This window comes from Poecile atricapillus, chromosome 1 (genome assembly GCF_030490865.1).
Source record: "Poecile atricapillus isolate bPoeAtr1 chromosome 1, bPoeAtr1.hap1, whole genome shotgun sequence".
In the NCBI taxonomy this organism is placed as follows: Eukaryota; Metazoa; Chordata; class Aves; order Passeriformes; family Paridae; genus Poecile; species Poecile atricapillus.
In genome coordinates this window covers 80,762,896-80,893,538 of record NC_081249.1, presented here as the reverse complement: position 1 = coordinate 80,893,538, position 130,643 = coordinate 80,762,896, and the positions used below count along the sequence as shown (strand labels likewise).

General features: G+C 39.4%; 1 protein-coding gene across 2 annotated transcripts; it reads right to left on the bottom strand.

The window, feature by feature from the left end:
* Positions 1 to 14,662: 14,662 nt before the first annotated feature.
* NOX4 (NADPH oxidase 4) lies at positions 14,663 to 116,411 on the bottom strand. Of its 2 annotated transcripts, XM_058855581.1 has the most exons (18): positions 116,288 to 116,411; positions 115,445 to 115,540; positions 106,305 to 106,415; positions 105,324 to 105,408; positions 104,575 to 104,672; positions 102,712 to 102,739; positions 100,410 to 100,482; positions 95,845 to 95,925; positions 91,763 to 91,991; positions 89,609 to 89,773; positions 89,416 to 89,478; positions 74,187 to 74,247; positions 52,156 to 52,237; positions 27,733 to 27,852; positions 24,208 to 24,316; positions 23,581 to 23,649; positions 21,441 to 21,541; positions 14,663 to 16,686 (listed from the first exon to the last, which is right to left on the bottom strand). In XM_058855581.1, the coding sequence occupies exons 1-18, from the start codon at positions 116,342 to 116,344 to the stop codon at positions 16,566 to 16,568; spliced, it is 1,749 nt and encodes a 582-aa protein (XP_058711564.1). In that variant the 5' UTR covers positions 116,345 to 116,411; the 3' UTR covers positions 14,663 to 16,565. The 2 variants fall into 2 exon arrangements, with proteins under 2 accessions (XP_058711564.1, XP_058711572.1); XM_058855589.1 differs by lacking the exon at positions 116,288 to 116,411 and having other exon boundaries at positions 106,305 to 106,411; positions 115,445 to 115,535.
* Positions 116,412 to 130,643: the final 14,232 nt, after the last annotated feature.

Sequence of the window (130,643 nt, the reverse complement as noted above, 5' to 3'; positions counted from 1 at the left end):
TCCATGGCCAGGAATAGATAGCACAGTGTGTATTAATCTTAGTAACTAGGACAGAATTTATACAAGCAACACCTGCTGGTTCTCTCCATTGCTGTGGTGTTTCTGCTCAGACCAGTGGCCTGATGCCAGCTGGGAGTCAAACCCCTTCAGAGGTGTATCTGACTGAGCACATGGAACCCAGCTGCTTCTCTTTTCCAAGAAAAGCTGTTTAGGTTCCTTCTGCATGGGAAGTAAACACTGCTGTGCCAGGTGAGGACTGACAGCACCAATCTTAAAGCAACTGTTTTGGGACAGGAGAAATTGTACTGTAGCCTTCTTCCCTTTGGCTTTTTGGGGACACTGCATCTTAGCTTGGACTAGCCACTTAGGTTTTGGATGGATCAGAAAGAAGGAGAGGCCTCATTTGTAACCACGGCACTAAATGTTTTCTTGGCCACCAATACCACCAGGAGATTGTGCTTTCTTGTCTTCAAGCTACAAATGCAATGGCACATTCTTTTTCTTCTCAGGGTCATGCTTAGGGTTGTGTTTACTCCTGTGCTGAGACATGTTGAATTAAATATTGAAGGACCTTTTTCCTTCATAAATGCTCCCCTGAGATGGAAGCTGGAGCTGCATTTTTTTTTTTAATTGTGAATGAGGTAATGCCATGAGGCTGCACTTGCAATGTGACCTTACTGAATCAGAATGATCAGTTTAAACAATACCCTGCCTTTACCTTTTCATCTGTATGACCAAGGTATCTTGAAATAAGGAACTTTCCATTGCCATTAGGCAGCTGGATCAGGCTTGGGGAGTTTATCCTGATGGGATCAATGCCAAAGATAGGGCATTACAGTATTTGGTGCTTGAAAAATCTAGATCCTGTGTACGTACACCAGGCAACCACATAAACCTTCACCCAGTGGGCATTGAGGTCAAGCTTGTACAAAAGTACTTGTTAGATGTGGAGCCCACCGATTTAAATGTCCAGGGAAGTATCTGCAGCATCAGCACCATGTTGCTTCATATAATGAAAAAAAATTAAGAAACCTAGAGCGTACCTGATAGTTTTGTTATAAGGTGCTCAGCTTTGCATGTCTCTGACTTTTGCAAGAGACTCATACCTCTGTCAAGTTTTTAATTTTCTAGCCTGGTGTCTTAGTTCCTCAGACTGTTAAGAGTCACATTTAGTCAAGCCAAGACAATGAACAGCTGTCAGTCTTTTTCATTCTGTTCTGCCTTCCACATTTTATCCAAATTTGTATTTTTAGCACCTGGCCTCTCCATTGAGTTAAATCTGTAATTCACCATCTGTGTACCCACATGTGTATGGATGTAAATTTTGAATCAGTCTCCATAGTGAGCTGAAAATTGGCAGCAATGAGACCTCGTCATTAAAAATGGCCTCTAACTGTAATTTTTGTAATAAGATTTGAATTAGATATTAAATAACTCTTATAACTACAAAATCAACTTATTTCCGCATATCCATCTTCTACTCACTAGGCTTTCTGGTACCCCATTTCATGAATGGGCATTTCCCCTGAGCTCTGTCCATTACCTCCTTCTCTTGAGAGCATCAGTTATGCAGAATTCACATGATGCCAAAAAGTTCTAGAAATCTGATTGACTAATAAAATAAGTAGAAAAACAAGTACTTTCCCCACATACAGTAAAAAAGAAAATCCTCTTTGAAACAAGAACTTGGCAGCAAACATTAATTCTGGACCTTCACTGTGGCATAGCACTTCCAATAACATCCCTTCATGCAACTTAATTCCCTCTCCTATCATCCCAAACTGCACTGTCTTATCTGACCAGAAAAGGGATCCCCAGGGGCTCAGTGGTGGGACTGTCCCACAGTTTTGAGGCTGGTATAGTGGTGGTGATGACAGGCATGGTTGTGTATGTAGTATGTCTCACAGGTTTTAAAGGAACTTGGATGTCTAAAAGCACCTCCTTGCTTTCCTTCACTGTTTTTAAGTGAAAGAAACATTCTCAGTCAATAATAAGCAAATAAGGCACTTTCAGGTGAATTACATATTGTCAACAAATTTTCACACATTTTCCTGTAATCAATTTCCTTCTGGTTTCTTTGAAAACTTAAGCACAACCATTTCAATGTGCTGTACTTCCAAACTGGTGTACATCTTCCCAAGCACTTTGGACAACAATGCCATAAATATAAACAGAGTAGTCTGCAGAGCCTCTTAACTCTTAAGGCAGAGCCATGAACAAGGGCTTCCTTTACCTTGCATACCAATATAACCTTCCTTGTAATCAGGTTCTGTTTCTCCCCACCAGTGACAAACGATAGGAAATTTTCTACAGCATTAATGTCTTTACTCACCTTCATTCCTTTGTGCAACATATTACAAATAAATAGTCTGAAAGAAGTCCACAGAATAAAATATATTTCTGGAAGAAGTGCTAAAAGCTTAAATTCTTTGCATATGACCCCTTCCTGCAAAGGCAATAACATTAAAAAAAATGCTGTCTATTTTGTCATAGGGCTAAATGTATCAGGAAGTCATATTACAAACTTGAAGGCCTGGACCATCTTCTCATAAATTTATGGGAGATTTTCAAGGTGGTGCTCTGCTAAATTTACTATGGACTAATTACATTATCAGATGACCTGTATGAAATACATACATGGTTAAACAGCTTGAAAAATACCAAATTACCAAAACGACAGTATTTGTATACAGAAATACTTAATGGTGCAATTATGAGAAAATGTGATTTTTTTTTTTTAAATTGAAGCACCATACACATCCCAGAGTAACAGAGCTACTAATGATTAGCTGACAGCAAAATACATATACTCATGGCAAAACTAAAAATATTGAACTAACTGTACACTTATTATAATATTAATAGTGCAACATGTGTGTATGTTTGTAGACTATAAGGACTTTTTCCAGGTCTCCTTTCATCTTGATGATATTATAGCCATTTATAACAAGAGCAAGTGAATGTAAGATTTCTCAATTCAGAGCAGAGGCAATTTGTTTTAAATTTAATTTTGCCAGTTAATACCAGTCACCACTGAAGATACAGACCACTAGAGAATTTAGGCTCTGTGTCCTCTTTTACACCATCATGGACTTGAGATGCTACTTTAAAATTAATTTCAGTTTTTTAATTCTACAGTCTGTGGTCTCAATTATTTAATCCAGAGGGCTGACTTTCAAAGCATCAACCATCTATTAATATTCAGGGAGAATCAGACTCTTAACAACTCTCATTTGAGAGCAGAAATGAAAACCAGGCTTTTCTGTCTTCTCACAGCTGCTTCAGAAAATCAGCTCACTTCTAGTCAGACAGACTCTTCCCTTTTAGTGAAACCAATGTGCCTAAATCCAAAAGTCTAGACACCAGGTCTTAAAAGTGGTGGCCTTTTGTCTCATCCTCTGAGTCAAGGAACTCTAGAGAACCAAACAGGGATGTCTGCAGGGAGGCTATCACTTCAGAAATTGTGTTTAGCAGTCTGGGCACAGATGACAGATTGGGAAATCCCTGCAGTCATCTTAATTAAGGTGACATTCTCCTACAAGAAGACACATTACTGTAAAAAGTTACAAGAAGGCTTGTTTGCAAAATTAATCTGTAGAGAGATCAGAAACTGTGGCCTAACACAATTAAGTTTCAGGTAAACCAGGAAATAGTTTTGGGGAAAAAGACAAGCTGCTGGTTACTCAGACCATCAGTCATCAATCCACAATACACAATTTCAGATTAGAAAGCACCGTGTTGTTAAGGCCAGTCTAATGCTTACGCATATCCTAACAAGAAATTATATATTAAGGAGCCATTAAATTCATAGGAATTTAATTTGGGAGGAGTCAGAAAACAGATGAGAAATGCAGATCATTTGAAGTAATCTTACTTACAAAAAATGATGATGGGTTTTCAGGAGAAACCATCCAAGTGCCACTCTTCAGCCCTCCTGTAACATCCACAGGCCTAGTGCACATGTAAGACAAACCATTACATTCCCTACTCTGACCAAGGCTGTGACTGGATTGCACAGATGCTCCCCAGCTTTCAGAGGTTGCTGAGACCAGCAAGGGTGTACTTATTCCTTTTACTCCAGTATTAGAATCAGGAACAGGTGAGGAATCACCTGTGTGTACTCCTCAGATGGTTTAGATTTTTCAAATGGTTCTTCATCTGAGATCATTTAGGACAGGGGAACCAGGTCATATCCAAGCAGTACCCACACTTACAGCCCATGTCATGCTGCATTCTCCAAATAAATGAGTATGTTCCCTGTAACACCAATGGAGGGGAAAAAAATCACTTTTGAAATTATTTTGTACCCTGAAAAGCAAAATTCCAAGTCAGGTGTATCAGATCTCCTTGGAGGGTCTGCAAAAGTTTTCACATCTACCCCCTGACAATGTAAGAAGGGTGTTCATTTACATTAGGAGATTTGGTCCCTTAAATAACTTCTGTGAGGTTGGTGCCCAGGTCAGGCAGACAGCTGCTGCTGAGCCCACAGATACTCGTTTTCTCTCTAGAAAAGCTCACAGGTTACTGTAAGCAGTCTTTGCCTACTGTTGCCCATCCTTCTGCTCACCTCATTATCGAGAATTTGTCATGGTCCATGATGCCCATATAGGGTTGAAGTGGGGAGAAGGAAGCAGTTTTCCTCTTCCATCAGGAAAATAGCAGACTGCAATACTTTCTTTGTTGTCCACCGTAAGGAGAATTTATTATTTTCATCAGCAGTTTCAGCCAGGTTTTGTAAAAAACAATAAATTTGTGTTCCCCTTTCCATAATCTTCTTGCATGAACATTGAGATTTCTCTCTTGATCAAATGCATTTGTGAAATATATAGTTTTCCATAAAAAGTCTCCAAATATCAGACAGAAAATTAAAGCTCAAGAGCCAAAACACATTTTGCCAAACCTCATTACTTGGCATGGGGAAGGTGAGTGGAAAGGACATTCCTCTTAATGAAAAACACTATCATAATTTTTGAAAAAAAAATCTTTTTCTTCTGATAACTCTGCCCTGCCTGCCACTGACCCTGCATTTAGTGTAAATAAACACCTTCTGCAGAGATCAGGAACTTTAAATTGCAGCTGTTAGCTTTCCCTGTAAGTTTTTAATTTAACAGCTAAAAAAAATGAGAAGGAATATACAGGGAGGTTTTTTGTTGTTTTTTTTTTTTTTTTTATTTTGCTGCTGTTAAATTCCTTTTTCTGGAGGCATGGTACCTTTTCCCATCATTTTATCAACACCACTCTGTAAAGAGGAAGTAAAAAATACAACTCTGAGATCAATATATGCAGTTTAACTACATACCCTCACTTCTCAGAAATAAATTACCCAGAACTGTTAACAATTCTGAAAAATCTCAGAGAACTCTTCACACTTGTATTAATCTATGTTTGATGTGCAGTTTTCCTATAAAAACCCACAACCCTGCCAAATGCAGAAATGATTAGGCGGAGAGCCCCCAGAGCATTCAACATCTTGCAGGAAGTGGGTGCTTTAGTCTGCAGTGCACCCAACAGACCCCTAAACTCATCACTGGGAAGTGAATTAAGAGTTTTAAACCAGTTGTTGCAGATTTGCTGTAGAATCAGCAGTGTCTTGAAGACCATAATAAAATAGCAGCTCTCAGATTAATATCTATCAAAAGCAACATGTCTGAGCACACTGAAATACTTCACCAGAGCAAGCAGACAAAAGCAAATGCCCAGAGCACGTTTCAATGTCAGGCACTCAAGTGCTCAGCACAGGTGGGGAAGATTTCTACACACTTCTGGTATGGGAAGGAACTTTGCTCATCACCAGTTTTGATGGGTCAGAATCAGGCAGGTGCTCCTTTCTCCTTCCACTGTGCTCTAAACAAGGACAGAGTGTAGTGGAGTGATATTCTCCTAAATTCCAGTGTGCATGATGATGAGGATGAAATAATGTATTCTGCCTCTGAGGTGGTCTCACAGCCACAGATACATATGGAGTAAGCACATGCTCATGTTCTAAGGCAGAAAATTACTCTGGGTGACTGAACAAGGGTGCCTAGTACAATTCTTGTACTTTGGGTATCCTACCCAACTTGCTGCTGTCAAGCCAGAGGATGATGGGTTTCCTGCAGCATATCTATGAACCCTGTGTGGATGTTTCAGCAAGTCTAGTGCATCACAAAGAATATCAGATCTTCTGCTAAGGAGAGAAATCCCAGCCTCCCTACAGCAGTCACACACACACACACACACACACACACACACACACACACACAGTGCTTCCACGATTAAGGCAGTATGTCATTGACTGAAATCAGGTCACAAACAACAACTCAACCATATTTTGCTCAGTCTTGGAATGGTTGTTTATTCCAAAGTCATGAAACTTCCTGTAAAGTAAATACCTTTAGAGTACAGTGCCATAATTACATGATGTATAAACATATGGTGCTTTGTCAAATACAATGAGACATAAAATCACATTAAGATGATCTGCTAATATAACAGAATGTAAAAGTAACATCTGAACAGCAAAAGAACTCAGCAGCCAAATACTTTAGTTGTCAGGACCGCCATTAAGATAAAATGGCTAATTCAGACAAGTATTTAGGGCAAGAAGCCTCACTTCCATATTGCAACCAGGAGTTTGTATTTTAACTAAAAAAAATTTAAAATGAAGGACTACTTGCCAGGCAAATCAAAACTCTTTCCCAGTGTGGCTATCCCCATTTTAATGGTAGGCAAAAAGAAGACAGGATTTTAGAAAGAAATCTAATGCAGTTGGGTGTAAAAATCTCAGTGAATTTGAACTCTTCACATTACTCTGAAAATCCTACACAGTCACTGGTTTGTAGGGGAACTCTGTAAGAACATGGGATCAAGCTCAAGAGCCCTGTCTGAGTCCTTTATTTAGCCAACAGATTTCATCTTCCCTCACAACACCATGTAACTAAGAAAGGGACACTGTGGAAAGAGTTCTGCATATGACTCATAAAAGAGAGAAGAATAAACAAACTGCAAAAAATAGGAAAATAAAAACCCAGAGATTTTTTAATGATCGGTTTTCTAGTTCTGCCTTTTTATATAGACAACTGGTAAAAATTTTCCTTCATTTTAGTGGAACTAACAGACCCAGACAGCTTATTGCTTACTCTTTGAAGGTTTATGAGGCATGAAGGTACAACAGCGATGTATTTAAGTCCTTCCAGTCAATGAAACAAAGTTCCTCTGTTGTGCTGGGGGTCAGCAAGCTGAAGCTACTAAATGGGACATTTCATACAGCAAGAGTATGACTTGTTACAGACATGAACCCACTAAGTACTACTCTTTTTCTTAAAGTCAAGCTTGGGTGAAAAACGTACAAATGCAAGTTCAAGGCCAAATTTTGCTTTGTGTTCCACTTGGAAATTAAGCAGATATTTCTCTTCAAAGAATTGTACCACATCCTGATCTATAAAAACATAAGAATTAATATAAACAGACACCTCTGAAAAGAACATTGAGTACTCAAAATTGTGGACATTTACGTGAATACTTTCCAAAATTGTTATCTTGCACATTGTATGGAGATATAAAAAGTAAATGTTGCCTTCCTTTTTAATAATTTCTTTTTATTTCACCTCTAGTGGAAAAGATATATAATTACAGAAGTGGAAATTCAGAAAGAATTTTCTGGTCTCTTCTTTTTGGGACAGGGAAGAGTGAGAGAGGAAGAGGAATGTGGTCAGAAATGAAAAAGTTATGACCCGCAGCTACAGAAAAGACAAGACATTAATTCTTCAATCACATCATACATATTAACTGTAAATATCTATTTCCAGGGCTCACTTCTTAAAAGAAAAAATTGGAAAGCTGACCTTATTTTATTGCACTTTTCAAATTTTAGGGATGGCAATAATTTCCTTTGTGGCCCACATCTTCCTTCCTGAGACTGGACTGTAATTATTTTGACTAATGGGGTAACAGGCTAAGGACTTTTCAGCATACTCATACTTCTACCAGTGGCTCCAGTTCCTGTCTGTTTACCACATCAAACTCTTACATGGCTTTAGAGTCCCAAATAATTACCCAAAGTAAGACAAAAATGGATCATGTCTTCTTCTCACAGCAACCCAAGTCTAGATCTGCGACAGACATTGCCTGGAAGGTTCAGATGACAGTGTAGACATGATCCTAGAGAGATGCTTTACTTTAAATAGAAGATACTGAATTGCTGAAGCCCAGACTGTGGTACTATTGCTTAGTTTGAAGTCTACTTTTTCACTAATGAAGGTTCAAAAGAAAAAAAACCAACCAAAACCAAAGAATGCTTTGCTATTAGAAAATGAGTTTTTCAAGCTAGTTTCCACTCTTCCTCTAAGCATCTTGGAAGAATTCTTTTAAAACAAATGTGTTTTGGACATACGAGCATTTTCAACATAAAAAAGATGTTTTGGATTTTTTTGTTTGGTTGGTTCTGAAAATAAAGTCGGATTTACATAAAAAATTATAGATATTTAAAGAAACTGCCTATATTCATATTATGGAACTAATACAGCTGGGACATCCAAAATACTATTTTGAACATCAGTTTGAGGGAAGATACTCCAATTATGACTTTTCTTCTCAACTACCACCATAGACCAAGAGAACCATTTCTTATCCAAATGTGTTTCATCAAATTTGTTCCTGCAAATGATCAGAAGAAACACAGAGAGGAAAACTCAGTGCGACTAAGGGTTTCACACCCTGGCACATTTGGACTAAGGATACCTATTTCAGAAAAAGCTAATTAATAAGCCCAGAACTTCATCAATATATGAAGCCTGGAAGAGGGTCCTGGTCACAACTCAGTGAAAGCTCTGCCCATCTGCACTCACAGCAGCATCAGGACCTCTCTCTCAAAGATGCAGAGCTGAACATATGTGTTGGGAGTTGTCTGCTTAACAGCACACTTCTTCTTGGCTTTATAAACAATAAAGCTTCCAGAAGCAAAGAAACCTGGCAAAGAAATATTTAATCAGTGAAAGAAGGAAATTACATGCAGCTGGTAAAGTAGGGGCTGTATGGAAATAGCAAAGGTAATTGAAAAAAGAAACCCTTTCCATCACTGCCCAGTGTCTTGAAATGTCTACAGGTGAAAGCAGAAGCATGACTTAATTTCAATGGTAGCCACTAGTGATCTGACTCTCACAAAGCCAAATCCCCAATTCTCATTCAGCAGATGATGTAATCTTTGCTCTTATGAGTTTTCCCATTTTCTACATAGCTGCCCTTTTAGCACTGCCCCTCTTGTGAGTGTCAGAAGCATCTCCAGCATTGGGATGCACCCCTCATTTTCCTGAAGCTAATCAAAGGGACTACAAGAGCCCCCTTGGATTGCGCACACCAGGAGCATTATACAGGTTGGTGTATGAAGCAATTAAAATTGAGGCCCTCTGCATTTCCCAAAATGGCATTTTCCTGAGTTATGGGAAACAAAGAGTGGAAAAAGCCTCCTGATATAATTTGTGCTAAGGAGGGAGGAAGAGTACAAAAGAAGGACTATGTGATACGTGGCTGATGACGCATCTAGTAATCCAAAGGTTCAAACACACCTCTAGATGAAGGCTGAGGTTATATGCAGAGAGGAAGAGAAGGATCTGAAAGCTCTGCTCCCTCTAATCTTCCATGGTGACGGAGCAGACCAAGATGAATGAAGCACAAATGCATCCAGTTCCAACAGACAATGATATTTCACTATCAGGTGGAGGTCCCTTGCCAAGTTCCATCCCAGCCACATTTTTAAGCTTTGGGGCACTATATTTTTGTCAAAAAGTGTGTATCAAACTTTTACTAGGGCTTAAACAGTCAAAAAGAAAAATGTCATTAAGTGCAACTTCACATTCATGGCAAATATTTTTTAAGTTAATTATGTTGTTCTGATACAATAAAAGAAAAATGCATCACTTGTGTCTTCTCTGCAGAGACTTGGTCATTTATTCTTCAGGAACACTACTGGAAAATAAGGGCAGGGTATATTCACTTGTGGGTGGAAGCTGGCATTCACTGTCCTCATCTGTTCTAAGCAGTGCTTTCAAGCATCTAACACCTAATGAGGTGCAATAACATAACCTGCTTCCCTGTCCCTGAACATGCTTCTACAAAGCTAGAGAAATACACAGGGTATGTCCATACCTTCAGCTAACCATAGAACTGAGACCTTACCCAGAGGTCAGATCAGCTCATTGCCTACACAATTCACCCTCAGGTATGAGAGCTCCGAACTCCAGGCTTGAAGTGCACCCAGGAGACTCATCCAGCTCTGTCTAAAGTACTTTTCATCTGCAGACTGAGTCCAAGAGCCCCTGACTCTCCTTTCACCAAAGCATACCTAGGACTGGCTCAGACTCATGGTTCAGAGATGTGACAGCCAGTGTGGCGACCTGGCCTGCTTCTGACCACAGATCATGTATCACTAACATGTTCCACTGTTCTCCTTAAAACAGTTACACAGAATCACAGAATAGTCTGAGTTGGAAAGGACCCACAAGGATCATCATTCAAGTGAATGGTCCATCCGGGGACTGAACCCAAAACCTCAGCCTTGCTTCCTCCCAGCAGCTTGTAGAGCTGCTGTGCAGCATTCCTAACCAGGCTGTGCTGAGTGCAGCTTGGGACACAGTCCACTCTATATGCTCACTGGTATTTTGCATTTCTCTCAGACTATTCAAGGGAGAAGCAAAAGCTCAGAGGCGTTATTTATTCAATTCGGAAGCAACCCGTTATCACTGTGTTACACTTCTAACACACAAAACACCATGACACAGCACAGGAGGGAACCCGTTATCCCTGAAAAAGAAATGGCATGCTCTTTTGAAATCAAAACATGTGCCCTGCTGTCGATGAATATATTCTTGGTTACAGCACAAGGCGGAAGTTTTTGCTTTTCCTCCTCCACCTCTCATCCAAATTTCTTCCCCAGGGCTGCAGAGTATGAGATGAGCAACATGACCTTGCAATGACAGAATTTTAATGAGTGACTGGTGCATCAAAAGTGATGCAGCAGCGTCTCCCTGCTCAGCGTTGCTATGTACACTAGACATTTATGTAACACTGCTTCTCATCCTCAAGGCTGTCCTTTCCTAGGGTCAGCAGCAACAAACACAAAATTTATTTATCAAACTGTCAAAGCTACTTACAGCTGACACAGAGAACTCTACACTCCAGTATTTTGGTGAAAAGGAGTTAACAGGTAAAGCTATTTCCCAATTCCACAGCTGCAGAATAGAAGTAGATGCTTTTTAGAAGTAGGTTAACTTGAAAGAGTAAAGGTTTTATTTCAAAGGAATTGCTTATTTTCAGGGTGTTTGCTAAAATATACTAGTTTTCTTCTGAGCTTTAGCACTGTGTGGTGCATGGAAATGCAATGTATTTGCATACATTAGCTCTCAACCCCTGGGGAGACTCTGTATCAACATCTAGAAAATGGGGTTTGCTTTTAATTTCTAACATTGAGAAGCTAAGAAGAATGTCTCCTCCTTCCCCTTGGTTCCCAGGTACAAAATATTTTACGCTGTTTATTGTTGGCATTCATCATCCTCTCCTGCCCTCCTTGGGTTGCTCCTCAGTTGACAGCAGCTTACCTGGAGGTTCAAGACCAGCCTTCCCTCTCATCCAAGGGCTCTGTTGAGAAGCAATCTGCAACTGGGACACGTGGCTTTTTCCAGCTTTCTCTCTGAGCCCATGTACTGCTCTTAGTACAGATCCAGCACCTGTCTCTTACAAATAGGATCCCTCTAGGGAATATAGTACTTCAGGCATAGTGAACCTTGAGGATCCACTGCAAGTTCAGAGATATTCATAACATCAGAGGAAGTGCACAGCATTCCTTGGTACCAAAATGGCTCCCATCCCTCTTACAACATGGGTGATACAATCAGCAGGATACTAAACCTCCACATATCCTTATCCTCATCCAGCCCTTTAAGGAGAAGCATTTGTTGCTCAAAACCTTTGTGTCAGAGCATTCATTATACATGTCAGTCCAGCAGAGGACTCAGAGTTTTTAACCTTAAAAGATGCTAATTAATCTACTGTGCCTACAAAGGAAATTTTAGTTTCTAGGATTTACTATGCTTAGTACAGGCACTAAAATACCACTCTTTATGGGAAGGAAGAGTCTCATTTCAGCTCCATACATTTTTACAGTGCATCACCATAGTGGCCTTAATGAAATACACCAGCAGCAGAAACAATGCAAATCCCAAATCACTGTTCACAGTTGAATCATCAGCTATATATTATATATATATATATATCCCTGAAAAATTACATTCATAGCAGAAAACCTCAGCTCAGCACAGGCACCAGTGGCATTTTGATTAAACCCTCTTTTTAAATCCTTTTGGCTAAAATAATAAAAACTGGTTGAAATTCTGAAGGATGGAAAATCAGCAGAAAAATTGAATGCATAATCCAGAGAAGAAAAGATCCACCTTGCCTTATATCAAACAAGTGAGCTTATGAAGTGATTGCCAGGCTGAAGTGAAAATTAATCTCCCTAGAAGCCCTCTTATTTTTCAAGACTAAACATTGCATTTTAAAAACTATGCCTCTTCTCTGACTTATGGTCCTTGAACTGCTGTAAGCAATGACTCTTTAGCCTCATCCCAGCTTCCCCTAAGCCATGTCTTGTGCTTTGAAACTATAACCTGGTGCATTAAACGTTGAGTAGAGGTTTTACTCTTAGGCTGCTGTTCTCCAAGTCCTACTAAACCATTACTTCTCTGCTCTGTTAGGCTGTTATGGCTGAATTACTATTCCCAACACAGCTGTCTGCTACTTAATGCTTTATCTGCCCTCTCTCAGCCAGCTTCAAATCTCTTTGCCACCTATGTGCTAAAGACCACAAGAGGAGAAAAAAGACAAGAAAGAGCCCACGTGCTAGTAGTAGTAACACATACTGAAACAGGATAGTGTTGCTCCAAACACGGGGCTGGAATAATCATTGTGGAGGGACAGACTGTTCTGCAGACTTCAGAGGTGAAGGTCAGCCCCCACCAGGCCTTCCCATGCAACATCAGGGCTCATCTCTGCTGTTTTTTGTTGTGGCAGTGGACATTCACTCACACAAGTAATCTCAGTGATATGGGAATAGGTCTTGGGTACATCTGATTAATCCTGCTGTTAGCTGTGTAAAGCCCTGAGTCCCACACTGCTGCACAAGGGCCAGATTCTTGTTGCAGGGAAAGGGCTTGGTTTGCATCATGGTATGGAAACATTCCTGGTCTAAAAAAAGGTCCTGAAACAATTCCGATGAATAAAACAAAAGATCCTGCTGAACGAACACTGAGAGCAGCTTTATGAAAGACTGAGTGAAAACTGGGAGAATACAGGGAGGGATCCTTCCCCTGCCAGCAGGACACTTATGACAGACTCACAGGACACAGCTTAAAGTGAAAAGTGATGCTCAATTACGTAACTCCAGTTGATCTGCAAATGTGGAATTGAGTGCTGTCAGCCTTCACCTACTTGCCTGGCACTGAGTTATATTTTTACATACACTTGGCTTACAGATATAAAAGCAATGGAGTTTAAAAGAGGGTTTGAATCTGTTTTGCAAGCTGGACACACACTCAGAAAGAGCAATGACAATATAGCCTGTAGAAAGATTGTGTTTATCATAATATCTGCCACTCCTGAAGCCAAGTCACAGTCACTCACAACTCTTAAACATTTTGCCTCTCTTACAGAAGCACAGCTCAAGGGAAAGGAAAAAAAGCAACTGAAGCTTTTAGACTTTCCCCAAACTCTTCCTCACCTGGTCTAGCAATTACTCAGATCAGCAACAGAAAGGTTTAACCAAAATTAAACAGAAGCACATTTACATAGCAATTAGACCTTTCTGCTGCTTGTGCACAGAAGTGATCCCAAAACATTAATTAAGCCTCAAAACACTCCAGAAAGGCAGACAGTCTAGGGCTTGTTTTACAAGTGGGTCAGCTGAGTCAGATACAGCACAAAGAGAGAAAGAGGACAGCCTGGATCTGCTTCAGTCTTGCTGTGACATCACTGCTTAATGTGTCTAACATGCCCACAAACAGCATCAACTGCAACAATGCAGAGTAAGAGCACAGTACTAGTAATACTATTTTAATTATAAAGTGTTACCTATACAGAAGCTGAGCCAGAAAACATAATCTGCTTTAGCACAGAGCTAACTGCAAAACTAGCTGCTCATTATATGGTAATGGAGCCAATATCTGTCAGAGGAGATGTAAAACCACAAACAACATAGTGATTAGATGACTCTAAACTGTATTTTAAAAGCATGAGATAGTAGATCCTGAAACTAGAGGAGAAGATCACTTTCTAGTTGTGGGTAACAAATGCAGGCACGATTTCAATCATGTTTTAAACTAACAGCCAGAAAACAAAGAAAGTATGCAGAATCTACAATATCCAGTATCTATGCATTTTGCCAACAGTTTTATATTTATTATAAAATCTATGCAAGCAGTATTAGAAATAAATCCTACTGATTAAAAAGAATCTAATCCTTTGATGTTTTACAGTGATGGATGAATGAGATCCAGTAGGAAAAGAATGGTCCTTTCAGCCTCATAGAGAAAAAAATTAAAATCAGTAGCTGTAATGTAGGCTCCCATCTCACACTGCATTTCTATTTTGGTTTCTCTCATCTGGGCTACTTCGAGAATTTTTGTCAGTAGGAATTCGTCTATCTCTGGTTCTTCCCTTTCTCCCTTTCTCCCTTTCTCCCTTTCTCTGGGATTTCAAATTGGGCAGAGCCAGAGGTAAAGACTTCAGTGCCAGCTCTGGACACTGAGGAACACATTCCCTTGTGGCTTCACTGATTGCTCACCGAGTGCAATTCCTGAGCAGGAGCTGCCAAGGCAAAGACCAAAGTCATCCTCACTAGTTATACATACAGTATGCCTATACACCACCTACTAGAAAAATGCTTCCCTCTGAACACTCACACTGATACTTACAGACTCCTGTAGAGAGTCTGTGTCCCGAGCAGAAATTCAGTGCTTTTCCCACTAAAATTAAAAAGGTATTCATTGGACAGATGTAAATGAAATCAAAAGCACTGCCCTAAATACAGGTGAACCACAGGCACAGAGTTCTCAAGACAGCCTCTGCCCCTGTATGCTGCAAACACTATACTGTTCTGCTCCCAAGCTTCTGCCGGAGATCAAAGGGAAGGTTTTCACCATGTTAAAGTGATGCTGCTCTGCTCGATTAGGAGACATTAGAGTGGTGCCTATTTATGCCAGCTAAGTGTCTGATTCCTGTTTAAATGCCCTCATCTCAGCAAGGTAAGGAAAAGGGAGAGAAGATGAAATAAAGGAAGTTGGATCTGCTATTTGGATGGACAAGAAAAGGTGCTCTTCAGAACCAAAAAGTTATGAAGTACCGGTTTCAACCTTTAGCTCTCCCATGGCAATTACGGGCAGAAAACAGCTGAGGGGAGGAGAAGGGAAGGAGAGCTTAAATTTTGGATGTTTTGAAATCTTCCTCTATGGAACAAACTGAAAGCACACTGCAGCTCCTGCAAGGTTTGTATCTGCACACATCATCCAAGGAGCCACAGAGCCAAGGGATTCATTTGCACTCTGCTGCAGATCTGGTCTCATCCTGCTTTCAGTGGGACCAGGGAAAACAGGGTGGCTTCAGGGAAGATAGTGAAAGGATCACAGTCAACCAAACATACTCTGGGACCTCTAAAACTGGATTTCAACCTGCTGTGTTGTAAAATAATCAGCGTATCTGAAAGCTTGAAGTATTTGACATTCAGGGCATGTGAGTGCAGAGTGAGGGCAACTTCCATGTTGAGTGTGTGGTATAATAAAACTTCAGATCCTGTCTGCTCCTGTTCATTGCTTTTCTTGCTCCATCTTTATGGCTGCATAAATCATAATTATTTTGCAAACTCACTGAATACTGAATTGATGCAAGATACAGAGTTCTCCACGTACAGATGTGTGCTTGCCAAAAGGCTGTGACTAACATCACAGCAGAGGCTGCCCACTGGTGCTACACAATTGTGCTCACTTTTCCTTAGGTTAACTTCATTACAGAAGTAGACTAGCAAGAGTAACACTCTATATTTTAAATACAGAATCCCAGTTCTGCAATGTATAATAAAATCTTTAATATGGAGTATTTTCACCCCAAAGCCATAAGATATGTATACCAACAAAAGCAAGAATCTTTGTAATATGCTATGTTTTGCCACTCGGATTAACCTGGGGTTTAATTTACTGATCCAGCTTCAGAGGACTGAAGTGGAAGAAGTTCAAACAGTCCACAGATTCTTCTTCCATCAGCTTTTAAAGCAATTGTGTCTCTCCCCGGCTTTTGTACTTTTTAATTAGCATAAACAAATCCAAAGAATCACTCCCACCACAAATATTGTGTGAGCACATTTGAGTAAAAGCACAGATTATTTGTTGGTATACTGCTGCATCCATCAGTCTTAAATAATCATAAATAAAAACATTTGTGCTATTCTTTGGTACATTTCTGTCTGTTTAAACCACAGATGAACTTTTACATTGTACAAACAAAAAATTGCACTTTTATCTTCTAGAGAGTCTTGCTCCAACAGACTTTCAGCTGAAGGATTCTTTATTGTACTCAAACCTTGTCCCATATGAGTTGCTGCTGTTGCTCAGTTTATGAAGTATCTTAGAGATTTTGTTTGGTCCACAGCAGAAAACTCCAATGGTCTTCCTGTTAAAGAAAAAAAAAAAAAAAAAGAGGGAAGGGGAAATTATGACGTTGTGAATAACAGTAATTTCCAGTAATAGAAAGAAGTGGATCAGGGCCTCATGGTATTATACATAAGCCACCTACATATTGATTTTAAGGTGAGAACAGCTCACTAGATGAAGCAGTTAGTTTTACTGAAGCCACCATACCTCTCCCAAGAATCCCTACAACAAACCCTACAATTTATCTAAGAAAACTCTAAGGAAGAAGTGCTTCATCTTAATCTCAAGATGTCAAATGATGAAATATTACTATTTTCCATTCTATTATTTTTCATGATTAATCACGTTTTTGTTAAAAATATGTCTCACTGTAAAGACTTCCTTAGTGTAACTCATGAATTACACAAGCTTATCTAGTCACTAACAGTGATTCGTTACACTAATGAAAACAGAGCACTACTAACCCATGATTATTATTTCTTGCAGCAACAGAATAATTTTACTGCTTTACTTTCACATTAGCATGCAGTTCTTCCTTCAACATCTATATTGGGAAATCTCACAAAAAGTCAAACACAGAGTATGATCCTTGTTCATCACCCATAGATCGCAGCCCAGGTTCTTTAGTCAACCTGACTTTTTCACAACACTCTGGCAACAACAGCTCTTTGCTCTCTGGTCACCTTAAAAATAGGCTGTCAGACTCACAGTCATACAACATTTTGAGGGCTCAGAATTGTAGCCAGCACCAGAACAAAGCACATCCACCACAGGGATACTGAGCCATTCACAATATTCACTATCTCCCTTTTTTAAAAAAATGAGGAGAAGGAAAGGAAGCAGGGAAAGACAATACAGTGACGCCTTTCCTGTATCATGAAAAAAAAAAAAAAAATCGTCTTCTTCCTGCTGAAATTGTGCCACTACAGAAAAAAATCTTAAAGATTTACAAGGATGAAGAAAAAGCATACAAGAGGGAACATGGCTCTAACTATTGTGATCTACAGCACTCACCAAGAGGCTTGAGATTTGGATTCTGGACTCTGCTTCCAGGACTGTTTTGGTGTTTTACCCAGTAACTATTTAATACACAATATTTTAGCACATGCAAGATAATCAAACTCAGTTTAAAGCTCCCTGTGCATGTGTTTGATGAGAGGAGGAAGAAGCAATCTTCGGTGCATACCGCTAGATGTCCATGTCAGGTGTCAGGCACCTGCTGGAAGAGCATGGCAGTGCACACTGCATCAGTGCACAGCAACTCTGGCATGGTACAACTGAGCACTCAAACATCAGAAATCATCACAAAGTTATGCAGGTAACTTAAAAGGTAGATTTTAATTGCCTTCAATGACACTATCTCTCATATCAATCCATGGCAAAGTCCTAAGTCATACTTTTCTCACCCTTATGTTTCTCTATTAAGCTTTCCTGTTCTGGCAGTACTCCTTTTAATGGCAATGGGTGGTGTGCTGGAGGCTGAATTTGCTGCAATAATGAGAGAGTTGTTGTTTGTTGCTCTCAAAAAAGATTCCTCAGCACTTGCAGACTGTGAACTCCCTCTAATCTGTGCACACTGGAGAAAAAGGATTCATGAGCTGCCAGCAAGACTCTGTCTTCTACTGTGTATTTAATTTAAAGAATTAATGTTGTTGGGTTTTTTTTGTTTGTTTGTTTTTATTTTTCTTTAGTCTAATTAGTACAGTGAACTGATAAAATAAACCCCAAAGAGTTCAGCTTCTCCTTTTTCTTTCATTACATATAAACAGCCAACAAAGCCAGTAGCCAATCCATGGCCAAGGTCTCCTGAAACCCAGCTGAATCACTGTTCTGTGCAGTGGGCCACAGGCTCTCAGACTGCCTCCCTGGGATATCCACCATCAGAATCTGGTCTGGACACCCCTTCACAAACCATCTACCTTCCTCATGTGTCCATGTGCCTGCTGATGCCTCCCCCCTGCCTCGCCCAGCTCCTGCCTGGCTGCTGGAACACAAACAGAATGGTGGCTGAGGAAAGTTACGATGTGGAACAGCATATTGCTACCCTGAGCTGATGGGCTTTAATTGTTTATCTATCACTTGTTTGGGACAAAAGCTCACTCTGTGGCTAAGATGAAAACAGGCAGCTGTGTAGTCCTATGTCTGAAAATCTTCATGAACACCATTAAGATGTTTACAGTTAAGGAAACTATGTTATAGGCCATTCTTTGTAATAATAATAAACTTCATATAGAATTTACTCATTCAGAGCACTAATCAAGTAACTCCTCAGTATTCCTATGGGATGAGTAGGTTGGCACCTATTCTTACATTCATTTTGTGAACAGCAGGACCTGAGAGAGAGATTAAATACTTTGCTACATTGACAGGACAGAGTCAGGACTTGAAATGTTTCTGTTTTAAATCCCACATTCATTTCTAGAGAGAAGCTTTTCCTTTAGAGCACATGAGAAATGCATCATGGTGCTCCATGCTTTTTTCTCCTACAGGCACTCATGTCTTTTTCTAGGTTGTTCTCTACCTGGAAAAAAAGCACATGCCCATTTGACCTAAGCAAACTGAGCATGGTGCAAGCTTTTCATCCAGGACACAACTGAACAGGAACAAGGCTGTTGCTCCATCCCCCCAAAAAAGCATAAAAGAAAAAGACCAGTAATTTATTATGTAACTGTTCCGGTTGCTGGGTCTGCAGGTGTCATATGAAATATGAACAGTAGATGGCATACATCTGCTCCTCTTTTCCCAAAAAAAAAGGATCAGGAACCTGATGCTGGGTTGTCCCATGTCATGCTCTGAAGGTCTGGCAAAGCTCAGACACTTACAAATGCACTTTGCTTATTTGGGACCCAAACAGCAACAACAGCAACAATTCACAAAGCACACAGCAATCAGATGGCTACACAGTGAGAGCTTTGCCAGCTGCCTGTTTATTTATATGCAGCTTTTCCTAAAATCACAAGATAAAAACTGAGAAAACATCTTGGCTGCCCATAAACAAGCCCAAGGGGATGATTGCAAATGTGAAAGTCTGAACACTGGCACCAGATGTTGGAAACAACTTGATTGACCTGTTTTGCTTTAGTTTGGTTTTTTTGGTCTCTGTATAGCAGCAGGGACATTTAGGTGGAAAGTTACAGAAAAATAAGAACTGAAATAAAGCTAGCAGCAGACCTGGAAATTGGACCAGAGGGAAAAACTGAAGTTCCCATCTCATCCAAGGAAATATGGAGAATAATTACCTACAAAAGGTAAATTTTTGCAGGACAGCTGAGTTTGTCAAGGGCCTCACTATTGTGCATCATGACACGTAACTACATCCATAGGTACAGACCTATATACACCTTGATAAAGAGATGACAAAGAATGACAAACCTACATCTTAGCAAGATGTCTGACAAAAGACTCAGAACATTATTTAGGTATTAAAGACACCTTGCTTAAAAATGGTGGCCCAATTTAAAGACCTGATGTAAAAGTGCAGAGGAAATTGTACTTGAAGTCTAAATAGGAATAATGCAGTGGAAAGCAAAAAAGAAAAATCAAGTATAACTACTACTACTACAACTACTACTACTAATGGCTTCATCTATATTATGTGCACTTACATCCTTGGCAGGAAGTGGCAGGAACCTCATCACTTTCATCTTTTAAAACTACACTCACATAGTTAAACAAAGACATTAGAATGGAGCATAAAAGGTCAACAGTCCACTGTTGGAGCTCTTTGAACCTAGAGAGTCAGCTTGGTTCTCTGAACTCTCTATTTCCCTTTCTTTCCCATGGTCTTTGCTCTAAACCCTTTCTCTAAGGCTGAAAATTCTGCTAGAGACATAGCAGCCTTTGGGGCATCCTGCTCTACGACCTGAATCCAAGACAAGTATTGTCATCAGCTCACACTGGCCACAGTGATACATTTGGCACTCGGTATTTCTCAAGAGACAGGGCTCAATGTCCCCGTGTCATATCTAGCCCCAGAAGAGAGGAGCCAACAAGCCATGGGCAGATTTCACTTTGCAAGTGCAAGAAAGGACAAAACGTTCTTCAGGGGAAGTTCTGCAGAGCACTTCTCAACCTGATGCACACAGATTACTATCAACAGCTTCTCAGGGGGGTTTGCTCCCACACCAACGACTTTGCCATAAGTGGATAAGGGAAGATTCACATAGTGCCCTCTTCCAGATCAACTTTTGGGGCAATAAACTGCTAGTGGAGGGTAAAATACTCAACAAAATTGGATCTGGACAAAAACATTCCATATGCATGTGTTCTCTGGCTTACACATATCTTGTTTCAGACCATAATATTCTTTCCCAGCACATAAAAAAGCATTGACAGGTTTTAACAGAGAATAAAAAATAGCTAGAAATACCCAAAGACAATAAATCTTCTGAATAAAACCAATCCAGGTAATTCAAATTCTTCCTTTTGAATTCTGTTTGTAAATTAGCATTACAAATCATGAATCAACAATTTTAAGAAATATAACTTTATATAAAAAGCCAGTATATGTTGAAAGCAAGACATTGCCATGGACAAGAACATATGTAATCTCTGTGCAGTGAGATGGAAATCTGCTACTTTTATTTTCTGAGCCATTGAACAACTCAGCTGCATGAAAAGCTGAACTGCTCTAAGCATTAAAAAAAAGTGTTTCAGTTCGTATAGTCTATGTCTCAGCAAGATAAATCCCAGAAATACTGTCATACAAACATAGCTAGAAACAGACATGGCCAGGGTTGAACTGTGGCATCCTTCAAGCAGACAAGCACTTACCTCCGATTGCACTTTGCTATGTCATCAAACAGGAGCTTCCAGCGGGGTCGTCCAATCAAAAGCCTGGAGTTTAAAGCTTGGTATTTTTCACCAATTATTTTCTGTAAGAAACAAAAAACTCCATTCTGCCTGTTTTGCAAATTGCCTCATATCACCCAGGGCTCCCATTTCTGCTATTGGCTGACTTGCCAGAGTGCTGAAGTGTAAAACCTGAGCGCAAGTACCAAAGGCTGTGATGAGAACTGCAGCCATTTTATGCACCAATACCTCTGCTCAGTACCTTTTTCAATAGCTCTCCTTGGTGTTCATTATACATTGTCCCTCATGCTCATTAATTTCCACATTACTTTTAAACCAATTTACTTAAGCCATAAAACAATAACCATGCTCCTATTACTCATTCCCACACTGGCTTTTAATGCTAAGCTGGAAGAAATGCTGCTGATGCAAAAATTGTATTTCTACCTGAAGTCTTTTTTTTAAACTTTGTACAAGTAATGATTAAGATGACTAGGTCTGAAAAAGTAACAAGGGAAATCTTACTTTTCACCCTGAAAGTAGTTTACCAGCTGTATTGAGCTGCTGTAACAGCAGAAAGTAGCCAAAACTGCTCCCCAGATGGAACCCACTCCATTCCAGAATGCTAACTCACCAGCATTTTGATAAGGTGAAATGCCCTCCCCTTGCAGGGCACAACCCTGGGTGTGCTGTCCTAAGGCAGCAGTAAGAGGCAGAGAGCTACATGTTATCTAGGCTCCTGCATTCCCTCCATTGTGGAACAACCTGAAACATGGCTCACACCAGTGCAAACACAGTCCTGATCAACTCAGCCTCCTTGGGGCTTTTATAGACAAGAGGCACTTCCTGCAGGGTGGGCTCTTACCAAACAGGCACAAAGGCTTCTCGCAAAAGGGAGTATGAAGTGCAACTGCCCGAATTTTGGCAGCAGTCAGCACCTTGGACTAACATCAGTGAACACACCACCTGTATGGACATGGAGACTGAGCAATTATGAGCAGCATTATGCTTCATGGCAGCTTTGTTCAACAGCCACAAAAAAAAAAGTGACTTTAAAGAAAGACTCCAACCAAAAAGATGATTTAAATAAATTCAGCAACTCCTTAATTAGTATCACTATGCAGTATTTGTATACTACACAGTATCAAAAAACTCCCTTTGAACTATTATTTCACTTTCCCTATGTCATTGCATTGCAGTCCTGCTTCAGTTTTTAATTTTAAGCTAACAATTACATACCAGATTCATCAATTAGGCATTTTCAAGCACTACATTTCCATCAACATATGTTGTCCAGGCATTACATTTGTCATAGTCATAACTACTGTAGCTATCACATTATTTGAACTACAGGATTGTGTTCCTACCAGAGCTGTGAATATTATGTTATCTCCACCTGATAAAAGGCAGATCAAAATCCTTTGGGCATGGCTTTTCACTGCGTTTCATGCTTTGCAGTAATTGTTAGGCTTGGCTGTGAGCCCGCTGTAGTCAAATGAAAGCTTCCTGACATGGCACAGTAAAGACTTGTACCTAGGCTTAGGTGCTAAATAATATAAAATGAAGATTACAAGCATAAACAGTTACAGGAGATGCCCAGAGCTGGGGAATTAGGCTGGCCTTAGCATTGGCAATACATGCCAGTTGACAGTTCAGTATAATTTCTGGTCTTACACATCAATAAACTTCTACTTTTCATCTATACATGAGACAGTGAAATAAAAAGCTTTTAAAAATAGCTAGATTCTTTCAAAATATATATGGGAAAAGAAGATTTGAGCTTGCAAGTTCCTAGAACAATTCTGGTTTGGTTCTTAGCCCAGAAACGATGCGCATTTCCCACCAAACACGGCCAACTGTCTGGTCCATGGCCTGGCCTGGAAGGACCCTGTTCCTAGAAAAGGAAGATACGGATTTCTGCCCACACCTAATCAAGTTAAGGGGGTACTAGACTTTCTTAATGCTGTGGGGATTGCTCTATTAATGAATCAGTCACCTGAGTTTATGGCCTCATCTCCTGTTTTTACATCTGCCGTAATCCCCTTCTGCCTTTGACTGACAGTTTGCATTTCCTATTACTCCAAGGCCTGGTTTAGTTTACAAACAACATTTGGCCACATACCTGTATTCCATCTGTTTGACTGAGGTACAGCTGGATATTTATATAGTCTGGCCGATTCTCCTGCCAAAGCTGGGAGGATGATAAAAAAAAGCTAGTGAAATAATATTCTTTTTCTTAATGTAAGTGTGAAGTCACTTGTGCCTACTATGCTGAGGGACATGGGTTTTAGCATCAGTGAAGTAAGCTTTTTAATGAAGAGGATGTGCTTGCATAGCACATCATGCTGTGTAAAAAATATTATTTTAGGAAGCTACATGACTCTTAAAAGACACTTGAAATTGTAAATACCACTCCCTTCTCCATCTGCCTAGTAGCCAAATGACTAAAGGCCACTCAAGGCTTCCCAGACTGCATGTGCTGCTTCTTCCATTCTCATAAAGTAGCCTGGACACTGTAAGTGCCCAGGCTACTGGAACATGGCAACACTGCAATGAAACATTGGTGATGGATACTCAAAGTGGTTTGTGCAGCTCCAGGAATAAATGAAGCCTGGATCAGGCAGCCCAAGCTACTGCTGGAGCTCACTTGTTCTGAGCAAGGCTGCCATTCTCTACAGGATGCCAGGTGTGTGGTGTGGGCATACCTTGCATTTAAGTTGTCAGGATCCCTCCAAACAACACCCATTACCTTGTTATGCAACATACAGAGCAGATCTGCAAACCAGCGGAAGGACTCAATGTCCCTGCACACCCAAATGAAGTAGAGTCTTCTGAGCTTGTAGCATTTCCAGCCGTCACTTGAAAATAAAAATGTGTGGGTAGTTAAAAATTATAATTTATAAAGGAAACATTAATTAGGATGTTTTATATTTATTAATGGAAACATGAATTTCCTTTAGAAGCTAACTGCTAAGTATCTCTTCAAGCTATGATACATCAGACACTGAATTGACCAACACAGCCTATTTGGATTATCCTGAGAATATTAAATATCTAGCACAGAGCTAACAGCCATCAAGGACACTGCTTCCACACTAGGAAGTTGTCAGCTATACAGATGATTTGGGCAGCAAATATGGATTCATGTATCATCATCAAACTTTTATTTCAAAGCAAAGAAGGCATTCTAAGTTCAAGTGTATTATGTCAGTGCTTTATTAGGTTTATAAAAAGGCCTGTAAGTGGAAAATATTGACAAATGCAATAATGTCAGGACTTAATTCTGCCTTTCTATGTGAAAGGCTCTGGTTGATTATAATTAACACTGTAGCAAAATCACAAAGATCAAATCAAATCAGAGTTCCACTGTGTTAAGGAACTGTGTGATATATTACAGACCTCAGAAAATGCTGGTGGATAAAGTGCAGCCATGGGCAGATTCTGGCATTGCATTTAGAAAAACAGGACTCTCGTGTCAGATTTCTAATTCAATTAAAACACAAAGTACAAAGGAAGGATTTGAATGAACTGGGAAAGAAAATAGAAATAAAAATATCCTGATGAATAATGGATTTGAATAAAGCACAAGTATTCAGGAAGCACTTTCTTGGTTAGCCAACATTGGTTACTTTTGTTCTGGTCACTGAAATGGTCCGTGCACAGTTTCCTTCTTTTCCTCCTAGAATGATTTTCAGATAGAGAAGGCCATAGCCTGTTCACTTAAAATGACAGTCCTAGTCAAAAAGCTCCATGATACATCTCACCATTCTATTATATCTTATTCCAAACTCTAGAGTTGCTAGCACATCCAGCAAGGATATAGGATTAATAGATCTACATAACTGATGGCTCCAACCAGTGCCTTGCCTCCCCATAGCACTGCCCTCAGGAGCAAGGATGGAGACATCAGGAGCACCCCAGCAGCACGTATCACTGAGAACTCACTTTTCAAGTAAACTCCCCAGAGAGAGTAAGAAAAAGTGCTTTCAGGCTGGAGAGTGTCTTTCAAGTCCTGATTTCATATTTTTTATTTTTTAACTGCTGACTTTCCAAACACGATTTCCTCCAATCTCTTTTTGACTGCCTAGACTATGACAAGCACTTAGGAAGGGTCACCATCAGGTCAGATATGACAAGAGAACTACAAACAGTAGCAAGTAAAATAAGTGCCTTTCACGATAGAAAGGGATAAAAAGAGAAGAATGCAAGGCATTTTGTATTGAAATGCCCCAGTTCAGTAACAAAACACCACTCTCGGTGATGAAACACTGCAGCCAGACAAAGAGGCTGGACTGCAAGACTTCATCAAATCAAATCCAAATCCAAACAAATCCAGCATAGATTTAAAATAGCACCCCAGACACATATGCCTGTGTCTACCTCCATCAGGATATATTGTGCAGGAGAGGTGCAATCCCCCATTACAACCATGTGTATGTAACATTTCTTGCTACTTCTGTGTTACGCTGCCCACAGCAGGCATTATTTACAGACTCTTGTGCATAAAAGCCTCTAGCTTTCTGTAAAGTACATTACAATTTCTTAAAATAGGGCACAGGGTTCAACAGCTAAGTGGAGGGAAGGGCAGGAGCGTAAATCAAATTATGTGCCTACAACAGGAAAACAATGGAGCAGGAAACAATATTTCAAGGACAGGCTTTGGATCTCTCCTAGACCTGTGTGTCCTTTACACAACAGGACTGGCCTGGCTGCTCTGCAGTACTGGCACCATCAGGCAGTTTGCATGTTCACACCTGCCAACATCTGCTCCCAAGCCAGGGCAGAGACACAGACAGATCAGACACCAAACCAGTGCTTTGCTGATGTTTAAATACTGAGGAAGGAAGCAGACTAAGACTGTTCTTTTCCTGAGAATGATTCCCTTGAATATTGTACAGTGCAGAGGGGGAAGAGTGGCTACAAAAGCAGTTTATGGAATTAGCTCCTTGGAAGTCAATTTATGGCTTTATGCAGCTAAATGGACATTGCAAAATCCTTTGGACACTACCCTTTTCTTGCAGTGTCTGTATGAATTCCTACAGCCTCGGATAACAAACTGGCAGAGGCAAATATAATTACCTGCTGCTGGCCCATCTTTGTGTTCCATGACATTTTTGCTAAACACTATCAGGGATAATCCATCACGAGGAAAACAGTCATTTTATCCACCTGAGCCCCAGGCTTTCAGCAAAAATGTACCCTGGTTTTGAGAGGGTGATCCATAGGCTCTCAAGGAAAGAAAATGAGGGAGCCCAAGATGGCCTTTGGGGGCTGCAGCACTATGAGACACACAGGGCTAATAACTTTCAGTAGCACTGTCAGGCCCAGCCCAGGCTAAGAACAGAAGAATGTGTACAGGATCTAAATTCCACACTTTGGAGTTAGAGCTGACCCCTGGCATGTTCATCTTGCAAGAAATGCTTTAATTGTGCATTGTAAAGCCCTCCCAAAGCCAGTTAGCCTCTCAGCCTCTCAGGGAAGGTTTGCTGCTTTGGCTGGCTATTTATACTGGGTCTTTGAAACAGGCTGTGACTGTAGCCCTTAACCAATAACTCTAGCAAATAAAAATAAAGTCAACAGCAATCATAAAAGGAAGCCGATTTCAGACAGCATAGGATTTAGTGGGAACCATGCTGTCAATGTGACAGAAAAGCAAGAGGTGAAAGGTTTAATCTGCATAGAATATCAAAGGCTTTACATTAAAATGAAATTTTAAAATAGAGAGAGAAACAAGAAGGGAAAAATAGAAAAATGCATACCTAAAATTTAAACTTTTCACATGGGGTTAAACATTAGCATGCTACCTGAATTCAGGTTGATCCCCTTCTATTAAAACCTCAAGCTTAGACTTTAAAATTTAAAAAGTCAAATCAGGAGAGCTGGTCTTGCATTTCCAGCAGAAGGATTGTCACAACTGTCTGATTCCAAAAAACTGTTAGAGTACACAGCTCATCTAAGCTGGGACTAGGGGAACAAGTCTTGCTGAAGGGCTGTGACTAGATTGATAAGGCTTGGTGGCAGGATACAAAGGCTGGTGATACTGTCCCAGTTCTGGTGCATCTCTGGAACATCTCTGCCCCAACTCTTTGGGTTACAGAGCTGGTATAAGAGGATTTATGCCCTTTAGGGACATCCCAATCCTCTACATCTTCTCAAGGAATCATTCCAGTTCACTTATGCCAGTGGAAGTTTTCTAATACCCTCAAAGCCTTTCTGACATGCACTGATGCTGTAAACTGGGGCAAAATGGATTTAAAGGCTTAAGCTCACTTACAGCAGTGTGTTGAGCACAGATGCAAATGGCGTAACCCCAATACCTCCAGCCACACAGAGGCTGACCTCGTAGTTCAGGGATTCCTCAAAGGGACTTCCAAAAGGTCCATCCACATACAGTCTGCATAAAGAGCAAAAAGCACACTTTTAGAGGAAGCTGTAAAGATCAGACAAAGGTAAAGAAAAACAAGCTGGAATTAAAACCCTATAAAAAATTTGTTTTAAATTTTTATTAGTCTTGGGATGCAGAATGTGAAAATCTTTTTCCTGGAAAATTTTTATGTGGACAGAAACAAATGTACAGGTGGTAAGAAAAACTGTTATCTAAAATCCCTTGGCATGTTCACTATTAGACAAGCTATTTTTTAATTGAACAAGTGGAGGTGACTAAATTATGGCTTCCTATTTTGTCTGGTGTTAGAAGGCAAAGAAAGGGTTGTACTAGAGCAATGACTTGGTGGGTCACATGTAGGAAAGAAAGTAGTTTGGCTAGGCCTGCCTAGGAAGTTCATCTTATACGCATTTTCTGAAAAGGGAGAAAAACCTCTGAGTTTTTCCCCTTTAACTCATGCCTATCATTATTATAGCCATCTTGTCCACTTGATTTTAAAGATTATGCAGGAGATTGTGTCCCATTTTTAATACTTCAGATACTACTGGATAGTACTTTGACTATAATTTAAAAGTCGTCACTAGGTATTTTCAAGAGTTTTACCTCCTACAAGATCTTTCCTACACTGCTGACAATCTGAGCAAGGTCACCCACAGACAGCTCAAAATTTATGGGCTGTAAGATCTCATACACTCTATTCTACCTATGGAAAACCAACTGCATATCTTACCTCAGTAGCAGATTCATCCTCAGAAACTGCGATAAAGGGAACTTGAGCAGGACATTTACTCAAGGCCTGTTCTGTGTATGAGTGACTCCCTGGATCAGCACGTTTTAGGTGACTGCTGAACACAGCCCAGTGTGGTGGGACCAGCAGTGTGTGCAGCAGCTGGCTGAGCAGTATTTGCCTACAGGTCTGCTGACCAAGAGCAAGCTTTGGCCTGAGACCCCTAAAAACCTCCAACACACATCAATTTCATGCACACACACACTGGTACTTATTTAGTGCATAACTAAGCTGCACACACTCCATGTCTAATGAAAGGGCTTAAGCTTCTCCTTTATAACAATAGTCAGAGAATTAAAGTCAGAGAAGACATCTCTTTTCCCAGACAAAGCCTTCCAAACCTCATCTGATTAATTCCTTTGGAGGGCTAGATTTTAGCCATAACTTAAGTTACTTCTCAGTCTGATCTCATTTCTTTTAGTTTTGTGGTCTGACCTTTGGCATAATCTTACCAGTCAAGACATCTTGTCTGACTGTCTTTGGCCAAAATTGTCCTTTTTAGGATTTTTTTTTCCAGACCTCTGCTATTGTTGCTTGATTCATATGTTAGGTTCCTTCTTCTGTGGTGTCTTAATTGAACACAGATAACTGTCAACTTTCTGGTGGATCTGAAGGCTGATTCTTAACTATGTCCTGTCTTACAAACTTCCTACCTGGTGTCGTACCTGGACAGAAATGGAGAAGACACTGACCCAGCCACAGACACCGTCAGAAGGCATTGGAAATGTTTTTAAGCAACCAAATTTTATAACTAAGCCATCTTCAACCAATATATGCTTACTCCTATTTCTGAATTTATAGTCTCTACAGTATTCTACAAACATTCACTTGGAGAATCTCAAAGCTTTGCAATGTCAGGTATGTTAGTTCCAGAACAATGGGAATAGTAGGAAAACAAATTCACTCCTTACTTTGGAGAGACATATTGTTTTACACAATGGGGCCAAGAAAAACTTAACTGATCAGGTGCATACAATATAAACAGAACTTAAAGTATCTGCTCATTAAATGTTTCCTCTTACATAACACATACCACATTTACTTAATAAGGGTTTATTTTCCACAAATGGAATGATACCACTACTGGTGCAGAGTGCAGCAGCAGTTGCTTTAAGAGATCTACAATTTGAACTGTTTGACAGAGGAGGTAAAGGAGCATCCCTTATTTAAATAAGCAACAGGGGAAATGTTAAGAAGCAGGTTCTAACACTGAAATCATCTGGTCCAAAGGATATTCTGAAAGAAGTCCACAAATGTTATGGGTCTCATATGTATATGTAACAGATGTAACACATCTAATTGTGGGATGTCAGAGTATGTAAAAAAAAAACAAAAGAAAACCAAAAAAAACCCACCCAAACAAGTGGATAACAAAGACCAGCAAGCCTGTCACTCCTGACATACCTCATATACGTTACCCTAATCAGCCCCCACCTAGCTGGTGAAATCTAGAGAATTGCTCCTAAAGGTATGAAAGGCAAAAGCAAAGGCCTGAAGGAAATTCTTTACATTCTGAAGAAGCAGCATTAACTTTCCTTTGGATATACAAACTTAGATCCAACATTTTGAGTGAAAAACACAACCTAATGAAACAAAAACAATCAAAGCACATTTTCCCAGAAACTATCATAGTGGATGTGACAACATTTTTATATTGTAGGGGTGCCACTTAACATAACTGAACTACTGGAGAACTACCTGAATGTACGTACGTATGTCTGATCTCAGAGGGATTAAGCAATTCCTGGAAAGTCTGAGTGCCTCTGAATAATACTGACATGATCAGGAGTGGAAAAATGCAAAACTAGATCTGGTCACCAGAAACCAGTCAAGCACAGTGCATGCCAGAAATTCAAGAAACAACTTGCAATTAAATATGCATTTTGGTCAGAATGCTCCAGTTTGTGCTCCATTAGCCCCATCTGGCCTGCAAAGTATTTCTATTTGCCCACTGTGTCTTCCTCTGAGGGAGTGAGGAGCAGTTGCTTGGACAGCAGATGCAGTCAGAGAAGCCAAGAGCGTCCTGCTGTGTCTGCATGTGGTCCAGCACAAAGCAGCCAGAAGTCACTGCTTCCAAGTGAGAAAATGAGAACTGGGGGGAAACCTGGAGAAATATTGCTACTGCATTAACCCACTCCACCGGAATGCCTGAAAAGACTGATTCCAAGAATAACATTATCTCCCTAGAAGATTTTGTTGGAGGTCATAAACATGCACTATTTAATCCTATTTTACTACAGGGATAATTTGTAACTGAGACAAATGTGGCCCTGATGCCTTAATGGCAGTGGTCATTTATCCTTTTCTTAATTCAAGCCAGTGGAAGCAAGAAACCTCCTGATGCCATATCAAATGGCACAGGATTGAACAGAGCAGTGATTCAGTCATAGACTTCTGCTGAGATTATGCAATTTTTGTTTCCTGTAAACATGTTCCTCCTTTCATTTGTTAGGACTGAAAACTTTTGCATAAAAGCAGTTCATTATTGAAAACAAAATATCACAGCACTCAATAAAAAGCCAAGGGAGGTAAGATGGTTCTTGAGCTGTGGCCCAGATATATCACACTACTATACTATGCTCTCCTATCCCCCCAGCTTTCATTTAATTAACATGAAGGAAAGGAATGGAATTTTACTAAAAGTTTAGAAATTGCCCCTTCAGGCAAACTTATTCAAATAATGAGTCGTTCTTTTCACATGCATTCACTTCTTAGGAGTGCTCTTGCTTATTATTGTGGCACAATTTTTCAGCTCAGAAAGAGAAGAAAAAGCTCTTCAGAATAGAATACATCAGAAAAAATAGAGCACATTATTAAAAAGCATCTATAGATATGTTCTATTTAAAGCACACCCATTCTACAGTGCAGTGGTACCAAAATAGCCCAACAAGCACTAAACCAGCTTGTTCCAATGCTGGGCAATGCCACTGCACTAACACGGGGCTGACCCTAAACTGAGGGACACTGACTCAGGGACACAGGCAGCTGTACTGCTTTTGAGATCCAAGTCATTATTTTCCATAAGGAACTGCACAGTGATGTGTGGAGATACCTGCTCACATCTCTTGGACTTGGCTCTCAGAGCCATGCTTTACTTCAGGGTGCAGAAGCCCTTAGAAAAGATAATGCTTTGATTGTACTTCACAATGCAACAGCAAATGATGTTATAACTTTTTTTTTCTAGGCTCTCTGGGAGCTACTGTAAGACATTATCTGGGATATTAGTGAAATAACAGATGGATAGGGGAGTTAAATCAAGAGCTCGTAGGAAATTTTAATTAAAGCAGTATCATCATCTGCAAGCTGAACAAAATGCTTGAATATAAAATACTGCATAGAGTACGAAAAGTGAAATCCTAGTCTGGCTGAAGTTTCAGGCAAAGCTCTTACCAATGTCAGCTGAAGAAGGATTTAAACCAGCAGCATGAGATTTCATATCCTTGGTATTCAGTTCTTACTAACATCCACGTGTAGGTATCTTTGTGTGAGCACACTAAGTTCTGGATACAGCCACAAGACACAGGCAATAAAGCTAATGGAGCTGAATCCCTCCCCTGATTCCTTATAAAAACATTATTGACATTCTCCAAAATCGTAATAAAATCACCTAAACAATCCCTCTCCCATGCTTGTTCTTCTCTTCTACTTGTCCTACCAAAACCACATCTCAGTACTGGTGGATTCAGCCTGAGAACTCCAAGGAACCGACTGATGGCTGAAGCAGTTTCCTTATGTTCTGCTGCTCTAGCTCTGCTGCACCAGAGAGATGCAATCATCTCTCTCTGATAACCCACAAGATCAGCTTCCACCTCCACATGACAAATATTCAAACAAGTGCCTCCATGTTCCTCCCACATTTTGCTTCATGCCTGGGAGGGAATCTCAGTAAACATCTGCAGAGCTATTTCATTATCTCCCCTCAAATTCCTTCTTAAGACTCCTCTTTCCTCTGATATCTATAAAAACAGGCTCTTGATGTTCTCACTGTAGCTCAGTCATATTCTGGATCAGTACTGTCTAACTGTTTTCCTGAATTTTGCTGTCTGATTGTATCCATCTGTTGTCTGCTGTTCCTCCAGTTTAAGCTGGTTTGTCTCTCTGCTGTATAGCTCTGTCTATCAGAATGGCTTCCTGATGCATGATTTCTTCAGGGCACCACCAGAACAGAGATCAGAGAAGGATTGCTGGAAGCTATCCAAATCTTGTATCAGGGACAATCTTTCATAGCCTGCAGAAAGCAAAACGAACTACTGCACTGTTCTAGAACATTTTGGAGTCCAAGGCTCAATTCACATTCTTCAGTAAAAAACTAGCTACAACAAATTATGAGATTTTTCAGAAAAGTTGTATTTACTACTACCAAAGATTTTAAAGTATTTTCTGCTGCAAAAATCAAGACAGCCACTTCATTTTATGAAGTTAACATACAATACTTCACATCATTATTTAAGCTTCAATTTATACGTATACACTCTGACACTATTTTACCAGAGGGGTTGTAATTATTGACAGCATTTCATACCAAGAGCCTTTTGAAAAGGAACCACTAGTGAACAAAGCATGCCATTCTTGGTTTTTATAGATTTCCAAAACTACAACAGCTTTTCAAGGTTTAAAAGTGTCACAGAATGTGACATTTGGCATGTGTGATCAGATTCCCATGTGCTCTGAAACTGTGAAGGATGATGTTCCATTAAAGAAATCAGCAGCCCCTTAGACAAGTAAGCTTGCAAAACCCAGAGGGTCCAATTAAATTTATATACTGCTTTTTGCAAGATCACAAAGAGTTATGATTCTAATTCAGGTTTCATTAGCCATCCTCTCCTGATTTTTTTAAACTGCTTGAGTTTAACTTCTGATTGATTATTAACATTTTTTTCCTTACAACTTCAAACATATTCTTACAGTATATACTAGAGCTTTCAGAAGTTTCCTTCTCTTTTCTACCAGAGTTAATTCCTTGTTCAGTTAGTGAAATATCTGATTATAACAACATGGATGGATGGATCAAAAATCTACAGAATCAACTAGCACCAAATTTTTTTCAAATAGAAACCTACTAAATCGTTATTATTTTTAGAATCCTGTAAGAACCATCAGTTCTAGTACATCTCAGTTTCATTTATTTCTCTCTGACTGGGCAAAACAAAACAAAACAAAATCACCATTTTTCCAGCTTTTTATACTCTCAAGGGCCCAGAAGTAACTAAAGAAGGATTTCCTGTTCTACAACATCCTTAGCAAGAGGAAGTATGTTGAAGGCATAATGATAAGGGTTAGAAAGTGGAACAGCTGAGCAGGTACCCATATTTTAATGGATAATGCTCCTCCTGTAAATCACAAACTGAGATCCGTGGTTTTCTATGGCACACAGTGCAGGTTCAAGAAGATTCCACCAGAGTGGGCTGGAACACTACAGCAGCAAAAGTTGTACAATTACCCTTTGGGGGCTGGACTTGTAACAGAGGAGTGAGAAGGAGGAGAGAAGAAGAAAAGAACTTCCTAACTGCAGGAGAAGTTCAAAAAAGCATGGAGATCAAATTACCAGTGATGGCAAGAGATTTGCACCTCTGACAGACACCCTTATAAACACGGCTCTTCCTTGTTCATGACTCCCACAGCAATCCAAAAGCAATTTTTCAGACCAAGTTAGTAAAATTATCCAAGCATTGCCTGAAGTATTTATGAAGAACTCGTATTTCTGACTATTCATTGCTGACTATTACAGGAGAGAAGCAACAGTTTACACCATTCACTTACTCCATTAAAAAGGTCTGTAAAATCACTATGAGAACTACAATCAAATGTAATTACAAACTGAGGCAACTTTGTTCTCTGAAAGCACATGTACTTTCTGTACCAAATTTTTGGGTCAATATTCTTAATTAATGTTGTATTAATTCTTCTCCATGGCAACCTTTTTAAGGTCATTCTTACAAAATGTTCTCAAAATGCACTCCTTTGATTAAAGAACACACAGTTTCATTTTAACAAGAAATCCCACTGTACACCTTTTTCCTTACCAATTTCAATTTCTATTTTGTGAAGTGCCTTTCCTCCCTATAAACTTGTGTCCTACCAATTTTGCCTGAGATAAAAAAAAATTTAAAAAGAGCATTTATAATGACTGCACCACCTATTGTATCTTGCTGTTTTGAAAATTTATTTGTTACATCATTAAGTGATAAAATGCTGCAGACCAGCAACCACAATGAGATAGAACGTGCTGGCCATATTTCTCCACAACCCATTCACTGACACAGTAGTTATCTGCTTATCTCACTGCAAACTGTATTTCTGCTTTAGAGTAATCCACTTCCATATTTGATCTTTCATCTCTTTCAATATTTACAGGAAGCTTTCTGTTGCCTACACCACTGCCTTTGGTGGTCATCTCAGAGAGGTGATGCCATCTGACAGATGGCATGGAAGTAGTGCCAATATTAGTCCTCTTCCTCTCCTGGTAAATGATGCGCACAGAGACAGGATTTGCCATATCTCCACACCAGTGGAAATGCCTGCAGCATCACTTTCTGTAGAAGCCTGGAAGGCAAGGTGGCAATGTTCATGTCACAAACAGCAACAGCTGGATGGATAGCTGTGGAGCCAAACAAGGATTGTTGACAGCAAAGCCAAGCATTGTTTACATTTACACACTGTGAGAAAGAACAGAGGTGGCTGGAGAAGGGGCCATACAGATGTAGGGCTGCACTCTCCTGGGGCTAACATCCTTGCTCTGGCTCCTGGAGAAGAGCACAGCACAGCACAAGTGCAGGAGTGAGGTCAAAAGGTGGGAATGGAATGTAGGGGGGTGGATCAAGACCACCAAAGACCTCCAACCCCTTTCCATGCTGATGCATACTGATGCAACCACATTGCAGATTTCAGATGCTGTTTAAAGCTTTTTGTGTCTCTAATTATTACATATTAACCAGCACTGGAAGTCTCATGCAGTTCCCTCAAGCAAGGGTTTGGGTATTTTCAATTAAAGTAAGAATGGGAGAACTACATGGGAGTTTAGGGCTTTGGAAAACCTGACAGTACACACGAGTTTCCCACCCCTGGCAGCATCTTCCCAGCTAGAAATATACTCAGGACACGTATTATACCAAAGGGAAAAATAATTCTTAGGGTAGAGCAGGCTGGGGAAAAAGAAGACCATTCTAGTTAAACATCCACAGAGCCACAGGCTTTCCCAGTCAAGTTCCAGTACATCTTAGGGATAAGGAAAGTAAAGTTAGCTTCTGCTAGCAAATCACAAGGATGACAAAGCCCAGGATTTAAAATCCTAGCTAGGTATCAGCAGAAACAAAAGGGAAGGAGAGAAGCAACTGACTGAAGTGCTGGCAATTACAGCTGGCAGCAGATCAATCTGAAGACAAGAACAGGCATATCACAGTTCTCTCCAAAGTCAGCCTGCTCAGGCTCTTTGCACTGGATTAAGTAGAGATTAAGAATTCAAAATTAAGAGAATATCAAGAAAAAACACAGAAAGGCAAATCTCACAACAAATTCTGCAGCTGGAATGAAGCAGTTACTCCTGCAATAAAATGGGATCCTCAATACCTGTTAAACCTAAACACAAATATGCTATCTAAAATGTAATAAACCCCCTAGAAAAATTTGCCACGTCTCACTGATGACGCTTTTCTAACTTAGGGCTTACACTGGGTAAACAAAGTGACTGTCCAGTCACAAGCCCATCTTTTATCTGGAAAACATTTTTTAAAAAAGTCTCTCTCAGCTACACTTCCTTTAAGGAAAGATGTTCTCCATGAGCTTCACATCCTAAACAGGCCAATGATTGTGCCTATAAGACTAAGTTTCCTTTGAGGCAGCCTCATGAAGCAAGTCTTTACTGGCTTGGGGTCTGTAAAATATCTTTGCTTGAATTCAGCTGCTAGAAAGCCTAGAAAGAAATTCTCTAAATATTCCTCTGACAGTTGAAGAGAGAGGTCTGCAAGATAGTGATAATGCAACTTCAGATGGCTTCCAGATGTTCAGTGATGGTCAGACAAGCTCATTTCCTTAGGCAGTCTCTTATCTGGAAGGGGATACAGAAAACTGACCAGGCCAAAATGTAAAGAAAGACCACCTCCCCGGCAGTAGAGTGAACCATACACAGTTGGAATAAAATGGCAGACTAAGGATGAGATCACCCAACATGGAGCAGGAATTTCTGAAGTCAACAGAAGCCTACAGATGAGTCTGCACATAGATTCACTGGCAGAAGCTTATCATCTACCAGAAAATATACTGCATTACATCATACATGAGCTCACTGCACTCCTGACTATCTTGACCTCTTCTTGGTTCTTCTCTGACTATGCTCCAACTTCTTATTTCCAGTTCTGTTTTTCAGAGTGAATGGCCTATTATTGTCTGCAGTATTCCAGTTTCAGTCCTGCCAAGGCTCTGTATAATTACATTATTATTCATAGGTGGCAGTGTCATTGCTATTACCTTTCTAGCTATACAAAGATGCCTCTGTACAGCTGTCTTGGGTTACTCAAAATAAAGGAATTTTTATCCCTTGAATTTTTAAATTCCTTCAAGCTCCTCCCTTTCTATGAGATCATATTAACATAGCCTTACTTTTAGCATTTCTCTATGAGTTACATTTAAGAAGCTTGCAGAGAGAGAACAGGTGATCCCAAACAAAACAGGTGAATGACTTGGTGAGACAGATACAGGACTAGTGTTTAACTACTGTAAACACATGATTTTTTTTCTTAACCCTTCCCTCATTTTTCATAAATATCCTGAGGTCTACAACCCACTGGGTGTGAGACACTGCTGCAGGACAAAGTGACTGAACAGAACAGAGGCTGGGCATCACAGCACAATGAATACCTCTGGCACAGAGTCAAAGTCTAAGCCAAAGAAGCCTGTCCTGTAGGTTCAATATCAGTTCTTATTGACCAGGACCCCTGAAGTTGCTCTGCATGTATACAAAGAAACACCACTGGGTGTGACTGTTCTTCTCATTATACACAATAACTCAAGACATGTGAGACTTCTTGCACAAAATCAGTGTCCTGCACCTCCACACTGATCCCCATCATGTTTCTCATCATTGTGAGATGCAGATCCCAGGACTGTGTCTCAGGTCTAACTTAAAATGACATTTTTGTCCAGTTAGAGAGGAGGAGAAGTCCACACTTTTAATCCCATTTCTCTCATGCTTATCCACTGTCATTTCCAGAGTGTCACTTATATCCTCAGTTAATGCTCTTTGTTATGGGGAAAACAGAAAGCAACACATTCTCAGAACCCTCCTTCATGAGATAGGGTTTAATTTAAGTTTAATTAGCTTAATGCTTAAGTTTACTGAGGCTGCACCTCAAATCCTTTGCTCAGTTTTGGGTCCCTCATCTCAAGAAAGACATTGAGCTGCTGGAATGAGTCCAGACAGAAAAGGGCAATTGAAGCTGACGAAGGGTCTGGAGTAAGTCCTATGAGGAGTGACTGAGGGAGCTGGGGTTTTTTAGCCTGGAGAAAAGGAAGCACAGGAGGGACCTTATCATACCTTATCTCTACAACTGCCTGAAAGGAGGCTGTATCGAGAGTCTCCTCCCAGGCCACTATCGACAGAACAAAAGGACATAGGCTCAAGCTGTGACTAGGGAGGTTCAGGTTGGACATGAGGAAGAATTTTTTCATTGAAAGGGTGGCTAAGCATTGGAATGGGCTACCTAGGAGAGTGGTGGAGTCACCATCCCTGGAAGTGTTCAAAAAATGACTATACAAGGCACTTAGTGGAATGGTTTAGTTGACTTAGTGATGTTTGGTCACAGGTTGGACTCGATATCATATTGGAGGTTTTGTTCCAACCTTAATGATTCTATGATTCTAACAGGTTTCACACTATAATACACACAGACAAAAGGCTGTTATAAAGGATGAGCCTAACAATTTCCACACCCCATGTCAGTCTTATTCAACAATTTCTCTTTTCATGAACTGTCTGACATTTCTGCCTATTCCAACTCATCTTCCTTTTCTTCCATTCATCTTCTAAAATTTGCCAGATGATTCAGAAATTTCATTCCATCTGCTCTGATACACACCATCCTCCCTGGTCCAATATCACCCAAAGATTTAATTAACTTGGTGTTTACATCTCCCTCCTTATCATTCATTATTTGATATATTGAAAGAACATGTCCCAAGATGAATTACTCCCTATTTGACACTTTACTCTTTTTAAAACTCTCTGCTTAAGAACCATTTGATGCTTCCCACCTGTCAACATTGACTTTTTCTTCATTTAATACACTGTCTTATAGTCTTATCTAGATAATACTTTGCTGAATTCTCTATAGAAAAAAATCTGATTCTAGTACAAAACAAATGGCAAAAATGACACTGAATTGCATAGTATCAGAATTTAGTTCTGCAGGAATAAAAGGTGTATTATCAGGCAGAAATACACCATAACAGTATATATGGTGCCTATGTCTGCAGGTAAAGACAATAGGACATGGGCAGTACAGAGTGGATGAAATTCCAGCCCTCTAGGTTCCGTGTATCTACTAAACCACGTCTTTTTAAGACCTCACTCTTTATCCGTCAGCTGTGACCAGTGATTTAGGTGTTCCACATATTATTTATTTTGCTTCTGTTTAAGGATTCCCTTAACAGCTGCAATTTAAAGAAATTGTAAAGGTAAAATTGGACAGTCAGGTGAGTACTTTTTGGTTGTTCCACTCTGAGATTCTGAAAACTGCATTAATGTGGTTTTTTTTTTCCTAATGGCTTCATATATTAACCACTCGCTAAACCACCACGGAACATTTCTAACATCACTTCAACTATTATGAAAGTGCCTAAAGATCCCTAACTTCTCCCTTGGTGTAGGAACTTTACAAAGGGCAAAAAGAGAAAAAAGGAATGCAGCAGCTTAAGTGCTGTGCTGGGATCAACCCAGTCCCTGTCATGCCTTTCACAGGAGAACCTGGCCAAGTCAGCTTGACACTGAGTGACAGTATCTACCTGTTAGACAGAAATAATTGTATTTCTCAAACAGAGATGAGCATTGCAAAAATTACTTCATTAAAAGTTTGTGAGGCCCATAAATACCCTGCAACGATGGCCATAAATCTCATCAATAAATAGATCACAATCTTTAATGAGCAAGCAAAAGAAGTACAACATTGCACAAAGGAGTGTTTCTAGAAATTTGTTGTTTTACCATTTCCATCTGTCCATCTGATGGCTTTTATCTGCAGATCTGACCTGACAGTTAAAAAAAGAATAAGCAGTAGCTTCGTATCTCATTGGATAAGCCTTGCCAAGACAAAGAAATTAAAGAAAGGGTAAAGATGACTGTGGATAAAGCCACCATACTTGTTATTTCCTTGATAATCCTATTTCATCAGTTTTGTTAACCTTAGATGGCAGTGTCCAAATACCTGAGTGACCAGGGGGGTTTTGAACATAAGTGGCCCAATGACCATAAAACCATACATGATTTAGAATTACTTTTGATATATATTTTTCTGTGAAAAAGTTTGAACAATAATTTTCCTTGAAATTTCATTCTTCATCTCTTCAGTACAGAGATAAACAGAACCCCAGACTCTGCAAAATTGAGATATTTTTTGGTTTTTAATAGATACTAAATATTTCAGTCATGAGTCTTCTTGCTGGATATCATAAGAAGGACTGAACAAGGGAACAAACTGAACTTAATTGGCTCATAATTGCCAAAACATTTCTACATGGTGCAGATGCTACTCACTGGTGCCAGAATCTGAGTGCAGGGCCAAATAACTAATAACAAAATTAATTCTGTGAGGGGGTGCCTCTGACCACAAACAGCTGGCATAGCCCATGCAGACATAAATGGATTTCCTAAGTTCCAGTGGTACTCTTAAGAGCAACCTTCTCTATTCTGCTATTGAATTACTTGAGAGAGACATCAAATTTTGATAGTTCCAGTTTGCATGGCTTTTTAAAGTGGATTCCTTAACTCTAGTGTAAATATGCACCAATAAAAAAAATTAACCATCAACCATTACATATCCAGTTACTGCCTTCTAACAACAGAAAGGCAAAATATATATAGATACACATTAATTATGCTCTCAGAAAGCAAGGCTACAGATGGAGCAGTGAAAGCTAGGAATGTTCCGCATCTCAGCTTGTCCTGACTCTGGAAAGAGGGAAGCAGGGGCTGAGCTCCAGGGACAACCCTTCTATTGCACCTAGAGCTTGGAATTAAAATGTTCAAGTGCTAATGGAATCATGTATGAAAGAAGACTTGCAAATGCTGAACTCGGCCTGTTTTCTCATCAGGACACAGCAATTCACAAATAAATTAACAAGACATTCCTACAACCCTCCTTCCTAGCACAAAACAGAGGAAGATGAGGTTGTCCATCAATACCAACACTGTTTGCCTGTCACAGAAGAACAGTGTCCAGACACTCTCATTACAGCCTGTGTCACTGAACAGGCTCAATACATTTTGCTCTGCTGATTCCACAAGGTAAGCCTGCTCTTTGGAATTAAGGAATCTTTCTCCATGTAATGTATGGATCGTGTACAAACAGAAAGTTACATCTGACCTTCCCTTCCCTTCCCTTCCCTTCCCTTCCCTTCCCTTCCCTTCCCTTCCCTTCCCTTCCCTTCCCTTCCCTTCCCTTCCCTTCCCTTCCCTTCCCTTCCCTTCCCTTCCCTTCCCTTCCCTTCCCTTCCCTTCCCTTCCCTTCCCTTCCCTTCCCTTCCCTTCCCTTCCCTTCCCTTCCCTTCCCTTCCCTTCCCTTCCCTTCCCTTCCCTCTATTTAGAAAGCTAATTATATTAGTTTTGTTTTTTTTCTTTTGCTTCAGTTTAGCAGCCATGTCTGACATATGTGAGTTGAAGCAGAATTTCATGTTGTCTTCTTGAAATAAAACAGGGCTGACAGAGAAGCTGGCATGTAACAACTGCCTTTCCCAGAAAGTCTGCTCTTTCTGGATGGAAAGCAGCACAGCATTTCACTCTGGCATAACTTAAGTATGTAACCAATGACTATTACACTGGTTACAGACCAGCAGAGATCCTTCAGGAGAGCAGCACTCAGAAACACTGGCACAGACACTGAAATGCTCACTGCATCATCCTAATAACTAGATTTTGGTACTTTCTAGTCTTTCTTCCAACTTACACTAAAAAATTATGGAAAGCCTGGGTTCACTTCACAGCTCCAGAGTTTACCTTATACCAGCTTGAATGAAGTGCCAGTTTCCTAGATTTGAGCAAAGTGAGTGGGATCTCTCCAACGCACTTCAAACTCTTACTCATGGAGTGACGTGCTGAAATCCTAGAGATGGTTCCCTTGAAAACTGCAGTGGCAGGAGATACTCTTGATGCATTATTAAGATCACACAGTTACATCTTCACAATGCCCAAACAGCCAGAACATCAGGTTTGTGACTCCTTCACAAGATAACATTACATCTATGTGATTTGCCTTGTCCAAATTGAAGCACAAGAAAACAGATGGCTCAGTTCTGCCACCATTTCTTTGCTTGTTCTGGTAAAAGAGTGCCAAGTGATGGAGAAATTGTCAACAGCCACTTCCATTGCTGTATATTCCCCAACAACATTAGGATGTAAGGCACAGGAAAAAAAGCTTTCAAAAGTCTTTTGAGAAGGGAAGCAAATACTTTCATTTTGAAGAAATCACTGTAAATGCACATCTGCATTTCAGATATTGTTTAGGAAATTCAGCTATCAATACAAATAAAAGAATAATTTAATCTGTTTCAAGACCTTCAGAATTGGTTCAATATAATAAAAATATTCAATCTGTTCAGGTGATTTGTCTAAAAGAGAAACTAAACCTTAAGAATATTAGAAATCACGAATACTAACATACCTAGAAAACCTATTTTAATCTTGAAGACATAGTATACAGTGAATGGAAATTAAAACTATATAATCCTTACATAACATCATGATGCACCATGCAGAGGGAAAATAAAACCTTGGAAACTCTAAGGCATTTTCCTTTCAAAAGACATTTTTGAGTATTTTTTAAAATCAGAGAGGATATGGAGAACACTTACAAGTTATCATTTCCATACTGGTCAAGTGGACTTGGGGTAAGAGGACTGACCCTGATGCTGTGGGGTTTTTGGACTAGGCAGCAATTTTACCTTATACAAGCTCCCAGAGGAATGAGAAAGTTTTAAATGTTTGGTTTTAAATGAGATTTGATTCTACATGACTTTCAACCCCACACAAATTTAATTTAAACCTTGTTTTATAAAGGTACCTTGACAGCAATGGATAATTAAAACATAAAGCAAAGTATTATATGAAAATTATTAAGTTCTAAAGCAAACTATTTTCATATCTTTTGTTTCCTTATCTTTTGGTGCCTATAAAGACACCTTCGCTCATTGCTTTAAGGGAAGATAAAATGTCACCACATTCTTGATACAACAGAAATGCATTGCTCATCACCTCACTTGACACACATGATGCCTCATGTTAAGTGCAGATGCTTAGACTAATAATTTTCTGCAAACCTGTAACCCACAAGGTTCTTCTATTAAAAAACAACAACCAGGAACTCTGAATATCACCAAATTTATCTTCACCATCCAACCCAGTACATATCTTCTATTCAAACAGCTTTTGTGTTTGGACTTATCTACTTCAGTCTCCAATTCTGTTTGTGAACAGCCTCAGCCAGCTGATTAGGCAACAATCAGAAAGGATTTGGCAGCTAATATCACAGGCTGTTGCAGTCCTGCAGCTGCTAACAATGTTTTCCAGCTGCTAGCTGTCTGGCCATTCAAAAGCACTTGTGATTCTTTCAAACCACTTGACAAGGTCGTAGAAGAAGTGTCCTTGGGGCTAGGCTTGGCCCACTGGGCACTATCAACCAGCAGCCAACTCCTGTCCTCATGACTGAGGATAATTAACATCTACAATAACATACTATAGGATGAGACAGCTTTTCCACCACTGACAATTTTTACAACTTCATAGTTCTGAGCTAAGCTCTAGCCCAGATGCTGAGACAGCTTCCTCCATGAAATGGGTCTGACGTGTTTATCTGGGGATGCTCAATTCAGGGTGGTCCTCTTGGCATCCCACAGCCCAAGCCTCCTATATATTTCTCTGAAGAGACAGGGAATAGCTGTCTCATCAGCACAGACCAACATAGATCAACACATCCCTGTTGCTGCCTCTGATTATCACCAAGAGGTTAAAGGCCAACATGTTTCATGAAAAAGAAATGTGAAGTGTCTCCCTCACATATAAATGAAAGGGCCTGGCACTCAGAATTGAACCACTCCACCAGTGTCACACACCAAAAGGCTGCTAAAACTGAAACCCAGGCTCATGTCCTGAAAAGAACAAACCATCCTTGCCTATTTTATGCAAAACTAGAGCACTGTAACAGTCTCCTTTGTCTTGAATGTTTGTGCTTTCCTCTCCTCTGCAGTATTAAAGCATGAAGAGACACTTGTGGTATGCATGAAATGCTTATCCAACAGTTTATCTGCATCTTCAAACTTACTTGGCAAATGGCCAGAACTTCAACGGGTGTTGATAAATTTCTACCATTGTTAAAGACCAGAAAGTACATTTATGGCTGTGTCTTACATGAAACGCAAAGGATGACATGGCAGGCAGCTTTTTTTTCCCCCTCCAAATGTTTAGGGGCATAACACTTTGTCCATTTTGTCCTCAGTTATAGCTGGAATCTTTCTTTTCTCCCTTTTCCACCAAGACTTACTAACAAAACGCCAAAGATGCTGCCTCCTTTAACAGTTTCTATGAAAGAAATCAGCCTTGGGGTCCCTCACTGAAAGAATGGGGCCAAAAATAAAAATGCTAATGTGCAGGTAGGCGTGTAGGAGTGAATGAATGATGCTGCCCCTTTTATCCAGTCACACGGAACCACAGGACCACAGAATGGTTGGAGTTGGAAGGGTCCTCTGGAGGTCATCTAGTCCAATACCCGCCTGCAGTAGGTTGCACAGGACTGCTGCATCCAGGAGGAAATTACTACTGTCAACAACCAAAACTCATTAGCACTTGTTTCTCTTCTTTTCCAGAGACTGGTGCTTGGATTTCTGTAACTATGGTAATTGTGAAACTACTTTTTTAAACTAATATAAGCCATTATTTTTAAAACTATGATAAAATTGGATATAAGGGCGGAAGGGATCATTTTAACTCTCTTACATAATGAAACAAAGAACCTCACTAAAAATTTCAGCATCAAATTACTATAACTTCTGTTTGAGTTGTTTTTAAAAAAACATCCCTCAGTACATCTGGTGGCAGATAATTCCTCACAATCTCCTGATGCTGTTCAGTAGTAGACATGCATGTATCAATTAATTGGCAAGCTTTATCAAGAACCATGCTCATACTCCCAGATAGCCAAATGAAAATCAGCTCTAATGATTTGTTTTACCCTGTTCACTTTGAACAAAGCAATGATTTCATCTTCCAAAAGTTGTGAAAAGTTTAATCATTTCTAATTCTCAGTCATCCATTTCCCATTCTCAACTGAGATTATTACAAAGTTTTGCATAAAACAGTTCATGCCTGCTAATGAGCCACAGCTATGCTATGATAAACAGGTAACTTCAAGTAGCATTCTAGAATGCTTGGTACTTAAAGGAGAATATATATGCATACAGAGCTTCAATTTTGCATGTATGTTACTGAACAATTTTTTTTTTTTTTTTTTTTTCCCACATCTTTCTACCTAGAAAAAAAAGATTTCAGGTGTGAGCCCTATTGAAATTAGCAGCAAAATTCCCCTTGACTTTCAGGAGACTGGTTCACTCTACTGTTGTTACACACACTCAAGGCTTTTGGAAACAGAACAAAAGTGTCGTTATTTTGCAAATTACTGCAGTACTGTATTGGTACTCTAAACAAATATAGCCTATGTCTCAAGGAATTTATGACCCATATCTTAGTTTAATGTGTCATCCTAACATTTCAAGATACTGACTTAGTCCTGTTTGGTATTACTTGGATGGGTCCACATGAGTTCTTTGTAGAATCTGTGCTTAAAGATGTAAAGCAGTAAAGCAGTATGAATTACTGTTCTTTGCCTTTCTATTTTCATTTTGGTTTAAAAAAAATTTAGATCCAATACTTTCATTTTTACTTCTATAACATGATTGCTCTTTTTAATTAACAGCTACCAGCTACCCCATTGCTACTGTTCTTTCTATTTCATAAAAAACCCTAATGACAGGAAAATGCACTTAGAATGGAGGTTTTATGGTCATAATAAATTATTGTCATAAATGTGCTCAGCCTTGCACTGGTTTGTAAACTCTACAGAATAGGATGTTATCACTGCAAAAAGTCACGTATAAAAAACTAAAAAAGAAAAAAAAATAATGGAAAAAAAAGGGACAAAATCCCAATCCCTAAAATTATTCTTCTCTATAAACAGCTTGAATTTCTTTAAAAGGTCATTCCAGATTCCTTAGGCAGGTCTCTTTTTTAATCAAGTCATTCTCTGAAACTCAGGTTTCTGATTTCTCAGACTGATGATGAGATGGTTTACTTTTAGCTTGCATTTTGAAACAAATCTTGGAGCATTTCAAAACCAGTAATTTTCATGCTTCATGTACAGTGCTACACAAAGCATTTAAAGTGCTTGTGTGGGCACTTTTGAGAGGCTCCTTCATTTGGCACCTTCCCATCTGATTTCAGCAATATGGGAAGGCCACGTATTTTTGCAGAGGAAAAGAGGATAGATGTTATTTCAGATGAGAGAGCCAACTGCACACAGCTGAAAGGACTGTGGCAGACCTGATTTCTATTTCTGGTTTCATCCCAAGGAGAACTGTTCCTGGATGATGCTGGTAACTCACATCAGAGTCCCATGCCTCAGTTTTTCCTCTATAACAAGAGGACATCTTTTGTAAAGCACTTCACAGGAAGCCTTTTAGAGAAAACCACTTCTTAAAAGTTCTCCACCTCTTTTTAAAATTAAAAATCTCTTTGCCTTTGCAATGAAGACTCGGTGATGAACACATAGGTCACGATTCTTCCCCTTGGAGAACATCAGGGAAGATGCTGCCTTTGTCTCTGATGCAAACTGAACTGGGTTTCTAGGCCATGATCCTGCTAGCTGCTCTCATGCATGTTTCAATCTGTGATTCAGGGGAACCTCAGTGGATGCACTGACTGAGCAGCATCACTTCCAGCAGACACAACTCACTACTTTCTTCAGTTAGACACAAATTATTTTCTTCTAAAAAGAAAAATATTCTCAAGACAGCTGCAAATAAGACACAAGTTTTATTCCTGGGGAATTATTTATGAAATTTTATCTGCTTCTTGGCTCAGATCTCAAGCTGTAGGAAATTGCCACAGATCCATTCCAAATCCATTATCATTAAAATGAATAACAATTGGGAACCAGAAGACACAATGGTTTAGGGAGGGCACTAACTTTCTGCCGTCTATTTGTCTAGACTTCTCCATGACGAGAATTGAATAACACCATTTTTAGCTTTGTTTGAGCTGAAACTTTTCAGGGGCTTTTCAAAGATGACTTTCACAAATATGTATTTGAATATACATATACATATGTATCAAGATGCTGTATTATCTGGGATTTTTTGTGACATAAAAATTACCAGCATATTTGCGCATACACAGGAAGATTACCTTAATTTACTAGGAATATATGCCAAAGAATGGTTTGTAACTTTATGACTGATGGAAAGTAAATGTATTTGGAATACATTGCTAGGTACTAAGTTCGTTTTTTTCTCCAAAATTCAAGACTTTGTCATTCCATTTAAATAATAAGATTTATTTCTTATACAGACAAATTTATGAGTATAGATTATCTCCCTATTTGACTATAAAGAAGTGCTGTTATTTCTCTATGTGCACATTATGGAAACAGTGACCAAAATTTTGCTCTTCTTCATTCCTGCCTTTTTTTGTTTGTTTGTTTATTTTGATTTATTTTAAAAGTAAGTGGGAAAACGTTTGAAAGATTTTAAAATGTTGGGACAGAGACCTTTTTAGCAAGCCATTCGTACCCTGCAAGAAATTATTATTTATTTTGTTCAAGAGAAGGGCAAGTTTTAAACTGACCTCCACCCTTTTGTATGGAGGTGTCATTTCAGATGGTACAGGACTTTCTCATTCAGCAGAAAATGGTACAGTGAGATGGCAGAAACTGGAAACTGAAGTTAAAAAAATTATCACAGGTGAAGTAACTGACAACTGAAACAAGCTGATCTAAAGGCTTGTAAGTTTTCCAATTTTTAAGGTCTCAATTTGATTCTAAATTCCTGCTCTGGCTGAACAAGAAACTTGCTGCAATGATTATCACTAATGCTCTATGGCTTATATTAAGAAGGGACTCAAATTAGCTGGAACATAACCACTCCTTCTGCTCTTAGAATCTGTGAATCATCCAAAAACTTTTTTACTAAACTCACAGAAGATAAGAGTGAAGACTGCAAATATATCTGAACAGGAAAAAAAAGAAGCAATAATCCCTCTAAAAAAACCCACATATTTATGTGAGGATTTCAGCAATAACTTGAAAATATAAAGTACAACTGAACTGTCAAGTCACTTCTAGACAGAAAAAAAAAGCTAAAAACCTGTAATGCCAGTAGCATTTCTGGCACATCCCCCTTCAAATGCTGTTTTGTGCCGTGTCAGCCTCCCTCCGGCCTTATTCACCCATCAACCTAATTTCTCACTCTTGCACTTCTTTTATCACTTTCCTTATCATTCTGCTCTTTTGGGTTTGCTTTTTTTCTTTTGACATTATCAGGCCCAGCTACAAGTGGCACTTCCCCCTGGCACTTCGAGGCAATTGCATATCCTTCTCTTGTGCAAACAGCACAGGCAGTCAGGAGCAGAGTGGGTCAGCAGGGAAAGACCCCAGACCTCGAGGGGATGGAGCTGCCACCAACCACCCTGTCACATGCTGGACCCTGTAACCAAATTAATGAGCATAGTGCCTTCTTCAGGAGCAGTCCTGTGCAGCATTTGCTGCACTCTAGCAGTTCTTGTTGCATTTTATGAGTGAGACTGAAAAAAACATGTAGGAATGTCATCAGCAAAGTGAACAACCAGGGAAAGCATGAACTGGATACCAACATGAGAAAAGCTCCAGCAGAAATGTGCTAAATGTGAAACCCTTGAAGGTTTTTTATGATATACAGGGGGCATAATGCTCATTTGAAAAGTTAGGAGGATAAGATTTGTTGCAGAAAGTCTGGTTTGCTGACAGACCTGATTGTGTTGGCGTAACTCCCCTCAGCAGGCTTGTGGAGTGAGGCAGAGCAGGACTAAGCTGCAGATATGTCTGTCATTTGCTTTGCGTGCAGAGGGTTTTCCCAGGCAGTTACGCTCAGCAGCAGCTATGCACCCCAACCCATTCTGGTGCCCACAGCTGCAGGTTTATTCTTAGTTTCAGGAATGCAAATCCTTGTGGACATGGTAATTAATGGCTTCATGTCAGCAAGGAGACAGGTTTTCCCCTCACAATATTTCTCTTTGCAGACAGGTCAGTTTCCAGATGAAGTGGAAGGGGGAGGGTTTAGTCACATCTAATTCCACATTAGTCACTTGAGGTATCAAAAAGACTTGCCTGAATTAGACTGCTCTTGCTAGTTCTGTAACACATGCAGTGCAGTGTGTTTCACTAAAAACTCTACTCTAGGCATGAGAGTGATGGAGCCAAGCTCCTTCTGCTCTGCAGCCCTGTGAAGAGAAGTGAGAGGACAAACACATGCCCATGTCCTGGCAGAGTGCTGTATCCCAGCCCACAGGCCACAGTGAGACCTGATGCTCACGATGCCATGTGGCTCGTGGGCACACAGTGCTATGTCAAAAAGTCAAGGTGATGTGCTGGGTGGCTTTATAAGACTTGATCTTCATAAGATCAGGCCTCTCTGTGGTCTCCTCTGCCTGCCAGAGCAGGGAATGGCTCCTTGGCTAAGCCTATCCAAATAAACTTGGGCAAAAACAAGGACATGAAAAAGATCACACTTCTCCATCAACTAGGAGGGCAAAGCATGTTTCTTTGACACATTTACCCCAAAAAATTCAGGAAAATGTCCACGTATATTCTAGAAAACTTCCAGTCATTTCAGTGCATGGACATCTTCTCTGAGAACAACATGCACTGTTACCTGGGAAAGAGTTCAGGTCTTAATGTAATAAATGAACAAGAACATAATTCAGACAAGAACAAGGTTTCTATTTCTTCCAAAAGTTGATGGATTATAGTTTGCCCATTTATCCTTTAATATTTATTGCAATGATTCTGAATATCCTGAGTGGTACTGAACACCCTCCTATTCAATCTCCTTCCTTTGGACATTTGTCTCTTAAATATGTGAAAACTTTTATCCTTTCTACCTACTAAGACCTGCTTAGTCAAGCTATTCAGCTAAGTCATTACTAAGAAGTCTATCTTTAACCTTCAATATTCTTAGGATTTCTTTAATCATTACAAATTCCAGTTTGTGCCCTATGACAACATCTCATTAAAATGATCTTCCTGCTCAGATCCTAATGTGGTACAACCAGCCACTGCTCAGCTGAAGTCAATGAAGGGACACTGATTTATGAGATCTGTCTCTTCATTACCTTAATTTCTGTTAGCTGACCCTTCAGTGAAAATGAGAATAGGAAAGGTGAAAAAATAATATAGGAATAAGACAAAATGTATTATGAAGATAAATAGGTTTTCTACTTTGCTAAACACAAGTTTAGTTCAAAAGACAACTCCTGGGAAAATTTGGATATGTCAATAGTGTTCAACCAGTTTCTCAATGAGCTTTAACATATGATAAATTTCTGTAACAAGAAAGCCAATTTGCATCAATTAATGATTCTACAAACAAGAATATATTTGTTTTAAGAACATACACAAACTTCTTTTTGGTTAGGTGCCTAAATTTGGCTGACTTCTGTATGTTAGAGGAATCAGTCAATCTTCCCAAATAATGTGGCTGTAAACATGTATTCTTTTTGTGATGCACAGCCACTATAACATCCAACAGCAGCAGAGCCCTGTACAAGCTATTTTCTCTGTGATCTTTGAAGAGTTGAACGCATCCTCTGTCAGAAGACAACAGACAACTCATTCGCCCATGAATCTGACATTGTGTAATATTGTTAGTAGACTTTTTGCCAAGAATGCTAGCAATAAATTGAACGTAATGAAATGGAAAGTCAAACATCTTAGGAATGATTTATATAGAGATAAGTCTGTTCTTTGAGGAAGGACAATGAACTGGTTTCTCAGACCAGTCTGACAGTGTCCATATCAAAAATTAAATAATCTAAGCCAAGCAAAGCATAGTACTGCCAGGCTTCCAAAGGATGAGGAGAAAAGTAATAATTCATGGAAGTCCTAATGAAAAAAGAAGATCAATCCATACACATAAGGTGCCTTCCACTATTTCATATATTGTACCTCCACAGGATTCCAGTAATATAGTGACAATGGACAATGCAAACAAGAAATTTAGGGGGATAAAACTGTGTCTCCCTTGAAGTCAAAGCAAAACTTTTTTCAGAACCAGGATTTCACTATTTTCAGAATCAGGATTTTATCCTTGAGTGCTTTTATTTTCAAGTTTCACAGTGAGGAGGTGACTGGCTTTCAGCACTCAGCCTCTCTAATTGTCTGCTCTGAAAAAAAAAAAAATCTGTATTTATCAGATTTAAAGAGATTTAATACCTAGCTTCATGACTACTTATCTATTTCAGAAACCTCCTAACAGTAATAAATTTGCTTGTTTCCATCATCATTGAGGGACTGTCTTCAGACATTCTTTCTTCCATCTCCTCCCTCTGTCCACCCTGCACTAGCATTCTTTCATTGTTCATTCTGGTAAGGGTTAATATGAGGACTATTTGTTCTTCTTTCCCCTTCACTGCCCCTGTTCAAGCTGAAAGTGACTGTTTCCTCAAGTCAATACAATATCAAAGAGCTTTTATCGTTTCACTCAGGTATGTCACTTGAAAAAAGAAGAGATATTGTCCAGGATACACAATACATTCAAGTCCTCCTTAACACTCAACACTACTCTTTCAATCCCTTTAGGGACATAGGCAAACATATACCCCTAAAAAAGGAAAAAAAAAAGTTTCCTCGTGTTTGCAGGCTATTAGAGGAAAGCCTGTTAAAATTCAAGGGAATCTGTCACCATAAATGATGGAATCCCAGAAGACAAGAGTGGGGATTAGCCTGACAAAACATCTACCTGTGTCAACAGAGAAACAAAGCTCCATCAGACACTGATCCAGGCAACTCAACATCTGTGCTCCACCACCGCCACCTCCCCCACTGACAGCTGAGCGTGCTTGAAGTCTGTGTCTTCTTCTCCTGACACCACTCAAAAGACTGCAGAGATCAGTGCTAGCGTGGCTCCCTGACAGCTCTGCCTAAGGACTTTGCACCAAAAGCATGCACAGTGCCATAAACGCTTTACTCTCCCATGCTGCAAATAAATAAAGATTTTATTTCTCCCAAGAAGACAATCTTACTTACTTGGGATAGCGTCTCTGCTGAAAGATGGGCAGAATCTCTGTATCTTGATTTGAATGTAGTAGCAGTAAATCCCGAAATCTTTCTGTCAGGACAAAGAAAATAAAAAAAGAAGAAAAGAAAAAAAACAAACCCAGACTGTGACTCTGCATTATACGTTCAGGCCACAAGTAAGCAAGCAGTAATATCAGTGAATTCTCTTCTCCAGCAATATTTAGAAGAGGACAAAACTAAGAGTAGAGGGACTAAAAATGTTTCCTGTAAAACCTTTTAATATTTTAAAATGTCTTTTTTTTCATTCAATACTGAATTCCAGTAGTGTCTATAAGTTACTGAGGTCTGCACAGAGGTCTTCTAGATATCATGCACCGACAGCCATAAGCAGTCCCTGTGCTGAAGAGCCTAGTCCCAACAGAAAGGAGGATCCCCTAAAGAATTCACCAGCTACTCAAGGATCACAGCAGTCAAAACAAACAGATTAATTAATTCACATAAGTTAAACTGCAGTGCAAATCCTTCAGTAACTGACTTGATGTTTTTAAGGATGGTTGGAAGACTGAGTTGTTTTTTTGCCATTGTTACCTATTTAAAAAACTGCATGATAGGAGTATCTGTAGGAGGTAAAGCTTTTGTAACTTAATTTCACTGACCACCAAATGAAGGGGTGGTTGTAGTTTGTGTATCTGCCTTTCTCTTATGCTTTTCTCCAGAAGTGGTTAGACACAGTAAATCAAGTGGGATCTGTAAGACCTTCTTCTATCAGTCCAGATTTCCCAGTAGTGAAAGATACAAACCTCCTCAAAATTCATGTGATACCCAGATTCAGGGATAGAATAGGATTTCCCACCCAATCAAATTCCTTTAGTACATCCTGTAGCTCTCCATAGCATGGGACATGCTGTATTTCCTTCCATCACCTGCAACTTCAATCTGTCCTACAGTGGCACAGAACTGATGCCCTTTCCACCTCCTACCCTTCCTTCAATACCTTATAACTGTGGCTGAAAGTCTTCAGCTACAGGTATTACCCTTCTTTTGCTAAACAACAATTTGCAGCCTGTGTTGTGTGTGGCAGCTGTACCATCGATTACTCTAAACTAACCCTCTGCCATGAAATTTTTCATTCTGGAAACAGCCTGAAGGTGAGTGTAGTCCCTCCTCCTCTTAGATTCCTATGTCTCTTAAAATACCCTCTAACACCAAGTTTATGGATAAGGACAAAAATTACAGGACAAGAAAACATTCAGTTTTATGTAACGTTCTATCATCAAAACTAAACTCCATTAATTTGTATACAATTCTACTATGTGGCCTCTAAAGAGGAAAGAAACCCATCCAAACCATACTTGATAAAGTTGTAATACCTTGAAAAAAGCACAGTTAATTCAGAAAGAAAACTCTCTTGTTAAGGCCTCAGTTTTAAAGGTCAGCTGTCTCACACTTCTAGTCTTTCCTCAGCTGACTAAGATGTATTGCAAACATCTTGAATAAGATACCAGGATTGGCCAGTGAAAAAAGAAGAGCTTATCTTTGTTCCTTTGCTTCTACATCTCTTCATATTCAATTCTGAAAGAAATAAGCACTCCTACCTCCAAAATTCTTCTCACATCTTCAAAATGTAACTTAAGTCTTCCTGTACCTGACTAGAAAAAACAGCAGATGTGGCCACCAAAAATAAATGCAATAAATGCAATGCTGTAAAGATGGAAGTTAAATCCAATGACTACTTTTCAGGAAACAGCCTGCTCACTGTCTTGAGGAAAAGCTTGCTATTGTGCTATTTCTTGATCTTTGCTTGAATTTTTAGGAAGATGGAGAAATTTTCTTTTCTTTCAGTCTTCTGGTACATGGCAATAGGCAGTACACATCATCCTCAAAGACGATACATTACCATCTTCAAAAGCCAATAGACAAGAACTGAAAGGCTTCAGAAAGTTTTCACCGATGCAAAAAATCTTCTCATGTTTCAGAGACAGCACATGAACTTCCACCTCTGCTTCAGTTATCTCCCCACCCTATCCAAGCTACCATTGCATTTGCAGGCATCCTTTACAAAAGCCTTCATTCAAACAGCCTTTGTGTGTGCCTGGTGGAGGAATGGAAGTTTACAATGGCAAACACTGAGTGACAGCACTTCGTTCCATGACTTGAGGATTTTGACCTCTGGAACACAGTGCAAGCACCAAGATTAAGGATCTCCCTTTGTGGTGGCATGGCTGATTTACTTTTGAAGGTCTTTAACCAGGTGTCAGCCATGTAAAACATGCAGAGACCTGTTCTTACTCAGTTCCATACTGCACAATACCACATTAGAGGTAGGTGAGTGAAGCTGGTTTCTCAGATCTTGGTAAGGATCTGTGAGTCTCTGGGAGAGACAAAACACATCTCAGTGAGTGTGCAGATATGTCCCACCCCATTGTTCTGTCTGAGATGGATATCACCTAGGCAGAGAGCCATATTCCATCTCTATCTCCTACTCTGTGACTTTTTCTTGTGCTGCTGCCCTTTCACATTGATCAAGGCCATCTGGCTGCACTCCAGGACTCAATTCAGCAAGCAGTGATCTTGAAAATATTTTGAATAGTAATGTGACAGGGCTGGCCAGTACTACTGCAAAAGCAGCCAAGTTATGGCATCTGAAATTGGCCTGAACAGTTTTCCTACTAGATCTTGCTTTAGTTAAAGTCAACTTTTTTTTCTTTTTCCCCACACTATGGCAAATTTCCCAGGCAGATGTATTTTCTTTTCACCATATGACTTTACTCATTTTTCCATGTGGCGTGGTTTAACCTCAGACAGCAACCAAGCCCCACACAGCTGCTCACTCACTCCCCCCATGGTTGGATGTGGGACAGAATCAGAGGAGTAAAAGCAAGAAAACTCATGGGTTGAGACAAAGACAGTTTATTAGGACAGACAAGGGAAGAAATTATAATCATGGCAGTAATAATAAAAATAATTAGAATGTACAAAACAAATGATGCACAATGCAACCGGCTCACACTTGCCAGCCAATGCCCAGCCAGTTCCTGAGCAGCGGCTCCTGGCCAGCTTTCCTCACAGTTTATGCACTGAACATGATGCCATATGGTATAGAATATCCCTATGGCCAGTTGGGGTCAGCTGATCTGGCTGTGCCCCTCCCAACCCCATATGCCTTCCAGCCTTCTCAACAGCAGGGCATGTAAAGATGAAAAGTGTCCTTGTCTTAGCATAAAGATTACTTGGCAACAACTAAATCATCAGTGTCTTATCAACATTATTCTCATCTTAAATCCAAAACACAGCACTGTGCCAACTATTACTAAGAAAACTGACTGTTCCAGCTGAAACCAGGACACCACAGAAAAACAGGGTATGGTGGGGTTGCACCTCATCTCAAATCTGTTCCACAGCTTCTCCCAGCACATTAACCTCCACATCCTCCAAATCCTCTTAAGAGAAATGCCATGTAGGAATCTTTAGGACTGATTTGTCCCACGGGACCATTGTGTACACGTCTCTTTTGAGTTCTGTAACATCCTCCTATTACACGTATGTACCAAAGTCACTCTAATACAAATGACACTATTGCCTTTAAGGACCATCCATCAAGGTGATGAGGAAGGTGACAAGACCCTTGGTAGCTACTGACAGCACAGGTACTTTTGGTGCTCTTACAAAAGTAAATATGAGAAGACTAATGCATTACAAGAGAAGGCTTTTCAATTCACAAGAAAAAAGTCAAAATGATAGCTTCCCAACAGGGGAAGAATTTTTTCAGGAACCTAAGAACTTGTTCTAATTCATGCTACAACAACAAATGAAGGACTTGGGAACTAACGAAACCAATAATTAGAGGATTTTTACATTATTTTGATTTGCAATCAGTAGTTGATCAATAGAACTAAAACAAGTCACAATGTTTTCATTACTTGGATAATTTTAGAGAGGTGTCTTCCAAAAATTAAGTCCTTTTTCCTGTGATGCTTTCGTCTAGGCTGGTTTGATTCGTTAAAATAAAACAGAATAACATTTACCTAGCCAAGGTTGCTTACTTCTGAAAACTGGCAATTACCTTCTTTGTTCCTCATTCTATTCACACAATTTGCGTGATTTTAAGTCTGTACTAGCTACAGGATTGTTCACATTGTTCTGAGATCAGCTATACCACTGATTGTTTTGTTGCTCTGCTGAGTACTGTAGTACTGAGTACTGAGTACTGTAGCCTCACTGATGCTCCTCTAAGTCTGACCCCATGAAAAAGTTCTGAGACATCAAGAAGGGTTACACAGTCACATCTTATGCTCAAACTTATGTTTTCAATATGATGGAGCATCTGAGCTTCCTCCTGGCTTTCATTTTGAGTGTACAATTTCTTCAAAATCCTGTATCAGTGAGAAGTCCTCAGTTAAATTTAGGCAGTCTCATTGAGACCATACATGTTTAGCTAAACATGTAGCAAATTAGTAATCTCTGATGTCTGGAGAGTGGTTGTAATAACACAGTCTTATGTTCTGTCCTCCTAAATCAAGAAGGCTGCAGATGATAAAGAGAAAGTTTGCCATTGAAATATTTGTGTATTTAACCTTTCCGATATATATATACCTTTCTTCCTTGTCTTTTATGCAATTTTTCTTCTCTGTATTCTACCTTTTGCTCCTCCTCCCCGCCCCAGCATAACATATTCACAAGTCAGCTACTGGAATCTCAGTTATAAATGCCCTTATCATCTTTATGGTAATACATAGTATGTCAAGCCTGTTAATCGACAAGGACAGAAGGATGCATTTCAAGAGAATTTTTCCCTTTAAAATATGTAGATTAATGCCATATTTGTTCTCAAACAGAATGGGGTTGTGCTCAATACGGTGATTTGACAGTAATGTCAGAAAAATGAGAGCAAAAATGGGCATACAGTCTGAAGGTCACTCAAACTGGTTACAAGTCAAGTTTCCTTCTTCCAGGATATGCTTACAGAAGTGGAAAGAGAGACAAAGGGATTTTTTGCAATATTTTAATATCTGGAGATTCTCAAAGCGAAGAAAAATAATTTGTATAGAATGTCCCTGTGAGTTAAAGCACATTATTATTCACATTCTGTAGACAGAAACACACTGGCACAGAGAACTCGCCTTGTTTTTTAAAGCTGTCACGTCCCTGAAGCTCTTATTGTTTTAGCACTTCAAAAATTATGCCAAAAGTCACACACTGCAGTTGTGTAAGGTTTGTCTTTAAAAGTCAGGTCTTGTGATTGTCTTTTCTTGCTCCTCCTTGTTACAAAATACCTTACAGAAAATAACAGCAAAGTCACTCTACTTTCACTGTGATTTCACTCTGCTAAATTCCAAGAGTTGTGAAAAATCAAATCCCTGCTCCTTCAGACTTTAATGGGTATGAAGCTATGAGGTCAGTGCACTACATAACTGAAGTCTGAGACATTACTAGCTGGTTTATCCCAACCACCTTCAGACCATTTTCTGAACATCTAATAAAAAACAGGTTGAATTGCATACAATCAATTCAATTAAGAACACTGTAAAACCAATGGCAATTGGCTTAACAGGATAAGGATTTTTTAAATACCAGTTTTATGGATTTTTTTTTTTAATTAAGTTAATAAGAATAAATCAAAATGTGACGAGAAAGCAGCCATAGAGTGGGAGAACAGAATAGCTTCATCAGTTAAAAAGTACAGAAATTGAAGGTTCGCAGCCAGCCAAGCTGTCTACCTAACAGCTTATCCATAGTGACACTTCTACACTTGGATATTTTGTAGCCATGTTTCTCCAATTACCCTTCTGCATTCCCTGAGAAACAAACAGCTCCACCTTTCACCAAAAGGACGCTCCTAAGTCCTGCAATTTCAAACTAAAAAGTCTGCCTAGTTTTATGCAAAATGCACAGTGGTCTGAACATCTTTCATGTAATGAATAACAATTTGCAGTAATTAAAACAAAATAAAAAGAAGTCAGCTTTCTTAGAACTGCTGCTGATGTTTAATAGAATTTGAGATCCACTAATCTGACTTGTTTTCAAGCTCTGTAAATTTGGAAATGCTGTCATAAGTAGTTCCACAGTGCCTTGTAAAAATAAAAGGCATTTAGGAAGAAGTCTTTGCCAGTTAAGGGCTATAAAATGATGATGAGCAACAAGATGGCATAAAAATGAAATGTGTGATATTTTAGTTTGACCTCTGGCTTATTAATGGCTGAAGCTCCTGAAGTTAAGGAGCTATCACTCCTCTCCTCTTGAAGAGTCAGTGCTACAAACATCCTCCATCAGTTTAAAAGGGGACGAAATAAAGATGATGAGTTAATGCTGATGATCAAAAGGTTCCAAAATGATTACATCATCAGCCTTGGAATTCCCCTGAAACACACATATTTTGCTGATAGAGACAGGCTTTTTGACCAGATTGAACTTCCATGATTCTCAGTCCATTAAGCCCCATAGAGTTTCATTCTCCAATTTTCCACCATTTCCTTTCCTCCTGATCAGTCATCTGAAAGACTAATTAGGGTCATTATTTACAAAGCTACTGAAAAACCCTGAAAACTAGGGAAAATCCAGAAAGTTGGAAACTATATATAAACCCTTCACTGTTTATATTTATTTAAGGGAAATATAGAAGCCTTTACAGAAAAGCAAGTGGACTCTTCATTTTCTAAGGTAAGTGAATAAACAGTGATCATCCATCCTTTCAACGTTTTATAAGGAATTCAACTGATCATTACATAGGTCTGCAGTGAACTTCCAGTCACTCTGAACCTGTGGAATAGTCCTCCTTCCTTTAAAGAAAGTCTGTGCATGCCCTGCTTTCCCTCCTAACCTGCTTTTGCATCCTAAAAAGCTTCTTATCTTTTCTCTAGCTATGTGACTATGTGCCTACCAGTTCAAAATCATTCTCCTTCTGATTCCAGCATCTGCAAATCCTTTTCCTGATGGAATTCTAGGTGGTTTTTGTGCTTCCCAAAATTAACTACTGCTACATCAAAATTAGCTTGGACAGATTTATTTCTACATAAATCTCCCTTATTTACACTACACATCTTGCATGATTTAGGTATATATAACCATACATCAGCCAATGAAGAGACAGAGCAAAAGGCAGCTCTTGTCCCAGGAACCTTAAAAGGTTGGAAGATGAATGATGGGAAGGAAAAAGCATCACTAGTTTTGTTTCAAAACAGGGAGGAGACATTCTAAAGACTGTATTTGGACTGCATTTTGTACGACTGACCTGACAAAACACCACTGAGTGACCCAGGCTGCCTGTTAGCTACACTGCCAGACCCAGGTTTCCCTGACAGCCAGGGAAGAAAAGCGGACACAGCACCAAAGTCAAGCAGTCTTGATGCTCACTATGGAGTTAGAAATTCTCCTGGAGGTTACACAGCAAGTCCCTGGTGGAGCTGGGAATTAGCTGCCTGCTGGAGTTCAAAATAATCAAGGAACCTTAGTCAAGGAACGTTTTTTGCCTTAGAGATAGATACTTAATATACTTGAAGACTATTTCTATCATGACAGTAGAGCTCATTCCACAACTCAGCTCTTATAAAGTGCAACAGTAAAACATGGTTTCTAAACACAAACCTTCAATTTAAAGGAATACCTTTATAAATACATGCTGTGAAGGAAACGTTATTTATGCAGATTTTTTACAGCACTCCATTCTACACTTGCTGCCTTTGGCCATGAAGGGCTGTACTTTGCTTTATGAGTTCCCCATGGGCAAATGCAGGGAGGCTCAACTAGCATTTCCTTCACTAGTCCTGTACATTCCTCTTTCACGACAAGCCAGAAGAAACTATTAGGCACCAGTATATCTTTTTGGGCTTTAAGATAATATAGTGACACTTGTTCTAAGAAGTTTTTATTTCCTGGAAAAAAAAAAAATTAAAAAATAGTCAAACTATGCAAAGCAAGGGGGATTCAGCTGACTCTCTCTTTGTAACTTGCAGTCTGATACAGAAACTGGAGAAACCCCAATCTTTCAAAAGCTACGTGGAATTTTTAACACTGAAATGGAGCTACTATCCAGCTGTGCAATTACTGCAGTACTATCCCTATCATCCCTCTGCACATCCCCAGAGGGTTTGCCTCTAAAAGTCTGAGCAAAGGCACAATTCATCAGGCTGTACTAATTCACACCAAGGCCTCCTTACTCTATTATCTGGATTCATTTGCCGACACATCTATGGAAGAATGATCACAGCGTAAGACCCTTCTGCTTTCAAGCTTTTCTATGTCAGTGAATCTCCTGAGTGTAAGGTGGTTTGTCTATTAAATTCTTAGACTTCTTTTTAAAGTACTTGTCCGGTCCCCATGTAAACATAACCATTCCCCACTCTTTGACAAGTAGTTCTGCACGTTTCTCACCTAACACACGAAGATTCATCACCTTATCTGCTCTGAAATCTCACTGGCTGTATTTGATGGCCAAAAACTCTGATACTGGCAGAAACTGTAAACAGTCACACACCTAGTCTTCCAACATTATGCATGATTTTGCAGAGTGTGGCTACATTCCCCTGAATTATGTCTTTTTCAGGCTAAAGAGTCCCTGCATAGTCAGTTATCCTGTGTTTGGAAGCCTCTCCACACTTTTGATCACCTTTGCTGTTCCTTCCTGAACCCTGGCCAGTGTCATGCCTGAGTGATGAAGACCAGACCTGCACAGAGGATTGAAGTCCTGGTAGCACCACAGAAACACCCACCAGCTGCACGCTCATCTCCTTGGCTTTAGTCTCTGCTTCACTCCTAATAATTTTTCTCTTTACTGCTGCTGAGCACTAAGCTGATGTCTTCATGGCAATAGTTAACATGACTCCACAGTGTTATTCTTGGGCTCCCATGGTCCCATCATTGCCAGCCATGTGTATTAGCTTGTCACCAAATATATCAAACACCAGCACATACCCACATGCATACATCCACTGGTATTTTTAGCCAGGTCTAAAAATAGATTTACAAGTGTCATATATTTTATACATTCGAACAAGCTACAATAACTTTACATTAAACAGATTAATATAGCAGTCACAGAATAAGGGAATTAATCCTGTTCAAAACTGAAACTTTGTACCATAACAAAACCACTACCAGTCACTGTGAACTCATTCTTGGGCTTTTGCCTATTCATATTTGATGACAATTTAAACTGTAAGCATGGGACCATTTCACCCTCTTACTAATACACACACAACTTCATCATTACTCTCAGATAAACTAATAAATTACTGTATAATAACTATAGAGAATCACAGAATTGCTGAGGGCAGAAGAAATCTTAGGAGATAATCTAGTCCTGCTCTAAGCATGGTTAGAAAGAGCAGGTTGTTCATGGCCATGTTCACTTGGGTTTTATGTGTCTCCAAGGCAGGAACTAGATGATCTTTAAGGTCCCTTCCAGCCCAAACCATTCCATGATTCTAGGATATAATCAGCAGGTCTGCTTGTGAAAAAAATATGAATAGCAATATTTTGTGCTGTTCCCATGCATTACCAACTTTGGATAAAACTGCAAACCCATGTCTGTTTGACAAGAGGGACACAGCTGGTTAGGAGACAACTGTCTGCAGAGCTGAGAGACATGTGGGGCAAGACTGCCCTGAAATAAGCTTCACACAGGCTGGGGCAGGCTAAACACTGGCTTCTCTTAGCTGGGGCAGGGATGGGAGGAGAAAGGGAATGCCAAAGACAAATGGAGTTTGTGAGAGAGAACGGGAGTTTCCTTGTTGATTCACCCTCACTCACAGCCTAGGAATATGAAGTAGAGATGGCCCAACCCTCCACCAGCAGCCTCGAGCAGAGCTCCGATGCTGCTAATCACCAAGGCTTAGCTGACCTTAAGAGAGATCATTAGGCATAACTTGGCCTTGCTCACAGCCAGGCTGTGTGAATACCTGCACAGAGGTGCTAAGTTGTTCCCAGAGGGGAAGCTGCACTGTGCTGGATCCAGCACTCGAGTGAACCGCGCTGACAGACACCCTGTGTGGGAAATGCCTGTCCAGCCAAACACCGAGCTGAACTGAACTGCTAGAAATAACAGCGGGGCTGCAAGTAAGAAACACAGGCAGAAACAGGGTACTAAGGGACTCCATTGGTATCTAAAAATCATTTCCCCTGTGTTTTCAGCCTCTCTCAGAGAACATACACAAATTCTTCTCTAAAAGCCCTAGTTACACTGAAGCATTACACAGGATAATGTGATCAGAGACCAGCTGGATCCTATTTCCTATATAAATTTTGCTAGTCAGCTGGGGATGATCCACTGGGAAGAAATGTACATTTTTTCCAAAGATCTAATCACATCTGAGGCTCCATTTCTTGTAACATCTCTCAAAGGGCAATATCAAAACCTTAGCAGGAAATAATTTAAATGACTGTAAAATTAAATGAGACATTAGATACTGTTTCCCTCCTTATTTTTTTTTTGATAGGTGATAAAATGTAATGTACACAAGTATATCAGAAAATGTATCCAAAGCATGGTTTAATTTCACCCTGATGCGAGCATTTCTGTCGTATCTTCTTACATTTGAATTAGACAGGTCATTCTTGAGAACTTAAGCCAGACAACTGCCTGAATATAAACTACTACATATAACCTAGTCTGGGTAGTTTTCATTTATTCTTAATTCATAATTTCTTACAAATACCTATATTTGTTGACTTAGCACTAGTGTAGACTTTTGTTAAAATATGTTGTGGGATTTCCTATGAGGTTGTCACCTCCATCTTTCAACAGCAATGTTATGAACATAATGAAATATTAAACAGACATTTTTTATGTGACAGAAAGTCTGTTATTACTCAAATCAACAGAAAAAAGTATTAAACAGGAGAGGAAAGCTGAAAAATTTTACTATGCAGTACTAAACTGATAACTATTTCTAGAACAAAGAACAAGTGGTTTAACATGATTTGGATCAAACAGTTCCTCACATCACTGTAAGGAAATGACTTGGCACATCCTTTTTTGAAAAAGTGATTTTGCCAGTTTCTCTAAGTATAAACTATCATTAGATATCAGTTGCCAGTCACGACCTGGCATATAACAATACATCAGTGCACCATCACGAACTCAGCAATACATAATGACACAGAAATGATAAAATCCGCTTCATGCAGACATGGCACGTTCCGGTGCATATGTGCTGGGAAGTATGGGACACTTTTAAAGAAATATTCTTTCTTAGCAAATTTTTGGATTAGGGAATTGCTACTTTTTTTGGAAATTGCAGTGAAAAAATTCCATTTGCCATGCTTGTTAGTAACAGGGTACAATTAGCATAATCCCCTCAACCCATTAAAAAATGAAAACATCAAATAACAGAAATTATAGAAATGTCTTTAATTAAAGATTTTGCTTTTTTTAAACCAGTCACGGCTGAACTCAAGAGACACTCAGCTAACACAGAGTAAGTGAAATCCTTGAGGGAAAGCCCTGTGCCGTCAGGCTGGCACCAGTCACTTGGCAAAGCACAGCAAAGCTCCACAGCTTTGACTCTGAAATGTACGTGGGTGTCTGTGGCATGTTCCTTGAGGAAATGGCACTGACAGTGTGTTTAATGCATAAGGGAATATGTTAAATTTATGACAGGAGATAGTTCTTAAAGCTGCTTGTTGCAGGGAAGAGCACAAACTGCCCACTGATTTATTTTAATTTCATATAACATGAGGAGGCTTTTTGGAGGCTGTAGGTGTACTTGTTATCACTGACAGTACAGTAAAATCCTCACAGCAGACACTCCAGCAATACCCAAAATAGCCAATAAACTCTGAAACTCCTCCCCTCCCCAAAATCCCCCTTCAACACTGAAAGAAGTTGCTGCCACCTCCTCTGAGTGCCTTTTTCTCCAATATATAAAAAAACACTAATATGTTTACTTGGATCCACAGACTTTCCAGGCTCTCTCCCCGGCAGAAAAGCATTCTCTCTTATTCATCATCATGGTGTTCACTACAGAATTTTAAGTTTGACTAACATTTTATCTTATATATTTTCTGATTCCAGGTAAGTCACAAAGCTAAGCAGTCATTCACTCATTACCAGCTTCTATATGTAGAATAGGTTCCCTTCAAACTACTAAGAACACAATGATGCTTTCTGTAAACCACTGTTCAAATTTTACTCTCTGTAGATAGTCTAACATTTCCAATTGAACCATTGTTTATCAAGGATATTGAGATTATAAGAGAAAAAAGGTATCAAAATTTAAAAGCCACACCCAAATGCTGAAAGTTTAGGGATATGTGTGGGCACGTATACATCAATAAAATGCAGTACTTCATGAAAGTCATAGTTAAGTTTTCTCACATGCCCATCTCTTTTCCCAGTTTCCCTGCCAGAAACTGCACTCTGCCAAGATGTGAGTGTGTCTCTCTCCAGGAGAGAGTGAGACCATGGCATATTACAGCAAACATATCCTAAGCTGGGAACCCAGCCAAGAGAAGATAAAGAAAGCTGGAGACATACAAATCCTAAGAGGTGGTTGGGAGAGTATTTACAAGCGATATTATTGGCTTTCAGACAGTACTCTTGACCGTATGAATTATTTGAGAAATTATTAATATTTTTCTATTAAGAAGTTAAATTAACTTTTTTTTTTTTAAGAGGTGTTATATTCTATTCATTTACTAGGCAATTTTATTGTTCATATTTCTCAAGGAAAAATTTGCCTTAAAAAGTAGCCAGGAATGTTATTTCATTTCCTTCTCTTTGCTTTGACTTCGCTGCTTCTTTGTCAAACCTGCTGAAGGCACTGCATGCCTGGAAAACAACCTGGGTTTTTCCAGCTGTTTCAGCTGATCCAATGAAAGATATCACTTTTTCCTACAAAATCTCCCTCTCATGAAATATTATGTCATTATAATGTACTTTGGTTTTATCTGCTACAACTCTTACAAACTATATTAGTAAGAGTCATTACATGCTTTTTGAAACAAGCTCTGACACTGTGTCCCTGTTTTGAGGAAAAAAAAGTATTAAAGAAAGAGAAAGAGGCAGAACAGGAACATGCCAGAGCTGCAGAAATGTGGGTTGTAGTATCAGTGGAACGAAACATATGCTGCACCCTGCCCATCAGCTGCTGTACTACATACCAAAGGGCTATTTATTGCCGTCACAGCACAGTCTACTCCATGTACCACAATGCAATATCCTTTGCATTTTAGAAAGTGATTTCCAGGCTATGAATTCCCTCCTACAGTTTCTCCTCACAGCACTTTAGTTAATATTGAGATAATTGAGTCCTTTGTCTCAACGAAATGCTACATTCAGCATGTAGCAACCACCATTTCAAGTCTCCCTCAAAACTAGGATGCACTAGTCATGGATTTACTTTGCTGTATCTTAAACTTTACAGTATATTAAATTTAAAGCACTTCTGCCTCACTGCCTTTTGCAATTTAAAAACCTGATGAAAGGAAAAAAATGGACTTTAATTACAAATTAATTTAGTGGACTGGCATTCACAAAAGGATGCCTTTATATTAAAACATGGACTGCACTGGCAGTCTGACTCCATTCCCAAGAGGAACTTGCCTCCACCTCTGTGTGCTGCACCAGAGTATCCAAACTTCGAGCCATAAGACCACGAGGTTCAAAGCTGAGTACAGAGCTGTGATTAGTATGCATTTTTGTGTGTGGCTCATATAAAATGCGTAGCCATAGATATTTTAAACCAAACTCTTCCGTTCATAGCAGATACCAAAATATCTGTTTGGAGATGCTGTGGAAATTTGCAGTTGGCCAGTTTTCATGATGCTTTCAGAGCAGATTCTGAGGTTTAGATTGATTTGTTTCTTTAAAGGAAAACGTCAACTTTTTTTTATGCTACTACATACACCTGAATCCTATATTTGCACTTGATAACCATACAAGTGGTTGGTGGCAGATTTTAATCAATAATATTTATGATTTAAAGGGATCCTTCTCCAGGGGAAGACTGGGGCAAAAGAGAGCTGTGGTTGTAAGATGCCCCTTGAAAATTCTTGGATCATAAACTATTTCCTTATGGTGGAACTCAAATTTTCCAGCTTGTATTTGATGCATGTGAGAAAATACGCATATACAAAAGGACAGGACTGAGCAACAGGAGGAGGTGGCACACAAATGGAAAACTGAGTTGCAAGGGACTGTAGGGAACTGATGGTAAAATCTGGGATGTAGGATTTGCCTCTCACAAACACAACCAGCATTGACTGTAATGTATTTTGGAATGGAAAGCCATTTTGGAACACGTAACTTCTGGTTCAAGGATGACTGAAATTCAGGGCAAAGACATGTGGCTGGCAAAAAGTGGAGCAAATATTCTTAAAGAAAGGATAAGAAAAAATACTGCAATAAAGGAGATGGGCTATCCTAACCAGCACTTCAAAGCTAATATTACACCAACAAGCAGTTATACAACGCTTGTTGTGAAAATAGGAAACCTCATTTGACCATGTTATTTGATCACAATGACATCCGCAATGTTGTGGGAGTTTTAATTAACTCCTACAGAATTAACTGCTGAACTCAGCACAGATTCTGAGCTAGTGTTGGTCCCTCTCTCCCTTCCAATCCCAGCACGAGTAGAAATAAGACAGGTATAAGAGAGTAAGTAGAGTAAGACAGGTAGAAGAGACCAAGGAATAAAGTGCAATACAAGGTAATGTGACAGGTCAACCACCATCCCTGGTGGTCTTCATGCAAAAGAGACCTTAAATCACACCAGAGCAAAAACCAACAAGACTGCGATTGAAAAGTAACCCAAATTCTGTATTTCAAGGGAATGCTAGAAGTGGAGAAGGTGCAGAAAGCAAAGACAAATACAAGGTCTCAAAACTTGGATTTAATACAACAGATAATCAAATAAAAGGTTCAAAGGTGCCATGTTCATTTTCTGTACATATTTGCACACAAATGGGCAACAGCTAAAATGTACACACATTTCCTAGTAGTTGCTCTTGCACTGAAATGAGGAAAAAAAGCAAAAAAGAGAAAGGAAAAAACAAAAAAAAAGAGGGAAAAAACCCAAGTAAGTCATGTAATCATTACAAAGTTGAACTTCATTTTCACAAAGAGCACAAAAAGAACCCATGAAAGGTTGAAGCTGAAAACTCTGTAGAACATTACAACTCCAAGGTCATAAATTAATAGAATATAAAAAATATATAAAAAAAAATATATATAGAAAATAAAATATAGAAATTCTGAGAAACTATCAAGCATCACGCAGGATTTGGGAGGATGTAAAGATAACTGTTCCTTCTGATCATAAAATTTATAAATATCTACAGTTCCTACACAAGTTTTTCCAATTATTTTTTTTATGTTCTAAAGCTGAAATAGATTTTTCCTCATTAACTACAACCATTCTTACAACCTTTTAGAAAAGGATCCTAAAAAGAACCATTTCAAATCTACTTATAAGATATTTTAACCAACAACTTTTAGTTAAAATGTGGCAACTCAAAATTCCAAATCTGAAATGTGTCTGTTTTTTTCTTCTGTCCCCAAGGGAGAAGTAACAATAAATGGAACAAAGCTAGACATTTGGCAGGGATTCTTCAGCAGAACTTGGATGGCATCTAAGAGAATCTATTGCCCCAGGGGAGTGCAGAATGCACTATACATGAAGAGCTGGTATTTCGATGTGAACTCTCTAGAAGCCATGCTTACACAAAGGAACCTGAAAATCCAGCCAAACTTTGTATATTCAGTGCTTGAAGCAGCTGTGTACCTCTGCAGAGAAACTGTGTAAGAATGAGTCTTCCCTAAGCAGACATCATTAACAGAAAAATGGTGAAACACAGACAATTCCAGAACAGCAACTTTGCCTTCTTAAGCACAGCACACAGTGATTACAAAACCAGATATATGCCTGGCAGTCCACTCAAATACATGTCCTAGAGCTTTTCTCTCTTGTAATTCTATTTTCAAAGTGGAGAGCTTTATGCTTTTTTTTCACTACATTCATTTTGATTCTATCAGCTGCTACATGCTAAAAGTGCTCCACAGGCTTCACTCCTGTAGCTCCTAAGAAGTGCTGAAAATGTCTGAGGCATGACAAGAAATCCTGCAACGTTGTGTTCTTGGATCAGTTCTTAACTACAGCAACAGCCACATATGCAGTGCATAATGTATCAAAGGATAAAAATAAATTTACATCACTGAGTCATGTCATTTTCTATAATCATTACATAACTAAAAAGTACCTAGGATATGCAAAAATGTGGAAGTTTACAAATAACAGGGCACATCAAGAAAGGGTTTCTGTGTAGGAGAAAATTTTCTTCAGTGTAGTTCTCACCCAAATATCTTTTTTCCCCTCTAGACGCAAAACTCATTAACTGTTCAAATTGGATTTGACTCAAGTTACACTGTTTTTGGTACTAAGTCAGCAGGAGTTCAACTAATGTAAAACAATCCAGGTCTGTAGCCAAAAATTCCGATGTGTTCACCTTCAGCATTAGTTCTTTAATCAGAGGAAAAGGGCTTTCAACCCCTTTTAGTCAGTAAACTAAATCTCTGATCTCTGTTTTCTTCAGTCTCTTAATCCTGCCTTTTATTGAGCTTTTTTCAGGAATAAATAAAATAAATAATGAACATTAATGGCAATGAACAATAAAATTAGTATTCTTTACAGTACACTATGGCTAATTATATTGTTAAGGCATATTAACTTCCCAGTAATGTAAGCATATAATTTTATTATTAATGTCAAATTATATTAAAAGGAAACACAATTAAATGTTTTTAGCACTCAATTCTGGTATCTTCCTCAGAAGTGTAAGACTCCCTGACAATACAAAAATTGTTAGCCATAAAATCTATCAGTGGAAAATAACACATATCTCATCTCTGTCCTGCTCTTCCAAAACCACACACAGATTTTGCTGGAACAACTGACAGCACCACGTCATTAACACCTTTACACCCTGCCAGGAATCTCATAGAATAACTAAACACAAAAAAATATTACTATGGAATGGAAAAGGCCCAAATCAAACAGAGATTGAGGTAATAGCAAAAGAGCTGACCAAATGTTCATCATCAGTGAGCAGATATTTTTTTAAGAAACTCAGTAGCAGTTACAGTGAACCTGAAGCACCGTTGTCATTTCCTGTGGACGGACTTTGTAGTCTTATTATTCCTTCTTAGCATCTTCTGTTCCACCCATTCCTTCAGTCAGAATCAAGATCTGCTAACAACAGAGTACATACTGACTGAGCGATCCACTACTTCAATACATCTAAAACTGCTCTCAGGGTTACTGAATGCAACACACTGCCTCTTTGCTCGATCCTACACTTGATGAGAAGTTCCAGGTAAGGACAGGAATGCACAGCCTTGGGATGCTCCAGGCATCCCCTAAATCAGGAGCTGCAAGAACACAGTCATGCAGATACTCCTGACAAACTCTCCCAGACTAGGATGTTCAGACCATTCTTCTTTCAGAGGCACTTAAAAGGTATGTCATTTTCTTCTGCTGATCAGTGTGAGATAAATACTTAGTCCGTCTCCAAATTTCCAAACAACTGCCTTCCTTTTTGTTTTTTTTGGTTTTTTTTCAGTTTAAAAACAAGCAATTTGGGGTGTGTACTGTTTGCTGCCTCAGGTCTTACTCCACAGGGAATTAAACAAGATCCATGCTTTCATACATTTGCTATGCTCTGGAAAATTGTTGCTTTTAACTGAAAAAAATTGTTTGTTTGTTTTTCCCTCCTGAAACTTCCCGTCCAAAGCTGAGCCTTCCAGAAGGACTGTGACAATATGTGACAAAAATTCCCATCATGCCATGTCAGGATTCCAAATAAGGTTGCCTGTACCTGAATGACCCAGTGACCAGGCATAACCTCAACTGTTGTAAAAAAAAAAAAAAAAAAAAAAAAAAAAAAAAAAAAAAAAAAAGAAGCAAAGATATATATATTTTCTGATAAGATCTGGAGTTTATTAGGGTGAAGCACACCAGTACTCCATAATCTGCCATAATCTGTCTGTTCTGGCTCTATCTGGACAGTTCCTGCACATATCACCACCACCTGCTGCCATGACATTTAGTAACCTATAGGACACAACTCTCATATTCAATGGGTGGCACTCAAGTGCCCTGATGGCATTGCCACAATAAATATCACCGTGTTCAGGACAAGCCTTGAAAATGTCTCTAGAAACATACACAACTACACAGCAGGATAGTGTCACTACTAGATACAAATTATACAAATTACTGTAGAGCACAGAACAGCATCAGAGCTCTAAACACGGTGCCACATCAATTTGTTCCAGCAACACACAGCAACATAACAGCAATATTTCACTGCCTCAAAGCATGCAGTTCACCTCAACACCTCTGAGTGCCGTGTATTTGTTTTCCACAAAAACACGCTGCACGGCTTCTGAAGCAAGTTATTTCTGCATCATCAATATCACTTTCTGTCTCACACCCTGAAGTTTGTCTAGTGAATGAGACACATTGTCTTGATACACTGCCATGTCTTTTTTCACTGCTGTCAAGTTGTTGGACGTGAGGCATGGCCCATGGCCTCTCTTTTTCCCTCCAGAAGTGCCAGATGAAATGTCAGCTTTAAAACTAAACAAGCAGTAGTACTTGAGGCAGCAACAAGGACAGAAGAGACATAAGGCTGATAGATGACAACACTAAGGACAAACTAGACAGTAAGTGGGACAAAAAAAAAACCTTGAAAAAAATCGTGTTGTAAATACTAAGCAAACAATTGTTTCAAAGCTAAAGGAAAAACAGGTGACCACAGGTACCAAGAGAAGCAGAACAAAACAGATATTTAGAGGGGGTGTAACAAGTCCAGCTTACTAGCTCATCAATGCATCACACAGCTCTGACCCTTGCATGAGCCACTGCAGGACCCTCGATGTTACTGCATTATTTAAACACCTACCAGCTCAGCCTGAGGAAACCACAGAGGTTCTCACAGGCTGACTCAGCTCTGCACCATGGGGCTAAACCAACCTGCACATGTGCAGTCACCACAGATCAGCCACTGTAAACACATCCTAACTTGGGCACCCAAGACTGTCCAACTAATCCATGTTCCACAGACACAGGTTTCACAGTGCCACAGAATATTTTATTAATACAGTAAGTGCTGACTTAAGTAGTCACATGTCAGCACAAGAACAGCAATTGCATAATCACAAATCCATTTTTAGGAAGGCCTGTGATAGCTGTTCCCATATTCGCAATACCCATGGCACATGGCAAAAGATGGAAGCAAAAACCAAATTAGAAACATTTATATGGTAAAAATCACTGCCCAGTTGCCAATTAACTGGACTACATACCTGTGAGGCAGTGAGATAGATATCGATATAAATATATGAATGTACACTCTTTACAATGAATGAAGAGGAAAAGGCATGCTTGGGGCCTGGCTTGTCTTATCCTAAACGAGACATATAAACAAGTCAGAAGTCCACAAAGGGAGCTATGGGAATTATTTCAGGTGAAAATATGCGCTTCAAAGGCATCTGAGGGCACATTACAGCAATATCAGTGCCTGTGTGTCTGTTTTCTGTGATGAACATGAAATTTAAGCACTGTACAGTTATTAATACCACCACAACACAGGCGAGAAATAGGAGATCTCAGATTTGTATTGGAAAAGGATGTGGGTGCTCGTATAATGGAAAGAAAATTTGTGCTTTTATCTAAATCTGCTTCTGAAGGAGGCAAATTCTCAGCTGTTCTAAACTCAGTTCTAAACTCAGATTTCATTTGAATGGAGCATGAAACAGGGGGTCTAGATTAGCAGTTGGTTTGCAAAGGTCTCAGAGCTACTGTTTTTGTAGCTTCTTCCTCTCTTACCTACTTTTTCTGTACTACATTTTCCATGATTCAAATAATTGGTTTTAAAAAGCAAGTAACAGTACTGCCTGAAAATCCACTAAGTATTGGCTCTTACACAAAGCATTACTTCTAGGATGACTGACTTTTCCAAAGGCTGCTTCTTTCAGCTTATTTTATTTAAAATCTAAAATTATATACACTGGGATATGGACAATGCACTGCAATATGGGCAATAAATGACTTCCCATCAACAGCAACTACTCATCAGGAGCTGAAAATACTATTACCCCTTTTCTCTTGACATGCAGTTGCTTTCTCAACCTACAAAACAAGATATTCTATTGCATTTTCAAAATATCAGAGACATTAAGAGACTTCATCTGAAACAACTTGCAGAATTGGTTTGCCAGCAATCTGTACTCCCTCTCCTGTCCTTACAGTGAGTGGCAGGAAAAGTTGCTTCACCACATCTCCCAGATGCAGGCAGCAGCAGCTAAAGCTATGCAGAGGAGAAATACCTCAACCAACCAGTTCTTCTCTGCATTTCATGGCATATCTGCACTTCTCTTGCATCCATTTAATTTAGGCTAGTAATTGAGTTCTCTGAAATGAATCATCAAGTCTCTTTGGTGTCAGGTAAGAACTGTTAGGGATGGGAGATGGCGATACAAAAGAGAATTTTAATAAATAGGATAAAGGCTGAGAGAATAGGTCATGAAAAGAGCTCAAATGACAGTATGTCTCATAAAAACTCCTCCAGTCTAATATCCTGTCTGCAGAAGCAGCCTTTAGAGCATGCCTAAGAAAGATAATAAGGAATGTGGCAAATATAATAATCCTTCCTCAAACAGTCAGAAGATTAGAGACTATTAATTGTCACAGGGCTTAAGGGAATGAGTGAGAACAGGGCTCCATGGTACTGATGCAGCATAAAGGGCTGAGTAAACCATCTGCTTCTCGACAGCACATTTGACACTGGGAGAGATATCTCTGTTTAGCAGAACTCCTGCAATAAACGGTGTCTGTAATGTGACGGTGTCCTGAATATCACACAGTCAAACCTAGACAGACCTTCCTTTCAGTGGAGACTATAGATACTGACTTGGGAGAATAATACATAAATGCTAAAACAGCATTCACACCACAGAGGTAATCAGAAAACTGCAAAGATGCCACTTATTTTGGAAAAATCATTTAGCAAGTAATTCTCCATCCCACTTTTCCAAATAGCTTACTGTCATCTCATATGTAGGAACAATGCTAGACAAAAGAGCCATCATTCTGAGGTAGACCAGAGGCTGATCTGCCCCTGTCTGGCCAATACCTCAAGCAAGGAGAGAAAATCAGGAAGATTATAGAACACATGTGCGTATGTCAGTGCCCTCTCAGCCTTTGCCTATTGAAGTCTTGCAGAGGCAAGTATGTAGCCAGACTAGAAAGTTCAACAAATATGCAAAGACTTATTATCTCTGTATTGGTCTAATCCCTTTTAGGGTGACAAGCTCATTTGACTCAATTCCACAGACACACAAGCCGATACAAATTAACATGGAGAACACTTCTTCATAACAAATGAACCAGACACTGCTGTGTATCTGTTTTCCTTACAAGGAAATGCTATGCTGAGCAAGAACAAAGTCAGACACTAAGGAATAAGGACAACTATCACTTGAGTATACAACTGTCACAGGGAGCACCAAATTGCCCTGCTCCTCTGTGGGGAATCCTGGCTTACATGCCTGGTCTGGAGGACATTCAAAGAGCAATGGAAGAGCATGGAAGAACATGAAAGCAAACCTGTAATCTCAGTGTACCACAGGCGTTAATTAACCTGGCTGCCATCCAAACTGCTGGCATCAAAATCCGCTTATCTGGGAGCTGCACATTTCAGCATTTCTGCAGACACTACTATGCACAGAGGCACTGCACTGCACAGGGGTAGCAGGCTACCCAAAAACAAGAAAAAGAGGCAGAAATGGAAGAATGCTGAAAATTATTACAGCGCAATAGAAGATCAGTTAGTAGTTGGAAAAACATGTTATTTGAAGAAATGGCACATCTGAATAAAGCAGGGATTGCATCAAGAATGTAATACAAACAACTTTGAGAAAACAAGCATGAACAATCTCTAGTGAGAATACATCACAGTCAAGGAACACTTGTGCTGAAGCCAGAAAGTGAGAACAGTACAAGAAAAGGCATTTGTCTCTGAAAATGAATTGTTTTTCTACATACCTGTCCAGTCTCCTACTACTTTTAGGTGGACCCCAAACGTTGCTTTGGTATCTGTAGGGCACTAAAAATATTAAATATATTAAGCACCACTTCTGAGTAACAAAAAAAACTCCAAAATGCATTCAAAGTACAGTTGTTAAGACAGAACCTGGTGTAAATAGGTCATTCCTAAACAGCCACACCAACAGCTGTACCCTTAAAGAAGAAAAGCCTATAATCAACACAGTTGGGGAAGCCAAGCATGCCTAGCATCCATTCAGACTTAACCCTTTCTTCTGGTGACAGAGGAGTCTGGATGCTTGCTTGGGGGTTTGATTTGGACCAGCCACTTCACTAAGAAGTACTCAGCAAGGATATGAACAACTGGAAATACTCTTCTACTATTGTCACATCATTCAAAATCAGGAACTGCCCCACCAGTCTTAAGGTGTTTAAGAGATTTTTGATTCTTGAATGTCAAGGCCCACATTTTCAAGTTGACCATTCTCATACAACAGATGCTTTCTTCTAAATGGAAACTGAGATTCTGCTGCACTTCACAAGAGCTTACAGTTTGCAAAGGAAAAGCACCGGATTCCATGGAATATCATAAAAATCATATTGCAGCCACCATTCTCACTCTATAACACATATGCCCTCACTTCAGGTCTATTGATTGTAACTACCTACACAGGAATGTTTTCACTTACAATCTTATCCACACCATGGTATTTAAAAACCTCCAGTCAAGGACTAAGGACCCCCCTCACTTTGATTCCTTGCTAGCTAGGGGTAGTCCATTTCAAATGCACTGCCTGGACAGCTTTTGCAGGTACACCAAATGATGCACACATAAACAGGACAAGCAACATTACTCAAGAAAAGTTTCTTCACTTTCCTTCTATAAACCAACACCACTGGTTTCTTTTTGATAAGAGATATTACTCCTGACTTTTGATGCCTTTCTTAGAACCTGTTAATGATCAATCCAAGCTCTATCATGAAACCAACACCCAACAGATGATGTTCTGTCCCTTTTCTACTTTTTCTCAACTACTAAGGGCAAACAGGAGTTTTGAGGGAAGGGCTTAAATTCAAGGAACACATCTATATTATAAATAAAAGGGACCCAGGTAGAGAATCCATGCACCAAATTCTCATGCACCACACTTAGAAAGACATTTCTTGGCTCTGTTCTGGACCTTTGCCTTAAGTATTCCCAAGATACTCTATGCTGGGCAGTGTGAAACCACTGACCTCAGGGCTGAGAATCGGTTCCTGTCAGTTCTGTATTTAGCAGCAGACACGGGTAAAAGGTTAGTATTAGCTACATCTTGTAAAACCTAAACAGGGAATACAAAGTCCCAGCCCATCACTCTATTTTCCTGAAGGGGAAGAACACTCCTTTTACAACTACTGATTACTAGGCAGACTTATATGTAATTCTTTATTATCTTCCAAGTTTTCCTATAAAAATAAGATACAGAAACCTAGAGTCCCAATTATTTCAGCAAGTCTTAGTCTTCAAAGAAAAACAGCATCAAGGAAAGGATGCAGACAAACTTCACACAATGAGGCCAGTATTTGCTGTCTCATTGCAGTATCTTTCAAGACTAATTCTCCATATAAAAGCAAGCAAGCAGCCTCTCAGGTGGGAAGTTGTATACTGGCAGCAAAAAGGTCTGTTCTGGAGGCTTTTGTAGGGTTTTTCACGCTGGGCTACCCCAGGGCTCTCTCTGTTTCACAGGATGTTGACTGATTCTCTTAGTCCAACTGTTCACTGAGTCCCAGTTCAGCACATCTTCTACAAAATTGTTTGTTATTCCCTGCTTCCACAGAGGTAATGGTAGAATACCACCCCTAGTCTCCTGCCAGAATACGTTCAAACCTGTTATACTTTACCTCACCCTTATGACTTACTCTTTTCTGCACTACTCAGAAAAATTATCTAATAAAAGTGAGATTTATTTCTCTTTAGACTTTAGGAAAACTGTTTTGATACTTATAACTAGCTATGAGACATCCTCATAGTGTTCTGGAAAAACCTCCTTGTGCTGCTAAATCTTACCAGAAGAAACATGCCCATCTGGGCTACATGGAGTGAATATCCCCCAGTTTAAGAGAGAGAAAGAAAGTAGGTGATCCAGCAAAGGACCACCAAAGCAGTGAGAGGATTGGATAACCCAGCATTCAAAGCAGGGTCAATAAGGAAATGTGCTTGGGTAACCCCACAGAAGAGAAGCTTTGGGGAGATGTCTGTCTACCAATAACTAAAAAAACTGCTATAGAGAAGATGAAGGTGCTCTCTCTCTTCAGCACCGTGCACGGCAACAAGACAACAGACCAGAAGTACAAGTGGTTTCAGGGGAAATTTCATTTGGATATAAGTGTTCTGCATCATGGAACAAGCAGCCAGGGAAATGGTACAATTTCTCCTGCTAATTCAGCTTCACGCGACCCTGAATTACCTCATCACAGCCCTTGCACCAGAAGGTCGAACCAGATGATCTCCACAGGCCTCTTCTGACTTTCAGACTTTCCTATATGCCTATAATTTTAACTTTGAAATTTGTATTTACATTTTTTTTTTACTGCACAGAACACTTATTTTACCTCTTTCTTCTCTGTAAACACAATTAAGACTCTATAAATGGTGGCTTTTTCCAGACTGTTGGAGAATATATTCCACTAGCTTAAGAAATATTCAAAGACAGTTTTTCAGAAGCTTAATCATGAAAATGGGTAAATTTTCCTGTGTTATTAACAGACCACTGGGAATGTGTAATGAAGTGCAATGAAAATATTCTCTTATATATTTAACCTTCATGAAATCACAGAATTGTATGATAGCTGAAACTAGAATGCACCTGTGGAGATGGGCTACTTTGATCCTCTTGTGAGAGCAGGGTCTGCAAGAGCAGGTGGCCGAGGAGGGCATCCCATTGTACTTTGAATGCCTCCAAGGATGGAGACTCCACTTGGTTGTCTGTCCAAGCAACCTGTGCCACGCTCAGAGAAAAAGTGGTGTTTCTCTTAGGTCCAGATGAAATCTCCCATATATCAGTTTGTTTTGTCCTGTCACTGGGTGCCTCTGAGGAGACTAATTCTATTTTCTTCACTTGTCCCTCAGTTCAGCTTTCTCAGCCTCTCCTTATAATCAGAGATGTTCCAGTTCCTTACTCATCCTCATGACTCTTTGTGCTTCAGTGCATCCATGTCTCTCTTGTACTAGATAGTCCAGAACTGGGCAAAGAGTTCCAGGTATATCGCTAACCAGAGAAGGGTCACCTCTCTCCATCTGCTGGCCACACCCTGCCTAATCCATCTCAAGAAGCTTTCTCTGCCACAAGGGCACATTGTGGGCTCATGGTCAACTCAATGTTCCCGAGGACTCCCTGACCACTCTCTGCTGAGCTCCTTTCCAGCCAGACAATTCCCATCACGTACAAGCACCTGTGGTTATTGCCTTGGCTAAATAAAGGTGTGGCAAAGTGGCCTCAGAAATGCATTATACCCTCTCTGAGGCTGTGAACAAAACCAATTAAAATTATTTTGAAACTGTGTTTTGGCAAATAACATTTTGATTTCTCCCTGCAGCTTTTAACCTGAGAGACCTAAGAAACAATCCACTGTACTATATAGAGGGCTACATGCTGCCCCTTACTCTTCCTTTATTGTCAGTACACTGTCCAGTGGAAAATTATAAAGATTAGCCAATCACAAAATTAAAAAAAAAAAACACCTTTATCTTAGGTCCTTTTCCTTAAATCAACCTTGTTTTCCAAAAAGGGAAACCAATAACTTGAATAGTCTGTAATGAGAAGAGAGAGTAGAGAACATTAAACTAAAGGTCACAAGTGCTTTTCAGTAATTCTTTCCACATTTTGAACTTGTTTGCTGCACTCATTTGATTAAAATGCTATGATACACAAATTAACTGCTGCAGATACTGTAATTACATGAAGTAATGTTCATCTTATTTTAACCTCAAGTGATCTATGCCTTTAACAAGTGAAAGATTTTACAGGTATGAATGTCTACATTAATTAGATTATCTGACAGCATTTGGCCCTTCTCCAAAAACAACTGGAAGCCAAAGGAATTCTGTTAAATTTAGTAGAACTGTGCAGATTTACAACCTCAGAAAAAGCAAACTAAGTTCTTGGCATTAAGATGGAAGAATTTCCTCAGTTTACAATGCCTATTTTTGTATATATTTTCACATTCAATAAAAGTATAGTGTTTTATATGTAGACAAAATTTAGAGAATACAGATTGTTCTACATCTTGATAAAAAAACAACTTTCCATATATTTTTTTCATTTTTTTCTTCAAGCTAACTTGGAATACAAATGCAAGTTATCACACAGGGATTGTGCAACAATCCCTGGAGAACTTCATGCTTCTAAATCACTAAATTAATTACATTCACCAGTAACCACAGTTCTACTATCTCTATTCCAAGATAAACTGAATAATTCAATTAATTTACAATACACTACTAGATTAATACATACTTGAAATATATTTTATTTAACAATTTTATATTGTGATCACGGTTCTGTGTTGTCCTCTGCCTTGCTTTTATATGAATGCAAAGTGAGCAAACTAATTCCTGTTAGATCACAACAGTTCTACTTTATATCCACTGTATCACAGCCCCAGGTTGCACCAGGGGAGATTTAGACAAGATATTAGGAAAAAATTCTTCACCAAAACACTCATCAAGCATTGGAACAGGCTGTCTGAGGAAGTGGTGCAGTCACCATCCCTGGAAATATTCAAAAGACATGCAGACGTGGTGCTTAAGGACATGGTGGACATGGCAGTGCTGGATTAATGATCTTTTCCAACCTATGTGACTCTGTGATTCTATACCAGTACAAAGCAATGGAGAAACCTGTGCATGAGAGCCTAGAACAAAGCAATTGAAAACTATGTTATGAAAATCTGTGCTTCTAGAGTACCCTGAATATTTAACACCACTGTTTCAAATCCTGTCCAGAACAAGAAATGAGACAAATCTTACTGAAGTTATTTTAGCGTTATTAAATATTATTTAGTACTTTAAAACAGTCTTTTTAGGCACTGGGGTACAGGGAATGGGGTAAGACAACAGCAAACTATCAAGAAAATAGAAACTTAATTCCTAAATGTTTCCAGTTCTTCTGTCTACCTCTACCATAAGAACTGTGAAGCCTCTTTAGAGAGGTGTTAACTTTTGATTACCGACTATCACAGAAATGCAAATGCATGCACCAGGATAACACTGAGGAATATCTGTTATCAGAAGAAAGGAGATAAAAGGGATGCCCAAGTTACATACCCCCAGTGGCCCTGCAAATAAAGCTCCTTACAAGTTCCAGTGTAGATATTGCTCTCAAGTGAAGTGCACCATAGTAAACATCACCTTCTGTATTTGGTACTGCAGCAGGTGGCCTGAACAGTGACCAAAATGACAAAGAAGATCTGTGCTACAGCTGAAAGAACAAAGCATCTGACTGGGGGAATTAAAAAACTTGATGTGGGATTTGTTTACATAAAAGGAAACTCCTTCAAAGAAGTCTTTCACTTTGAGGAAAAAAGCCATGATATGATCCTAACATGGATTTGCAGATATCCTGACAGGGACTGCAAACAGTGCAGAGACCCTGTTTCCATGCTCTTGCCTGCCAGGATGAACCAGCTGCACAGCAAACCCTGATTCACCAGTCCATCCTTGCTCCAGACTCAATGAACCCATACCCAGATCAAGAGAAACACATTAGAGACTTGGCATATGTGGAAAAGAGGCAGAAGTGAGGGGAAAAAAATAAGAACTAAACACACCAATGTATTTTTATCTCCTGTAAAAGGGAAAAAAAATAAAAAGAGAAAAAAGAAATAAAACGTTTTCAACTTTGTCAACTGACAAGAAAATATGAACCTTGGAAGCTCAGTAAGCTGCAGCTTGTCTGGTTTCACACAGAACTGATACAAACATTCCTAAAATGATTCATTCTGACATTAGAAAATGGAGAGGAGTGATGACAAACACAGGCATGCTATGTAAAGGTAGCCAAAAAATAGTAGCTAGACTTCAGTCTGACTCAAAGGAGGTGAACTCTGTAACACTGGGCTATCCCTGTTTTAACTAATTAATCCCATAAGAAGCAAATTTCAGAGGAAAAAGAGTTACTACATGGAGTTATTCTTTTAAACACATTTCTGCCTCAAAGGCTTGGAGATTTTTTTAAATATCTCTATTTATTTCTCTGTTTCATGTTATTTTACAGATTGGATTTTGGTTAAAAGCTTTTCCTGTTAGAGACTTGGCCTTGCAGCTATTCTAATTGAACTGGCAGACATCATAACATCTTGAACATGGGGAAATCCTAACCGTGGAGAATGATTTAAGTATCAGGGGTTCCAGGATGATCAAGGCAAGACCACCATGCCTCAAATACCCATGGCTTCAGCCAAAGCTCGTCCACAGCAGAGCCAACTTCCAACAAGCAGCCCAGCAAGCAGCTGCAGTAACATATCCCAAACTCTTCACTTTCCATTGCCATATACTTGTTGCTGTACAACTTCAGACACCTGCAGTCTAGATAGTGGAAAAAACACACCATAACACTGCAGGATGTATCACTGGGCAGCTGCAGTTCCAAGAAGGATCATTCTGGTCATCTGGGGTCTAACTTCCTCTGTAACACAGACCATAAACCCACACCCACTAATTCTCCTGAGTCTGTAGCTCAGCATTTGCTAATTCACTCCCTGCAATCTCAGTTGTTAAATTACTCCCAGTGTAAAAAATTATCTTTGTTTTCTTTAGGTCTCGATCTATGAGATTCCCACCTATAAAACCTACATGTTCCTTGATTTCACTCTTGCACCACAAGAAAATGCAAATTTTTAATGTAGTGTTGTCTTAGGATTGTAAATAGACCGATACTTGTAAAAAACACACAATATGGCATAAAACAAATTGCCGATTATATAATATGAAAATTCTTCATTTGTTTTCTAGCAGGTCTGTAATAGTCCAACTACTACTCTATTGCTGCTATGGATGCACTACAAAGGTAAACTTTTAGAGACTAATCAGCATTTCTTTTCCTCTGCAGCTCAACCAAGGCAAAAAACTTGCTGACTACCCTTTCACCCCAGCAGGCACATTATTGAGTCATAGAATGCTCAAGTTGCAAGGAACCCATAGGGACCATCAAGTCCAGCTCTCTATAGCAGAGAAAATAAAAATGTTTCAATCCCAGCAATATTCAGTCTATATAATTTATGCATCTCAAGTTGCTGGCTCAGGGCAAAAGAAAAAGAATCACAACATTTCAAGATGCTCAGAATGCAAGCCTTTGTACCTGAAGGAGTAAAAAGCAGAACAATGTTTCTGCCCAAGGCTGCCTCTCCAGTTCCTACAAGGGTACACGGACACATTGCCAAGCAGAAATGCACGGAACTAACAAACATAGGACGAGGAAAATGAACAACACAAAAAGGTCCAGTCATCCCCAAGCAAAACAAAGGGCCACCTCCAGGCTCATGATAACTGGCTCTCAGTGGTGTAAGACACTCATGGAAAGAACAATCAACAGGTTTTCCAGCCGGACCACCACCACCTTGAGGAGCTGCTGTGTCCCTCTGAACTGCCCTACCAGCACACACTCTATTTTGCCAAGCTAAAGCAGAGAGCCCCACCAGCCAGATGGTCTTAATTTTAGGAAAGAAAGAGGCAAGGCACTTAATTTCCTCTAGTATTTTGTCCACATGTTAACTGTATTCATGCTTAAAGCTTCTGTTCAGGTTTTGTTTTTGTTGTTTGTTTGGGAGGGGGGGAGGTGTCGTTGGTCTTTTTTGTTTGTTTTATTTTGATGTTCTGCAGTTCCTAGACCTTGCTCTAACCTGACTTAGCAGCTAAACTAGAAGCACTATCTCTGATGGGAGAAAACAGATTTCTCTGTGAAAGTCAGTACATGCTTATTATTTATTGTAAATTTACTTCCATCGAATCAAAAAACCCCAAACCCTGCTTATTAGAGGGATCTGCCACCTTCTGTTTAAAGTATCTGCGGAAGGAGACTTTGGGATTTAGTGAACTTGAGTGTAACAATTTCTGTGTTCCCTTCTCACCAAAAAAGTCAGATTTGAAAGTTTAAATAAAAGTCAGCGTTTACGTAGGGTTTTTATACAGACCCCACAACTATTAATCCCCAAACCAAACAAACAAGTCTAAGGAAGTACTAAAGACATCTGCAATATTAATCTAGTCTATTTTTGTTTTACTTAAATTCTTGATCAAACAGCTGCTAGATATTCTACTTCTATGAAGAGCAGATAAGCTCTAGGGATTTCTTTAGTTTGCCAGAAAGATACTTCACAATTTCCCTAAACGCTCTGCAAATCATCTCATAAAGACAAGTTTCATAACTATTTGCACAAGATATTTAACAAATCTTATTAGAATGTCATCATGTTAGATTTTGTTTTTATTGTATTTATCTGACAGTATGAACTTAGCTCTTGATGTCCTTACGTACTTTTTACTCAGGCACCCTTCCAACAATTTTTCCATTTTTTTATGAAGTATTTTAGAATTTGGCCCCTAGGCTTTTCCTGTTGTGGATTTCTTAAGTTTACAGTGCAGGGCACATGTTTCTCCATCATCTCCTTATGCAGTACAAAACTTCAGGCTTAAAGAAGCTTAGAGCTAAAACTTCACTGCTAAACTATTAAGATATTCACCAATTTTAAATGAATCCCTGGATTACCCAGGGATAAAAGACAACTCTGGGTATACAAAACACTTGTTTTCTTTTACAAAAGCAAATGTGCTACTTCTGATGTTGTTTATACTGAGTATAAAAATTTGCTGAGACTTTCTGACAAGGAATCAGGCCCAAAAACACAGAATGTACAGATCAAGGCCACCACCTTGTAATGCCATCATGTCTAAATCCAGACACCAAACAGAATTTAATAGAGATGCAGAGGCATTGAGGAATGAATAATCAATCTACAAAAAAAATCAAACCTGAACAAAACCTGTAAAGGTAGAAAATACATGATTAAGTAATAGCTCTGAGACTTTCAGGTACAGTATATAACTTGTCATGTACATTCAGAAACCTCACAGGTAATTCTTCTATCTACCCTAAGAGTTTGTCTGCCTGGGATTCAATATTACTTTACTAACTTGGATACTAATCAAGTAAGTATTCTTCTTTAATAATATATACTTGGATTTGAGTGGATCTGAGTATCTGCATATGCAAACTTATCCTCTCTTAAAATCCCAGTTTTGACCTGTTAAAAAATGCACACATATCATCCTCCCTCTGGAGTTTTCTTATCCATACAGAACACTACAGAAGAAAGGGAAGGAAGATGTTGTGCTACAAATCCTCCTGATGTGATCTGCTTCAAATTAACCATCTGCTCAAAAATATGGAGAACCAGCAAAAGGGCAGAACTTCCTGAAGCTTTTTATTACCAGACTCTTCCAGTTTCTAGTTCAATGGTATTTAAACACAGATTAAATGCAGCACTAAAGTAGGGGAGATCAGAGCATACTTTGACATGGGACAAAATTTCTAGTTTCAAGGAATGTTTCAAACCTCTTGTTGCTGGTAGGTGGTCACTGCTTAGCTGTTACCAGAACTCGAATCTAGACATTGAATGAAGAGCCAAAATTCTTTGAGATTTTTTGAATTCTGAAGAATCAGTCCCCCAAGTTATTAATAAAGCACATATTTCATAAAGTCATGGAGCCTCAAGGCTGGGATCTTTGGTTTGACTTGTTTTGATTTTTTGCTTTCTTTGTGCCATTTCTGAGACACTTGTCTCTTTTAACTCTGTCTCATGAAGCTGCTAATCAGTGGATATGTAGAGAATGTCTCATACAGACACAGGAAAAGCTCAGCAAGTGTTTATGCAAGCTACCTGAAAATATCTTTAGATACATGTATGTGTCAACTGAAGATAAAAAAAAGGCAACAAATGAAACTTAAGGATATTCAGACTTTAGCTCCAAGGGGGAAACAGGGGCATGACAGCAGCCAGTGACAGCCAAAACTGTCAAAACTTTGGAGTAAGTGATGCTGCAATTATGGATGTTTATTGCAAAACAGAGCTCTCCCAAACCAAACTTTAGATCTGAGCCATCTCCAAATTTAGAAGGATTCACCTCTTACTCTTGTCCTTATTTCCAAGTCTGTTACAGTCTAAATTCTAAATGAAGTGATGCAATTATTTCCTACCTTCCTTTGCCACAAGAAAACCAACACTACTGAAATAACAAGGTTACCAAGCTTTATGAGCTGCTGGGAGTAGACACCAGTCTTTAGAGAGCCAAATGGTCTAAACTGCAGCTCATGAGTTTGTGCTTTGACTCTGTAGTGGATTCAGCAGAGACCTCATGATAGAACCCAGGACATCTTCGGAAGCACTTACAATCTGCAAAACACAAGGCTATTTCCATGAAGCTTACAACTAATCACTTCTTGCTAATACAAGAAATTCCAGAAACACATTAGAAAAAATTACTTAAGACACTAACTTACATTTTAAAAAGGACTCTGCTTCCAATGCCATACATTAGAAAAGAAAAAAAAAAAAGAAAAAAAAAAAAGAAAACATGCAGTCATGGATTCATGCTCCTGCAAATCATCAGTAACACAGTTAAGTGTCCGTAAAGAGAGGGAACTCAACACCAAGGGGAGAAATGTATGATGGAGATGGGAAAAAAAAAAACAAACAATGCCACTGTAAACTGCAAGCCTTAGTCTCTTCTTGTCCCTACAGGTTAAAATTAAGAGCAACCAGAATGATGTTGAAGGAAATGAACACTCTCCAAAACATAAAAAAAAAATAAAAAATAAGTAAGACTTTGAGGTCTCTAAAGACTGATATAGACAATTACATTTAAATTGTATTCCACAGCAGACAAGTTCCATAGTTTCTTCCAAAAAGTCTAAAGACATGTCAGTCTCAGGAAGCAGGGCACATTTCTCTGGATGGTCTGTCCTCCAGACCATATCATGCACTTGATCTGAAAGACAAATCTCTTTAAAAGAGTTCATCAAGGGGAAAACACACAAAAATAATTTGTCCATTTACAAACACTCAGCTAAAGTATTTATATACAGAACGTAATTCTCCTCACTACAGATGAAAATGTCTTGGAACTGACTGCGCTCTGCTCAAATTCAATTCTACGATGCAATAATGCCCTACCTAAAGTAAGTAAATTGGACATGAGGCATACAGGACTGAAAATGTGACTCACACTGTCTTACACAGCACAGTAACAGATATGTACAGTTGTGTAAAAAAATCAGTGAAAAAAAATTATAAAACATGCTAAAAAGAAAACTTTTTGCGGAAATTAAATCAAAACAATGGAGCAATGAAGACACTATGAAGTGAATGGCCCACTATGCACTACCTAGGACTGTCCAGCAGGTCACTTGCAGGAATCCCAACTGTTGGGCCATCTCTTCATTATCCTTCCCAGATTTCCCAAGGACAAGGAGTCACACTAGTGAGTACAAAGTCACCAGTGAACAACAAATAGAAACACACTTCAAAAATGGAAATCACACTGTTCATGAGAGAAAACTGGTACTTCCAAGTGTTTTAATTTCAGAATGTACAAGTGACTCTACCAGAGGGTTGAGGTAGGTGATCTCCTTTATTCAGCACTGGTGAAGCCACACTTCAAGACCTGTGTCCAGTGCAGGGTTCTTCACTACAGGAGAGACCTGAACATACTGCAGAGAGTCCAGACAAAGGCCATGAAGATAGTGATGGGGACACATCTCCCACAAAGAAAGTTTGAGAGAGCTGTGACTGTTCAGCTCTCACTTCTGGAAAACAGAAGGCTTAAGAGGACTTTATCAATGCAAACCACCCAAAGACAGCATGCAAAAAGAATAAAGTGTCTTTATGCTCACTTAGTTACAATTCAGAGTTCCCTCTGGTTCTGAGCAAAACACATGGGAGCTTTGCCAGAGTGGAATGGGAGTGGGTTTAGAGCCCTTACACAGCCTCCCTGTGTGTTCCTCCACCCTGGTGTTATGTAAGAAACTGAGCTAAATTGTAAATATTACACAATCTCAGAAAGGGAAGGGACTAGTAAAATATCTCCACAACTCCTTCATGCTGACTCACCCCTTCCTTTCCACTTAAGGTTATTACCCACATTTAGGAGTATAAAGATACGCCTGGAATGGTCATTCCTTGTCTCTTAAGCATGCTCTAGGCACAGTGAAATATTTCACCAGTGTGAACAGGACATCACATAGAGCCTGGAAACAGACTTTTCAGCATGGCCTGTTGCAATAGGACACAGGGTAATGGTTTTAAACTGAAAAAGGGTAGATTTAGACAAGAAATAAGGAAGAAATGTTTTACAATGAGGATGGTGACACACTGGAACAGGTTGCCCAGAGAGCTGGCAGATGCACTATTCCTGGGAACATTCAACATCTCTGAGCTGGATAGAGCTCTGAGCAACCTGATCTAGTTGAAGATGTCCCTGCTTATTGCAGGGGGGGGGGTTGGACTAGGTGGCCTTTAGAGGTCCCTTCCAATCAAAGTATTCTATGATTCTAAGCAGGACAACAGTGCCAGGAAAAAGACTGCAGTCTTACCCCCCAGTTCTGCTGCAGTCATTGCTGAAGTCATTGCTGCAGCGCACTTCCAGTACCTGAAGCCACACACACCTTTCATTAATTTCTTGCTGTGGATCTAAGCCCCCCAGCCCATCACTAACCTAGAAAAATAACCCAGGAATTATAGCAATAGAACAAAAGAAGCTGCAGTAGTGTTCCAGCTTGCTTGGTAACTACAAGTAGGTCAGATGGGAGTGGAAAATGACTGAATTAAGCTTTTGCCTACACATCCTACAAGCATTGTCCCATGGCTGGCATCAAAATAGAAAACAAAAAAGCTTTCTAAGCAGGACATCAGCCTATTCTCTGACCCAGAAGGACATGAGGAAATGTGCCCCTTCCTTAGGCTGGCTAAAAAGATTGTGAAAGATCTAGACACTTAGAATCCTCATTATGCTGTGAAAGTCATTACCCAACCACAGCCTTTCTCCAGTAGAGTTAATGAGTTAATCTTGTAGTAAAATGTGCTTATGGCAACACAGTGATAACTTCATATCTTGTAATAGTAAGAACATATATGTGATCTTGAAGGATATGCTGCTATGCTGAAGGATATCACTGCACTAAAAGTGTAAAACACTGAGTATGAACAGAAATTGCCTGGTCTAGTATTAGTTACCTAAAATACAATGCATTGTGCATGAGTGGAAATTGCTAATTTTAATGTTAGATATTTAATACATGGTTGTAAAATTTATAGGAACTGTAATTTAGAGCTAAAATTACATATTGAAAATATACTGCACATTATCTGTATATATATGACTTATTTATGTTCACTAAGAAAACTCAAATTCACAATAAATACTGGATGAAATTCTCAATTCATGCAAGAAATCTGACATCTAATTCAACTTCATCACCTCACCTAGGAGGTCTGTGTCAGCAGTCTCTTCTCTGACAAAAACTCTGATCTGAACCAAGCCAAATATTTTTAATGACATTATTTATAAAAATTGAAACAAAAAAAATCCGTTGTTTTAGCAGTGTTCTAATATAAGAAGACTAAATCTTTATAATAAGAGTTCCAGTTTCCAAACTGTGCATTTGCTACTACTAATGAAATTATTACCATCATATTAATTTTGACTGAGACGGACAGTGAGAAATTAGGAACATGATGTTTTAAGATTAATATTTGAATAAGATGTGCCCAGTGGTACAGACCAGCTCTATAGCTATACTAGGGTAAAATGAGTGGAAAGAGCTACCCCAGACTTAAACTAAGTTCTTGAAATTTATGTTCCATTTAGTAATGTAATAAAAAAATGTAAATAAATACTGACTAAACCATTCTGCATAAATTCATATATGTATGTCATTTTTCAGCATTCCATATCATGTTATCTTTGTGCATTATACAGAGGACAGTCTTAAGAAGTGACTACTTCCATTAACAACAGATGAATAACATATTTCTCTGGTTTGTACTGGTAAAGTGAATAGCCATCAAAACTTTCTGAAAGTGCCATTAATGCTTCACTAAGCTATACAGAGGCAGCTTCCCTTAAGTAAGATTCATTCCTAGATTTACAGCACAAAATTGATTTTGGGTGGAAGTTAGTGTAGGTTCCCCTGTGACTCCTGGCTCAGCATACAGATAAGTAAATTAACAAACCAAATAAAACACCCCACAAACCCAAAGAGCTGGACCTGGTTGTGCCCTCTTAATATCAGGTAGCACAAAAACATCTCAATTGCTCCACACCACTAGCTACAACTCAGTAAGAGTAAAGTATCAGTTATCAGTCCAAAGAACAATCAAGCATTAACAGTTATCTCCACAGTCCTCTTGAAGAAGAATGTCCAATTTAAGCAATCCAAAAGCATTTACTCCCATTGGAAGGAAAAGGCTGCCACTAATATTCAGCTTCAGACTATGCTCTTGTAACAATATACCCAGTAAGTACAGTGATATTTTAGCAAAATCTACCAGCTCTCTGCATTACATACTTCCAAAGAATTTCAGGTCTATGTCTAATTGTTTATACGCAACTGCATATTATTCCAGTCTGTCTCTATAGGTTTCAGCTCCCATTCTAGACCAACTGAGTAAGTAGTAATCTTAACATAGTATGACCTCACTGGTATATCACCTTAAGTCATTGATATATCTCTTAATGTAAAAATAAAGCAGAAGACAATTTTAGAAACTTTTTTTTATTAACTTGATTTTTTCTGTCTTTGAAGAAGGCAGTCACAGAAATGTGTTCTCATTGAAAAAGAAAGGTGGCAAAAGTTCATTACAATTTATACCCCTTCTGTATGAAGGTCTAGAAAAATGGCTGATACTTCTTTTATAAAAGAATTTGCAAAATCACATGGAATTTATTGATTTATTTATTATTTCTTTTCACTTATGGAAGACTTTGAAAAAAATTCCCATCATTTTTCTCAACAGTAGAGAAAATTAAATATCTATTGAGTACTGTCACACATAATAATCATGCCATTTCACACTCATTGGTACCCTCAGAAATGAAACATGAGCTCTGCTGGAGAGTTGTCATCTTGAGAGAAACAAAGACCATTTGCTTACCAAATATAAAAGAAAAAGTACAGAAAAGAACACTATTACTTACCATTGTAAGAGTGAATGGATGGCTTTCCAAAGCAGACACTCTTGGACAGTGGAGAATAACGTACTGAAATAAAATGGTAGAAAGGATATATTCAAAACATTCAGCGATGGGCTAGTACTTATAAAGTGATAGTCATCCCTACAGATCATGTTACATGAAAGCAAAGTGACATTTATGGGGCACATTAACTCACCTGACCAGGCCTTGCTTCAAAGTCATCTTTCATCATCCTGACTTCAAGGACATTGGAGGGGTGGCTTATTACTGAGGTTATTGTGACTGGTTTATTGCTGCGGATGTAGCGGTACAGCCGCTCCACACAGTACAGGCACAGAGGTCCGGAAATCCAGAACCATGTCTAATGGAGAACAAAAATATGTTACCTCAAAGACTTTTAACTTTCTGTTTTCACAACTACATGAGTGCTTTCAGGATCTCCCTTCACATCTAACATCCACACCTCTCCCTGCGTGCAGAAATCCAAAGCCTTTATCAGTCTAACCAGCAGCATCACCCACAAGCACAAGAAATTCCAGTCATAAAACTCATCAGGAAAAAAATGCCAATGACCTCATTTGCTACCATGTTATTCTGGTTTTACGTAGTTAGATTGCAGCTGGCTTCAGCAATGAAAGAAACAGGACCTACACAGACCAGAGTACTATACAATTGGTTGACATTTATGGAAAAATGCTCTCTGAATTATGGTATTATTTAACTATTACTGTCTTAGAGTCATCTCAGTTCAAGTAAAAACCTAGGAAAGATGCATTCTTGTGCCATAGAAACTGATATTAAACTAGTTTAAAATCATAGACAACAGAGAGGAATGGGCACTTCTGAATCACAATCCATTTGATCCCATGGAAGTGGTGTATGCTAGACAGAAAATGCCCTGGAAATGCCCATTTCTCTGCACTGATTATTTGGGCAGTCCTGGGTGACTACTCCAGATGGAGACGTTTGCAGCTGCTCAGCTAAACCCCATTGTAAGAGTCTATTACCAATAGCTTATGGCAGACTTATCTACTAATTCCACATCTGCTCAATCATTCCAGCTACGGCATTGAAGCGCCCCTCAACCCTCATCCATCTTCCCTCCCTTCCAAATTTCTGACATTACACATCAACATCTCTTGCAGCTAGCAGAGCATTTACTTTCCACAAAAAAGCTGTGCAGGTTTCTGTAGCTCACAGCTATTTTCTGCTTTTTTTTTTTTTTTTAACTTGATATCACAATATTTCCACATCCAAAAAAGTCCTAAATAGTGTTTCAAAGCTGTCAGGAGAACACTGAGTGGCCATTTCTTTCCACAACTCCTTTCCCATTAATGGCTCTAAAGCAGGCATCTTAAGCCCCTAAGAAGACTCCTTGCAGCCCTGTGGGTCATATGGAGCCAGATATACACTGATGCTTATAATTCAGGAGTATTACCACAACAAAATACCAATCCAAAGAGCTTTGTTGGAGGAATTCAGTGTAGACTTATCTTTTTCTCATTAGGATTACATGCTCCACAGAAAAATGGGTTCCCAGTGCATCTAATAAGGAGGACACATGCTCAACAGAAAACAATGCCAATAATAAAGAGAAACTTCTGTGAGGTCTGTTACTGGACCATCTTGAATGATGGGCCTTGGACTCATGAACTCCATATTTGCAAGCTTCCTCAGGCTACTTGCCAATGCTGCCTAGCTCATCTTTACCCAAAAGAAAAGAGAAAATTTTGTATGAAGAAAAAGCTGCTGCCACAAAACATAAAGAAACAAAAGGAAAATGGAAAACAGAAATAGAAAAGGCTTTTCTGTCCCCACTGTCATCATACTCATTTACCCATGCCACATACAAAACAAGCCTGTCTGCAAACAACAGACTATAAAAGCCAAACCACAACCAACTGCAACCCAGAAATGAGTATTAAGACTTGCATCCGCATGGTAAAAAAGAGAACAAATGGAGCTTGATTATTTCAATTAACTACTGCCACACAATGATTACAAAAGGACCTTACGAAATGTTATATAAATGTTTGCTCTGAAATACTATGCTGCAAAATCACATTTTTAGCAGGATCAATACATCTCTTATGGTGTTGTTCAAAAGAGAACATTACAGCCAATCTCTTGACATTTTTTCATCCTTCTTGTTCTATGCACCTCATTGTAATGCATTTCAGGGTTAAATACAGCTTGTTTTTTCCCCACCAAATCTTTGAATGCCTCAGAAGGTTTTAATAATATTTTCCATTATTAAAACATCTGGTCTGGAAAAGCAATAATTAGTGGTTATGGCTGACTGAAGGGCTTGGCATGGCTTTTAATACCTGAAATGTCGGATCATACAGACCTCTGGGAAGTGTGACTGGAACTTGGGTTCCTCGGAACAAACTCTCATAAAGCTATTTTGTACAAAGGGTTCTGGTACTGGTAGGTCCTCTGGAAAAGGCCCAGTAGTATAGTCAGGAAACAGCTCTTCAAAAGCCTTTGGCACAGTCAGATTCTGTTGGAGTGTTTTGTTAGGATTAAAGCAACCAGGAGGGTGTTCCTCTAAGTTGGTCTGGTACTTGAGCACTCCCCTACAGGAAAACAGAAATAGTAAAGACGCTGAAGTAACAGTAAATAACAAACAACTTATCTTCATTCAGAAAGGACTTCAGAAAGAAGTCACAAGCCTCATCTTCTGTTCGAAATTTTATTCCACTTGCCTTCAGGACTTTCAATGAGATTGAAACTTTGCAACAATAGAGCCTTCTGTCACTAGAGGCAAGGTTTAACTTTTCCAGCTCACTTGGCACTCCCCCACTGAACAGCCTCAAGCTTAATACTGCTTGAAAGAGAGAAAATATTGTGGGGGCCTTGAAAAAAAATTAAATAATCACATTTCCAATTCAATCACACACAGGCTGTTTTCACTCATCCTCCCTACAGTCAGTAAGCCCTGTTTTTAAGGCAATCCTGTGGCAGAAGTGGCCTAAGTTGTCAAATCATAAACTGCAGGAATTTTCCCACTAGTTGGTGTTTATCAGGTTTGCACACAAATAGATAGAAGGAAAAAAAAAAGCCTTCCATGGTAGCTAAGGAACCTTCCTTGCAAATTATTTTATGAGCTCCATCCTTACTTTATTTTTACTCAAGCTAAGTTAAATTTACAGTAAAATGAAGTGAGGACTTTGAAGCACCAGTTAGAAACTCTGAAGAAAGAATTGGAAACTTAAGACACTCTGGGATATCTCAGCACATGAATGAATCACTGAAAACAAGGAAGAACAGATAATAGTTGTAATAAAATTCCTCAGAAGTACTACTTGTTTCCAAATCTAGATTTGATGACAGTAAAACCACAAGGAAGACTATTAAAAAAAAAAGTAAAAGAATGCTGAATGACGCCTGTAGAGGATGGTGTTGGGTGGGAAATGAGGCATACTGAGACAATGCCTCTGAGTGCTAAGCCTTTTTATAAAGGTTTTCAGCTCAAGTATGCAATCAAACATAAGGCCAGGTGTTCCCCCCTCCTCTTCTCAACAGACACAGAGCAGCAGCAGCAGCAACAGAGTTTGATTCAGAAGAAAGAGAACTAGGACATCTGCAATATTCCCAATCTAAATGGGCTCTGACAGGCTACTGGCAATCTTCCCTACCAAAATGCAGTCCTGACAGCTAGTAACAAGCTTCCTACATGGTCCAGTGAATCATGTCAGCTTGGAAGTTAAGCCTTCTCACTCTTAAATTCCACATCTGACCCTGGGAGAATCATTTGGGAAGTGTCTTTGCACCTACACCCATGCTCTGCCTGCATTCATTGTTCAGTCATGCCTATCTCTTGCATCTGGCATCACTGCTGGTCACCAGATACTGGCAAAGTGACAGATACCCCGAGCATTATGCTAGTTCCATGCTTCATAAATATTGTGGTGCCTCATGGATTTAGCTGGAAGTCAAAGCCCATGCAATATTTTTCCAGTGAACCTTGTGTGCATGCCTGCCAGCAACTCCCACAGCTTCTCTGTTCTCAGCACATCCTGAAAGGATTGCCTTGAGAGTAGCTGCAAACATGAGCATCCCCTCCAGTGATCTCTAGTTTATCTAACCTATTACAAACATGCTAACTGAGAGGCACACAGGATCACAAAGCTGCCTGTTAACAGCAGCTCAATAATTCCCATTTCTGAAGCTGCCGAGGAAAAGTAAGTCTTACAGACCCAAGATCAGTGCCCAGAAAGGTCGAGTTCTGCACTGAACAAGCAAACCACTAACATACAGATGAATCGCTTAATATATTGCTGAGAAGTGGTTGGCTACACCAGTATCCCGAAGGATACTGTAAGAACATACCTACAACAGTTTGAAACAAAGTAAGAATCCAGTAATGCTGTGGAAATACTTTACTCTTAAGACAGGTAAAACCTCAGTCAACCTGCCTGCACAGTTCAGCCACAGGAGATGCCTTGCTCTGTACAGTAATTGGCTATGTGTCTGCAAATCTCTAACACATCTCACACGGGAGTAATTTGGACATGGACATCTAAGCTTCCTTTATTCTCAAAAGAGATCACAGAATTGTTTAGGTTGGTAAAGACCTCTAAGATCATAAAGTCCCACTATTAACCCAGAACTGCCATGTTCAACACTAAACTATGTCCCTAAGCACCACATCTACACATCTCTTAAATATCCCCAGGGATGGTGACTTTATTGCTTCCCTGGGTAGCCTGTTCCAGGGCCTGACAACCCTTTTGGTGAAGTAATTTTTCCTAATGTCCAATCTAAATCACCCCTCATGCAACTTGTGGCCACTTTCTGTTGATCTTATAAATCTCATTAATGGAGACAGGAACCAGTCCATTTCACCTGAATGTAGATCTCTGAAAGGAACAAATTACATGAAGCATCCTTCAGGCTCCATTGGCTGTATTTATCAGAACTCATTAGACCATAATGGGAAAGACACTGAGAAAACATGTAGAGACCTACATTTAGGCATCTTAAAGTTGAACTGACTCCCACTCTCCATGACTCATTCCTCTCCCACTTCTGACACTGAGTTCTTTCAGATTTGCACTGAATACCTTTGTAATTCAATACTAAGGAGGCTGTGTAGCAGAATATGCCTGTTTAGGGCTTGCTGTTTTACTGCAGCCTAGTTTGCAAACCTGGTAAATGGAACACGGTTAGGAAAACAAAGGGCAAAGCATAATACTGTGAAGGAGATTAATTAAACTGGACATGAAAAATACCCCTAAGGCAATCACTGGAACAGATTGCCTAGGGAGGTTAGAGGATCTCAGACACCAGATGTTTTAAAGATTTGACAAACACCTGTCAAGAATAATTTAGAAAAAGTTCATCCTGGCCTAGATGGGGAGAACAGGTTAGATCCATCCTCCCCAGCTATAAACAAGTGCTATGCCATTGAAAAAAAAACAACCAACCAACCAAAAAAAAAAAAACCAACAAAAAACCCAAACAAACCCCCAAAACAAACAATAATCAAAAAAAACCCCAAAAAAACTCCAACAAAATCACTGAGAACGGACATTGTTGCCAGAAGTTTCAATTATTCTGAAGTCATCATTTCTCAAACTGCATGTTTTATTCAACAATGTATTCCTACCATGATCTTGCTAGGCCTAATTCCCTTTCCACATTTACTTTAAACAACAGGGCTGTGTCCCACATTCAAATACCCTGTGTTTCAGTAGATATTTGATGGTATGGAGAAATAAACCTCATTCAAATACACCTTCCCTTCTCTATACTCTGCATCTACATCCACAGAGGAAACTTCAGAGATATTAATGGAACAGATTTTTACAGAATCATAGAATAGTTTGGGTTGCAAGGAACCTTTAAAAGTCCAACCCACGCAGACATATGTCGTAACTTCTGGAAGATGCTTTACCTTGCAACAGAGCTCAGTTTGTTTGTGCCTGATACAGATCTGACCATCAGCTTCACGGCACATAAACACTGGTCTGATGTTTGTGAAAAGAAGAAAAACTAGCAAATTTTGTAAGCAAAGAGATAGAGGCAATTAGGGAGATGCCATCCATTCCCTCTCCTTTGGAGTCAAAAAGGAAGGCAGAAAGGAAGATGGAAGGGATGAGCAGCTTTGCATCGTATCCTTGACTCAGCAAACAGGTAAGAGGGGGCAGAAAAAGAAACTATGTTTTCTTAATTTCTCACTAGACACTGAGCAATGGAAACAAAAAAGGAATAATCTTGAAAGTGAAGAAGCTTGTGCTAGCTGGCTATAGCACACACAGACCTCCAAGCTACAGCCCGATCTTTACTTAAACACACACCAGAGGACATCTTGTCCCAAAGCCCACTGTGTTCAAGCAAGCTTGGGAAAGGCATCAATCAAGAAGCAATCACTGCTCTTTTTGGTTGTGCTTCAGGAAAAAGGAACAGTGTTTTCCATTTACTTACCCAGAAACATGCAGCATCAGCAGCATATAGAAGACAAAGAAAAGGTTGTGTGTATACCAGAAGATGTCATAGTTTGAAACCCTGAAAAGAATAAACCATGGTTCAATGCTGTTTCAACTCAGATGGAATCACTGCTAAGTAAAAGCAGACCTGTGCACACAGGACATCATTATACACTGCACAGTCATGCAAAACAGCCACAGCCCAGAATGTACAGGCACACTGTACTTGCACACAACCAAGTGTTGTGAAAAACAAGTGCCCGGCACAGAAGTAACAAGCTGAGAAAGAGAGGTAAAGGCTGTACAGAGCCAGAGGGAGAACTCTCCTGAAACTGGGAGACTTGACTGCTTTCACAGGTCAGTCAGTCCCCACGAGATCCTTTTAGCTGGAATAGTTCTTCCACCTCCAGTCTCAAAACTCAACCTCCTTACAGTGAGTGTCACCTAGCCCTCGTCATTCTCCCTGCCCCAATACAGTTTAACGTGTCACTAAGGCTGCAGCACACAAAGCAGCATGGGCAGCAGCAGAAGGGCCAGAGGAAAGGCTGAAACACTTGTGAGGGTATGGAGTAGGAGGAGATAGAGGAAGAAAACGACCTAGAGCAAGGAGACAACAAAAGCACAGGTAGGAGAATTTTCAGGACAGGAAGCCACATATATTACTACTCCAGGACTGATGGTCTTGGGAGGAACAAGAAGAACATTATCACTGTGAGATCATGAGAGATGAAAAGAGCACTTCTTTTTATCAGTAATTTGTTAGACAATATAAAACCAGACCAAAGAAAATACCCATCTGGAACTGTTTTCTGTTAAGCTTATCTGGAGTTTTTCGAGTAAAATAGTTACCAACAAAGCTCAAATGGCCAAGAAAATGCACTACTTCACAGCACACAAGCACACCTCTCCCAGTACACAGCATGGCAGGAGTCCCCTCTAAAACCAAAAAGCATACCCCCATTCATAAACCAAAACAATTATTAAATAACAAGTATCTTTAGCTCTGAGAACATGGTTTAAGAAGCTATTTCTCGAACACAGCTAACTTCTTTTTTTTCCAGAACTTTTTCCCTCCTATGTGTTCTACAGCTAACTGCTCTTCCTTCAATACAACTGAAACATATACGCTTTTTTTCTGTCAATACAGGACTTGTTTTCTTTTTCAAGAGAGGAGAAATAATGTCAATAACCAAGGGCTACCAAAGTAAAATCCAAGCCAGTGAAGTAACAAGGAAGGAAGCAAAGGAGGAAAAAAGGAAGCAAAGGATGGAATACAGGAACAGCAAGGGGCTCTGAAATCTCCCTTCCACCCTGCCATTCTTCACCCAGTCAGCACTATGTTAACACTTCTTCCTCCTTGAAGCTGATCAAGCCTTTTCTAACTTTTCACACCCTGTGAGGCATTTCCATGCAGTCACTCATCAGCATCTATGAGTAGCTGTGGGAGTAATCATCAGTAAGAGGAAAATAAGAACAATGGTGTGTGGAGTGGAAGCACAATTGGACGGTACAAAGAGTAAAATTTACCCTCTATCTCAAAACCTGTCATAGAATCCTAGAACAGGGATAGACCAAGGACTGGTCTTGGAGCTCTGGTTTAATTTGGTTTCATGCTACACTGACTCTTGAGCACCTTTTTCAGAATGAACCAATTTTTCAAAATTTCAATGATGAAAAGTCAATCCCTGGACTGCTTCTGACATGATGCTTTCAACAGCTAATTATTGTTACTGATTAAAATTACTGTACATTTCTTTCCTGAATACATCTAAATGTCAGCTTCCAGCTCGTTGAGCATTTTATTCTTCTTTCAGCACTCCTACAGATACCTCTGCTATAAAATCTTGGTTCCTCACATGTATCAAGTTGCTGTAAATGTGAGCAGGCCCTCTGAACTTCACCTCCTTAAATTATACGGGCATGTAAATCCATGAACCTCTTACCATGAAGCGTATTTTCCAACACTGTAATAATTATGTATTTCTTACTTGTATCATCAAACTGTGTATCCTACAGATACAGTATTCTAATATAGTCAGTAATCTTCCTATTGGCACACACTAATTTTTATGGCTTTATAAATATATATATGGCTTTATATATATTTATAACAAATACTTTTTTTGCCTTCTTACAGCTTAAAATAGACATTATTCACAGCAAGGATGCAGTTCTTAGGATTGCAAAGTCCTGAAAATTTGAGGTAAGTTGGATATTTAATTTTCGTTAATCTACTTTAGAATTTTGAAGATGAAGACCTTCAAGAGTTAATTTACTGAGAAATGTAAGAGGAATTTATCATGCTTTAAAGGGACACACCAAGCAGCACAGTTCTAGAAAAATATTTTTGATCCTGTTACAGACAGTTTTGAAAAGGAAGATATACGTGGTAGTTTAGAAGCTGAAAGTGAATACTAGAATGTTTGGTTACAAAAATAGATGGCACTAAAGCACCTTATTTTTTAATGTTCTTTTAAATACATAACCTCCAAATCTTAAACATCATTAAAGTTGACAGAAACATCAACATTTATTGACAGGATTTATTGTGTTTTCTGATAACTTCATAACCCTACTGAAAACAACTCTTGAACAAAAAAAATGTTGGTCTAATTCTCAGGTATGACATGGCAAAAATTTAGAAAATTTTTCAACTAATAATCACTTTCCCCTTTTAAAACACTACCAGCTAATTCAGTCCTTCTAATAGTTATTTGCAGTTTTCAGTAAAGGCAGGAAAATAGAGGCATACTCATGCATTGAACAATTTCAGGAAGAACATAGAAAGGAAGAAATCAGTAAGCAGGTCAGTGTTCAAGAGCAGATTAGGGCTGAAATTCAAGACTATAACAGCCTCTGAAATACTTGTTAAAAAGCTCAGTTTCTGATAAGACAGTGAACGTTTACAAATAACTTTCCTACAACTGTACTGTATGCTCAGCCATCATAGGGCACATGAGAATCCACAGGGAAAGAGATTGAAAAGGGACAGAAAGATGCATGCAGCAACTTGTTTCCTTAGGAGAAAACATTGTAATAAGGACAAGCTTGAGCCCTATGCCTGAGGGAGAAGCCAGGATAAAATTTCCAAGTAAGAATTATTGCTAGGATAATAGGAGATGCAGATTATCTCTTTTGGAGCTTTGATTCTGCTGGCTAGATGGCAGAAAGCTTACAGTAACTGTGGAAGGAATTAAAAAGCACGTAACTTCAGAAGATATTGCATGAACCCCAAAATTATTTCGAGGAATGTTTACAACTATATATATTTTTTTAAGCTTCCCAATCACTAATACATGATGTTTTTCTAATTTAATTTGGCCTTGAAGAAGATAGGACTTTGTTTGACTTTGTTCTGGCTCAGTGCTGCAGAGTAACGTAGCAGTTTTACTCTTCCATCTCCCCAAAATTGTCTTTCTTTTGCATGTAGAGGGATCTGTGTGGACCACGTCATGTGCAGCCATGTTACATCTGGCACAGCAGCCTAATCCTGCACTTCACTTCTGTAGCGAGCCCCACAAAAGTCTCAGCCCTGGAAGAAGCCTTGTCTACTGAAAATGCACAAGTATTTGTTGAACTATCTTTTCAAATCACAGTTAACACTGCCAGGTAACACAGCTTCTCATGAAAGACAGAGTCTTTCAGAGTTCATAGCCACGTATCTAACTCACATCAGTGGAGCACCATTCATGTTTGAAGATACATAATTAACATATCCTTCCATGTTTGCTGAATTGAAGTGATGCACTTACATAGACACACTGTGAATTCAACCTCTGTGAAAACGAGGGGGTTATTTTTACACCGTCAGTTGCAGAATCCAAGCCTTAAAAAGACTACAACATTGGGCTAAACCCCCCCCCATGGTGCCTATTCACAAGTCCTGTCATATGTGTTCATTAACATTGGTACAGAATGTCAACCCACTAAAGGACCAAACTTTTAGAAAACCCAGCAGCTGCTCTGAGCCAATACTGCATTGTTGTTTCGTATAATTTACATTAAAAAGAATATATCTGACAACCAGAGGCAGAGCTCTTAAAAGCAACATTCTACTTCAGTAGCATAATTTTGTGTCAGTTTGTTTTGTTGCTGATAGTTTGGGGTTTTGGTTTTTGGTGGTTTTTTTTTGTTGTTGTTGTTGTTGTTTAGTTTGTGGTTTTTGTTACATTTTTTGTTATAATTTATTGTTACAATTAATTGGTGAAAATAAATAAGATAACAATAATATCTTATTTTTCTTCCACTGGACTTAATTTATGCACTGGACAGAACTTCCCATATGCTGAGTTTACTGCCTCCCCTACAACCAGGAATAAATGAACTATTTAAATTTTTAAAGGTTCACATTTTTAACTCAGCACATTCATTAAATAGTATTTTTTCAGAAGGCAACTCAATCAGGTCTTGTAAGTGTTTTCATACAAAATTCCCTGTGCTAATTTTATTGGTAGCTAGGAAAAAAACAGGACAAGAAAACTGGTATTTTTAATACTCTAGTCAGTAGAAGAATATGATTGCGAAAATGGCATTTTTCAGCATAATGATCAGATTACATCTTACCTGATGGCATACGTGGAAGCTGTACACATTAGGAATAATACTAACACCATAATGACTCCAGTCAAACCTGGAACTAAAAGGGACATAACTTACATTTGAACTGTGAAGAGGTATACTTGTCTATTATGATCATAAAATAAAGTGGAATTAGACATACAAATCAAGATTCAATCAAACACTTGAATATACTTTTCTCTTGAGGACAACTCATATACCAAACCAGATAGGAAAGAGGAGTTCTTGTGTATTTTCCCACCTTCCCAAAGAAAAATACCTTTTTCCTTGCATTCACCATGCATCACAATTTCCTATTTGTCTTTGCTCCTGTCATCTCTTGCTTGTGACATCTGTGTCTAAGCAAGTAACTAAGAACAAACACAGTTTACTTGCAAGACTGACTGTACACAATTCTGTCTCTTTTTTATTCCAAACACTACACTCTGTTGATCATGACAATTAAAAACCTGCTCAGGGACAGAATTTCAAGCAAATGAATTGCTATGCAAGCTGTCACTACAATTTTTTGCCAGCCCATTTCATTCTGGAATGAGGAAGAGCCTGAAATTACTCTCCATGTCATTGTATTATGCTTGAAATTGTTGCCCATAGAGCAAGGTCTGTGAGAGTGATCTGCAGCCAGCACTTGGGAAGGAAAGGTTAAAAATGTTAACAATTTGACTCATCTGTTCAAATGAAGACTTGTATCAGAACTAGTTTATCCTCAGGTATTTTTTAAGTCGAAGGAAATATAATCTCAAATCTTATCTTTTTATAAATTTCTCAATACCCACTCATTGAAAAGTCTGATATCCAAATCTTATACACCACACCTCACTCAGTTTTTACAGCCCTACAATCAATGGAAGCTTTGTCATGGACTGTATAAAAAAACTTGATTTTACTCCTTCATGAAAAGATTGCAATTAAAAGCAGTTACAATAAAAATATATGCACTCTGTCCACTGCCTCCTTCCTAATTTCTTTTTTCTCAATCTGATTTGATGTGTAGTGTGCAATGAATCTCAACTCCAAACAAACATCTCCAATGCAACTGCAGTACAGCACTTGATTCAGCTTCCTACACTGTCACTCAAGCCAGAGGTCACCTTCTATGTCCAGTTTTTCAATTATCTTCTCCATCAAACTGAAATCACTCACAGTCTTGCCCCAGTTTATCAGTTCATTTTTAGTGTTTCCTCTCTGCCCTGTCCCTGACTCTCCTTTCCTTTACTAAGTATAATCTTGAGTACTTGTTCCTCCCACAGTCTGCCTCACTCCCTTATACAAGAAGGTTCTTTCCTGGACTAATCTAAAAAGCCGTCATCACTCTATAAATCCTTCTGATTCCTTATTCCTTCTGTTTGCTGTTCTGAACTATCTGGGAAGAAACCAGGGATTTTTTGCTTATTTGCACAGCTCCCAGTGCAGCAAAATCTTGGTCCCTGTCTGGGCACTCCTTCAGCACAAATAGTACATGTTAATTACCAGTCGTTAGGACAGGGAGTGAACAGAGTAATTTTAAATTTAGGATAACTCTGACTCAGTTTCTGTCAGTTCACTTTCTCCCTTCCTCTACTCTCAAGTGATCTAAACCTTCCCTAGGTTTTTGGGAAACACTGGTGTGCCAACTGCTAATTCCAGCACACCTATTGGGATTGACAAACCTAGAATCATTGCTGTGTGTTCATAGATTTGATTTGACTGTGCCCTAAATGCTGCCAAGTCAGGATTTTTGTGTTTGATCCAAATAAGGGAGAAAGGGTGATGGCATCAGGAAGGAACTTTATCTGCTCATGAAGCGCTACAGCTCAGCCTGCCCCTCCATACCCAAGCATTGATCCCTTCTAAATTCCTGCACCAAAATTGTCTTTGTCTATTTATTCTGAATGAGTCTTGAAGCAAATTCTCATGTAACAGTTTAGATTTCTCAGAAACCCAACCAGCCCTTAAATAAACCAGCTGAGGCAAAAAGACTAGTTTTCTGTTATGTTTCTTTTTCTAGAAATTGGATCATTTAGGACTTTGGCTTTAATATTAGGGAGAATGTCTGTTTGAAACTAATGGATTTCTGCTGACTCATCTGTACAACAACAGATTTGAAGATGTTGCTCATCCTACTACTGGGCTTATGTAACTCCTGCCTCCTGGATAAGTAAACCCAGGTTATACTAACACAAAGAACACAACTCCAGATAGCTGACACAACAAATGGAGCATGCCAATACAGGAACAAAAGAAGTCTTGTCTGCACAGTGACCATGATAAGCAGAAAAATTTTCTCATTCATTTTTGCAGGACTTACCAGTTGCAAAAAGTAGTTTCCTTGGGTCCTGAAAAACACACAAGCAAAAACAAATAAAACCAATGTAATTTTGTATCTATGATATGAATATTTTTAAAATAGTAAGTAGCCCATGAAGCTCAAACATTTTAAGATACATGCAGTCCCTAAATCTGGAAGCAGGAATGGATTTGGTAACAGTTTACATTGACTTTAATTCAACAGAAACGAAACCTTTAGCCTTTGCATTCCCCCAGCAAAGATATTTCTGATCTATAATCTGGATTCAGATAATTTTACAGATAATTGTTTTTTGAAAGCTTAACTTTACTTAGTTACCTCATCCCTTTGGGAGGACAGAGTGGAGCAGAAGAGGGAGGTTTTGAATTTAAATGTAAGACTGCCAGCTACATCACCAAGACCTTTCCAGTGGACCCTAGTGAAGCAAGACTGAACACAAAGGATCTGACAGATGCTCCTGTGTCCTTCACCACATGTGAAAGGAAGAGTGGATATTTCAACATCACGAAAACTGGTTTGCTTCCCTTGATCCTGTACTTCAAGATAATTTGTCTTCACTGCTTGGAAAACTCTTACTTAAACCTGCAGTAAAATGTAGTGAGGGGACATGAAAAGTTTTCATACAGGTCAGGAAAAATGAAGTGTCCTTTTTCTGACCTTGTCTGCATCCAGATGTGTGTACCCAGGTAGAGAAGAGGAGAGCAGCATCCAGACTGTCCACCACAGTTTCAAAAGGGATATAAGTAGGATTCGGATTCGAGTACAAAAGTGCAAGAGATACTAAGGTACCTAAAATTCAGTAATTTTGATCCTAGAGTTCCTAAAAAACTTGCCATTGTCTCCATTTTCTATTGCAAAATTCCTAAGGCTGCTTAGAAGAGGCTTAGAACCCTGGCACGTTCTTGCCTGAGGCAAGCCCTGCTGATGTTACTGATGAAGGGGAGTCTATCAGACCACTCCTAACACAAGCAGACACACAGCTCAACCCAGAAGCACAATAGCTGGTGTTGGCATGTCTGTCTGCCATTGAATAGCTCAGTGATTAGATCATTCACCCAGGGAGTGGAAGATCTTGGTTGCTGGTCCTTATGAGCCTGGACTGAGCCAAGCTCTCTTTTTCCAGCAAACGATGCAGCTGGGATAGGGTCATTCTAAATATTCCCTAATGAAACTGATAGAAAATAAATGCAGACCGGAGACTAGAATGAACACAAACAAGAGAGACCTTGACTTTAGCCCAAGAAGAAAGGGTGCTGGACTCTGGTCTTGATTCTAAAATCTGCAAATATCTCTCCAGTGCCAAATACACAAGTAAGCACCTGGCCAAGGGACTAGGAATCTGATACTCCTGCAAGAGATCTGCACCACAGTCAGACAAGGCACACAGATCAAGTATTTCACAAGTAGAAATTAGTTTATGTAGACAACTAATTCCATGCTTGCATATATACTCATATATGCATTCACTGCAGCTGAAAAATGCAAAATCAGTTCCAAATCTCACTGTATTCTAAATAGTGGAAATGCAGAACAAGTTTTCCCAAAAAGCAGCAGAAATGTGTTTACCAAGCCCACACAAGGAACAGAGGGAAGCAGAATAGAAGCAAGAGAACAAGGTGCAAGGTGAAAAATTTTGATGATTGCATTCTCCATCTAATAATCAAACAGGACTGAACCTTGCTGGCTTTAATATATGCTTTGTCCAGAGAAATAAATAAAATCCACAGGAATCCACACGATGGTGAGTTTTCAGTGCACAAAACAGGAGCACTGTGTGGATCACACAATGGCACTGAATACGCAAATATTCATATATTTAAATTACATGCTTAATACCAACATATGAAACGAAAGCTGGCTCACCTCACCACGATAGTTTGCTGCATTTAGGGTCACAAATTCTTCATTGTAGTTCTCAGAGAAGTTAAGAGCATTCACCAGATGTGCAGCAACATGTAAGACTAAAAAAACCCAAAAAACTGAGTAAAACTGAGGATCTGTAAACAAATGATGTATGTTCCCTGTGGCCACCCAGGCGCCAAGATATAATCACATCACCTGCATGAGATATACCAGGGACTAAGGAATTCTTAATTATTTTTCAAGAGTAAATCAGCTTACAAATATCAATGACAGAAAGCTGTATGTATTTTAGGATTTTTTTTTTTTAACACTAGAGCAATGATTTCTGTACTGCAATGCTTCAGCTGAGAGACAACATTCAAAGGTGTCCAGCCAAGAGTATTTCTTCTTCACCAAACTGAGTAGTTGTCTCTGCTGCTCCCCCCTCTGCAGGTAAGCCCTGCTTTTTCACTCACATTCCTTAGGCACAATGAGGGTTCACTTCAAATAGCAGATTTTGACCTGATCTCACATACCTGTCTTCTAAGAAACTGGCATTTTAAGGAAAGGCTTGACACTAGAATGTATGCCCATGTGTTTAAAGCAAAAAAATGAATCAAAACCCACACACATTCGAGAAAGAATTTACAATTTAAGACAAGCAAGCACAGAGCAAGACTACCCCCAAATGTACTGCAGCAGAAAAACCTCAAAATACTGCATCAACGTGCTTCCAAAACATGCTGCTGCTCAGCACAGTAAGATCTCACCTGAAAAGACGCATATTGTAACACCACACGTCACATGGAAAGTTTTACTTTTATCTAGCAGCCTTCTGGTTTTCTTGCTGGCAACCTAGTAAGAGAAGAATTCAAGCATTCTCTTCCAAAACAAAGCAAAGAAAAAAATACGAACAACAACTGTGGTGACATAATAGCAGCTTCAGTTTTTACTAAGTTTAACCCCTTTGGAAGCATAGTATCTAAATTTAAAAACTACTGGATTATGCCAAGGAGACAATTTTGAGGACTTAATGAAGAAATTACACAGCTGTCAAGAGTACATAATGTACCTCCTGGCCTTAATATTTAGGAAATCCAGCATTAATTGTGAAGGCATCACTGACTCATTTATAAGCAAGATCAAAAGGAATGGTATATTTGCATACATATGTGCCCCTGTAGGCATCAAATATTCTAGGTATTGTCACATGATTAACAGAACTCACAGGTTCAATTTGCAAGCACCTAGCAAACACAAATGTTCCTCAAAAGCGTTATTTATGTTTCTGTAAAAGCAACTGGCAAATCATAAAGAAGCTAAACCACTGTTTCTCCCATGATAACAAATTTATCAGGTAGGGTATTTTTATAGAAAGTTCTGTCACCTCCAGTAGGATACTTGTAAAGACAATGTTTGGCTCAGTTGAACTCTACCAGGAAGCACAAGAGAGGACACATATATCTCTAATATAAGAGTTTTGGAAAGACAGAGGTTACAGCTCCAGCTCCACAACTCTCTATCCCTCAAAAATGCACTGAAGAAACCACCCTCTCAACAGGTCAAATCAAACCAGACAATGCCTCTCTTCAAAGGAGTCATGAATCTAAACTGAATGTCTGATACTTGCACCATTCAAAGCACATAGTGTAGAACAAACAGGGATGCAACAGATTGTTTTCTGTAATTTTTATACTAAGCAGAGACCAGGGCCCTCTTCCCAAGCGCAGCTTTCCGAGGACAGCACTTACCTTCTGGGATCCGCGCAGGAAGGCCAAGAGAACACGGCACATCGGGAGCAGGACAAGGCAGCAGTTGAAATTGAGGACAGATGCCGAAGCTCTGCTAACACACAATCCTAGCTGAACAAACATTGCAAGAGTTAGATTACAGGGAGAAAGGAATGGTATGTGTGTCAGTACTGCCTCTCTTTTTCTTGGCTGTGAAACCAAATGGTTCCCATGCTCCCTGACGCATCAGAATAGTGGAGATTCATGGTGTTTTACTGTACTGGAGAAACTATGGTACACTCAGCATGCTATCCTGACCTCACAGGGAAGGAAACAGCTGTCATCTTTGCATCAAGAAGTTAGGGAAAATTAATTTTGTCAGCAATAAATGACAGCTTTCTACCAGAAGTCTTAATATCCTCATCAGTGCCCAAAGTCACATGGAACAAAACACCTGAGACAACAGTAAGGGTCCACTGAGAAATCACCTGAAAGCTTCAACAGACATAACTAAATAAAAAACTATAAACAAATATATATTACGATGACAGTAGACAGCCACTCGAGTGTAAAGATTTTTTCTTAAGCCACAAAAAGATGTAAAAAAATATTGATTCAAACTGAAATGCTCATAGTGCTTCAAGGACTGTTACAGAACTCATCCATTCACATTAAAAAATGCTGTATTTGGACAAAAAGAAAGTAGGTTTTCATCAGTTTAACTGCTCAATAACTAGAACTGTAATGAAATCTAATTTCACTAATGCTTTCACTGATATATTTGGAACTTACATAATTAGAACAAAAACACTTGTCAAATAAATGAACAAAGCACACATTCATGTCATAAACCTGAATTTTTAATCTCATTATATTATCTCATTCATTTATGACTTTTAAAAGTTAGCAAAATGCCATTGTTCTCCTAGTTATTAGTTTGAATTACCATTTTACTAGCTTATATAAAAGATGCTTTTAGACTGTCAACAGATTTCTGGAAGGCTATTTCTTACACTGTTCTCAAAACCCCAAGTATTTCAACTCCTGAATAAATTAGTAAAAAAGTATTATAATATTAAAGATAACTCAAATAATGCACAAGAATGTGAATGAGTTGAACAGGTACAAATTATCTAATAAAAATTACTTAAGAATTATTACCTTTTTAAAATGAAACTCTATGTAAAAAACTGAGCATATTTTACTTTCTCAGACAAAAAGAATTAATCTGTGAAACATTTATCATATTCTTATCTTTGTTATCACTAAGAAACAAAATTTACAGACTTAAGTTTGTGTCACAGAAATGGATGAAAAAATAAGCTAGTAAAAGCAAACCAAATACTGTACTTCAGAATATCTTGCAAGATCTCAAGCACAACAGTATGAAAAGGTTTCTAAATACCAGTACCATAAAATATTACAACTGCCTGCTCTCACAGTTAGGAACATCCATGTACCTCACTTGCTCTGCAGCACACCTGGGCACAGCACCAGGAGTCAAACAGAACGTAATGTTCAATCTACCTGAAGAACCAAGCTCTGCACCTAAAACCTTTTTCTCTTCCAGCTACTTTACATTTTTAGTTAGTCCTGACTGCTAGGGACCTCCTCACCAGACCCTACCAGCTTCCACAGAACAGAGCAGTCACAAGGGCACCCTTCTTCAAAAGCTGTCCATGAGAAGTAGGAGCAATTACCCACAGAATGTGCTCTACCTTGTTCTCTACCATGCAAATGTGGGATCTCCAGCCAAAATCCCAGCAACAGATCATCTCCAACCTACTGAATGATAGAAAATAAGACTAAAATGAGCCACATCACTTAGTTCTTTCCCACTCTCCAGATGTCCTCTACTATTTCTTCCAATGTACTGTTAGTCTTCCTCCTTACATAAAATCTCCCTTACTTCTATTTCATCTGTTACTTCACTCTGATCACTTGCGCAATGAGAATTTTTCTTGCTACTCCTTCCTCATAAGCCACGTTCTTCAGACCTTAGGCCATTCTCTCCTCCCTACTCTGGACCCTTCCAACTGGAAGTGACCCCTTGGAACAGACTGGACTTACTGAAAAGAAAAATGTCTCTATAATGTACTGTTTGCATATACAACACTGTCATTATTTTCATTAAATCCTCAAAAGAGAAGACAAAAATGAGCTATACACCTCATTGAAGCAATAACTTCAGAAACATGATCATTAAAACATAAGAATTTTTATTGGGGCTTACTGATGTACTACACTACTGCAGTGATTAAATGGGAATGACTTGAAAAACTCAAGAATTATGTAGAAATAATGTTATGCAAATTCCAGAAGTAAAGTGAATCATTTTTGTATCTGTTGGCTAATATCCAAAATCTGAAAAAGTTGCAATATCATTAATAAGCAGTTTGAAAATTTTAATAACTTTTGTTGAATGACCAATGTGAGCCATCATTAGTTTCTCAAGAATTTATGTTGTCTTTGAGTTTAAACATAAACTAGGTATTACATCAGTTATTCAAGACTTCCTTTACTAAGGACAATAATTTTTCTTACAAAGAGTCAACAAAACAATAGTTTGGTCTAGAAGAGAATCAATTCCACACTGTATGGTGTTAAATAAATTAAGTAACTCCTGTCAGAGTTCAAGAAGCATTTGGACAACACTATCAGGCACATGGTATCAGGCACATGTCTTGGGATGTTCTGCCCAGGGCCAGGCGTTGGATTGATGGGTCCCTCCCAGCTCAGCATATTCTGTGATTCCAAGTAAAATGCCGAACAACTGAACAAGTATGAATCACCAATGATGCGTAGAAAAAGGCTGTTCTACAAACCTTCCTTTGTTTTTCTCCACTATTTAACAAACAGCAAATATTCATTCACAATGCAATTATTATGGAAGAATGTCCTTACATTCATTATAATTCAATGGTATCAACACCTGTACCTAGATGAAAAAAAAAAAAGAAAAAAAAAAGAAAGAAGAGACGAGCAAACAACTACTTAAATATGTACTTCCAAGAAAATATGATTCAAATATTAAAATATAGTTACCAATGGCTCATGTAAGGTTTTATCCTGAAGAAATAAGGTTCAACAATATCTTCTGCAACAAGCCCATGAATGATTTGCAAACTATGGTAAATACATTTGGAAATTCTTAGAACCAAAATTCATGCAAGAAGAAAAAGAGTTTAAGTTTGCTCTTAATATATAAACAAAAGCTAAAAATATTACCATGAAACTAATTCTTTCCAAATGGTTTCCAAGAGATCTCTTTCTTAACTTCCTTTGCATTGCCTGGGAGGCATAGTAACAAATTAACACAGTACATTGTTGGATTTTTAAACAATAATAGAATAAAGGATGATTTTTGCTCCAAGGCAACTCACTGGGCCTAGAAGGGAATATATATCCTTATTAAGTAATTAAGAAATGAGAGAAATATAATCCTATTTTCTTCCTGAAGTTTTTACTGTCCTAAAAAAAAAAAAAGTTATTGCATGTTACTAGCACATGAAGTTTCTGCAGGATCAAAAAGAAAAAAAAACCACACATAAAATGTCTGCATGACGCTGTTTTATCCAGCTTTGCTGATCCTAAATCCAAGCATTTGACCACCTCTTTCCATAATCTGCCTACCTGGTACAACATACACTGGTATCTGATTTCATGTTGGAGCAAAGAGGCATAGAAAAACTAAAGGATTACTCAAATTTACAGACTAAATCTGTGGCAAAAATGGGAGGCAACTGGACCATCCACAAACTCACATCCTAAAAACTAGGTTAGATTTTTCTTCCAGACAAGTATAAAGGAATTGCCACCTTCTCCAAAGCAGCATAAAGAGCTCCAGAATGTAAGTTCTCCAGTTATCCCTGTCTGATGTACAATCCCACAGAAATCCAGATGGACTCCTGGCTGTGCTCACACAACATACAAAGTAGGACAGAGAAGCGAAGAGTCGCATCTCGTTGTGTCTTGCCATCAGTGAGAATGAAAATGAGAAAATAAGCTTCCTCTGTTAGGAAAAGGAGCTTTCTCTGTTAAGCAGATGATCTCAGTAATAGATTGAGGGCTGAAGTACCTTCCTGTGTACCCCAAAATTCCCCAAAGTTCATCAGTTATAAATACAGAGATGAACGTTACCTGCAACTGCTATGCACAGAAATCTGGTATTCGATACGTGCCTGAAAAATTAAGATTTCAATGAATACTGTCATATCTCACCTTTTAATTCAATCTTGAATCAAAAAAAAAATGTTAGAATAATGCAAAGCCTTCCACACCTGAGAGTGATGTGATTCTGTTTCTCAAGACTTTACTACCTACAAGCAATAAACCTAAACAGGTCATGGTGCAACAGAGACATCATACTTGATGCTGTCTCTTAGAGTCTTGCTTTAAATTTTTTCACTCTTCTTTGGTTCAGGGCACCATGAAAGGTTCTGGCAAGACTCACAAGACACATGCTGCTCTGTAGACACCTGTCACAGACCACCTCCCCAGATCAGTACTTGAGCAGCTAAAATCAGTTGTTTCCCTAGGTGGAACAAACTGTGCTACACAACATGTCTCCTTTTGACCCAGCCTCCTTTTCTTCAAGGAGTATTCCTTCTCTTGAGGAACAGGGCACTGATAATCTAAGATGAAGGACAGAACTGAACTGTATACACAGCAATTATTCCCCTTAGGCCTGTCAAATCTGGCTGGAGATCTAGCAACAAAGATACGAAGCAGCTGAAAAGAAGGAAAATGTGAGCGTAGGGGAAACCTACCAGAACCTGTGAAAATTTCTACAAAAGTGTGGCTTGGTTTTATTCCTGAAGAAGGAAGGTTTCAAAGAAGGACTCTGTAAATCCCAATCTCATGTACTGCAACCCTTCAAAGATTATATTAAGTGGTGCAATATTTTTTAATATGTATGGGCCATCTACCCTGCACTGCTGGGAATCAGTATTCTTCCTGTTCACTTATAACTCATCACACAGGCATCCTTTGAAGATTTTCCATCTCTTCTCGTCTAAATGCTCCTGTTTTATACGCAGTGCCTTTGTGTAGGATGTACTCCTCCTTCTGCTTAAATCAGTCATTCAAATTGAAGAAAGCACCTAACTTAATCTTGAGTGCAGTAATAACTTCCAACTTCTCTGATAATCTCCAAGCAAAGGATCAAGATACACAACACCCTCCAACACTAAGACATCAGGGGGTAAGCAGGTTGCAGTGTAGTTGTGTAACAATCAATGAAAGTGGAATTTGGTCTCAATTAGTAAAATCTCTGTCGTTATGATAAACTAGCAAGGAGAGACATGAAAGCTACTGGAACATCTGGAACATATTCCAAGGTGACAAATGCTATGCACTATACTGAACACTAAGAAGGCAGAAACTATACAGATAAAAAAGAGAAGCAGGACTTTTTCTTTTCAGCCCTGTTTTCAGTTATTCAGTCTTTTCCCAAAGAGATCCTTCTGTCTGCATTTTCTTCACTCTGGTCTGAAACACAGAAGCTTATCTCTTTCATTAACATTTGATTACATTACAGTTATTTGAGCAGGGACAAGAGAGGGAATGGGGAAAGAGAGACTCTTCATGGCATGGCAAAGTGATCTCAAAGCTCTTTCTGCTCACAGGGGACTCAAACAACAAGACACGAGCATTTCATTCAATGCTGTTAAAGCGAGACTTGAGTTCTAAAAGGCAAATTCCAAGTTCATGACTGATTTTTTTTGATCAGGCACAATCAAACTTGTTGGACAAAAATACAGAGAGAAATCCTGAAGTCTGTGAAGAAATCAGTCTGGACAATTTCACTGACTGAGCGGACCAAAATCTCCAATAATGAAGATTTTGGAGTCAAGTAATTTAAGACCCTTTCTGAAACTCATACCTACTACACACTACAGAACCTGTCATGAACACAAAGATGAGAATATTCCTTTACTCTTTGCCAAACTCTTTTATAAGAAATTCAGGTCTGTTGGGGATTTCTTCACAGGCTTCTCTTAAGCAATATAAGACCACAAGTTAACATCTATCAAATCATTAAAAAAAATGAAATTTTTTAATCTGAATTGTGTTTTTGAACCAGTGTCAATTAATGCATTCATACTGCAAGACTGTTACAAGCAATTCAGTATCAAAAGGGATGGTTCATCAAAGCAAAAGTACTGGAAAGGGATTTATATTCGCTAGGTTCTGGTAAACTTTCACTGCAAGCTTTATGCAGCCACAGAATTATTCTGGTTGGAAGAGACCTCAGGATGTCTCTGTTCAAACCCCGTGTTATAAATATGTTCAACAGCAAACTCAGATTAAGTTTGCTCAGGGCTTTTTGCCCAATTAGGTTTTGAAAACTCCCAGGGATAGGGATTGCACAGTAAAGAGTTTGTGGCTTCATCAACAGAAGTCAAACTGAGTGAAGCAGAGATACTTGACACAAAATAACACTAAGTTTCCTGGTACATAAAAAGTTGATCAACCTCCTCCTACGACTTTACCGCCTTCTACTTATTTGTTCTTTGCACTTCCAGTACACCACCATGATTTTAGTGCCTGTTTATAGGTGTAGAATTAAGGAACAGAAAGATTGTCATTGAAAGACTGAGTGAGAGTTAGATACCTAAACAATTTTTAAATCCTGTCCTAAAGTATCTTGTTCAATATCACAGAGAATGCAATTAGAAAAGAATAAATCTGAGCCTTGTTCTTCTGTAGACAACTGAAGGGAAGTAAATCACTTCAGTGAGCACTGAATGAAAGACCAACCCCATTCTTTCTCCTTCTTCACATCAGAAAGGAGATGTGCATGAAAACATGGCACAGTTGAATATACTCAGAATATTCAGTCCAAGATCTCATTTCATATCACACTCTAATTTCCTAAAGCAACTCCTCTTGTTCTCCATTCTGTTACTTGGTAAACAACAAAATTACCTGTGGTAAATCTTTCCATGCTGCAAGTGCAGAAGTTCTTAAGGCAATTATAGCCTACTGTAGCATATTAAGAAAGAAAAAAAGCCAACTCCTTAGGAGACCTCACTGAAAAAAATAGAAACTTTTTGAACTCAAAAAGTGCCACTTCTTTTAGGCAACTTTGTTAGCTCTCTGGAAAATGGAATCAGTTGTCATGGAGGTATACATTAAATAGTTCCATCTGTTAAGACAAAAAATATCATCTGTTGAATTATAAACAAAGAATTTAAATCTCAAAACCTTTAGACACCAAGAAATGGTGCAGAGGCTCTGCAAACCACTCACACATGCACAGAACAGAGAGGAATGTTACTTAGATGGGCCATGGGTCAGTGGCTGTACAAGCCAATAGAGAAAAAGAGGAGGGGCAAGAAGTCCCTGTGGAAGGCAACTGCAGCTGTAGCATTGCTTATGCCATCTCCTGAAAAAACCAAATTGGGTTCAGTTTTCCTGACCCTTGCAAAATAATCTCTATGATTAATATGCATACACAGATATAATGAAGAGAAAGGATAAAGCTAACTTTGGGCTCTACTGAAAATATTTAGATGAACTGTAAAAAGTGAATTCCAAGTACATTTTACAGTCTTTAGTATTTTCAAAATGTTAAAATTAGTTTTATAACTTTGACCAAAAGTGTCTTTTAGACTTAGCTCTTCATTTTTAATCTGATTTTAGAAGTCCCTAAATTCTGTGGTATTTTTTCCCACAGTAGCAGACACAATTATACAAACTCAAAATCGTGACTTCTAGTCCTTACCTCCTGACCAAGACAAGGAATTTGTTGCCCGAGTCATCTCACTGGTTCTGAACACATATTAAGTTACTTTGCAAGTGTCTTCCATTTTGAAGTATGAGAAAACCAAAAAAGATCCCAACCAGATGATGAGCTGGTATGAGGCAGACGAGTCATCTGAATTGAATCTGGTCCAACATGTTACCCAAGAACATTCACTTTACAAACAACCCATTTGCTCCACCAGGAACAAACACAGCTTTCAAATGGATACACTGGGCTGCAAAGCCACTAAAAATTAAGGTAAAATTAAACATGTTTTCATGCTTTTTCTGTCAAGAAAGTCACCACCCTGAAGGATCTAATTACTGTCATTCCCTTCTTTTTTGCACTATCTTTGCTAAGATTCATTCTTGAACACATCTGAATCAACCATAAGGAGAAAGGTAAAAAAAGGAGAAAACTGTATCAACTCAACTGATCTCCAAGCAAGATCACAAAACCTTATGGTACTGGCTAGTTATGACAATATCAGCCATGTGAAACTAAATACCCTGGATTTACCAAAAATAAACCCCAGAGGCTCTACAGGAGATTAGAACGTACATCATCTGTGTTTAATCCATGACAACTTTCTATTGAAATCCATTCCTGAGTATGACATAGTGTTACAAAGCACCACGTTATTCAGCCACTTTTTCCCAGATTGTCAAATTCTGAGCAACCCATGGGCATTTTCCAGAAAGATGTTAACTCTTACTCTGTGCCTTTTTAGATAGAAATTTTTTTTTCAAATTACTACAATGGGTAACTTCCCAAGGCAGGCTGGTATCTTACGTCTCCAAAGTATCTTTTTGGGTTCATCTGTTGATGGTGGGTATTGCCCTTGCTAAATCAAAATACCTGAATGTTCATTAAACCATCCAGAATCAAAGAACTTACTACTAGAAAACAAAGCTAAAGTTACATACATTACAGTGGATTTACACAGAACAGAGTATCCATTAGAATGATGAAGACTGAAAAGAACTAAGACTTATTAAAAGAAGTCCTTCAGCAAGCATGTATATGACAATAACTGGTTCAAAAAGAATTTGCCAACATGAGTCCATAGCTTGGTTAATGTGTTGATGACAAGAAGTGGAGCTTCAGTCATTTGTTGAGCACGTCTGTGTTCCTGTGAGCCTGTCTGCTGCTGGGAACATCAGGGGAGGAGAGAGGAGGGAAAAGAATAGCTGTCCCACACTTTACTGGCTCTTTTTCTTCTCAACAGTGCTCACTTTCTATTCTTAAATGATTGTCAGAAGTATACCAGTAATTTCTTACTTGATCTTTCCCCACTTTGAAAAGTTAACAGGCAGTTTGTGTCATCTTTGACTAGCAAATGCATTCTGCCCCTTATCCCATCCTAAAGCATCCAATTTCCAGGGCAAAAAGTAATGTCCAGGTCACTCACCCCTAACATCTGATGCAAATAATAATACTGTAGCCCTTGATTATAAAGCAGGAAGGTTTTCCCGAAGAGCCATACATTGACGGAGAGCCAGAAAAACTGAAACGAAACAGAAACAAGAGATTGTAAGTGAAAGTTACATGTGAAAACTTTTCTGGGTTCACTTCATTCATAAAACTCACAGGTTTGTAGTTTCATAAACATAAGTAATGAAATGGGAAAGCAAACTCCATGTGCATAGTATGTTTTAAAGTGTTAAAAGGAAGTGCCCCTATGTGGGCAATTTTCACTTTTATTGAACTTCACAAAACTTTTTGTGTCTTAACGACAACCAAGAGCTGGCAAAGCACCCCCATACAAGACTCCGTCCCAAATCTTTAGCTGGATGTTGCATTTAAGAGCCTCAAAGAATAAAAAACAACAACAAAGAGACAAAGGAAGAAAGAACTCGACTTCCAAGAAGTTGCATCTTCTCCCCGAAACTTTCCCAAAGGGAGTCTAACAAAGAGCAAGCACACCCGCACGGCGTGTGCCATCCCGGCAGGGCACGGACGCTGGCACTGTCCCGGGCCGTGGCACCCGCGTGCATCCATCCATCCATCCCTGCCAGCCGCGCACCGGGACGGAGCACATCCCGCCCGCCCTTCCGAGCCTGGCACCCGCCCGGCGCCCTGCCCCGCACACCGGGACCCCTGCCCCGCTCGCCGGGAAAAGGTGCCCCGGCCGTCCCGACCCGCGGGGCAGCCCCCGGGCCGGCCCCCGCCGCCTGCCAGGACCCACCGGCCCCGCCTGAGCCTCCTCCGCGGGTCAGCCCCGCCGAGGGGACCCCCCCGGGGCCGCCCCTACCAGGAAGAGGTGCTTGCTCCCCTCGTTGGCCAGCCAGCTCCTCCAGGACAGCGCCATGGTGCGGGACGCCCGCGGGGCAGGACCGAGGGTGGGGGGCGCCGGGCGAGCCCTCCTTTTCAGCCGGGCCGAGCCGCCCTCCCCTCTCCCCACCCCTCACCCCCCGCCCTGTCTTCCGGCCGCCGGGGCGTAGCGCTCCGGCCCCGCCGCGCCGCCGGCCAGCCCCCGGCTCCGTCCCGCCGGCGCTGCCCCTTTGTCCGCGGCCGAGCGCCCCGGGACCCGCAGCGCAGCCGCCCGGGGCACGGCGGGGTCGGGGGGACATCCCCGGAGGGTAGCGTGCCCTGCCCTGCCCCACCGCGCTGCGGTGCGGCCGCTTCCTCGCATGCCCCGCCCTGGGGAGAGCGTTTCCCGCAGAGAATCCCGTCCGGGGGGATCCCACTTTCCCGATCCCCCATCCCCGCCCGGGCTGAAATGTGATACAAGAAAGCTGGAGGGAGCGGGGGAGCAGCCGTGCATGCAATTGCTCTGCAGTTCGGGTGAAACAAAGAGGCTGTCCAAGAAACTACTGTTCGGGTACTACGTGAGGCCCTCGAAAGCCGGGAAGGGACAGGCTGTGTTATTTTTTTGAAGTCTGATCCTGCTCCATCAGGTGTCCCTGGAGGACGCTGGAAGAGGCCGCCTCCTGTGTGCCGGCACAGCGGGTGTGCCGTGGAACGGCAGCCAAGAAAAAGGGGCTATGGGCAGTTCCACATCCAGCGTCCAGAGTCCGGGTTGCTGCGCTTTGTCGGCAGTCTGCTTTTACTGGTGGTCTTCGTGTTTAGCTTGGGTTTGAGGAGGGTGGGGTTTGAGGGAAAGTTGCACCGGATACTGATTTTTATATTAAGAAAAAGGTTTTTTAAAACATGCTAGTTGCTAGCAGCTTTCAAACAGGACAGCCTTGTGAGTCGAGAGAACAGTTCCACCAGGCACTGTGGTGCACTCCTTGGTCCTTGAGATAGCAGCAGCAGTTGCAGGCAGCAGCAGAGCAAGGCTGGTTTTCTGGGAGATTCCAAGTCCAAGGCGTGGTGCTGAGTAGTCTCATCCAGTCCAGTTTGAGCTGGCTGTCTTTCTCTTATTATCTGAAAAGCTGCCTTATGAAAGTGTCCTTGTGAGCCTCACACCGAGGGTCCAGAGAAGAATGGAAGGGGGCAAATTGCCATCTTTCTGCAGTTTGTGTAAAGGTTGAGGGAATGTCTGACCCAGGTGTGGTCCTGGGAATAAAGAGTACACGTAGGGCATGGCACCTTTGAAATTCAGTTGAGGTTATTTTTGCTGCAACAGGAGCTCCATCTCAACAAGTGGCAGGATTTCTGTGGCTGTATGAAGTTTTAGGTGAAGCTTTGAAATAGCAGGATTACATCCATTTTATGTCATCTAATAACACTAAAAGGAAAACTAGTGAAAGGGAAAATACATATTTTGAATTTAAGACTCAATAGAACCATAGTTTGGTGCCAAAGCAGCCCTAACAGCAGAAGAAATAGTACAGTTTATTTATCTTATTTGCTATTTCCATTCACTTCCTTGCTTCTGTTGTAAAGCTAAGGAAAATGGAAACTGCTTACAGAGAAGCAGATGACAAATCTCTGGACAAGCATGTCAAAGTTGGAATTGCACAAGATAGAACTTGTAGGACATGTCAGGCCTAATAACATGGGGTCTTGGCCAAAACTGAAGCTGAGGAGACACAAACAAAACCAAAATACTTTGCCCATGCTATATTTACCCATTAGAAATGGCTCAGAAAAATCAGCTTATGCAGGATTTGACTGCCCACTCACTCAAAGCTGATGACTCATGAGCCAGCACTTCACTGCCTACTTACAAAGTGCCATAAGGCATGTGGAGCACATGACTCATGCTTGTCCACATTGGATTCTACATCATATCTAGGTACAGAGCAAGGAATGTGTTTTTGTGGAAAACATCCCTATTTTCCTTCTCCCTGGAAACAGCCAAGGGCTTTGAATCATTAGCAAAAGAAGACTCTGGCAAAGACCAGTGCCACACTAATACATCTACATTCTTCCTCCACAGAAAAGGCTAAGTTTTCAGTTTTAAGCCATCCCAGATGTATATGAACGTGTGTTTTAAACTTAAGAGCACTCATAAATGACCATAGATGATAGTTATAATCCAAATAATTAGAAAAGTTGTAGTATGACTCTCAAAGCATTGAGTTCATCTCTGCCTATGACAGTCTCTCTGCTTCATCCTCTGATTATGACAATCTTTGTGCTTTGTCCTAACAACCAGACAGAGCAGTGCCAAGATAGGCAGCCCCTCTGTAGTCACTTTGTGTGGCCAGGTGTTGGTAGTGAGGGGGCCTACAGGAGTGTCTTCTGTGAGAAGCTGCTGGAAGTTTCCTCCATGTCCAGCAGCACTAATTCCAAGAGGCTCCAAGACAGATGTGCCACTGTCCAAGGCTGGGCGAATCAGAAATGGAGGTAATGACTGTGATAACATATTGAAGAAGAAGGAAAAAAAAGTTATCGTGCAGATGTAATTGGGACCAGAGAAGAGCAGGATGAGAACCCATGAGAGGAACAGCCTTGCAGACCCAAGGTCAGTGCAGAAGGAGGGGCAGGACGTGCTCCAGGCACTGGAGCTGAGATTCCCCTGCAGCGTCTGGTGCAGCCCATGGTGAGGCAGCTGTGCCCCTGCAGCCCATGGAGGTCCAAAGGGATGCAGGGCTCCACCTGCAGCCCCTGGAGGAGGCCCATGCTGGAGCAGATGGATGCCTGAGAGGAGGTTGTGAACCCATGGAAGACCCATGATGGAGCAGTCTCCTGGTGGGGACCTGCAGACCCACGGAGAGAGGAGCCCATGCTGGGGCAGGTTTCCTGGTAGGACTTGTAACCTCATGGGGGCCCACACTGGAGCAGCCTGTCTTTGAAGAAGTGCACCACATGGAAGAGTGACCCATACTGTAGCAGTTTGTGGAGAACTGTTGCTGGTGGGATGGTTCCATCTCATTGGAGAAATTAATGGAGAAACGTCTGTCATGGGATGGACCCCATGCTGGAGCAGGGGAAGGATTCCTCTCCCTGAGTAGAGACATAATGACCATAACCTCCTTCCCCTATTTCCCTATGCTGCAGGAGATAGAGCTGGGAAGGAGGGAGGCATGAGGGAAAGGTGTTTTTAAAATCTTGTTTTATTTTTCATTATCCTGCTCTGATTTTGTGAGTAATAAATTCATTTAATAACCCCTATTCCAGTCTGTTTTGCCTGTGACAATATTTGGTGAGTGATCTCTCCCAATTCTTATCTCTACCCATGAACCCTTTTGTTTTATTTTCTCTCCCCTGTCCAGTTGTAGAGAGGAGTGATAGAGAGGCTTTGATGGGTGCCTGGGATCCAGCCACAGACAACCTGCTACACTGTTCTAGAGACTGAATATACAGTTTCTCTGATAATATTTCTTCTACTGCATCAGCAAAGTCACCCTGACTGCACAGTCAACTTCCATGCCTACTTCCCATCAACATCCTCTACACTCAGATCTACTCTCCTGAAGTGTATTTGGGTACTTTACAAACACTTTGCTGAATGTTGTAGTCAATTTTACAGACATGGCCTATACATTTTCTTGTGCTGGAATTCTGCTCGTGTACCTGAGAGTGAACCAGAGTCAAATCACCTAAACTCCCAAGTATCTCCATCTGTCAGCGTGTCATGACCATCCTGCAAGTTCCTGCAATGATGCTGTGTATTGTTGTGAGCACAACGCTCTGTCTTTCCAGTCTGAGGAGCGATTCAGGCACCTCATCTTCTGCTCTGCTGCAGTCTGGATTTAGGCAGACAGGCCCTTAAATTCTACATGCATCCCTAAGGGGGTTTGTCCCCTATGCCTTCTCGGAATATTTAGCCTTAGCACTGAGATCATGGGAGGAAAAGAAAATGTTGGCACTGACTTCATTATAGAGAACAGGAAAAGTGCAGATTCTGCATAACAGCTGAGTGATTACAGCGCTTGCCCAGTAGTGGGAGAGCTGGATCTTTCTTAAAGAGCTGAAGCCATTGTTTTCATATCCTAGGAAAGTTTTCTAACCATTGCTTTTCACTGGGGTCAAAGAAGGAAACAATCGCCAAGTGAGCCACTGTGCTGCCAGGAAGGCAAGAGAAAGAGGTCAGAGAGAAAATCAGAAAGCTGAAATCAGATGCTGGCCAAGTGGTAACAGCACACTAAGGAAGAGAGAAGATCATATAGGAAGAGGAGACTTGGGATGTCAGTTCATTTATTGTTTCCATTGGAAGAAAAAATGCAGAACAAATTTCAAAATTCAACATGTTTATGAGAAAACTGCAATCACAGGAGAAACCAGAAACAGAAAGATTTTCCTACAAATGAACTTGTATTTCTTGGAAGCTTTCTTTTTAAACTTAAGCTACATGCTGTTTACTTTTATCATTTTTCCTTTAACTCTAGCAGTCAGTCACAACATAAGGGTAAAATAGCAAAGTGTATATCACTGTGAGGATCTGTGCCATGTGAGTAATATCCTGTGTGATGGCATATGGCTTTTATGGCATTACATGTTGTATCATTTCTTTCCCTTGTTGAAACTGGATCTTTACATTTGTTGCATACCACAAGATCAGCTTGCTTTCTAGTATGCTCCATGATGGACTTGGAGGCCTCCCTACAGTGAAATTCTTCTCCAGGTTTGGGTGGCTGCCAAGTTTATCAATTTCCACAAAGCTACAGTGATTCATGGTAATGCATTAATTACTGCTGCTGTAGTGTCTAGGACTATTAGGGATGGCCCAGGCCCACCATTTACCTTATCAGAAAGGTGACATTTATGAGCAAGGGCTTCCAATGAAAAGTCAGACAACAGCAGATGGAGTTCTGATCCTCAGTTCTTGTAGACATGGCAAAACGGGCAGCAAGGCATGAGTACTCTGGTGGCATTAGCAGGCTGTGTTCTGCTTCCAGTGAACTCTCCTAAACCAAGACGTTCAGCCACTGCTCAACTCCATGCTACAAATTCAAAAATATCAGGGGAAGTCCCACAGTATTTTTTTTCTCAAATAACCCTCTGCACATTCCTGATTCAAAGAAAGATAGCACGAAGATTCCAACACACGGCAACATCATTCATCACAAAAGAATGCAAGCACATAGCACATGGGGAAAATGTGTATAATAAATACAGCTGGAGTACATTCCATGACAATTTGAGAGAAGTGTCAGTTATATTTTTCCAACTACTTACAAGATTTTCTTGAACACTTATATAAAAATTGAACTACAGATCTACGGATCATTAACACACTTCATCTTGTTCCTTGTAAAAGCTTTTAGGTCCTGTCTACCTTCCACTGAATTTATGAGTCTTCCCTTGGTTTTGCAAGTGGCAACTAGGTCTGAGAGTAATACAGTGATTCAAATGTATACTGCAGTTATTTCTGAGGTGATTAGAGTCCCTTAAGATGGCATCCCAGAGGTTTTCAGCCAATTATTCCTGTATTTGGCCAATCAACTCTGTTTGAATAGTTCTTTGAAAAAAAGTCCCCAAGCTGTAAACTGCAACTTTTGGAGTAGGACTGTCCATCTGATTTGTTATCCACAAAGTGGTCCATCCATCAAATCCATGTCTCCCCTGTTTAAAGAGAAGGATGTTATGTGAGGCAGTGTCAAATGCTTTGTGCAAGTCCAGGCAGATGACGTATGGGTTGCTCTTCCCTTATCCACTGACACTGTAACCCTGTCATAGAAGGCAAACAGATTTGTCAGGCAAAATTTGTCCATAATGAACCTCCTTGTTCTCCATGTCCCTTAGCATTCTTTCCAGGGGGATCTTCTCCATGATCTTGGTGGGAACAGAGATGCCACTGACTGGCCTGTAATTCCCTGTGTATTTCCCTTTTTAAAAATGGGAAAATTTTTAACTAATTTTAAAAATGGCGGTTATGTGTCCCCTCTTCCAGTCAGTGGGAACTTCACTGTCCTGCCACAGCTTCTCAGATAGGATGGAAAGAGGCTCAGCCACTTCATTCACCAGTCATCTCAGTATCTGTGGATGCATCTCACCTGATCCCATAGACTTGTGCATCTTTATGGTCCTTAGGTGGTCTTGAGCTTGATCTTCTTCTACAGTCAGGGGGTTCTGCATTCTCACAGTCCCTGCCTTTGCCTTCCTTGATTTGGATGGTGTGTCTGGAGCACCTGTTGGTGAAGGCTGAGGCAAAGTTATTGCATTAGCCAATTTAACTACAGAACTAAACTGAATATTATTAATGCTTCCAGACATGAATAAAAGCTATTGAACAGAGCAGGTGTGGAAAAAAAAAGTTACTGAACAATTGCATTAACACACTACCACTGAATATAAATCCCTTTCCAGTATTTAATAAAAAGGTGATAATCCAGTAAAAAGAGACCAGAGCTTTAGTGGAATCATTAAGAGCCTTTGAGTCTTTGAACAATCCATGAACTAAGAAAAAAAACTGGTCAAGAAAGGCTTCATATCATCACAGTCATTGCTGAGGTGGAAAGCAAGGACTGCTTTAGAGCATGCAGCAGTAACTTAGGACAAGAAATAAAACGTGTCTCATAGCTCATATCCCATGGTGACGTAGTGCATGCTAACATTGTGTCAGGGTAGATCATTCAATGCCAGGACACTAAAGTCAATGACAAATAATCTGCAGTATCCAAGTTTCCCAGGGCACTCATCAAGAAAACATCAGTCTCAATTAACTGAAAAAAGTTTAAATAATTACAGTACAAACTACAACTCTTATAGTTTACAGACCATAGTTTACAGAAACTCTGAAAGTCTACAACACAACATCCAAAAACTTGCTTATGCAAACATCATAAGTATCAACATTGAGTAAACACTCATAATTCCCCAGCTCTTAGAAAAAACATTTTTCCTTGGAAGAGTCTAAAGTTAAAAGCATCAAAACTGTGGATCTGAGAGGCTGGCACATAATTCTGCATTAACTCTGCCGAGTCGGTTTTTGCACTTTTACTACAAAGCTACTGGGGCAGGGAAAAAAAAAATTGGAAAGGCAAGGCAAAGGAGGGCACAAAGCTAACAAGGGATGTCTGAGAAATAAAGTTGACTTCTATCTATGATTATGATAAAAAGTAAAATCAGAAATGCAGTTTTGACATAGCAAGATAAAAAGTGACCACATTTTAGTCAGATATTACAAATTCCTACCTGGGGGAGAGTTAATTCTTTGTCTATTCACATTATCACACATCACAATCCTCTATAATTAAGTTCCATGCACAACCTTATTACTCTTATTTACTTTGGAGTTACATTTGTCTTCATAAAACCTGCTTAAATGAGTCCTGTAGACTACTGTGGAAGTTTACTGCTGTCTGCACATTTGAGATAGAAGTTCTCATGGGGATGCAGAGAAGATGCTCATGTGTATCTCTCCTAATTACTCTGCCTTTTAAAGTTTGCTTTTTGAAAGATGCCTTTTGGTGTCCTTCAAGATGTGTCTTGCTGCCAGTATAGATAGGCAATCTAAAGTGCAATATATGCTATGGCCAGACATACAAAAATTTCTAAATGTCTACATGAAGGTGAAGGCCTGAAACAGCACCACAAAAAACCAAAACCAAAATACAAAAACAAGCAAACAAACAAAACAGGAAAAAACAACAAAAGCAGACCATCCAACACAAAAGCACATAAGCAAAAACTGGAACCTGTCATGACAATAGTACAGACTTCAGGCAGAAAAGCTGACTATGTCATACATCTGCACTCACTGGGTAGCTGAGGACTAATGCAGATGCAGTGAAAGAGCAAAATCTGCTTGGCTTGGAGAGAAATGGTGATATGGCATTCAGTCAGACAAAGCAGCTGTGCCTGGAGGTGAAAGTGTAAACACTAATGAGGCAAAGCATTCTACCAGCCTTTAAATAAAGGGGAACACCAGCATGTGAAAAAATATTTATACCCTGGTCATGGTTAAATTTAGTCTGGAAATTAGACAAGGTGCAGCAGTGTGCTGGAACAGCTTTCCACTGAGGGGAGTGAGGAAAGAAAAAAGAACTTGTTAGGTGTTAGAGCTCTATTGTTTTATGAAGATGACAGTATAATATCTCAGAGTAAGTGGAATGCTATTAAATGATCCAATTTCAGAAAAGGCCTTCCACTCCAAACACATCTTCCAGAAATTATCACAATAATCAGGAACTGGCACCCAGGACTCCCATCAGCCAGGCATACTACTCACTACTTCACTATTCCTTCCAGTTTCAGTGGCAGAATTGCTACTTTCAATCTGATGTTTATTTTCAATTTAATACTGAACACAGCATTTCTCTCTCTTTCTTTAAATTAAAATGCTCATGAATTTACTTGAGAATGTTCTTCTTATTTTCTGAATTAATGGCCTTACACTAGAGTTCAACTTGATATTGAAAAGCAATACTTAATTTTCCTGCTGGATAATTATTCGCACTGCAAATTTAACTCATAATTCTTGCTTAATATGACCTACAAAGGCAAATTCATTATGACAGAGGGTCCTCACCCCTTTCTCCATTTTATGAAGCCCAGTGCTATGTGGAAATTTCAGGGGATCATGTTGCATTTAGTGCTAAGACAAGGTAAACACTATCCGGACAGATAGTTTAGAGAAGTAAGATTGTGAACATTATGGAGAAGATTATAGGGGATAGACTACAATTTGCTATTTTATTCAATTAGGCTCTCATCCAGTAAAGATCTTAGGCACACATTGAACTTAAAAAAAAAAAAAAAAAAAAAAAAACAAAGGAAAAAAGAAGCACTGCAATCCAGTCTAACTTTGCCTACAGTTAAATGAAGGGATTTCGTTGCTAAGTGAGGGCTTTCAGCACATATGTAACCGCTTTGCTGAACCAAAGCCTTGCACAGCAGTAAATGGGAAGCAACACTGCTGAGGTGCATGGAATTATGTCAGCTAGGCTGGGAACGTAATGTGGCTTGTACTTCTCCTTGATATCATTATTCTGAGTAACAGAGCCAGTTTTATTAGAGAAAGCCATTATGAAAAACCTTGACACAAAATGCTGCTGGCTTGAGAACCTTTATGAATGTCCAGGGGTGATTCCCAAGTTTGTCTCAAACAGCACAGTGTTAAATGCATTTCAAGTTTAATAACATATTTAAGAGTTACTGAATATCTAGAGGCCTATCATTTGCTTGTAACTATTGATACAAACTTTTTGTCAGCCCTGGCTGTCCTTTGAAAGCTATCTAGGTAGAAAACTAGGAAAAGTCTTACCTGAACCTTTCTTGTGCTTTTGTACTAGGCAGTCTTCTGGGAGAAGGCAAAAGTCTCCTCACTGTATAATAGGGTCTTAGGGGTAATGTTCCTTATTCCTCTGGAGTCACATGCACTATACAAACCCTTGCAAATTAATGAAACTGCTGCATTAATGAGGCTGCTTGAACTGAACCTACCAACAGCATAATGACAGGTGGGTCTGGCATTTGAGTGAGACTAATTCCATGACTGAGAAACTAAAACTCTTGCATGGTAGTTGCACCCCTCAGCTATGCAGAGAGTGAACTGTTTCCATAACCATTTATTATTGCCCCAACCATGTTATATAACAGCACTATTGTCTTTTCCCTTATTTATGTGGTGCCTCTGAAATCTTTGCTGCAGTCACCTTGCTGTATTGCAGGTCCAAAATACATTGGCCAAAGGCTTCCCCCGGGAACAGTGCCACTATGTTAAGCCTCCCTGAAACTTAGGGCTGTAACCAGCTTCTACTCCCTCCACTGAGGGAACCATAGGAAGTCACTGAGGTCCAGCAACAAAACAGTTGTTGAAAATATCCCCAGATATGAGGCACATTACTGCTCTAAAAGGCAAGTATGACAAAGCTGAATTTATTGCTGGACAGAGTTTGCTACATATTGATTAAGAAGAGAAAAATATGCATTTTCTTGTGAATGTGTTGCAGGATAAAAACAAAATAAACGAATGGAAGAAATAGAAAAGGTTCTTCACCTTCAACACCTTCAACACGAGTGTCAAGATTTGTAGGTGATGAAAAGAGCATGGAATGCATATGAAGATAACCTTGTTTGTTATTGAATGCCTTGCTAGGAAAATATAAATGTATATTCTTTATGCACAAACACTTTTTGCAAATATTTACTCTATGAAGAAGAGCTTGGTTTCTTCATGCATGTTTTCTTCGAACATTTTTGCTTTCTGCAAGTCTAGCTCCAGTGATTAAAAAAACAGAGGAATAGCATAGGTATTAATGATATATTTTCTTCAATTAATTTACATAAAAAATGAATTGTTCAGTAATTCCAATGTCCATCTTAAGGAAAAAATCTGATATAACTTTGAAAGAAATGCTCTCGTTCCTCAAAATAAGAATTCTTCCTATCATTCATCTTTTTTTTGTATGAAGTGTTATGAACATTTTATAAACTAGAATAGATGAATAACATTTACTTTCAATTATGCTGGGCTTTTGTAATTACATCAGTAATTCCTCCTTACTTGATCATTTGTTGCCTGAAAGCAGTTTCACTCTTTAGATATTATTAAAAAGCAAAAGTTTTTTTTCCTCTCACAAATTCAATTTGAAGTACACTAAATCATTTAAATAGTGAATTATATGCTTGAGTATTCTTGAGCAGATTTTTTGGAAGTCCTTTTATTGCCCTGTACCCTCAGTGGAATTTTATCTATTATTGCCTGCTTTGGAAGGCAAAAATGTGAATTATGGTATCAAATAAACAGTTAATATTAATTATTTTTCAAGAATTTAGAGTGGAAATATTTATAAAGATGTTTAAAATGCAAAGGTCAAGAAACAGTATAATTTTTCAATAATTTAATGCCAAGATAATTTTGCTATTTGATTAAGAAACACAAGGGAAAGGTGAAATACGCTTGCCAGGAATGAAATGCATTTACATTTTCCTTCCAGTAATGGTAATGGACTGACAGCAGAAGCAAAAAGAAATAAACAAACAAGATATAGTCAATTTTCTGTGAAAATGAAAAACATTTTTTCTGTAATTAAATTGCTTCCCAGAGGAACTAAATTTTTCAGTTCAATGGCACAGTCTTTCATCAGCTAACACTCCCCAGCATCTCCAAGGAGAGTGCTGAAACACTAAGATACTAGCATTTTTAAGTATGTAAATCTATAAGATTTTATTTGACAGAAATTAAAGCTTTAATAGGAAAAACTAGTTCACCATAAAATTATTTGTATGAGCTGGTTGCTATTCACTTTATTTCTTGATGTTTGTCTCCTTTCCATATCTTACTACACTTTGATAAAGGAATTCACAGACACATTCTCATCATATTTCTCTGCAGGTAGAGCTGCATGTCATCTGGATTGTCCTTCCACCAAGACAGGCTTTTTGGAGTAATCTGAGAACCTTAGCTACCTATCTAAAAAACCCAGACATACAGCAATTTGATCAATTTATAAAGGTGAATTTTAAACTCTTTTTTTGGAACTACGCCCTGCATGGAAGGCTTTTGTGGGGGAGAATTGTTTGTTGGTTGTTTGGTTGGGTCTTTGGTGCTGTTTTTTGTGGGGTTTTTAGGGTTTTTTGAAACATGATCATTTCACTCTAACAAAAACACAGTCCATGGTGGTAGTAGAGCAAATAAGAAAATTATGGAATGAATCCCAGATCACTGAGGATGACCATTAGATCTAATGCTTATTATTGAGTAGCATCTAATATTGAACCTATGTGTTTTGTCCTCAGTCTGAGGAGATTTAGTTCTGTATTTTTTCCCTACCACAAGTTTCCAGGGTAGGCTGGAGTGGACATGCCACTCTCATCCAGTGCACTAAATGATGCAAAATTCAGGCAACAAAAAGGAAGAAGGGCACAATTAATGTTTTTACTCTTTTACAATGGGAAAGCATAAATTAAATGTATGAATTTGCACTTGCAGTCCCAGCTCCTCTCTTTGCTGCTGAGTAGAACGTTAACAAGGTAACAACTTGTCAAAAACAGATGCTCCTTAAATTAGTTCACCAGATACTTAACCTTCTTCCTTTGTGTCACACTGTTAAGTATAAGTGGATAGATTGAGAAAATAATGTGTTTTTATTAGTACTCAATTAATGTTTTAATTTGAGATACAAAATTTCCCAATGTATCTTCTGACATGCTGTGATATATTTCAAGAAGATGTGATAAACATTTGCAAGGCATTAAAAAATGCAGCTACAAAAATTAAAGGCACTTCTACATTTTTCTCAAACAAAGCTTTGAGCAAAGCTCAAAGGCTTTGCTAGATAGTTTTCAGTATGATTCAAAACACCAATGTCTTCTGTGAAAATGACCTTTCCTTTCATTTACCAGCTTCTCTAGAAACTCAGCAATGGGCAGTAAAGGAATGCTGTAGTAGCAGAAGTTGCCATGGGTAGAATGGAAGCTTCAGACAAAGTTTATCAGGGTGATCCTCCTCTTGTGTCACAAGATGCAGAAAGGATCCCCCTGCTTTCTAAACTCCTTCTCAGAAAGAAGCCTGGTGCAGCTGGATTCAGTCTTAGCCCCAGACTTGGTCAAAGGCTTATGTCAAAAGGATTATAATATGTGTAATTGAGTCTTTATAAGATTTTGTCCCACAGGATTAAGGATAGCAAACCAAATGTATTTATTTATATGACTAAATAAATGATCTATCTAAATGGATGGTGGTGATAGCTAGATTAAAGAAACCTTAATCAAAATTATTTATGACACATATAGCTACAACTACTAGTGTAGTGCCCTCTTAATGGAAGTGATGTTGAAGCAATGATGCTAAAGGCAGCAAGATAATTATTAAGTAGAGGTTGATTTTACTCACCCAATTGTGAGCAAATACCCAATTGTGAGCAAATTTTGTTTAGGCTCAAGGGCAAACCTTTAGAAGTGTCCCCACTCAAGGGAGAAAATTCCATTCACATTCTGAGAAGGGGTATGTAGGAAGATCCTGCCATTAAAAAGTGGGACTGGGCTGTTAGTCACGTGTCTACAGGCCAGCAGTGTCACCTCGCTGTCACCACCAGTGTCAGCTCAGCAGTCTAGAAAAGTTATCAGTACTATCACTTGTTGATTCCTTTATCAGGAGCTTTGTCTGTCACATCATCACCAGTGCCAGTTTCTGTCAGGAAACCTTGCACTTCCTCAGTGTTTAACTTCGGCGTTGATGAGTCTCAGCATTCTGCAGCACCAAAAGCACAGTGACTCCCATTCTCCTTCCACCAGTATAACTTATTAAAAGAGGGTATTGCTGAAACTGTTTTATCTCCACTTTAGCAGAGCATCCTGCTCTGTTGTTGCTCTACCAAAAGTGCTCTCTCTCAAGTCTGCTGCAGAATCCATGGCTTACAGCTTGTTCTACTGCTGTACCAACTGCTCTTGCTACATCTGTGTCTCCTCCCCATCGTCTCTGACATCTGCATACGGTTCCTTACCCTGATGGTGGAAAGAGATGACCCTAGAAGCAAACCACACATGCCTTCTCCTCTCCCTAAGGGATAACATTCCTTAGGACAGGGCTTTTGAGAATTTGGGACTAGCAGTCTCAGATGAGTGGAGAAGGGAGAGGCTTGCACATCTCGACAGTATTGCATAAGGGAGTGTATGAGAAACAGGTTCTGCAGCCACTGATTTGAGACAAAGTTCTCAAGGAACACTTTGGTGTCTCAGCAAGATTGGGCAGGGAAAGAAGAAAGGAAGGAGAAGAGGAATGACACTCACAGCTGGAGTCACTTTAAAACCTATTGAACTGTTTCTAAGAGGTTTAGTATGATTAGTAAAAATGTAAATATATGGGTATTCCATAGGAGTTTGAACAGCATCATATGTTGTGCTAATAGAAATATTTACCTTTTCATCAGAAAGTAATTCCTGTAGCATTTTGCAGTCATCATCTGCTATACTCCAATCAGACAGGTGTGAGGTAAGATATACTGCAAGGGCAACAGTCACGCCTGGATGGGAGTGCTGAGCACCGGAATGGTCACCACATGCCTCAGGACACAAAAATAGACATCATTCCCTGAGCAGTGTTAGCACAGCAACAGTTTATCACATCTTCCAGGCAAATCTGTGCATCATATAAGTGCTGTTTGCCTATAGACACAACATTAAATGTAATCTCTTTTAGCAAAAACCCACAATCGTGTTCTTATGTATCTATAAAGACAGGTATATTTACTCAAAGTAACATCTTTTTGTTGTAGACAAACAAACCAGAGAAATCATTGCGATGCTAAGTAGGAAAATGCATCTTAAAGATCCTGATAGCATTCTATAGTTTTATTCATTTGTTTTATATCCCACAATATTTCTAAATA

What these genes read in the sequence shown, in the direction of transcription:
- NOX4 (XM_058855581.1), bottom strand. Translation starts at nt 116,344, where the DNA reads ATGGCGCTGTCCTGGAGGAGCTGGCTGGCCAACGAGGGGAGCAAGCAC. An exon ending in ATTTGCATCAGATGTTAGGG is followed by an intron (nt 106,416 to 115,444) that starts GTGAGTGACCTG and finishes ATGTTTGTTCAG; the next exon opens with CTAGGATTGTGTGTTAGCAG. An exon ending in GTCAAACAGATGGAATACAG is followed by an intron (nt 21,542 to 23,580) that starts GTATGTGGCCAA and finishes TGTTTCTTACAG; the next exon opens with AAAATAATTGGTGAAAAATA.